This window comes from Semicossyphus pulcher, unplaced genomic scaffold, assembly GCF_022749685.1.
Source record: "Semicossyphus pulcher isolate SPU_LCO1_2020_fin unplaced genomic scaffold, fSemPul1.0.p SCAF_10, whole genome shotgun sequence".
NCBI lineage: Eukaryota > Metazoa > Chordata > Actinopteri > Labriformes > Labridae > Semicossyphus > Semicossyphus pulcher.
In genome coordinates, this window is record NW_027211604.1 from 16,682,554 (window position 1) to 16,826,732 (window position 144,179).

Here is a 144,179-nt window from a genome sequence, read left to right on the forward strand (position 1 = left end):
TTATCTGGTTGGTGTGAAAAATGTGTCTATCTGCGTTCACGCGTGCAGCCCACCTGGACAATGTCTGGAAATCTAAATGATCAAAATCTATCATTATCAAAACTTAAACATGCCGACCTGCAATCATGAAATCATCGTCACACTCATCTCTGAGGGAAAATATTCAAAATACAAATGCATGATGAGAAAAGCATGGTTTAATCGTACATAGCAAAGAGGTGAAGACAAGCTGACTTCTGCACAGTTGACATCGAGGTGGCCGTGGTTGACTTGGCAACCAAATCTCTGAGGGGTTGTTGGGATAGAAACGAATTGATCATTATCAAGATTTATTTTTTAACTGCGTGCATTTGTTTCCATGTGAATGTGAATTATGCTTGTGTCTTATAATGTGGGAGTCTCTGTAAGGAGTTTAGTCCTGAAATATTGAAACCTTTTTTAATGTAGGAAATGACATGCTGATAGACTTGTGGGTTTCTTACCTGCACATTTAACCATGCTTTTGTAAGTGATGTTTTTTATCTGCGTAAAAGAGTTTGGTCTGTATTAACGTCATCATTCAGTGGGTGCTTGTTGTTTCAGTGAAAACCTGAAGGACATTGTAGCATGACAGCAATGCAGCTATCCTTTTTAGCTTCTGTGCCTCCTCCTCCTCCACCTCTTCTCCTCCTCCTCTTTCTCCCCCGCCTGCTGATCATCTGTGTTTCTCTCTTCCCATCCTCCTCAACACTGTCATCCTCCTCCTCCTCCTCCTCACGCTCTCTTTTGCTCTCTCTCCCTTGACTCATCATCCTTGTCCTCCCTTCCTCTCCATCGTCCCTCTCCTTTTGTTTGAGATACAGGACCTTGGGGACTCAAGGCTGCAGTAAAACAAGTCTGATGGATTCAATGTGTCCTGATGAAAGTCCTTGACCAAAACTTCAATCATCAACGTAACACAGAACACGCAGCTAATCTAAAGTGTAGCAGAGCACATGGGATCCTTTTCGCTTAAAAAATTGAGTTGGTCAGTTCTCATGAGTGTGGAGATGAAGAGCTACTGTAGCCTTCAGGCTTCTATCAGAGCTCCATCAAACTCTTAATTTGAAAGGATTCTAATCTATATCGGCTAGGGCAGGTGTGTGCATGTGTGTGTGTGTGTGTGTGTGTGTGTGTGCGAGTGTGTGTGTGTGTGAAATGGGTGGACCTCTCTGATGTCAGGGAGTGAGCATGATGAGGCTGTGTCTGCGAGGTTGTAAATGTTTGATGGGGTTTGATCCCACCATCTGTCCACTACTCCTGGCTAGCAGGAAGAGAGTAACATAGGGAGAAACGTTAGCATGGTATAGTGTTAGCAGCATTGCATAGTCCTCTCCTCTTTGAATGTATGGTTAAATGATTAATGTTAAAAAATTGTAAGCCTTTATATAGAAATGGTAGCATTAAGTACGGGAAATAGGCCTATATAATTTGCTCTTGCATATTCTTAAATTCCTTTAGTAAAGTGCTAGAAAAATAAAAGTAGCCGAGTCATTACCCAAAATACAACTGTTAGCATATCATATTGTCATGTACTCTGTATAACCTAAGCCATTTCTTTTGGCTCGCGAGACTTAAAAACAGCAGTGCTTTGAGCTACATGCTAACACCATCTTGTAACATCAGCATGCTAAAATCAACATGCTAACAAGCTCACAATGATAATTCTAAACTGCTGATGTTTAGCAGGAGTAATGTTTACCATGTGTCCATTCCTATTATAGCATGTTAGCATGCTAATATTTGCTTATCAGCACTAAAAGAAAGTGTAGCTGAAGCTGATGGCAATGTCAAGATTTTTGCAATAATTTCAGAATTCTAATTTTTGACACATAATAGTGCGACATGGAAAATACAGCAGGCTTACATGCTCACAATGATAATTCTAAAAATAAATATACAATGTTTACCTTCCTTGTTAGGGGTGTTAGCATGTTGCTAATTAGTGCTAAAACAAAGTGCTGCTGAACATCCTGGAAATGTCATTATTTTGCAGTAATTTTAGTCATCCACAAATACCAGTATTGGAAAAAATGTTTGATACCGATACAAATAATAGCACTGTGAGGCTAAGGCCAGGACCTTGATTCCAAGTCGGATTTACCAAACCTTTCAAAAATGGCTTCATTTTGACGTGATGATAGCCACAGGAGTATAAGGGGTTCATGGCAATCCATCTAGTCGATATTTCAGTCTGGACAGTTCTTTGGACAGCCCAACTGACATCACCAATCCCTAGAGCAGCGCTGCTTGTGTGACTAAAAATTAAAATGGCGGAAGAGAAGAAAGACTACTGGGACATTTTCTATCCATCTATCTGCTTTAAAATGTTCCTCTGAGGGCAGCACTGCACATGATCAAAGGATATGCTAAACAGTTTGTTATGGATTTTGTGAGCTATTGATTGCTGGGTGCCAGGAAATTTGTGTGTGTACAGAGTATATATGGCATGCTCATGATTAATATATGTTTACACTGTGCATATGCTATATGGCTCGGTGTGTGAGATGAATTTACGATGAAGGCATATGCATGGATGCACACAAAATGCTCCTGTGTTTGCATGCATGCAGAGCAGCTCCAGCCCCTCCCCTAACAGTCACGTTGCTGTGTTCCTGCCATGACCCCAGAGCTTCCATCCAGTGCAATTTTAACAGATTGATCATCTATGTGTTATACTCCAATCAATGCCTCTAACTACCAATGGGCCAGATTGTGAACTTTGCAAACGGAGGTCAATAAACACAACAGATCCTGGGGGGCCCAGGGGGGGTTAGGGGGGGGATGAAGGGGGGGATCAATCTCTTTACTAAAGGCCTCCGCCTCGCTCTGTCGCTCACTGGAAAGGTCACAAAGTCTCTCTGCTTTATAATAATGCCAACACAGCTTGTACAGCGATCATCACCCTCCCAGACATCAAATAGGATTAATGAAATCCTGTAAAGTCCAGTGACCCCCCATTTATCTGTGACCTTCTCTTTACAGTATCCCTTCGAAGAAACCTGGAAGTGTTGAGATACTGTCTGAAATCAGCATTTTGATCGCATCGTCATGTGACGTATCATGTTATGTAACTTTGCCCTTTCATGCAGCAAAGTAGAAGCAGGTTCTGCTCTTTTGATGCAAGCTCTGGCTAAAATAAAACATCAGTGAGTTTCTTCTCATCTAATTAAAACTAGGTCACAGAACTGAGGGGCTCAGACTTCTTCAAACTTAAAACTGCAGCTTAAATTGTGCTTTAAATAGTTTGATTTTCTAACCCCAGTTAGCTCTTGGCTGGCAGAGCTTTAAGGTCTGAAGGGACCACGGCGAGGACAAAAACATCTGCAGAAGTAATTAGGATGAAACAATCTGGCTCTCAGAATATAAATCTTTGACAGGGAGGAATCACTTCTTCCTTTCAAGGCCTCCGTCTCCCACTGATTCCTAATAGAGGAGACCGTGCCAAATGAACCTGATAAAACACATCACATTCAAATTTCTCAGCAGGCTTGCAAAAAACCACAATATGGATCTGTGAATTTTTTAGCATTGATGTTGTAAACAATGCATTTCATAATTGTATGGCACAATTTGAAACTGGTATACTGAAGAATTTTTACATGTAGCAGGCAGGAGGGCGTCTGTCAGAAATGCTCTTTAATAAAGTAAAATAGTTTGGGTGTGATTTGCCCAAAATTAGTTGTTCTATATTATGTAAAAATTACAATGAAATATGTATAAACAAACATACCCAATTATTGTCCCGAAGTAAGGACTGCAATATGACAGTATTGCGCTTGCATGCGTTTCAGCATGTGCATGTTTTTTGAGACAGTAACTTTGCCTGGAAACCTCTAGCTCTTAGTGCACATCATACACACCAGCTTTCACTATGCCGGCTGACACTCATGTCACAGTACATCCCGGTATCCTCAGAGGTACATCTGTGTTGGCTGATAAGACACACTTGGAGCTCCACCTCGCAGTTAAAGTGATCTGGAAATACCATAAGCACGACCATCTCTTTTCGTGTGTCCCCCTCCTGACCACACATAAAAACACAAAGATAGGCAGCTCTAAGACTCCCCTTAAGTCTTAATAAACTAAAACAAACACACTTTATTTTTATTTTTTCACAGTCCCACATTTTTCATAGACTTTCAGGGCTTTAAGGAGGACTTCCATTATTGATGAGGCCACATGCCCTGTACCTTTATTGGGGTAGGGGGCGGCTCAGGTCTGCTTGACTCAGCATTCCTCTGTCCATTGCTCTTCCTTTTAGCCTCTGTCAGCACTGCGCGTGTGTGTGTGTTTGTGTGTGTGTGTGTGTGTGTATGTGTATCTGTACAGACACAGGAGAGAGAAAACAAGAGTAAGACAAACAGACAATGAACCCCACGCAGACAGACCTTACAAGAGACAGCAGCCCAAGTCAGTGTTAGACTAGCAGGTCAGCCGACAACAAACAGACTCAACATCAAGGACAATTTCCAGCGGCTTAAATGGAAATTAAATGTTAGCGTTAGCAAACATCTGATGTAAGCCGCACTGAACTGGAGGGCAAGGACTTCTCATGAAAGAGGCTGACAAACCAATTTGTCCACCAACCGCAGCCTCAATACAAGTTGTGTTTTGAGTGAGAAGAGTTGCTGCAATCGGTGGTATGACAAACTAGCAGCTAAGTTGAAATGTTAGCCTGCTAGTCGTTATTTCAAGTTGGACCAACAATATTTTGTATTGGCGAAAAAAAGTCAAAATTTTGGGAAAATGGCTACAAAAACTATAATCAGTACAGTTGACTTAGAATTAAGTGTGATATTAATGCTAATAGATTCAGGTGAGATAACTGAAAACCCATAGACTTATTAACTCAACTGCTACCGATAATAACAATACATTTTTAACCATGACTTTTATTATAATTAGCCTATCTGGACTCAGTAGAAGGCATCAGTATAGGATAAGACTACACTAAAGCTACACTAATGTTAGCTTGCTAACATGCTAGCATACCCATTGCCTACAAAAAGATGTTAAACAGTTGTAAGTGTATTTTAAGATACTGTTAATAAGTATATTAGTAGCCTTTCACATTGTTGTAGGCTACCTTTTATAAAGAAGGCATCTATCTATCTATCTATCTATCTATCTATCCATCTATCTATCTATCTATCTATCTATCTCAGTGTGTTAGCATGCTTTGCTAACATCTGCTCTTTGGAGGGATTAGCCTGTACCTGGACCTGAACAAAAGTATTCCAAAAAAATTGCTCTAATGACAAACCTAGACTACAATGGGTGGTTGAGTTGTGGAGATATTTTAGTCTAGACCAGTGGAACAACTTACATTACCATGGTACCAATTACCATAGAGCCATGCTGTTAGCATGATGTTAGCATAGCCAACAGTCATTCTGTGAAACAAAGGAAATCGCAGACTGAAACAGAAGTGGATGAGACACATTAAGCAATTGTGATTGAAATGACTACACTTCCTTCAAAATATGACTTATTGAGAGTTGCCTTGATCAATGACTTCAACATGAAACAGCCTAACATGATCCAAAATGGTGGATTTTTTTTCTCTTGAAACTAGCCTCCACATCCAGCTGCTTTTGTCCACGCTCCTTCCAGCCTGTCACCCGGCCAGATTTATCAGCCATGGAGAAGTGCCCAGAAGGTAAATGAAACCACTCCTGCTTTAGAGGCACAGTTCCTCAATTGATTTCACACACACACATTTTTTAATTATACACACTCTCACAAACACTCATATAAACACACAACCCTTTGGCAAATTGATACTTGTTTCCAAATGTTTTTCTTGTGTTGATTCATAAGAAAAATAAATATCCAAATAGACTGAAATAAGCAGAATAAGATCCCTTTTATGTCGCCAGCAGTGAATGAATGAACAAGTAGTCCAAATATGACATTGCCATGGCAACAGCACATTCACACACTGCAGACTGCCATATATAGAACAAAAATCACTCAAGATACTGGAGTTTAGTCAAAGATATAAAGATAGACAAACACAATTATGTTGTACATCGTTGTCTCAATCCCCCCCTCTTCAGGGCGAGACCAGAAACATGTTGGCTAAATCAAGATACTGTTTTCAGTTGCTGTTTGTGGAGAGGATAAAACCTACTTTTATAGAGTTCCTTGTGAAACTTTTTTGTGTTAGTGTGCAGTTCAAATCTGCTTACCACAAGGAAAATCCACCGGTATTTTATATAGTATTTTTATTTAATAAGGGAAGTTACACCATCATCAGACAGAATTGAGGACTTAAAATTAGCCAATATCTGATTTTACATTCTTGATTAAGAGCAAAATGTTGAAATGTGTGTTAACTCACTTAAATCCAAATTTGCTCAATCCATTGTATGCAAAACCCCCACCAACCCTCCACCCAACATATTGACACTCACATCACAGACCCCCAGCTGCTGCTCTGTTGTAATTTATTATCCCTGCTGTACCCAGTGGAGTCAAGGAATCAGCCTGGCCTTTGTGCCACACACACACATGAACACACACACACACACACACACACACACACACACACACACACACACACACACACACTCAGTCCATGTGTCTGTCTCAAACAGTCATACAGGCCCGCTGCCCGACAGAGACCTCTTTGGCTTAATTAGTGCAGAGTCCCCGGGGAGAGACCAACAGGGCCAAACACACTGGAAGGATGAAGGATGTGAAATGTGTCAGGCTGTCAGAAGAAGAAAAAAAAACACAGGGGAGAGAATTTCTCTCTGATATAAGAAATGTAACTGGAAAACTGACTGAGGCTCTGTCACATCTATCAAGTGTTCTTTGTATGTAAAGATTGTAAATGATTGTGTTCAAAATGAAAACAAAGCAACTACAATTCTTTTCATACGCCTTTAAAACTAGATTGTCTTCAGTGTTTTTTAATGCATATCAAATACAAAACCTTTCATATAGATAGGAGGCCTTAGACACGTACATAGTCCAGTCCCTCCATGGAGTCGCGATGTCGCCATTGCAACAATTAATGCAAAATCAACCAATCCCTGTGCATTCTTTCCTGCAGTTTGACCAATGACCTTTTTTCCCCCGGGCACGTCAACATGTCACCAGATTCACTTCCTTGTTAATTAAAGTAATAATCTCAAAGATTTGAATTTAAATGAATTTTCTGTTAAGTCACTATCTATTGCAGAATGAGGTAACACAATGGGGATTGAGCCTATGGCCCACTGATGAAAGCCTTTGCATTTGCAGTATTACAGACTGGGTGTCCATAATACTGCAAATCACAAGTGGCGCCCAGTTAGTGACGTGTTTTCCATCACCCAGCAGTGGTTCGTCTGCCAGAGAGGGTAGGCGGAGCTAAGCGGCTGCTTTTCCGGTCTCTGCAAGCGTTGCGAGTAAACAGTAATCTACTATGGCTGAACAAACAAAGAAAAGATGGATGACTACAGATACAACTTCAAAAATAAATGAAAATCCAAAGAAAAAGACGCAAATTCGACGCTCAGATGAAGACAAACAGTCTAAAAAGGAAAGCGACCGTCAGCGAGGAAAATCAAGAGTTACAACTGGAGGCAACCGTGGACGTCACACATGCAACACTGTCTGGATATCTGGGAAGTGTGCTCCCACAATTACCGTTTATCGCTATAGGTGCCGCCAAAGACAACGAAACTAAGATCTTCAAGATTACCCCTTTATTTTGGCAATTTTGTATACCACGACACATTTGTTGTTTACTGTATCTTTAATATCTCTGGAACACTTATAATTTTGCTTTTGCTTTTTTGACTGAATTAAAGGTTAAACATTTCTTTGGTGCTTTGAGGAATACCTCCCACGTCCATGTCTTGGTCTACAAATAAAGCATATTTTATTAGAACTTTTGTGTTCCAGACCATTTTTTGGTCAGGTCACTCACCACAGTGTAATTATTTTTGCAATATTTATAAGCTCCAGCAATAGTATTGAAAAAAATGCCTAAAAACATTGGAACTCGTATTGCAATTTTTAGAAAAAGGTGCCGCAATATCTGGCATTTGAGGTCACAGCTATTCTGAAAAGAAGTCTTCATATCCCTGGAGGGACTGATGTTGCTCAATTTATTTTATCCTTCTCAGATTTGCACTTTGCATCATTAAATTCAACCACCCTCTACCCCCCAACTCCACCCTGTACCCAGAAGTCGTTGTTGAGTCACAACGCCACCAAGAGTGCCTCCTCACCGTTTTGTTAGCAACACGTCCACCCCCTGAATATTTCATAGGATGCAAACACAACCCTACAACAGCACGCCATGAGGCTTCATTACATCCTTCAAAACTGTCCGTCTTCCTCTGTGAAACCAGACATGAAAACATCTCCATAATTTATACAAACACAATTGCACTTAGGTCAAAACCTTCTACTCCCCAAATGTCCACTTGGAAATCAGCCATGTTTTCAGAGGGATCACAATGCATTGCTTGGTTTAACCGTTGAAATAAGAAGGCTGCAGAGTTCTCTCAGAGCAGCACAGGTTTATATTGAAACTTTAAGATATAAACAATCAGCTGTGGATTTATATCTGGACTTAGCGTGTGTACAATTACACACTCACACACACACGCACTCTGTGAGGAATCGCACCATAATTATGCCTAAGGTAAAAAGGCGATTAATTTTTTAATGGATTCAATGTTTTATTCATAGCACCTATCCAGTCTTGGATAGCACACACACACACACACACACACACACACACACACACACACACAACCATGGCCAGAGAGAACACATGGCTGAACTGGCTATCTCTTACTGTAGCCGAATTACACATCTTGCTAGCTTTGAACATTTATGGCTGAAACTGTGGACATATAGAGTCCATACATAATTTAATAAATACAGTATGCCATTTCCCCTCCCTGTATATGTGTGTGACAGCAGAGAGTGAAAGGCAGACAGAGAGGAGCAGAAGGAGAAGAGGGTGTTGTCTGCTAAGGCCAGTAAGACCGGTTATTCTGTCCTAGAAATCCATTTATGTACCGAGCACTCTGCCTGATCATCCACCCCGCTGTGAGAGGAAGACTCTGACAGACTGTAAAGCTGGAGCACAGATAGGACGATCAAACATCACCTCATCCTCCTGCTCAGTCTTATCCTCCAGTGTAGGGTTAAAATTTCACTCGAGCATGTTTGTTTGGATATTACAGAATGAGGAGAGGAAATGGAGGTCACAAATTCAGATAACAAAATATAATACAGGCTGGAGCAGGTGTTAAAAGAGATGCTGCACCTAAAGCAGTGCAGGTAATTGGAAGATAGCTGCTACATTATTACATCATTATCATTAGACAATCAAAAGACCAGTTGTATTATTCCAGAAAAGAAAAAGAGGGCAGAATATTTTGCTCTCTAAATTCTCTAATATCATTAGATGAAGAACATTAAGGACAAGTGCCTCATAATACATTTAAAGGGAACTGACGAATCTATCTGGGGGTCTTTTATTTCATGTGGAAGTGATAGAGCTTTGGGCTGGTGCTGGTCCATTATTAAATGTGATCAATCTACTATAAAATAAACAGGCTTCCTAATAAGGGTAGAACCAAATATCAATATGGCAATATATCGTCGCCCTGACTTGTTAAATACGATTATCCATAGGCTGACAAATATTGAATTTATCTGCCGCTCTAAATAGATTTCCCTGTGATTTTGACTCACAGCTCCAATACCTCATGACTCCTCGCGGTGGCACTTATGACATGAATGAGGGACGTAACGGAAATGAACTGGCCGAAAAATAAGTTAATCAGATATCGTGATGCATCATTATATGATCTGACAAATCAACAATATCACAGAGTCACCGTATCGTGATATTATTGTTATCTTGGGCTGCGTAATGTTTCGCATCATACTGTACCGTAAGGTACTGCATTGTGCATCGTAATGTATCATATCCTGTCGTGTCGTGTTGTGTCGTGTCGTGTCGTGTCGTGTCGTATCATATCGGGTCGTACCGTATCGTATCGTATCGTATCGTATCGTATTTCTGTAGTTAAGGGAACTGCCTCAATAAAATGTTAAAAAAAAAGTCTCTTTAGGGACCACGGCCTTGTATGACAGCCTCCTGAAATCCTAAATTATCTCAGATTACGATAACATTTAGAATTGCAAGACTAAAAAAACATGTTTCATAAATCTCTTTAGGAAAAACCGATCTCATCCCTACTGAAGCATTTCCAAAGACAGGAATATTAAGTTAGGTTATACTAAGTTAAGTTGGAATAGATTCTGTCCTTAATTTTAAAATAAGGTCCGTATGGCAATGTGAACATTAACATTGAAATATTATGATAAGCCCCAATATTTCCCAACATTATCTGGGTGGGCTGCACATGTGAATACAACGGACAAAGTTTTCACCCCGACATTATTCAAACTTTTTCCTGCCAGCCTCCTGGTAAAAATGTCCGCAAGAAGTCGGGGTGAGCCAATGTATGAACGCAGCAGGTAATACTTATTATAGGAACATACACCGTAAGCGAGCCAGTGCGAAAACAGAAGAGCAGCACATAACAGAATGATTGATCATTTACAAGACGACAATAGCAAAGATGTCTGCTAACTGGAGAGATAGAGATATATGGGAGCTTCTGGCTGTGAGGGCTGACGCCGAAATTGTTCGCCAGTTGCAGAGTGCATGTGTGTAAAGGGCTATCAAAAGGCCACTTAACACCAGATGATGATGCTTTAAATGTCCTGGACCAGGAAGCATATCAATTAATCTTCAATTGGTCAATGTCCTACTCCCAGCTCTCCTACATGTATCTCCTCCGCGATAAATGCCTCAAACTCATCGAAGTTTAAAGCTACTGTGAGGAACTTTGGGATTGTGTTGATCTTCAAAGCGGTAAGTCTTATGTCTTTGCTGATCATGTACATGTAAGTAGAGTTTTCTGACCAAAAATGTAAACCATGCCACTTCCGGTGCTGTCAATCGACACCAACCATGGTGGCAGCGCTAACAGGCATAAAATATAACTATAGATATAATCATTCTTCTTCCTGATAGTCTGGTTTTGTGGGTCATATAGACGCATTAGTATTAATGTCAGTCTGTTTCATAACTAGATAAAACCTCCACACAGTAGGTTTAAATTAATGCTGTCTTTATCTTGTCCATTTTAGCAAGCTAGCTCACTAGTAGCATGTAAAGTAAGAGCCATTGTCAAGTACACAGGCAGCCTTGTGTTCTTTTTAAACACAGATACAGGCATGACAAGACCATTATCGATTGAAGAATCAAGTTTACTGTTCGGTTCCTTAGTTAAGATAAGATATGAGGTCTGAGACAGGAAAGGACACACACGAGTTTAGGAAAATTATCGTGCATGTGAGGATATTTGGACACCTCGCTCCATTTTGCTAGCTGAATGTGAATAGTGTTACTATCAGACATCTGTAATCTTTATTTTTAAATCGGATTACTTTAAGCCGGCCACCTCCTAACCCAGCCAATACCTGCCTGCCTACTCCTCCTTTCTGCATGCTCCTAATAATGCAGAACACCACACATTCCCTAATTTATCACTCTCTCCCAGCTGGACCTGAAGTGACAGATTTATTAGATAGCCATTTGCGGCTGCATGTAACGCTGCCAGTTGAGGGTTGGTGAGAGAGACGGAGTCAAAGCTGTTTGATGACCTCGAGGTGATAATGACCGTACAGGAGAGAAGGACACAGAGGAGGACAGAGATAAAGAGACAGGGGGAATGGTGTGGGTGGGTGAAGGAAAAAGGGTTGGCTGGTTAGACATCTGGAGTAGAGAGAAGCAGACACATCTCTTTAATGGGCTGAAAACAGTGTGACACACTGTTCAGAAACAGGGAGAGATTATAGGATTAAAACTATTACATCAGAGAGAAAACTGCGTGCAGGGAAATGTTGCATTGCTTGTAGTTTTTTAAAAACAAGAAGGGAGTAATTTAAAGGAAAAGTTAAATACAGAAATATATATTTTTGCATTGAATTAGTTAGCTTAGCAGGAAGGCTAGAAGCAGGAAGAAACAGGCAGACAGTTCTCCAGGAAGTGACTACAAGAGATAATCCAACAAACAACTCCCCACAAAACCCCTAATTGTCATTTTTATACTTTGTTTTTTGTATGAATTAAACAAACCAGATATTTTGTATGTCAAATATAACTGACAAATTGATATAAGTGTGTATATTTTGTAAGGGAATGTATGACAATGTGGTATATACATTTAAGTGAAGGCTTTTTTGGCTGTTTAGAGAAAAATTGCCCTGGAGATACTGCTTTTTTATATGTAAACCTACTTAGTAATCAACCTGATTCGATTCATTGAAATCCAGTAACACACTTGCCAACCAACTATTTTTAAAAGGCTTAAATGTTTTGTTTTTGTTGACAGTTTAGGAAATGTGTGAATTTATTTTTATGCATAATTAATTAAAATGTACTGTCCAGGACTCCATTGTGTTAAAATGTTTTTCTTCACATTGAACATGGTACTGTTCAGTACCAACCACTTATAGTCTCAGTGTAAAAAAATATAATGTAATTAACACCCTATGACAGTGTTCGCAAAAAGTATAATTTATGGCATGTTGAATTTATATAATTTAAAACAAGAATAACCTAGAAAAAGAGATGCAATTAAACACAAAACAAAAACATCAACTGAAGTGATACCATTTCTGTGTCATTTCTACATTTCCAATGAAGGAGCATGAGATCCAATTGCTTGAGCCAAGGATGCTCTTTTTCTGAGGCATTGCTATCCGTTCGAGGGGGGGTTGGGTATCTCAGTTTTCTCACGACCTGATACCGGCTGCATCGTGAAAGGACAGGACCGTGCTGGGAGGATTTTTTCATCATTACTGACCTCAGTGGGCAGTACTCAGGGATGACATGGTTGTGTTATTGGTGAATGTACGCTAAGTGTTGTAGAAATGGGGCGATCCTGCCGGTCGTCCGGCCAATCGCCTATCGAGGTGTGGCTCTGCGGGGGCGTGGTCATCGAGGAGAGGGCGGTGCTAGAAGCGGAAGTGTGTCTCGGCTGATCTCTCGCTGTCATTCGGCCACGGTCGGTTCCAGGAGAGAGGGGCAGCCAAGAAGCATACACAGGAATCGGCTGGCTCTGTAGGAAAGACAGTTAGCGAGAAAATATACTGAAATCAAACGAACAATGAAACCGATCGAATAGGGCTAGTAAAAGAAACGCGGCCGAATATATCTAACACATTGCCACGTTAACAAAGCTCTTTGATCACACAGTCCAGATTAAAGGCAGCAGATAGAGAGCTGTGTCATTGAGCAGGCAGGACACGTCAGGAGAAGGGAGAAAAAAAAGAGCTGACCGACTGCACTGTACGAGTCAGCTATTAAATCCTCTCTGAAAAGCTTTGCCTGACTTTTTTCAAGGACACCATCTTTTTGTCAACCCGAGGGAAGGATCTCGACAAAGACATCGCCGAGGTCGAAGGTGGTGATCAGAAGGTGATTAGAAAATTCATTCGCCTGTTTTCTGTCTGTCCAGCTAGCTAGCATTTGTGCTAACGGTTAATAGCTCGCTAGCTAGTTAGCAACGGTTGAAATGTTAGCTGGCCGGCTAACACGTCTTGTTGATTTAAAGCGCGTGCCTGTCGACTGTTTCCTCAAAAGTACAAATATATTAACGAACATTTAGATTTTATATTATTCATCGGGTGCATTTCGGTCCAAGTACATAGGTGTTTGACTTTAATCTGATACATTTTGAGGTTGGACTCTATAGACTCCTGACAGCTGTCAAACAAGGTCGAGGTGTTTTCCTCTGAACGTTATGTCGGTTAATTGTTAATATTTTTGACATTCTTAAATATGTAGCACTGCTCTCTTCTCTGTGAGGCTGTAATGCGGGTAGTTAATTGTCTGTCAGTTGGTTTGCGTGAGGAAAACGTCTTCAAATGGAGAATGCTCGACACAGCAGTATTTTCAGCTATATTGGTGGCTGCCAGCAGCTCAGCTGTAGCTTTACAAGCTGGCAACGTCACGGGGTTATAATTAGCTAAAGATGTAACGTTAACTGGTTGGCTTTTTTTCAACTGCCCAGAGTGATAAGGGCAGATTGTTCAGTGCAAGAAGGAGCTCATTCATGACAATTTTGTGTGATAATCCTATGTCTAGGAATTCTCTGAGGGAGTAAAGCAGACCTCATAGAAAAAAACCCTCTGTATGTCACTAGAATATATCAATGGCCATCACCTAGCTGTTTCTAAATCCCTTGATCTATGGTTGAACAAGAGGGGCTGACTGCTAACTCAGTGCATGCCATCCTGTGTGCTCTTCTCTCAATAGGACCAAACGATCACGGGATAGCATTTGTGTGTGGGGGGAGAAAACAAATGGGGGATTACGGGTTCGGAGTCCTAGTTCAAAACAACACTGGCAACAAGTCTGCATTCCCGGTCCGAATCCACCCGCATCTGCAGCCCCCACACCACCACCAGAATGTGTCGCAGAGCCCTGCTGCTTTCATAAACAGCACCACAGCCGCAGGGAATGGCACCACGGGAGGCTCTCCCTGGCTCTTCCCCGCCTCTGCCACCCACAACAGCGTGCAAGACGAAATCCTGGGGGGCCCAGAGAAGCCCAAAGCACAGCAGCAACAGGAAATGCAAGAAACGCAAGAAAAGCAACAGCAGTTGTCCCCTGGGAGTCACCAGGAGGGTGGAGGTGGTGGTGGGATCATTTCAGAACTGGAAAAAGCCCGGTCAGAGGAAGTCAAGACAGACAGCGGCGTGTCTGAAGGGAGTAATGGAAAGGAGAAGCAGCTACGTCTTGAGTCTCCTGTCCTGACGGGCTTTGATTACCAGGAGACATCTGGTCTTGGAGGAACTGGTCCAGTCCAGTCCAGTACGACCTCATCATCCCTTACTGGCTTCAACAACTGGTCAGCTGCCATCCCACCGGCGCCATCAACCATCATCAATGAGGACGTCAGTTTCTTCAACCCGGCCTCTGCCAACAATGGGCCCCTGCTGTTCCAGAACTTCTCACACCATGTAAGTCCAGGATTTGGTGGGAACTTCTCCCCCCAGATTGGACCGGCGGCAGCCTTATCCCAACACCACCCAGCTCCCCCACCACACCCCCACTTCCAACACCCCCACAACCAACACCAGCAGCATCGGCGCTCCCCTGCCTCCCCACACCCTCCACCGCCCTTTCCGCACAGGAATCCTGCTTTCAGCCAGTTGCCGCATTTGTCCAACAGCCTGAACAAGCCCCCGTCCCCCTGGGGTCCGGCCAGCTACCAGAGCCCCTCTCCCTCCCCCGGCTCCTCCACCTCCTGGAGTCCCGGAGGAGGCTACGGCAGTGGTGGCGGCGGCTGGGGAGGATCTCAAGGCAGAGATTATCGCAGAGGGCTGAACGGTGGGATGACCCCCATCAACTCTATCTCTCCCCTGAAGAAGACCTTCCCCAACAACCACGTGGCGTCCCAGAAGTACCCTCGAAATAGTCCCGCAGGCTTCAACCCCAAGTCCTGGATGGATGATGGAGTTGGACGTAGTGATAACATCTTCCCCTTTCAGGTAAGTCTACCTGTGATGCAATAATTCTGGCACCTTATTCATTACAATAACCAATATATTGTTCTTTTTTTTGTGTGCACTCTGTGTCCATGCTTTTGTGATATTGTTCGGCAGTGTCCGCTTGCTGCCAGAATGATTCAACATCAGGATGTCATTTATTTGAGCTGTTAATTTTATTACAGTATGTGGTATCGCTTCTATTTTTAGAAGTGGGGGGAAGGGCAAGGATTTACATGATGCATTTCTTACCGTGTTAGCTTAGAAATCAGTCCTTGGGCTCAGTACTTCCACAGCTGTACGTCCCTGATGATGACTAATGTGGCTCTGTCACTGCAGTGGTGTGTGCCACATATACAAACCGGGGGTGCGGGGAGTGGGGTAGGCATCATGGATGGAGAGAAAAAAGATGGGGAGAAGGATATGGAAATGGGAAAGGGAGCTTAGAAATGGTGAAAAAAGGCGAACGGCTGCGACGGCATGGGAATGGATGAAGACTGACAAAGACTAAGATGTGACGAAAGATCTAGATAAACCTGTAAAAAAGGAATCATGGTGGGATTTATTTCATACTGGCCGGAAGCAAAAAAAACCAAAACAGTGGAGGTAATACTGTGGATTGATGGCCCGAGCCTAATGCCTAATGATTTTTCAGGATTACTGCTTTATTTATCACCCAGGTCGTGGCTGCCATAGCCTAGCAACTGGTTTTCAAAATGCCAGCCTATTCATTGTGTAATTTTCATAGTCGGGTCCACTTGAAATGAAGATGATTCAAATAATTGTGTTATCACATGTAGAAAACAGCTGAGAGGATTGATGGAGAGTGTAAAGGGAGCACAGAGATAAATTCATTTTATTGATCTATTTCATGATTGATTGCGTCGGCTGTTACAAGGAGGAGGGGCTGTAAAGAGGATGGCTGCTATAGGCTCTGCCCGGCCTGATGACCTGATGAAAGGTTTCTTTAAGTGCTCTACATGTCCTCTGCCCTCTTACCTTTAGACAAGGTTGCCTTTGCAGTGTCAAATTCACTTCTGGTCAATCCTAAGTACTTGGTTGCCATCGGGGATCATGTTATCTTGGATGGAGGCATTATAAATTGTCTGAATGATTGCTTGCCTTTGCTGTTTTAGCTGTCTGTCAATAGCTGAACAGTTTTAGTAATTGGTCTTAGAGACCACCATAGAGAATGGAGAAAGTCTAAAACGTTTTCTTCAGGAATTAATTTAATTCCTCCAAACACAAACACAAGTTAAAATTTAGAAGGTATTTCTTGCTGTGACCTTCATATGAATTAATGACTCACAGTGCACAAAAGGCCAAACAGTAAGGACGCTGTACTAACATGTCCTGACATGTCTTGGGTTTTTTTTTTTTGCTGTATAAGTAGTAAAGCTTACCTCTGAGAAGCTATTTACCATTAGCTAACAGTTGGTAGTCATGGGGTCAGGTTCAAATCTGTCCGGTTCTCAATCATTAGGGCCTAATCCTTGTTAATATTGTGGAGTCATATTGTGTTCAAATCAACTCCCCAGAGCTGCTTATTTAGTAAAGATTCAGAACGTATTAAGCAACAATCAAATGTTGTAAATGCTACATTTCAAAAGGTACAGATGAAACTAGCACCTAGCTCCGTTAGCGGAGCTGTCTTTAACTGATTCACCAAAGATGTAAGCTAAAGATAGCTTTAATGTAGGAGCAGTATGCTGCTCTTCCCTGTGGTTGAATAAGATCAGCTAAAGTAGCATTGTCCTCCTGTGAGTGATGTGTGTGTGTGACTGGTTATCTAAGTGTAATCCATTAACAAATAGAAGGAAACTATTTTATAGGTGTAGATTAGAAGAGTAATAAAATTGGCTGTTAATAATGAAGACATAATTGATAGGTGATTGAGGTGATATAAAACAGCTCCCCAATTCAAAGTAGAAATTTACTGTGACATTATTTGCTGTCTTTCTGTTCTCGACCTGCTCCTTTACCTTGTAATAAAGCTTCAGTGTTACATTTGTTATGTTTATTTTGAACTAAATCAGACTTGTTTGTGCTTCACTGTGTGTGTCTATAAGGGCATTGTTTTGCCAGTGTTCACATGATCCACGGACGCCTGGATTAATGCATTTCCAAATATCGCCTCATGTTGTACAAAGCAACCACACATCCTTTGGAAAGTAGGGTTTGGTCTCACTAAGGTGCTTGTTTCCTGCTTGTGAAAGAAAATACGAGCTGTATATCATCATGATGGACGGCTCATGTGTCTTTATGAACCATACGCCAAAGGTTTTTTTCCACCCTATAAAATAGTGTTGTCATGTTGCAGTGTTGAAGCTGCCAATAAAGATAAGCCGAGAAGTTAAATGATTACACAGGAAACCCAAGTGTCAAGTTTATCTGACATAGGCGTCCTCAGTGTGATTCAGGCTTTAATACCAGTCGGCCTTCAGACCAGTAGTGTCTTTTCATTAACTCTTATTGTGTTGTGAATATTTACTCTAATCAAACACCCATAACTTGTTTCGCTTCTCAAAATTGGCACTCAAAGTAGCACTCGTCGACATCATGCACCATTCAGATGACTGATGACACATGTTGCCTTACACAAGGCCCCCCCAGCTTTGGTAATTGAAATAGCTCTGTAACTCTGAACTACAGGGACCCCATGAGGAACTGTTGTCACCATGTTTCACTATAAGCCTTCTCCAACTGCCTCACATAGTTTCTCATTTTAGCACTGACACAACACAAGCATAGGTCGCTTTAGTTTTACAATTCCGATTGTTCTGCCTGTGTGTAATCTAGTTTGAGTTTCTTTGTTCACTTTTGGATTAAATGTGATTGTAACACAAAACTTTAAGGGAGCACAGCTGATAGCTGGCTCCACTAAAGTAACATAAAACTTGCAATTAGCTTCTGTTCAGCAGGAACGCATATTAAAATAGGACATGCCACTAGTCAGGTAGTTACAGCTATTTGTCTAGAACTGTTATTGGTTTAGTCAAGCAAAAGTGTAGATTTAGGAGTGAGGATAATTTATCCTAAATTGTGTACAGCACAGTGCGCAGGCAGGGTTGTGTTAGAGCAGCTTTAGTATTTTGGGTGGGCTCCAGGCCAGGCACACTCCTGCTAACGGCTAATACCCTGGTTAGCTAGTAAGCTAGCTCCAAACCAGAAATCTGTTCTTTTTAAATGCCATTAAAGCTTCCCTTTACTTGCCTCCTACTTTTCATTTACCCATCCATCCGTCCATTAGCTACACCCACTTACCCCTGAGAGGTTGCAGCAGGAATCAAGCCAATCCCAGCTTGAAATCGGTCAGCAGGGGACACTAAGGTGGGGTACACCCTAGACAGGTCGCCAGCCAACCACAGGGCTGACACCTCCAAAGACAGCCATTTATGCTCACATTTACACCTACACACAGTTTGTAGCCAAACCTGCATGTCTTTGGACTGTGGGAGGAAATCTATGCATCTGAAGAAAACCCCCACAAGTTTTCTCTTTTCCTTGTTCCGTCATTCCTCACCTGCTGCTGTGTCAGGTGTACTGGGCTGATTCGGATTGGTAAATTTGGCCGGCAGCCTGGAGGGCCTGAGGGCAAGTGAGCCAGGACAGGATATTGTCTCAGTAAGCTACTTGGGTAACTGTTGGTTACAGCTCCCTCCTTACTGTTTGTGTAGCTGCAGCATTGTTAAGTGCTGTTATATGAAGGTACGTTGTTAAAGTAAGTCTTCAGGCATGTAGTAGAATCAAATGTTAAGCACCTGTCGGCCACAGCTCAGCTGCATTAGTTTTTAAACTACAGAACTCGTGCAGTATTGTTGACATGAGACTTCCATGATGAGGAAAGAATCATGTCGAGGCTGAAAGTTTCTCTTTAAAGGAAGAAGCTTCATTCTTTTTGGGTAAGTTTCCTCCTCATGTTCATGATTTGTGCATTCATATATTCATATTCTCTTAGACGCCTGTACGTCTACAAACAAACTCTCAGCCATTAAGCTGTAGAAGCCCGGGGTTTAAGCAATTACCTCTGGTCCTTGTGACTTTGGTGTTAAATGAGAGAAATGTTTTTTAGACTAATGAGCGGACTGAGTGGTGCTGGCAAGCACATAACTCTGCTGCTCATACAGCCTCATTGTGCCCTTCTCACACCCTTGACAGAAGCTCTGAAACAGGAAGAAAGAGAGCTTGTGTGCATGCGTGTGTATGTGCACATACCCATGAGCCCTAATTAGTCCCTGGCCTATGTCTTTTGCACATGTGTCTTAACAAAGGAAGAAGACAAAGCAGAGTCTATGTGGAAGTGTCATATTGTATTTAGCCCAGCTCATTGCATACAATAAAGGTCTAATCCCCAAGCACTGCAAATACTGCCGGAACCACTTTCCTGTTACACCCCAAATTCACACATACACACACACACACTATTCAGCCATTGAGCCAACACTGGGTTATAGGTTGTTTTTGACAGTTGGGGGTATTTAATGTCATAGCAGGCCTTTGAAATACTTTGACCAGGAAGAAACATAATCGCTAGCATCAAAAGCTCAACCTGCTTCCCTTTCCTGCCCTCCTTTCTTCTCTCTTGACTTGGCCTTACCTCACTACTCGCTTTCCCACTCTCCATCATCCCCTTTCTTTCATCTGCCATTTTCCCCTTCCCTTCCTTGCTTTGGGCTTCCTCTCTCTCCCTGTTGTCTCACTCGTGTGATTAGAAGCACAAAAAATAAGGGGAAAAACTGCACCCTTCCCACTGCTGAATGTGAGTTGTATGTGAAATAGTCTCTCCTGTAAAAATGCATACTGCATCCATATATCTTTATGTTCCTTACCCTGTTGCTTTCCCCAGTCCTCCTTCACCGTCTGTCTGCTTCCATTTTTCATTAACAGGCAGGTGACATGGAAGATTAATGGTTGAATTAATCACCCGCAGCATGCTGTATTTAATCATTCTTTACATCCCTGCACGTCATCAGAATCTGATGGCGGCTGCCCTATCTGCTTTGTGGTGCATATGATTGAACCCTATTTAGGAAGGAGAACTAACATAGCAAGAAATCTGGGCCATTTTGTTATTTTTCCAGCTTTTTTCACTTGCCAGTTAATCAGATGCAGCTTTAAAAGGTTCGATTTTGTGAATGCTTAGTTAGGGTTGTATGGATGCCCAATAACGTCATTCATCACTGTTGTGTGACAGCTCAGTGCTGGTGACTGAAGGTATGCATAATTAGCAAGCCGATACACAGTTGTGGCTGTCTAGCCTTGGCTAAACACGAGCTCAGACCTTCAAAATTAACTCATTTTAGTGAATTGTTCGTGGTACTAAGGCGAAACATTTCTGCTAGTTATTCACAGTGTTCAGCTCAGGATGTGAATGATGCTGGACTTTACCAGCTGAACGGGCTTGTGTTAAGGCCAATACAACATGTTTTTACCAATGACTGTATAGATGGACGACGCGTTCACATCTGCTCTCAATGTACAAAATTGAAGTCAAAATTGCCTCCATGATAGGCGCTGCCATCTTGTGATGGTGACATCATTTGGAGCCAGAGTTGCGCAGTAGAGATTGGCGGGTGGAGCCGCTGTAGCCACATCCGCTAACCAAAACACACACTTAAATTACCGGAAAAAAAACAGCAAGGACCCCGCACATCAGCGTATTTAACAGCAGAACAGCTTCTTGTGTTGGTAGATGTGTGTAAGCAGTCTACTCTGCTAATCCGGAACAGATCGGCTGCAATTGCCGTATTGGTCAACAGAGCTGTCAATCATCCTTTTTACAGCATCAAATAACTAATTAAAAATAAACTTAACACTTAAATCAGCATGATAAGAACAAACTATAATGACAGATACCATGTTTGAGAAACATTTTTGGTGTATATTTTGATTTTATAGTTTGACTCATGTCCCATCTGTTAACATAGAGGAGGCGGGCTGTATGACCTATAATGCAGCCAGTCAGCAGGGGGCGCTCCAAATGTTTTGGCTTCACTTTAAGGGAGCTGTCATGTCTATCTTTTTTTACAGTCTGTGGTTTTCACCCATAGTTTTCTATGTGAACCAGCATATGGGATCAACTCTTCAGTAAATCAGCTGGTCACACTTCCCAAATGGATTGGCACATCATGGACACTGTAGTTTGACCACTTCCTTTTTCAGTATGACACAGGCAATGCATGGTATGACTGCACTTTACCTTAGGTTTCTGTAATTATTAAAAACAGCATACCAACTTTAGCATACAGTTTTCCTCAGAGTTCAGATAAATAGCATTGAGTAGCATCTTCTATATTCTAGATCCAGGTGAGGCAGTTTGTGTGAACCCTGAGAGTATATGTTGTATGAAGACACAAATGTATGTATGTGGACTAAATCTATCTACTTTGAATTGGTTGGTTGAATTGACAAGTTTTGAAAGAAAAAAACAAAATTATAGGCTGTTTTTAATTTAATTTAAAAAGGCAATTTTAGGGTTTGATGCCTCCCAAAATGTCTCCGATCCACTGTGCACATGCTGATGATTTAAAATGTAATGATGCGTTCACTGCCATCATTATCCTAGTACACTTACATCAGCTCCGAACACATTTGTTGATTCAGGGTCAAAAATAGCAACAAGACTCTGTGGAGGCCATGCTGCTTAATGCAAATATGTCAGTCATGCTGGCTTTTTCTTACTGACAGTCATGGTGTAAAGGGGTGGGTCTCATCTTTTAAATCCTCTTAGCTTTAAACGCACTGCGTCATGGCTGTTATATTTTTGCTATTTATCCAGGTGCACCGAGCTACATTTCACTGTTGCCTGCAAATATTAGCGTGTCAAACCATGTCTGCCATGTTTATACCTATTGGCCCTCGGTTAGCGTGGGCAAGCTAACATAGATACACAGACATGGACTACACTGTAAATTCAGTGAGTCCTGCTTGCTGCTAAAATGTGTGTGTGTTTGTCCCTGTATATGACAGGCAACCGTAACCGTGCGTGTGCATGTGTGTGTTTATTTGTGCACGTCCTGCAATCTGTCAGGGATGAGTACTTTGCTGGTCAGCTGGCCAGTTGTTGAGAGAGAGAAGGAAGCACGAATCTGATGATTAATCATCGTCTGCACCTCTCCAGGCTAACGCTTAGCAACTGCAGAGCACCGTCCAGTCATCATGTCCGCCATACACGAGTCCATCTCAGCCACAAAATGAAGTCCTATTCTCCTGAAACAATATGATGTGATTACCCTGCGATAGGACAGCAGCCGAAATAAAACTGTAGCAAGGAAATGGTACAATAAAGAACACCCAATAAAAGTTATTAGAGCGCAAAAAGAGAGAAGAGCCATCGAATAATGCAGCAGATCCCTGAAATACTGCACCTTGCTGCTACCTATCTCAGTTTTTGTGCTTGGCTATGCTAGCACAGACTTGCTAATGGTGCCTGCAGTAACCAGTCCTTCACTTATATCTCGCTCACCTGTCTTTGAGTGTTTAGTTTATTTAACCTGAAGCAATAGCCTAAGTCCACATAAGATACTGAGGCGGATATGAGAAAATAGCCGACATAGTCTGGCCTACATCCCTGTGTTGATATTTGTTTTGAGGGAGAGAGTCTTCACTGGGTGTGTTCCTCTTCCCATGTCATCTCTGTTGTAGTATGTTCCCTCATTCGCTCTGTGTTGGAAATCGACACCAGCCAGAATGCTGGTTATAAATTTTGGCTACAGCTGGGAAGTTTGGCTGTTTCATCAGCCAGCGTGGCAGACATCCAACCACGCGCTTTGGCTGATCAGATAATAAAAGTAGGTATTGAATTTTGGGAGCCACTGCAGACACCAGACAGTAGATGAAAAAGTGAGTTGTTGCCTGCCTGCCCGACCCTTGATCATATGGTTCACTGACGCAGGTTTGTTTTTCTGAACCCTTTAGCATTTGACCCCTTTGGAGTTCATTGTGTAACGCAGTATGCTGTAAGCTTTTCTTCTTAAGGAGGTTCTGCTTTCAGACTTTTCTTCATTGGCCAGCAGTATTTGTTATTTGGAGAGTGTAGCCCGGGTGCTGGATAAATGAGAACGGTTTGCATGCATTTGTTAAAAAGACAAAGAGAAACTACAGGTTATTTGCAGGTTGACAGACACGTTGGGTAATTCTTCTTGTGCAAGGCCTGTTGGTTATCAGTCATGTCGAGGGCAGAGCTGATCATGTGTGTTGATGTTGAAGCTTTAAGCAGAGGCAAATTTGACTTGAAGCTGCTCATTGAACACTTTTATGTCATGTCATGATTGTAGATTTTCCATTTACTGCTAACAGCTTATTTTAATGAACAGACTTTGACACGTGTGTGCCATTTATTCCGAATGTTTGATGTTCATGTGTTATTTTCAATTGCCACTTTTCACTTTAAGTTTGCTTTGGGGCTGCCGACAGTAGATTGTACTTGTTGAAAAGTAGTTATAATTTTCAGGCACCCATCAACCAGTTGTTGCACATTTAATTTTTTAATTATTTTTTGAGGCTTGAGAGAAAAATGTTTCAGGTCCAGGACTTGAAAAATATTTTTTTAGAGCCACTAACTTTGTGTTTATGTAGATTTTGGCGCCCCCTGTGGCCAAAGCCGTACCTCTTATCTCTTTGCTGATTTTGTCCTGTACATGCTTAAGTGTTGGTTTTTAACAAGAAATCTCCTCCTGCTGTCCTCAACAGTCATGAGTTTGAGTTGGCATTACCCTGGCCCTTAGCTGCTAACTAGCTAGCTAAGTTCAGCTACAGTATATAACTCCTCTTCACAACCGCTATACTTGACCCTCATCTTATCTGGACACTTTCTGCTGACTGCTGTATCTTAACAACAAGAAAGCATCTGGTTCACTACAGCGCAATGATATGTTACCCACAAGGCCACCTTCATTAAAGGGCAAGGCTCAACCAGTAACTCAACACGTAGGTCTAACAGACGCACCGACAACAGACAAGATGCAGCTCCTAAATGGAGTTTGTGGCCTTTTTATCTGCGACTAACCGACCAAAGACAGATTCATTTAAGTAGCCTCTATAACAAACAATAAGGCCTGAATGTAAACAGTAGCTACACCTGACTGGATTAACATTACACCCATTTGCCAGGACCTAGTCTGTGCTTCTGATTTTTAAACGTTTCAATTGCACCAAATTCAGATTCCAATTCAAGTTTAGGAAAAAAAAAACCATGCCCTTGCAGAGTGACGCTTTTGTTATATTGAAACCTTGTTATTTGCAAGGGTTGTAAGTTGTAGGAGGCTGTGAGCCGTCACATTGTCTAAAAACTCAGCCTCCTGATTGGTCTGTCAGCTTCCTGTCAGGCTCAATCAACTCTAAGAGGATGATTTGCAGACATAAATCTCTGAGCTTGAGAGATGTATTCTGGCATTTTACAAGCATAGTACAGCAGGCTCTCCCGCTCTCTATTGTGCTTTATATTTATACTATGGTGTTAAATTAAAACAGTGTGCTTTACGAATAATTGCATATAAAGAGCATCACTGTGTTTACATAAATGACAGTATACAGATCATAGTTTCTACAATCGATGCTTTCGTGTTTTTTACACCTGTACTTTAAAAGGCAGAGTGGTTGATAGAACAGATATGATGCAGAAAGGAACAAAGTTTATTTCAGTCGTGACCAGACAGTTAAGAAAAGAATAATCGTGACTGAACATTTTAGTCATGATGTGCCGAGTCATCGGCCCTGTGCAGTGTGAGATCTCTGACGCATAAAAGAGGAATAGAAAAGTTTTTTAAGGTGTTTCTGCTTTTAAGGAGGCATGCGTTGGAGAAGGATGGGGAAGAACAAAAGGAAGGAATGAGACAAAGCCAATCACATGATAATATGACCTTCAGCAACAGCTGTACATTTGAACTACAATTTTTTCTCTTTTCTTTAGGATTTGTCTGCATGAATTGTTGCTATTTTGTATTGAAGGAAGCCAAAGGAGTTTATCAGTTTGTCACCAAGTTGTTGTCAGAGGCTGCATATTTCATTTGGCTGAGGTGGAGTCAAAACAGAAGCCTTATCAGCATGGCACTTGGAATATGTGTGTGTTTGTGTATGGGCACATATTTTGTGTATACACACTGCATGGGTGTGTGTGTTTGTGTGTGCATACAGACATTTCCAGTATGGTTGGTATGCCAAGGATGCTCCTTGTTTGTAGGTGACAAAGCTGTCTCTCAAGAATTAGCTCGACTCCCACTTTGTTCTACTGCTCGTTTTACTGTTGACTTCTATTAAGCTGCCTCATTGACTGAGGGAGTTGACGGCTTAGTTACTCAGTTCACTAACTCGGGAAATGACTACGAGGTAAACAACAATAACAGCTACCAAAAGAGGGGAGCTGTGGTTAGAAATAAGAGAGATCAAAGAGAAAGAAGATTTAAACAACAGAGCGTTTGTATTTTAATAATCCGTGTGTTACTCAACACACCTGCGTGATAGAGATGAGGGTTTTTTGAGCTACTGTTTCGTATCTAACGAACCAAAAAAGGAGGCCTTGAAAATGCAAGCAGAAAGAAAACACTTCCCCAAAAAGTACAAACTTTTTAATAAGGTTGATGCAGCCTCTTTTTATCTCTGCCTCTTCAGTTTGCCGAATATATTAGTGAATCACTTGAGAGGCCAGTGATCCATATGAGAAACTAGGGCCCACTCACTCCTAATTTGTTGTGCTTTTTCACTCCCTCTATTTAGGCCAATGCCAAAAGTGTCAGTCTTACATAAAAAGGCCAAACTGCTATTTAAACCCTCATTATTCCATGGTATTGTATTTATTAAAGCAAGTCAGAAGAATATATTATTGACGCAAATGAATGGATCTGTCACTTCTTTTGTATTTATCTCTGAAATAAGCTCAGGATAAATCAAGAGTGGAGTGAATACCCTTTTATAAATAACGCGCAGTGCATCTGCTCCCTTTTTGTGAATTGTTTACCCTCTTGAATGTTTCGATTGTGAAGCAGTCAGAATTGCAAAGCCTATATTTTTATGTGTAAATTCAGAGGACTGCTCTTTAGCCAGCTTGGGTCCACTGAAGTAGATAAATGTAATTGCTTTATTATTTAGACTGTTTACAAAAAGAAAGTGTAAAAATAAGTAAATATTGCTCTTTCTCTCTCTTTTTCTCCTCTTTATAGGAACGCACCAGATCATTTGACAGCTTCAACATGAACACGCTGGAGAGCTCCCTGATCGACATCATGCGGGCCGAGCAGGACACCCTGAAAGGTGAAAATGCCAGCTGTCAATCAAGAACATGAAACACTAAGTGCACATCTAGAACTGCAACCGTGTTCATTTCACAGTCGGTTCACGGCAGGGATTCTCTGTGGGTATTTTTAGCACCCGTGTGATGTAAAGGTTAGAAGTGATAATCACACCTGGCACACTAACAGATAAAACAGATATAACAGATTTCCATACATAATTAGGATTATTAATACTCTGGGTGCACTGTTTGCTGGGTGAGCATGGCTTACCCTTAATATTTATCCAAGGTATGTGTAACCTCACTTAAAAAACGCTTCAAAATATAATTTTAAAGAGGGGGTATTATGCTGTCTCACATTTTAAGACATATACAGTATATACTGTTACAATGTTGGATGTCCAGACTAAACGTGGGTGAAGTTTCAAATCTGTAGGTAAAAGTATGTTGGAGTAATCCCCAGGCTTCTCAGCTCAGTCTGCTGTGAACGCCACGTTTCACTGTGTTTTTTTCTATACGCTGCACTTTGTGACGTCACAAAGCAGGCTTCGGAGAGCTGGCCAATCAGAAGAAAGTGGGCTTGTAGGGGCGGGGTTTCTTAGAGGGACAGAGCTGACTGAGCTGTTTCAGGCAGAGGCTGTATGAGGGCCTGCACAGAGTTTTCTAACTGTAAATGATGCTACGCTCCTCCATACGAGTGAAATATGAAGCTTAAAATTAGCGTAATTGGCCCTCTTTAAGGCTGCCAAAAATAATGACTAAACCTGAAAAACATCTGAAACATTTAAATAGATTGCAGAGCATTATGGCAACATACAGTAGATACTATATTTTATTCTGTCATAAATTAGCATAACATTCCGTTTGTGATAAAGACATGTTTTTGTTGTGGTTGTATCTCAATAGCAAGCAGTAGTATAAACTGCTTACCATCTTATTTACAATTTAACGCCTCAGTTTTAGTAGAGAAGTTTCACTTCCTCCTCAGGTCAGACAACCAGACATTGTGTCTTCTTTTGGTGTTGTGATGAAAAATAATAAGAAAGGTTAGCCGGTGTAGCAGTCAGCTCGCAACTCTTGTCTTCTTCTTCCCTCTCTCTTCTTCCCACTTTGATAGAAAAAAAACAGGTTTTCTCACTTGTGCGAAAACTCATTTTCTAAGTTGTGCCCGAGTGTGGTGCAATAAGTATGACCTCTTTTTCTCAGGCGACGCAGAGAGAAGAATACGAGGCTGATGGAAGCTTAGGCTTTGTATTTAAGAGGGGGATTTGTGCGAGAGATGGAAGAACTCCCACTGATCTGAACTGAAGTCAGTGGCCGTCATTAGTTTGTAATGATAGCAGCTGCAGAGTGTCCCAAGTTGTAGGATGATTTTCCAAAACAGTGATAAACACAGATCAAAGCTCAGTTTTTGTTGAAACTGTTTTAGAGAGGTGTTGATTTCTTTCTTTATTTAAAGACCTTGAAATATACATAATAACGTGGGAGACAATTAGCTGGAAATAGAATCAGCCATTGCAAATTGAACTCTAACTGACTTTTGTTATTGATTAATAGAGACAAGCCAATGTCCATTATTGGCTGAATGGTGTTAGGCAACATTGGTCAATGGTAACCCAGAAATGGGTTATTGAATACAGCAGGTAGCCTCTGTTGTTTACTGTCTGAGAGGGTGTAACTGACAGTAATTATAGATAGGGAGTGCTTAGCTAATAAAAAGCTCTGTTGCTAGTGTAGGTCATTGGTCCTGAGGGAGGCGGCTGTAGGAGGAGTTCTGGTAGTGGCTGTTGTTTGATAGGAAACACTGGGGCTTGATTGGTTGTAGGCTTCATGTAGATAGTGACTACTGCACACCCATCTTTTTTTAAGTATTGCCAGTCTAATAAAGACAAAGCAAAATACCTGTGAGTAGCTAAAAACACATTATATTAGCATGCATTTTTATGCCCTGTGTGCACTAGATAGGAAAAAAATAGGATTGTAGGACGACCTAGGGCGAGTCCTTATTCTTACATATTCTTACAGCGAGGTGAGAGAGCTTCTTCTGATCGAGGGGAAGAAAAATAAAGCGACAGGTTTCTGTTTACTAACCCAGTTTCTGGCACGTTTATAACGTCAGGCGGTGACGCAGCAGAAGAGAGACCGAAAGCAGTATACTCCACTGGCAATGGGAAAAGAGACAATCGGCATTAATTCTTCCCGGGTCTGAAAAACCCTTACCAACGCGCTCATTTTGGTGGGAAAGGGGTGATATTTAGTTTTATTCAATATGCATACAAAAACATATTTCTGAATCTTCACCCTGTTGGTAGTGCATCCCATAACAAAGCAGCTCTCTGTTGTTAGCAAGCAGATGAAAGTGACTTGTAGGCACCTGCAAGCAATACAAAGCCAACAGAAAGCAATGAATTGTTTTACCTTCCTGTGTGGGCGGGACTTAATTGCGCTGTGTCTCTGTAGGCCGAGTGCAATAAAATGGATTACCTTGTGTTTCTGTGTGCGAGTAAATGTGAGCACAAAAGATCTCAAATTGGCAGTGACTAAATAGATTTTGTCTTCATGTGCTGCAGATCTAATGACAAAGAAAGTGTAGCATATGAATTTTACTGTGTAGAAAATCAAACGGTACATGCATGACTCCTTTCCCTTTCTTTTTATATTGAATACAATACTATGATCCGTAAATTAGGTGCAGCCTTGTAGAACACAAACACACACACACACACACACACACACAGACATGCACTCACTAGTTCCAATACCAGAATAACAAGAAGAGTGAAAACTCCGAGCTCCAGACACTTCACTATCACCTCGTATTTATTTCAGCCTCACACCCACTGGGCTCAGCCACATCCAGCTGTGATCTAATGTTCTGCTGTCAAGCTTTAGTAAATCTTCCCTCAATATTAAGAGACGAGGACTGGAAGGTTACCTCATTAAGCACGTTCTGGTGTCTCAGCTCCAGCCATGCTGGCACAGATTCCTGCGACTGTTGGATCCAAGAGCTGGGCACCAGACGCACAAACAAGTTTTCTTCTAAATTGAAGCCTCTGCTTCGTTAGAAATCGAACCATGAAGGACTTTGAAATTATTATAAGATTATATATAATTTAGCAGAATTGATTGTGACCTCAACTACTCGAATTAGTAGTCTCATTCAATTATCTTTGTTGACAAAAGGACATGTCATGTAATTCCTCATCTTTTTCGTCCTGCACCCCTTGGCCTGCTATAAAACAATATTCTATTTATTCCTTGTCTTCTTAATTATATTCAGGCTGTACAGTGCAGTGCCAAGTGCAGCAGTGACTCAAGTTGACTCCTCTCCTTCTCCCTCAAAGCAAAGCAAAAAGAGAAACATAATTACAGCACATTCTCTTTAAGCACTGCCTCTTCTCCGGGCTAACTGTCTCTTGCTTTCTCCTGCTCCCTGTCACAAACGTTCATGCGTGTACACACAAATATAATAACCACACATGCATGCACAAGTGCGTTTAGATACACGTAAGCAGAGCACAAATTTCTCGCTCCAGCAGAACATATTGAACAAAGTGAGAGCCATGAAGCCGGGAACAGGCGAGGCAAAATGTCTACTGTAGAAAGTGGCTTTGAATCGCTTCCAGCATTGTCCTGACTGACAGAAAGGATCTCTCTGTTCAGCCACCACTCACTCACACACACACACACACACACACACACACACACCACTGCGTAGTGTGTCCTTGTGCATGCGTGTGCTTTAACTGCGACTGTGCTGTACATGTAGGCAGCCAGCAGCATGCAAATAAGGTTCACAGAGCGGGCACACACAACCCTGCAGACACACAGGGATGTGGTGCTGCTGACGTGCCTGCACACTTGCTCCACAGGGACCATTAAAGGCTTTTAAAGCCCAACGTGACGAGTTGTGCTCAGATGTACTTTGATTTTGGGTGGTGCACCTTTAAGCACACACTGTATGATACCAAGCCAAATTACAGAGGGAGATAAGCTGTCGAATTCTGCAGTGCAGTCCAGAGGAATCAAGCTAGCCTGTGTGACCTGTTTTTGGATTAAATTGAGGGTTTTACGGACAGTTTTTATTTATTGTGAAGCAGATAATGTAATGACATACATGTAAGAATCTACAGAATAACATAGTATAGTTTTTTAGCCTCTGAATGCCACAGTCGGTCCTGTCCTGGTTTCTGTGGTCACTGAGTCCTAGTTCTGCTTTATGCTCCACATCTACTGAGAACAGTTGGGCTCAATAGGCGAGGTGTGGGGGAGGGGCCTGCAGATTTCCATGTGACCGAGGCATCGGAATGCACCAATCACAGGGCGGTCCATACCCATACAACAATGGTTGTACTATTTCAGCTCTTTCATCTCATTATCCCTCTGCAGCAAGCGGGGCTTGCATAACTTTGAAGCTTGTTTGGCATCATAACATGTATTTGTGTGTGGGTGCGGGTGTGTTTGTGCGTGCGAGGCCGGCCTGGCAAATGGCTCAATGTAAAATGTATGATATGAGGCTCAGAGAAAGACAGAGGGAGGCACACATTGGGAAATGGAGGTCGATGAGAGGGAGAGAGATGCTCGGTGTCCCACAGATGTAGTCTCTAATGAGATTGATGTGGAAGCAACAGTCTGTGTGCTCATATCTGTTCAAACCCATTTAGTTAACACACTCTTAATGAACTGTCTGAAACACCAACTGTTTGATACGATCTTCTGCCCAAAATGAGTACATTTTCAAACCAGACCCTGGCCCTTTCATCTGACTTTTTCTTCACAATTGTTGATAGAATGTAAATCTCTGTAATAAAGAGCATTATTACGGTCACAGCCTTTCTCTAATTACAAACTGATAGTGGTTCTATCTCTCCTCAAATTGTCTTTTATCTGTAATTTATGTGGCCGCCAATACTGTGTGAGATTTGACATATTTCTGTCAAATCTCAATACGGGGCTTTAACACCAAAATGAGGATTATACAGTGATTCAAAGACACGGGGGAGGGATTTCCCAGGGGGCTTCTTTTACTGAAAATCAGAGATTTTTGTTTCGAATGATGAATCCAAGCATACAACATGGGCAAAAATATTCAGCCTTATTCTACTTGTAGGAAGAAGTCAATTAAAACTTCTGGATTTCTTTCTTTTGAGTCACATTTAGTGACATGTAGCCCTCATCATGTTAAATGTCTTCTGTTCTGTGTCTCCCTGTGCAGGTCGTCTTGGGTTCCCTCATCCAGGAGGGGACAACCCTCTGCCCCTAAATGGTATGTATGGCAAACCACTCAGGTTCACCGGCCAAACTCATGTTACAAATTAGGGATTAAAATCATGAGGAGTTTGTGTCCACAATGTAGTAACTTGCACAGATTTATTAAAAAATGAACAGAAATCCTTTAAAATATTATTTGGGAAGTGTGCCCCTGCAATTACTGTTTATCGCCATAGGTGCCGCCAAAGAGAACAAAACAGATCTTTGAGATTACCACTTTAATCTAAGATTATGCAGCCACTTGGTACTGTACTGAAAAGTTGCTCACTGAGGTAATTACGCTTTCCCCAAACTAAGTACACATATATTAGATGTGATTCATCCAGTTTCAGCTTCTTTTCTGACTCTTCCTCTACATAGTTGCACTAAGCACTGTAGGGGGTTAAAGTTGGACCATGTGAGAGAACCTTGAGTTTTACGTCTGGTGACTTTGAGGCCTAGTGCTCCTTTGCTTGCCTGGGATTGAATGCAGCCGAAAAGTTGTGTGCGTCTCTCCTCAGTGCCCCCTCTGCTTTCGGAAATGTCAACGTGAAATAAAACTGCCATTTCAGCGCTCGCCCTTTTCAAAGTAGTTTTCAACCGACAAGCATTTCTGTCGACGACCTTTTATCCGGTCCCTCAAATAAACAGAAGGATGAAGAGGGGCATTAAAGAGGATGAGTGGATATAGAGAGGACGTGGGGGGGGTTTTGACACCAGGAAATAGGTGGATGAAAAAAATGGCTGTGGGATGAAGCTAGCTTAATGTGTGTCACCTCAATTCCTAGCCCCCAAACTTTCCTGTAAAATAATACAGCAGAGAAATGGAAAAGAAATAGGGATAGACTGTCATGTAACAGAGGTCCCCATGCCAGCTTCAAAGAAGGCGGCCATGACACCCGACCCTGATTCTTGTGGTTTTAATGCAGAGGCTTAAGAAAAGTACTCTCAAATGTATTCCTTTTACGTCTATACTATACACTTAATGTTATTTCTAGTGACGTAACTTTTCTCATCAGGGTCTTATCGTCTATTTTGACCCTGCAAGGAAGAAAACTGTGCGTTTAAACTGTACATAAAAAATTGAGCCTCTCTGGAACGCTCGAATAAAATCCGGCAAACCCCTTTGACCTGCTGTCGTTTCCACAGCAGCACTTTTAATATTCAGCAACCTCTCCTTTGCCCTTGCACACTCCCGTTCCCTTCATCATTGTGTAAGTGTGTTGCTGTGGTCTTGGGGCCAGGATGTAGAACAGGAGAGGCCAGCAGTTTCTTCACAAGATCGCCTGGTCACATGGTGAGATCACATGGTCTGGAGCTGTCATCAAGCCCTGAGACAGATGGTGCCAGAGGATAGGCAGGATTCAGAGGTTGCACACCAGCTCTCTCTCTCTCTCTCTTTGTCTCATAAGCGTACACAGATTGCATTCCTCATTCTCCTGATCTCTCTCGCTCACTCTCATTTTCTCTCACCCCCTCACGGCTTTTTATCAGCTTGTTTCTCCATCTCTTCCAATCTATTTTTCTCACACACACACACACACACACACACACACACACACACACACACGCACGCACACACACACACACCACATCTTTTTATAGCACTCTGCTCTCTTTCAATCTGCTTTCCTGTTTCTCTCTCTCTCTTCTCTCTTTCTAGCTCTCTCTGACCTTCCCCCCCAGAGTTAATGTCCATCTGGGTTGGAAAGTCCACTGAGGGAGCTGAGGATTATTGCTTGTGTGTTCTGGCCACTTCCTCATCCCCCCTCCGTGTTCTTACAGTGTTAGACGGGTCGATGCTTCAATCCCTCCAGTGTGCACATTTTAATTCATTTCACCTCGGCTCGGTGCGAAGAAACATTATTTCCCAGTGAGCGTATTAAATGAAATGAGTAAAAAGGAGCTATTCCTTGTGTTAACATATGACCGTGAACTGCATCAAGGGCTATTGACCTGTTACATGGATTATAAGCATATTTAAAGTCAGGAGAAGGAATTCCAATCATTCCCAACCTACCACCAGCCAATGTGCCCTAGGGATGTATTCATACTTTTCAAGAGAATAATTAAAAATGTGTTGCTTTAATCTTTAGCGCCGCATCGCTTAAATACATTTGATTTCATATGTGCTCTTAGATTCAATGTTAATGCTGTGCCTCCTCTGGCTGCCATGGTCACACAGCGAGAAAACAGCGGCTACCTGGAGAAGCTGAACGATTCTCATCTTTTGCGACAAAGGCAGATAGCTTGAGCAAGTACACGGCAATGACGGCCTTCTTTTCTCCCATTATTGGTGCCACTGCTAGCCTCCTTTGGTCGGGCTGCTACCATGCCAACATTGGAAAACAATAGAGGTTGCAGCGGTCTCTGCTCGCTGTCATAGCCTCGTTTTATGTTTACAAGTTGAAAGCATGACTGTAGGAGGGCAAAACATATTGTGAAATGGCTGGCCATATCCAGAAACACTAACCGGTAACTGCTCTGTTATCACTTCTGGCACTTTCATTTGGTTTATGACAGAGGAAGGTTTCATTACCCCCATAGTTAGTCATACAAGTGCTTCATCAGCAACAAAATGTAACAACCGCTGCCACTGGAACAACTGGGATTAAAAAGGCATACAAATTGAATTTCTGTCGGTTTGAGCACACTAAATCTGTTGTTAACAGGGTTGTTCATGATCTTGTTTAATTATAATGCAGGTTTTAGTGCTGCTTGATCTTAATGAAGCATTTCGTGCTGTGTTGACTCTTATCTTGGGTCATTGACTCGAGCAGTGTGATTAGAAGTCTATCTTCCTATCTTATCGCTTGCCCTGATTACTCATGGTGTGCCTCAAGGTTCTGTCCTTGGACAACTTGATATGATTCTGGGCCATAATCAGACAGCAGGACACTACTCTCTACTATTCCACATGATAAAAGACAGTTGTACTTTTCAGTCAAGCTGGACAATGAAACATGAAATTGTACGTTATATTGTACTTTATGTTTCGATTAAGTAGCATGGTGACAGCTCTTCACAGCTGATTAATAAATCAGAGGGCGGTCTGGCAGAAAATGGAACATCCCTCCACCCTGCCACCTTTATTGCTACAGTGTGTGCGCATTTTTTATTATAATCCTCTTCTTTGATTTGTCCTAACCCCATGCAGCCAGGAATTATAGCAGGAGACGAGGTAAAACATGACATATATTATGTCACTTTTCAAGCATTTTAACTCAGTAGGGCTGAATACTTTTTGATGTCAAGCCACGCTGTTGTGATTTTACTGGTTAATGGGCGTTGGTTGTTTAAGTGAATGCTCGATTAAGTTCTGAACGACTCCGTTCAGTGACATGTTCATCTGCATGATCGTCTTAAGTGTCGAGCCTTGCAAAAAGCTTGTGAAGTGAACCCGTGCGTCCGTCTCTCATTCTTTCAGTATTTGTTTCTCTCGTGCTGCTTGACTCTTGCTTGCTTTTTCTCGCTTTCACACACACACTTTGCGACATCGTCAAGTCAGACAATAGCTGTCAGTGTCACACAAGTTAATGAGGCGGAGAGACAGAAAAAAAAAGTGAAGTTTTTCTTTGACACTCACTGCAACAGAAGCACAGACACATGGCCAGGCACATGGCCGGAACCACTCACACACACACACACACGCACGCACACATACACACATGCTGTAAGCTCAGGCTAACTCCCTTGCATAAATCTTTATAAAGCAGCTCAGGGCAGGTTTGTAAGGGAGCAGGAATAGGCCAGGGAGGGCTTAACCTCTCCAATACACACACACACTCTCGCAAAGATGTCCACTGAGGAACTATTAAGACTGAGAAAAGCTCTGTATTTATTTAAAAGCACCTGCATGCATGCTCAGTCCTTCATAGACTTGATTGTTGCTGGCAGTGTTTGTTCAGTCCAATTCCTTTGCATGAATCAGATATGTACCTTTAAATTGCTACATGACTGTACTTAACTTACTTTATAATGTTTGTATTTGTTTCCCCTAGTTTTAATGAGACAATTAATTCCACAGGCTAAAATAATATATAGTTTCACATGATCCCCTACTAACCTTTGTGCTCTCCGTTACCATTCACTTCTTATTGTGCCGTAATAAATAGACCTATGTTTTATTGCAACTCTTGTAATGTGCATGACATGCTACTAACCTGCCTAAATGATGTTGAAAGTGATGTCAGATCAAGAAAAACCTAAAAAAACCCCACATCCTGTGCTTTCAGCCCAGCACCGGGTGAATTATGCAGTGCTAATGTACAGTTGTCATCCCCGGCCTGTAACTATGACAACAGTGACCCCTCCTCAACCTTCACTGCTACTTCTCTCCTCAGAAAAATAAACCTTTTCCTCGCTCTCCTTCTTCATCTCTGTCTCAGGTCACTCCTCTCTCTTCCCCATGGAGGATGGTTTCCCTGACGATGAGCGTGGCGATCAGGGTCTTGCAGGCCTGGGCTCCCCACACTGCTTTCCTCACCAGAACGGAGAGCGCGTCGAACGCTACTCGCGCAAGGTCTTTGTGGGAGGACTGCCCCCGGACATAGATGAAGGTAAAGCAGTTTAATAAAATGGAAATGGGTTCATTTGGGTGCCATTTTCAGTATCTAATTGAAACTTATAAGAACAGGACATGAGGGGAATGGTAGATTATAAGACATGCAACACAAGCCTGATGACTGTTAACGACTATGCATTCTGTCTGCTTAATTACAGATGAGATTACAGCCAGTTTCCGGCGCTTTGGACACCTGTTTGTGGACTGGCCTCATAAAGCGGAGAGCAAATCCTATTTTCCCCCTAAAGGTATATCAAATCATCATCACAGCTTCTTCATTCTCTGCCTTTTTCTCTCGTAAGTCCCGATCTGATTTGTTACTGCGATAGATACGTCTCACTTTGGTGTCTCTGTATCTGGTTGAGAGAAAAGCAGATCTGTACTTTGATGGCAGCTTTTCTGGTTACCTTAGTATCTGTGTACTATTAAAATGAGAGCATCTGTGCAGTCTGCTTTTGTCTTAAGGCTCTTCTGAAGCATTTTGCAAACATGCCTGGCCTGTTTGTCTGTTTCTCCGTCTATTTGTAAAAGCTTATGCCCTCCTGCTGTGAATGCAGAACGTCGTGATAAAACATACAGTCACAGTAATCATCACACTACATTCCAACACGACTCTTCTGTCAATACGACGTGTCCCCGGCACGAATAACCCTGCTGTATTTTGTGTAGGCTACGCCTTCCTGCTGTTCCAGGATGAGAGCTCGGTGCAGGCTTTGATCGATGCCTGCATCGAGGAGGACGGCAAGCTGTACCTCTGCGTGTCCAGCCCTACCATCAAAGACAAGCCGGTCAGTGGGAACACACACACACAAACACACAAATGCTCCCACAATGAGCATGAATGCTCCCACAAGCAGCTAGTTTTAAACAGCGCACGGTGCAATTTATCTCTGGAGCTGAAACCTGTTGGTGCTGTGTGTGTGACAGGTCCAGATCCGCCCGTGGAATCTGAACGACAGCGATTTTGTGATGGATGGCTCTCAGCCTCTGGACCCGAGGAAAACCATCTTTGTGGGAGGTGTCCCTCGTCCGCTCCGTGCAGGTATCTTTTATTTCTGTGTTAACCTGGTGAATCAACAACAAACATTGACAACTGTGCATACGAGTAGAATCCTGTGTGTTATCATTCCTATCCCATGCTTTCTTTAATGTATCCACAGCTGTTGTCCTGTTGACTTTGTGTCATTGTTTTAACATAACATTTAACATATGTTTGAACTGTAAATAGCAACCAAAGAAAGATCTCCTGCAATGTGATCAGCTTTTGCCTGCCAGGATGTCGAGCTAAAAGAGGCACTGTGCCGGGGAAATCTGCTTTGACCTACACAGGAACAGCTCTCTGTGCTGTGTCGAATATTAAATTCCTCTTTATCCTGATCTCAATGTTATGTGTGCTTCGCGTTCATGTTTACTGCACCACTGGTGGCTGTGTTTAGCGCTGTAGTTGTAATGACCAAGGTCATAAGGCCCTGTGGTGCATTCAATGTTTTATGAGCCTCTGTAATATCTGGGCCTGAAATAACAAGACTTAAATCTACATATTAATTAAGTAGCATTTGACATTTTTTACCTTTTTAAAGCTGCATTGTAAATTAGTTATCGCTCCCTTATTTGCATTTTTGTTAACTGCTGATAAGAACACACACATAACCACTGTAAATCAACTTGTTGGTGTTCATGGCAGCTGACTTCTCTCTCATATTTACTCCTTCGAACTCTGCTGAACTTTAATCCATCTGTGTTTACGGCTTTAAGCTCTCAGATCTACAACCCTCATCATGTTGCTGTGTTTGTGTTCACTGGCTACATGGGCACGAGTTCCTGTATTAAGCTTGCGTGTGTTCGCACGCAATCGTTGAATTTTACAGTCATTTCTGTTCCTGTGTTCATATCAAGTCTGTGCCTCAAACTTGTTATTTGTGAATATTTTCATCAGCTTTTTTTTTTGCCCTTTTGCAGTGGAACTGGCCATGATCATGGATCGCCTGTACGGCGGCGTTTGCTACGCTGGCATCGACACAGACCCTGAGCTGAAGTACCCCAAGGGAGCGGGGCGGGTCGCCTTCTCTAATCAGCAGAGCTACATTGCTGCTATCAGTGCTCGCTTTGTACAGCTGCAGCATGGAGAAATCGATAAACGGGTGAGTGGGGAGAAAAGAGAGCTCAGTGTTTTTCGACCTCCCCTCTGGGTCCCCTTCTTTCTTCATTTGTCTCCCTTTGCCTCACTTCCTGTTCTGTTTTCCTCTAACTCTCCTCTCCTTTGCTTCATCACTTATTAGATTTCCTTAAAGAGCAAAAACTGCAGCACTTTATACAGATTGTGTTTGATTGTGGAGGATGTATAGAAGGGAAGCCCATTTCTAATAATTGTTCATTCATATGTAAGATCAAATCAGACAGCAGCATTTGTCCGAGCTTAAAGAAGAGGTTTTCTCACACATTGAAACCAAAATGTAGTGAGAAAACAAAGAATACTATCATACTATATTAGTCTGCTGGACAACAGCAATAAGGACAGAATCGAATGTGTCCTTTGTCTTTATATTTTTATTTAACCTTTATTTCTACAGTACAGCTGGAGGGCAGAGAGAATAAATTTAACGTTACAAAGAATCTCTCCAGTTTGCTGTAGTTTTATGTCCTTACAGTCACTCACACAGTGTACAATTCTGTGATGTGTTTACAATTTAATGCTAAGGCTATCAATGACCTACCCACTGTTGTCAGCAACCAAGGAATTACAGTCACACAGCTTACGGAGGCCTGTAATCGACTCAAACATTATTCATATTTGCACAATAGAGGTGAGCGTACGAGTCGCAAAAGCACAAATCCAACAGAAATATAAAGTGAAGAGGTAACATTGTTATATAAAATGCCAGAATAATAGTACGCTGCCTCCGTATTTGCATAATTGGTGTGCAAACGTTGTAGACGGAGTGCCTCAGTGACATTCACTTGCTAATAGCACAGTCCCTCATTACTGAGCAGTTGGAGAAGCAAGTGAATGGTGTACAGTACGGGCGGAGGAGGGATTCTGAAATCTAAAAGTTTCAACACCTGGAGTCGCGTGCAATTCTTATTGTAACAGCTCACTGAGGCTGTTCCAACTCCTTTCATTACGCCCTGCAATGTTTAAAACTAAAAGATCCTCTTCATCTGTAGCAGTGGTGTTTTTGACAGTTTCAATTATGGCAGCAAGTACCGTAAAATTCAGTGTATAAGATAAACTTTTAATACATGTTTTTCTTCTAATAAGTGGCCTGTGTCCTATGTACCGGTGCAGCCAATATACCAGTATAAAATGTATAGAGAGGTATTTTATTGTGTTATGGTATTTACCCAGACGATGGGGCTATAACTGCCTGCCACCCTCAGAACAGTAACATGAGCTCAAGTACCGCACCGGGAGCTAGCAGGATTGCAAACATGACATGAAATGAACGTGATTGAAAGTTCAAATAACTTGTATACACGTTTGTATTAATAAAAAGCTATAAAAAAGCTTTTTATCCTCTGGGATACCCCCCAAAAACAGACTCTGTCTTATATTCCAGTGCCACTTATATTCTAGATTTTACGGTAATTACCTTTGTGAGAAATGAACTGTGTTTCCTGCCGCGGCTTCTAGTTAAAATAATTTAAGTAAAATAGAAGCAGAAACTTAATCCAGCTCTGATCCGGCTTTTGGAAAGTGAACCACTTTTCTTTTAGATACATGTCAGGAATGGCGGACTCCGCTGCTAATGCTAAATACTACTCTTAAGGAGGTCATTTTTATAATTTGTCATAAAAATGCAGACCACAAATTCTTTCAAAGGAAGGTGTGATTGAAAACGTACGGATTATAATGGAAAAACACCGGTATTATACTTGTTATATTTTTAGATTGATGTTTTTTACCTTCCAGGTAGCAAAATCTGGAAGACTCTGAATATATTTATATACAATATGCTAGCTAGTAACAGTATAGGAACACATACATTGTTAAGGAAACAACATTGCTAAAATCAAATGTCTCCCCTCCTCTGACTGCAGGTGGAAGTGAAGCCATACGTGCTGGATGACCAGCTGTGCGATGAGTGCCAGGGAACTCGCTGCGGCGGGAAGTTTGCGCCGTTCTTCTGCGCCAACGTCACCTGTCTGCAGTACTACTGCGAGTACTGCTGGGCCGCCATCCACTCCCGCGCCGGGCGAGAGTTTCACAAACCCCTGGTGAAGGAGGGAGGAGACAGACCCCGTCACATCTCCTTCCGCTGGAACTGAGCGAACGACAGAGAGGGAGAGGCAACAGGGGAGCAGGAGGGCAGGTAGTGCAGGAGTCGCAAATCATTGTACAAATAAATGCACTTTTCTGTTGCTGGTTCCTTTTCGCTCTAATTTCACTGAACCTTTTTCTCAGTTTTTTAAGTTAATATATATCTATATTTTGAAGATAGAAAAGAAAACTGGAATTATATCCAAATATGTCCAGCAAGGAAAAAAGATGTGTAACATAATTTTATTTATGTGTTTGATTTTTGAAATATTTTTATTAGTTCTCAAAAAAGAAACATATATAGGAAAGTTTGAGGTGTGATATGGTACTCTGCTATTCAATTGGCATATTTTTCTAAACTATGTATTTTATTTTAATTTTGATACGAGACGGCCCCAGAAAACACACTTCATTTGACATTTGATTGACTTGTTTTGTAGCAGAGCTGTTGCTTTTTATTTTGTATCGAGTCTCCAGAGCAGAGCTGCTGAAACAGTGCATCATTGGCTTTTTGTTTCTGAGAGGTGTCATTACGTTTTTTTATTGAAACGAGAGGCTCCAGAGCAAATGTGAATTGAAAAAGGTGTTGCTAAAGAAGAGTGCACTTATTTCCAATTTAAAGAGTGCAGATCCAGAATATGAGACCCTTAGTAGTTAACCAAAGCTGATCTCAATGTATTTTGAGTAACAGAGAGGGCCCGCTGCAGAACGAAATGGATTCTTTTCCCTCCCAGATCAAAATGTTTGATCCTCTCTTTTTATGATTTCCCAGATCATACAAATATTTTGATGTTACTTGAAAACCACGACAAAATTTCTAGCAACACGTATTTGGGTTTTGATCTCCATTTTGACATGCAAAAACTAATACCTCAGACTCAGCTGCTAATGTGCCGAATACAGTTTAAAAAGAGAGAGAGAAAGAAAGAAAACATTATCACCCGCTGGTGTTCTCCTTTCCTTAGAACTCTAATCAAAGGGAAGTGATGCAACAAGCCGAGTGTGATGTGACTGGCACAGTTTTGTACTCACTTGCTTCATCACCTCCTTATTTTTGTAATCAAACCCAGGGTTGTGCCAGGGACAGCGCAGAGCATCGTACAGCGTATTAGGGGAATGTATGGCGTAGGGAGGCTATATGAGAGGAAGACAGGCTTACTGCTACAGAGATAAATCCAGCCCCACTCCCCCTCCTCATGTCAGCCTGCGGCCTTCTGATGCTAAGCTAGCAGCTAACAGAGGGCAGGGCCTCATTCGTGGATCAAAACCTGCTTTCTGTGCCTGCGCACAGTGGGGCTTGGATCCGGATCTTTCAGGACTGAGGTGAAGGTAACTCCTCGAGAGAAGGCTGGTCGAGCGGCCGCCTTTTTATTGCAGTTTTTTACGGGGCTACCACCAAACAGGAAATGCCTGTCTTTGATAGTTTGTTTTTTGTAATGCATTTGTGCAATTCTCCCAAGTCTTGAATGAAAAAAAAGTTCTACTTCGCATCCAAGAGTCAGCTACGTTTAATGAAAGAAGCAATTAAAGTTTGTCTGAATTGTCAGCACACATTTGAGTCATGGAGGGATCTGCCCTTTCGGCGAACCCCTCGATCTTTTTCTCCTGCCAAGCTAGTCCAACTCAGCATCCAGTGTTTTTGAAGCATAAATGAAGATAGTCTCTGCAGTGTGCTCTACTACTACACACTTGTTACCCACATGCAGTTTGCTCTCCATAACAGTCGGTTGTACCCAGTGGCTTTTGGGAACCAAAGATGGCTGTGCAGTAGTGGGTCATACTGTAGCTCATTTCTTATTTAGGTTTTTACTCTTATTTTCCTTTCTCATTTTTTCAAGGACATTTTTTATATATATTTTTAAAGATCTGTCACTTCTACCCAGTTTTGCTTAACTGTCAAGCCCAGCAAACCAAAGATTGGCCTTGAACATAATATATTTATATATACATATATATTTGACAGTGCAGTCAAAACCCATTAGAACACCAGTGGAAAGACAACAGGGCTTGCAGGCACACACACATACGCACACACTCAAGGCCTCACACCCTCCATAGCTCAGAATGGAGGCGCGCGCTGGTAGCCACTAGTTCATTTTATCTCATACAGGTCTGCGTGTTGGGAAAATTAAACATAAAGTGCACATTCACAGCAAAATTAAAACTAATCCTCACATTTGTTTGACATTTTCAGTCGCTCAGTGGTAACCTACTAGCCGAGCATTTAAATATGTCAGGGAGTTAGTACAGAAACTTGATTATACACACTAGTGAGAAACGTATCCTCATATCGGCGGGTGTCGTTGCACCAGTTTTTGCACCCTGGACATTAGTTTTGTGGGTGCGTTGGGTGAGCATTTTAGAAGTTAAAACACTTTGTGAAGAATTTGCTGTTAAATGAGATGAAAAAAAAAGATTATTTTATACATGGCCTGCTGATTTTTGGTACAGTGTTTTCTAGCTAAATTATTTTGTCATGCACATATAAACATTTATTATGCACTACTTTTCTAAATATTTTTTCTTTTTCCAACAGTCATTTTAGGCACATTTTTCACAAATGGGGAAACTCCTTTTTGCAATACCTCAATTTTTCACATTGTGAAAGGTAGCTTTTGTACTTTTGTTACTGAGAGATCTGCATATATGGAAATGTTCATTTTAAGAAAAAAAAGTTGAGTGATTTCAATATATATTATTTTCAATTATGCTTTTTATACATTTCAGTGCTGAGGAAACTTTACAACTAAGTGTGCACTTGTGTTGATGCGACTTCAGATCTGCAGAGGAGAGACCAAAGTGTATCGCTCTCTTGGTCTTGGCTTCTCGTACACTAGATGTTTCCAGTCAATCTGGTCGATAACAGCATGGCGAGAATAAAAAAGAAAAAAAAAAACACGTTGTAATTTGAAATTGATGTTAATGTCTCTAAACATGGCTATTCTAGTTGGAAAATGGTAACTTCTGTCTTGGTTTCCTCTCCATAGATGGAGTATAACTTATTATAAGGAGAATGCAAAAATCCGGTTCATGCTTAACGCTGAATCTCGTATCACAAGAATGGATGTTTGGTGTTTAGATATTTTAATATTTGAAAAAAAAAGTATATATATATTCTTGAACTTGCCAACTAGCACCTATTGTAATCCTTAGCATGCATGACATAAAAAGAGAAAATGACAAGTACATGAATTAGCTATTAAAATTAATTGTTGTGGTGTGCACCAAATGTTTCTCAACTATTAACTTGTTAAGGACAAACCCCAAACTCACCCTCACCTCACCCCCCCGCCCCCCCCCTCCCAACACCTCCCCTCCCCTCCCCCACGTGTTGATCTCCCGGCTTCCCCATTCGCAGACCTCTGCAGGATGCACATGACAGAGAGATAAGACGAGAAACAAGACAGAAACTCACTTTAAATCGATTTGGCAGTGCAGGACTTTGAGCATCCTTGGAAACACTGTTTTAAAAGACTTGAGAACTCATCCCCGCTGTCTGTCGAGGTGATCTTATATAGACCTATCTGGAGGAAGGGGAGCTTAAAGACTTGAATGTGGTAAATGTTGCAAGTTAACTTCAAGTTGTTATGTGCAATACTTCTTTTGAACCTTTTTCCAGATAAAGACTCTTTGCAATGTAATTCTTTAATGCCATTTTTAATTGCAGACATTTAATTAAAGAAGATGTTAATATGTTTTTCACAGTCATTTTCTACTGTTATTGTAATCCTTTTCATGCTGGTGTTTGTAAAAAAGAAAAGAAATCAAACTATTTGTACTAATATAAATAATTGAAGTTATTTTTAAAACATTAAAGGTTTTGTGCTCATTTGCTTATTTTGTTTATTTTAAGCTACTGTGATTGATTGCATTGTAATTATTAGGTCAACAATGTATTTAGCTGTTTATTGGTATATTTTTAATTGGAATGTATAATTGATTTTTATAATTTTGATCAGATTTTTGTTATATTTTTGAGGTGAAGCTTTTAATATGTTAAAGTGTCTAGTTTTTACTAATTGCTATATTGTGCTCCACAATATATGGTTCACATTTTCTGAAGGAAAATAAATATTTAAATATTTGTCTGTTAATGATGTTACTTAATGGCAACATTTCAATAGTTTTTAACTGTGTATGGGAAGGTTGTTGTATTTATTAATAGCATTTTTTACTTAAGATATCACCTTAATTTTTATTGTCATTTCACTTTATAAGTTCCTATTTTTGTATTTTCCTTTCTAATTAAGTTATGTAATACGGATATGTCCATATTTCTAGGAGTTGGTCTGTAGAAGTGCTAGTGAAACGAAAAAGAAAAATCTAATGTTATTTAATTGTTTGCAGCCAACTATTTATAACAGTATGCATAATTTTTAAATATTTGTAATGTGAAATGTTGAATGAAATAAATCTTAACTGTGATGAAAACATGTCAGTGTGCTTATTTACGTCGTGAGTGTTGGTCTAAGTACAGTGAGTTACCATTACAGCCTCCAGCAGCATGTTTAAAACTCCTCTGGTGCAGGTGTTTGGTTACTAATGAAAGAGTTGTTTAACAACAGGTTGAAAAGCTGTAATTCACCACCTTGTTAAACCCTTCGAAGGTCAACACAACCAACATTTCCAGCTGGAGAAACTCTCTCAGGTCTGCAGCTCTTTTGTCTTGTTTTGAACTGAGCTTCTACAGTTACTCTGGTTGTTTCGCTGTCTTCCAGGAAAAAGACCTGAAGGCTAACTCCTCCCATAACCAGAAAGCTACCAAAGGCTACAGGGGAAAAAAACAAAAGCGTTATTGTCTTCCTGTTTGGATACACAGGTCGTTGACGATGCAATTTCTTTGCACTGTAAATGAAGCCTTCATTTTCCAGGAAGTTCGTACTCAGTGGAAGACAGGATGTCTTAGTGGAGGCTTATAGGGAACTAATCTAAACTCTGATGATGTCATGAGTCTGGAGGCATTAGTTTCTGCAATCGACATTAAATTCAGACGTATAATATAAGCCAAAAACTTTTGTCAATGTAAATATACAGAGACTTATCAATTGGTGTTCACCAATGAGTCTGCTTCTGTTCGAGTGTTTCTTGCTCATTGGTGGATTCATGTTGGGCCTCTTTAAAGAGTGCGGGCTAGCCGTCTCTTTATGTGAAGTGTCTTGAGATTAAATTTGTTGTTTTTTTTTTCGCCATATAATACATTATATTGATTGGTTGATTGATTTAAACTTGGTGCATGCCAGTGGGCTCAGCAAACTTTAGTAGAATAGATTTAGCTGAGGTTACTTACTATAGCAAACAGACTTCAGATTAATAATCTAGCTAGCTACATCTGATAACAGTTTGCAGTGACAGTTATTTCAGCTAGCATAATCAGTGCATGCTGGCTAGAATGACAAGTGTCTATAACTAATGAAGCATTGTCTGAAGAATTACAAAGGATTTTGAGTGAGTAATCTGCCCTGTCATCATTGGACACTGCAGACAGTAAGACGGTCTCTGCAGGATTGCTCCAAGTATATATTTTCAGAAGAATCTTATAATGTCTGAACTATCAACATCTTTCCCATAAACTCCAAGTGTTCAGGTCACATCTCTGTGTATAAAGAGCTTGTGTGGCCTATAAATAGACTAAAGCTCTCTCTTTCCCTTCCAACTCCTTTTTCTACAAAACAACTCATGACAAACCCTGAGTTTAGTTTAGGCTCATGCCCAAATCACATTTTGTACACATTGTACAGTTTGTGGATCCATAAAAGTTAGACATGCTATCCATTAATCAAAACAGGAGTGCTGACTGGGTCATGTGTTGTTTCCTAATATTCCAGGAAAAACTGACTTACAGATCGGCTCAGTAACACCACCAGCTGGTTGTTTCCTGCACTGATAAATGTGAACGTTAGACCAGCGCGATGACAGGCAAGTTTCTGGCAGGGGTGTATTTCATTAAGCAGGGCTTTTAATGACAGTATATATTCTTTCAAACATCACTACATGTTGTGCAGGCTTTGACATGGAGTAATAAAGACAGAAAATGCAACCTTTTTAAGCAAGTTAAAAGTTACAGATAACTCTAACACAAATTACAACCAGATAAAACAACATGCTAGTGTCTACTAAATACTTCAAATATCAACAGGACAAAAGCATCATTTCCATGAGAAATGAACGAGGAGCTTGTTGGATATCGTCAAGAAATTGAATCAAGGAAATAAGCTGAATTCATCTCACAAGAATGTGAAGGGTGTTCAGGAAAACTTTCAACACACTAAGCTTAGCTAGGGCAGTGGCAAGACAAACATCTGTGTTATGTACTGCTAGCAATGAAGTACATAATGAATGTCCATATTCACATGGCGGCCATTTTCCTCTGACATCAGGCTTAAGGAAGGAAGCTCAAATGCTGTTATCAAAAGGGTGTGTGGTCTAGGTTTGTAAATCGTGTGAACATAGAATTTCACAAGTTGTTATCATTTGACTGCTTCTTGATTTATCAGCAACTGAAAATCACATTAATAGTGACAATCTGTTGGAATATCCCGCCACATTTCAAGGAAGATAACCCATTTGCTATCGACAAACAGCAGCTACCTTTAGCATTCAATCAATTCCTAGCTAACATAACTGTTTGATAGTATTACACAAAACAAATTACTAGCTAACGGTAATTTTAGCAAGAAATTGGTTAAATGCTAACTTTAGCTGTTGTCGTACTAGCTAACGGGTTATCAAAAATGTTGTTTTAACTTGAAGTCCCTCCAGACTTTCACTATCCACTATCTTTTCAGTTGCTGATTACCTTATAAATGGTACAATGATGAAGACCGCAGTGAAGTTAGTTTTAAGTTGGATATTTGACAGATATTCACTCAAGAGCCAGCAGCGCTTTCTTACTTGGCTTCCCCCAGAGTGGGTAAAGGGATGTTTATGATTGTTAAATAGAATTAGGTGTGTCTTATTCATCCAGGTGAGTATTAACATGTGACATTGAGGACACTATGTCAGGGAAGCTATTTGAAAAACACATACATTTTTCCCTAAAAATATTAATATAAAATATTAGCAGCAATAAAATCCTATGTAATGAGGTGTGTCTTATTCATCCAGGCGAGTCTTAACATCTGACATTGAAATAAGGACACTGGGTCACATGACATGGAAGCTATTGAAAAAAACTATATTCATATAAAATAGAAAAAGCAATAAAATCCATCATCCAATCCAACAACAAAATGAGCCACTTAAGCATTTAAAATTAGTGGGCAAAATGTATCCAATTTAGCTGTATTTTTCAATGCTAATTTTTATATGAGCAAACCATTGTGTATTATAAAAATATCAGTTTTGTGTCCATTTAACAGTCATTTATTGATGGTCTTGAAATCAGGCTCTGCCTGTTACGTGCAGTGAATTACCTGCATGTCTTGATAAAACTGAACTCAACAACCTGTGGAGGGCCAGAATGGTCTACAAAGTAGCTACCAGTCTGCTATCTGTCAAATGATTGTTTAGTTCGGGATTAAGAGCAAGGAATGGCAGCACTTTTAGCAGCAGACTGATAATTACTGCAATTAATGTGGGATATATTGATACTGCACCTAACATCTTTTATGTCCTGTAATTGTTCATTTAGATTAGGCCTATCTGATCATCCATTTTTGGGTCATGTAACACAAGTAAAGGACATGAAAAAAGTGTCCCTGTGATCTATTTATGACTCACGATTATATTTAAGAATAAAAAATGCCACAATATTTGTTCTGATTAGTCAAAAGTCTAAAAAAGGTTACGGACATACTTCGGGAAAGTAAAACAGTACAACTTTGTAAGTTAAAGATCACATGTAAATCACACAAACATCTCAGTGCATCTTTAATTACTTTTTTGGTAATGTTACATTTACTTGCCTGTCTATTTTGTCAACATTATCTGAGCATGCCTTATTTGATTTTAGGGATTCTTTATTTGCTCAACACAAATTGTCCTAACCACTAATCACTGCAGGGAAACAATCTCAACCAAACATATTTCTAGTTTCCCACAAACTTATAAATATCTCAACATCCAACTTTCGAGTGGTTTCACACACTGATAGGCTGATGATTGATGCGGTGTTTTTATTCACAGACACGCCTCCCCATTTAAATGTCAGATGCTCTCACGCCTGACTGTGTGTCACTGATTAAACCACCAGATGGCGCTGTAGGACAAAAATAATCTAATTGAGTTGCACATTTCATGCTGCTTTCAGAAATATGGGAAATATTGTTCGTTTAATATGTTATTCCAAAATTGGTTATTTTCGTTCAAACTTGAAGTTAGGAAACGGTAAATGTATATTCTATAATCAATGTAATTGCTAAGCAATTTGGATGCAACGTAAAAATAATTTAATTGAATCATTAAGCAAATCGTTGAGTAAAATAATTATCTTCCGTTGGCTGTTGAGCTGTCAGCCTTAATAAGGCTTTTTCGAATAGTTTATGAAAGTAAAACAAGAAATTTGATGATTTTGAAGCACGGCCTATGCTGTGACAGAATAATATTCTGATATGAACAAACTGCTTTTACTTCCACCATTTCAACCCCGGGTGCGGGAGTTTACGTGAAGCCCCTAAAGGCATCGTTAATTCGGCTTCCACTTTGGCAAAACAAACGAGACTCCCGAAAGGACAAAAAATCCCCCTAGCGGCAGCTCCAGCGGCTGGTTGAAGCAGCAGCAGCAGCAGAAGAAGAAGAAGAGGCTGTGTTTGGATTAGGGGGTTGGGCTGCCTGCTGGTTGGAAGAAACCTGCCGCCAGACATCCAGTTTGTCTCCGGCGGTGCAGCGTTGCTTTCCCGCAGCATCAGCAGCAGCGACACCGCAGCCTCCAGCCTCACCTGCTCCTCATCTGCGCTTTTCCTCTGCCTCTGTCCAGACACAAACACTGCCGCAGCACACAGGGAGCGGACGGACAAGGACGACCAGCTGTAAGTAACTGCTTTTTTTGGGTTACATGTATGTTGTTTTCTGCCATAGAGAAAGGAGGAGATGATGTGACTGAGGTTTGTTTTCTCTTTGGTTTCCTGAAATTAATAGTCCGAGTTACGCTTCAAAGGCAAAGAAAATGTGCTTTTATGAGTGCTTTTCTCCCCTCCAATAGCATGGTAAGGATTGAAATGTTGCTTCTCGACAAGACAGACATTTTCTAACATTTGTTCATATTAAGAGTTTTCTTTAAGGCAAAATTCAAGTTAAAATCACCATCAACATTTAATCTCCATTTAGTCCCTTTTCTGCCGGGTTTCATTGACCTGAAAATCTGAAGTAAAACCATCCTTTCTCCCACACCTCCACCATCCAGGAGCAGTCTTCAGGGAAATAAGGGAATATATTAAAGGTCGGTGAAAGATGGTGAAACTGGGGAGTAATCTTCAAGACAAAGGGGCCAAACCTGTGAGCGTGGAGGACGGCTTTCAGAATGTGCCCCTCATCACTCCTCTGGATGTTGGCAGCCTGCAGAGCCAAGCACCTGACAAGGTGAGCAGCCCCCCCCCCCCCCCCCCCCCTTCACACACACACAGCCCTGTGGTGTGTGAACGTGTGTGAGAGTTTTCCTGCTTGTTTGTGCATCTGTCCGTTTTTCTTAATCTCCTTCTGTTTGTGTTTACTCAGTGTTGTTGACCTACGTTGTCCTCAAACCCTCTTATGCTCAATAACCCCCCTCACACACACACACACACACACACACACACACACGCACTCTCATTCATTCACACGTTCATTCATCTCAGCTGTCACACGGCCATGTCCTTTGTTTTCCAGCTGAGATTAGGAGACAGATTTGGTGCCAGACAGAGTGTCATTTATCATCTCGACATCCCATAATAACTGCACCGCAGCTTGTTAATCCGGTTACCATGGTGGCAGTGCAACGATTGGTGTTGTCATGTGGGTTTGTCCTGAGAGCTGCACTGATTGCACATTATGAAAATGAATGGTATTAGACAAAAGGTGAGCTCTTTCATGCTCCACATGAGCCATATTATTATGGACCTATTATGTTAGTGTTTGTTTCAAGGTTACGCTGTGATGATTCCATTCAGCAGCTTTATGGATCCATATTTCCACCCTCAGCTGCTGATCAATTACTTACTGTAGATAATGTAATGTATCATAAAATCATTGCAGCAGTTGGTTTGCTCTCATCGTATAACAGGAGGATCACTATAACACTGCATAATTTAAACAGTGCACTCTGTCTGATAGGGCTTTAGCCTGGAGTCTAATAGGACGATTAATTCAGTTTAGAACAGGAACACAGTTTAATGGCTACTTTATATTAATGCTAAACAACATTGAATTCCTTCAGGAAATCCAACCCACTACAAACCTCTCCTGACCCTTACAATTAGACTTTAGTTTACTTAAGAAGTAAACATTTAATGTAGTATCACTGGACAAAAACTACAACTAGAGATTTGATATTTGTAACAAAGATGGAGACTGTAACATCTCTGAAAGCTGTCACTCTCAGGGAAAGACACCGAGAGGTATAAACGAACCCATTGGCATAGTGTAATCCTTTAGATCATGACTTGATCGGTATTTGGCAACTTTTCTGGTTTTTGAGTAATCAGTCAAAACATTTTTCAAGCCGCAATTTCAAACAGCCTTTGAACCCATCTTCTTAGAGGTCTGGGTTTGCTGCTCCTCCCAGTCTCATGAATGTAAAGTTATGAGAAAGAAGAAAACCGAACCTCTCTCGTGTGTGCTCAGTAATGTAAGGGAACAACATGCTGTTTGGTAGCTTTGGGCAAAGACAGGAAAAAGGATGATTCAGCCAGCCTCAACCAGTGCTTCTAAAGCTTAGTAATTAACACAATATATCTTGACTAGACTTTAGGGAGTCACTGCGTCCAGCCAAAAGAGTCCAGCACATATCTGACTGTAAAATTAAAATATGCCATTTTTACACTTAGATTGTTTCAAACATATTAAATAAGCGAGCCTGAGAGGTGCTAGAAGGCAGATTTTGTTACCTGCTACCTTAGCTTCTTTATGCTAAGCTAAGCTAAACTAACTTCTGGCTCTAGCAGCGACAAATTTACGGTTCACACATAAGAGGGACAAAAAAAGTTGTTTCCCGTTGGGTGCTCGGGCCCACATTTTATATTCTCGAAAACAGTTTGGAACAGGTCCCTGGCATAGAAAAGCATCACATGAAGGACGTAAAGATGAAGGTCTGTGGGACCTTCAAATATTTATTTCACTGTGTCCAAGGTGCAAGGATAATGGACCCAAGTTACATTAGGGCTGCACGATAATGGCCAAAAGGATTATCACGATTATTTTGATCAAAATGAGATCATGATTATCAATCAGGATTATTTATTAACTTTAGGGACAACATTTTTATTGTACTTCTAACGGGGAGTAGCGCCGCTATTCCTCATGGCCTTCATACACTCATCTTGCGGCACTTTGTGCTGTTTCTGCAGCTGGTTGAACAAGTTAGTTGTGTTGCTTTGCAGTGCAGACAGAGGTTTCGGTTTCGGGTTAAAGAGTGACTGTTTTAGCGTAACAACATGCAGCGTTCAAAAAACGCGACTGTACATTTGCACAAACACTTCAAACGCCTAACAGATAAGTACATTTTGAGCTTGTAATTAAACCAAACGGCGTTCACGAGGACGGCTACATATTCTCTTCCTGTTTTCAACAGCTGTTGTAACTACGACAACCACAGACGCACTCAGCTGAAAGGCACCAGTTACCATGGTCACTTGTTGAACCGACACACCGGCCTGTGTTTACTTTTCCACTCTAATCTGCTGCTGCAGGGTGCATGCTCATGACATGACATGCCAGCTCCCCCAAAAGTGAAGCCAAAATCTCTCTATCGCCCCCTGGGGGAGTGGCTGTTAGTTTAGGGAGCGCTTGAGTTGATATGCAGCAGAGTTTTCTTCGGGTGGAACACGCATTTTAAACATCAATATCGCCGTCAATCAATTATTTAATCGAGGGAAGTCAAAAACGTGATCGCAGTTAGTATACGATTAATTGTGCAGCCCAAAGTTACATGCTCTCTTGCTTTGTAAAACCATGACGATTTAAGCCCTTTATCTATACAAGCAGCTTTATTGTTTAAATACCAAGAGTAACCCCTTTAAAGCAACACTGTCTGTGCTACTGTACACAGAAACACACAATGTAGTCCAGCATGAAGCCTCACTGTGTAGTCTGCTGAGGGAGGCACAATCTCTTTCCATTTCATATACCTGTTAACTGGAGAAGCCTGTCATTCACGACACACACACACACACACACACACACATGAACACACACACACAAGGCACAGCACACGGGAAGGCTTTCATTTTTATTCACGAGGGAGCTTGCGTGCATTTTGAAGGAGTGTTTGGTGTGTGTGTGTGTGTACAGAGCAGGCATGTCAACCTGTGTGTGTGTGTGTGGTTGTGATTGACAAGTCAGTTCTGTCAGCAGCCACCGGTTTGTAACATGACATTCATAGAGCTGTCAATCATTTCACACTGATTAAATCACTCCCACTAGACTGGAGAACATGGATACTGATACTGCGGTCAAATCTGTCATGTGTGAAGATTACAGCGCGCGCGCACACACACGAATACATCATCATGGCACTTACTGTGTACTGTGTGATTGCCCAGTGGTGATATAGCCTGATTGTCTGAACAGGTATAGACACAGGGAGGGAATAACCTGTGCAGAGAATGATTTCCTGCGATACACTCGGCGTTATTGTCGTTGACATTTAAAGAAAAAGAGGTCAGGTCTTCTCGGCTGCCTGTTTTGTTGACTATCAGTGAATTTTTACAGGCCTCAGGAGACGCATGCACAAAGATTGCTGTTGCTTTGGGATCCGCCGGCTGACAGCTGATGCAGATTTTGTATGCTGCTCACAGGACTCGGAAATCGTCGGTTCAGCTGCTGCATGAGCCGCTTCGAGTTGTCTGTTCTTAAAGGCATTAAGATAAAAATGTCGCTTTTGGAAAGCGTTACGCAAATGAAAACGGGTCCATTTGTTTTTACATGGGACAGAGTGGGAGTTGTAAAGGTCAATTTGCTGCTAAATCTTTGAATGTGTCTCCAGCTGTTAGTGTGAGAATTTGTCTCGCTGGCGAGTGATGCACGAGCGCAGCAGAGGCCAAGAGAAATAATAATGAAATCTGTAATTAGGTGTCAGAGCGGGGGAGATGTTAATGATGGCTATCACACTTCAGTTGATTTAATGAGAATTCTGCACACTGTTCTTCATCCTCTACTGTATTTCTGTATCATCGCGCTGCTCTGTGCTTTTTCCCGTGTTGCAGTATTTTGTCGTCTTTTTGACACCAGTGCAACTTAAACCTGCAATAATGTTTGGGCCACTTGGGGGCAGCAAATAACAGTTTTGAACACATATCACATTATAAGTTGATATAGTGAACTCGTTATCAAACAGCTGCATGTTAAAAATATAGCCCGACCAATACAGAACCTTTAAAGCCAATACTATTATTGATATTTGAGAGGTTTGTGTGTGCTGCATTTTACCTGTGGGTTTTCAACAGTTGTACTATATGAATTGGGTTTAACATCGTAAACCAAAAAAGACTGGTATGGTGAAAGATATAACTGCTATTGATGTCTGAGCCCAAACAAATATAATGAGGGAACACGTACATAACACACACTGCACTGTGCACGTCATCAGAACATCATTTAACTATGCACCCACTCCACTCCTACCGAATAAATGCAGACAGAAACACAACTTTTTGTTGTGATAATCTCGAAGATTTTCACTTAAATAAATGTCTGTTGAGTCACTATCTATCGCCGAATGACGTAACCCAATGTTGACTGAGCCTATGGCCCACTGATGAAAGCCTTTGTATTTGCAGTATTACAGACTGGGCGTCTGTGGTGACACCTGCGGAAAAAATCACAAGCGTCTCCCAGTTAGTGACGCGTTTTCCATCAGCCAGCAGTGGTTGGTCTGCCAGAGAGGGTAGGCGGAGCTAAGCGGCTGCTTTACCCGTCTTTGCAAGTGTTGCGAGTAAACAGTAATCTACTATGGCTGAACAAACAAAAGAAAGATCGATGAAGTAAGTGAAAATCCAAAGAAAAAGAAACAAATTCGACGCTCAGATGAAGGCAAACAGTCTAAAAAGGAAAGCGACCGTCATCGAGGAAAATCAAGAGTTACAACCGGAGCCAACCGTGGACGTCACACATGCGACAGTGTCTGGATATCTGGGAAGAGTGCTCCTGTAATTACTGTTAATCGCCACAGGTGCCGCCAAAGAGAAGGATCAGCAGAGCATTTGTGTGATACTTTGCGAGGAAATGATGTACAGTCCAATTTCCCTCGATTGGCTGCGATTGTTTTTGAGAGGTGAAAAACTCTTTAGCAACTTCGTTCTCCGTCTCAATAACAGGCGATCGTGACGGGTCCGTAATATGCCTCACAACCTTTACATCAAGAAATGTTTCACTCTCTGGATTAAGTGCAGCAAACGTTTTCACTTTTAACAAGCAAGCACAATTTTTGGCATTGATCTCTTGGTCGATGGGTGGGTTCGCTGGGGGGCACAGTAGCTTGTTTGGGGGGGCATTGCCTGCACATGTATATTGAAACATACAACAAACATTAATTTTCTTTAGAAAAAGCAGAACATGCATGTATAGAATTATATAAGGATTTTTTTTTTTTTGCCATTGTGACCAAGAAATGTTCTGTACAAGACATTTTACAGTTAAGCTCATATGGGCTGAGATATTGGCCTGAACTGTTATGGGTCTAGCATTTACAAAACAACTTTTTTCTGGCCACTGGTGAACATAAACCAAATATTGACTCCTTTTTAGCTCTGTTTTTGGGAAATATCTGGCTCTTTAGCTGCTAAATGTTACTCTATGTTCAAGAGCTATTGGCTAACTGAGTCTCTTAAAATAGCCGCCGACTGCAGCAGAAAACAACGCAAAGAGAGGAGTGGGAGTGAACCAAAACATTGAAGTTTCAGTCCAGACAGAAAAAAAGAGCTTAAACTGGCTTGGCGCTCCAGGAGCTTCAGATTTAGTTGATAATTCTCTGTAGGTTCATCATTAAAGTGCCCATTTCGCTTTATTACATTCTTTCATATCGCTATGTGATATATTGTTGTTCATAAATATCAATCACAGCCGCTTTAAAGAGAAAGGCGGTGTTGTAGGAAGCCAAACCTTTGTGTCTGACAGTATTATCTCTGCGATGAAAATCTCTTTAATCTTGCTGAATTTATAGTTGTTGTTTTTGCCACCAGCCCCGTCTAGAAGTAGTTCATTGATAATCAGCTTTTATCTGGCTCTGAGGATCTGATTTAAGGCCAGTTTTTAGCTCTCCCTCCTTTAAAGCTAAAGCGAGCTTTATTGGGTCATGTGACCTGACGCATACCCCAGATCAGCAGCTTGACAGACACGACCCCGGCTGTTTCCCCCCTGATCCTGCCCAATGACTGTGTGACCTACCCGACTACAGGGTTGCCCAGGGATATTTGCAGGGGCGGGGTGAAGTTCACACACACACACACACGCACAAACACACATATAACAATGCTGCTGTGGCTGCCGAGGCTGAGGCTTTACAGAGGTATTAGATTTGATTCCATCTGGGCGGTGGACGCGTCAGAGCCACCGCCGGGTCACCAATATCTCGATTGGATTGCTGCTAGTTTGAAGAGAAAAGAGTGGAGAAAAATAGAGATTGTGAGACTGATAGATCATTTCTCTCATTTTGTCGTCTCTGAGATCAAAGCTGGGGTTCAAAGACCCGCTTCAAAGGCTGCGACGTCCCCTATCCAACATGTCTCCTGAAGCCCCCTTGTCCTTCTCTTGTTCCTTCAGAGCAGCTTTTAAGTCTCATCTAATCTTAAACACTGTGCGTTCTTATCCTCATGAATTAGAGAGCGCCTCCTGTGAGCGCGACGATGAAAGATTCCTGATGTGTGCTGACAATGTGAGGCCTCATAACAAGATGAAACGTACAAGTTTAATTTGACAAATGATCACAAATTATCCTGTTTTTGGAATGTTTCAGGCTGCTTTTGCGGCGAGGTCGGAAGATTAACTGAGACTTCTGAGGGAAACAAAATGTACTGTGGCTGTGTTTTAATAACAGGTTGTTTGTGAAAGGGAAAGTCTGCACACTGATAGAGCCTGTTAGATGTCCATGAATATTTGCTTCATGATTTTACACAGTCTGTCTCACCTTGCTTAGCCCGCTGCCACAGCCACCGGGCGCCGGATAAGCGGAAGAAATGGATGCATTTGAATTATCACAATTTCCCCTCCCAGAAGTGACACCTTCCAGCTGCTTTTTTTGTCCAACCAACAAGTTCAAACACAAAGATTCTTTATTTACAATCTTAATGACAAAGTGTGTGTGTGATTAGAGCCGAATCCCTAGAGACCGTCTGTTCTTCGTAGCAACGGTTGTTGCTTTTATGAACTGTATATTTCTGTCTACTGTGTAATCCATCATGCAGTGCTGCTGCTGCTTGGACCAGTGGTGTTTCAGTCGTTCTCTTTAGGACTTTGAACCCAGCTGGTTTATATTCTACCTGTGTAGACAGATATTGATTTACACCTGTGATGTGGAGGGAATGCTAATAACTGCTCTGTAGTTACCTGGACAAAGAGAGATGCAGCAGTGCTCGTCCACAGAGACCGGCACAGGAGAGAGCCTAGAGACTGTTGTTTGTATTTAATGGTGTAAAGCTTTCTTTTTAAAATGGCTGTAATTAATATTGTTTGAATAAGAATGGATCAAATCACCACATTCATGTATAAAGTGGTGCTGGTAGCGACACACACAGCAGAGAATTATCGACTAACATGACAGTTAGCTCTGCGGCGGCTTTTAGCACCTTTAGCTCATTGTTTTTATTTTAGTTTCTTTTTAAGAGGCAACGAGCAGCTGCTTTCAACAGAAACACTCTAAACAAGACGAGGTCAAAAGTGGCTGACCGCATCAGGTCAATGTGCACTTTTGTGGGCAATGTGTCTGTCCTCATGAGGCCGATGACGACCTGTTTGAAAGCAGGTGCGCGCTGCAGACGTAGGTGAGGACAGCGGAGGAGCAGCCCCGCCTACTCCCAGAACAAAGTATCCAGAGCCGTATAGACAGAGAGTCGCATCAGTGGAGGTCCAATATGCTCCATGATCCGCCATTGCGATGTTGCAACTCTCTCTCTACGGCTCTAAAGGAACGGCACTCACTCACTCACTCACTCAGTCAGAAAGTCTGACAGAAACAGAGGCTAAAGGAGCATTAGCAGCTAAAGAAACTTTGATGATTAAAGAGAGATATTTGCCTGATTTTGAGTTGGTGGAGACCAAATCCAGAGACAGAAGGTATTTTGTGGTTTGGATTTATGTTTGTCAGGTGTTCGAAAAACACAACTCCAAATGAATTTATAAATGATGCATTTGTTTATGTTGCTGAGTTTGTTCTGGGTGTGTAACTAGGCAACTGTTTGCTTATAAATTAGCAATATCATCAGTTTACAGCTCGTTTCTGCTGCCCTCAAGTGATAGAAAAAAGTTACTTTGGGTTTGACCAAAAAAGACATATTGTTGGTTTGATCAGAAGCGCATGAAGATGAGGTATGATGAACTCAATATTATTGTAAAGAGAGATAACAAAATCCTCTCAAGTGGTATTATTTTGGAATTGAAGGTCTTTGGCTCTTTACTATAATTAATTCTGAAGCCGCTGTAATTTCTGAATGAAAACCTGGTTAGATATACTAAACAAGCTCCTGTAACAACCTCCTCACAAGCATCTCTCCTCCTCCCTTTGTTCTCCCAATCACTCATATCCTGCACACCTCTGTCTACCTGGCAGAAACAGGTCACCTCAACCCTAAACATGACATCACCATAAACATGGTTGACAGGGACAGAGACAAGAAGGGGGTTTTAACCTCACAAGGATTTGTTAATGATTAAAGCATCTTTATTTTAAAATAATTGTTCTTCTGTTCCCTTCAGCCTTGTTCCAATGTCACAATGTTTTCAGGATTCAGGTTTCCAAAGAGCACAATCTTTTTTGTTCTGTGTCTGCAGAGGTGTCTAATTCAAATCAGCCAAATCCAAACAACGGATCCAACAGAGCTGCCAGCATGATGTATCCCCCCTGTGCTTTAATATGGATTTTATTCACTGTTTTATTCAAGACTAGAATCAAACATGTCAGCAAAAAATGTCTGCTGCACACTTAAACTTTCACCAAAAAACAGCTCTCCTGCCACAGCTCAGTCCTCTGGGGTGAAATATGAAAGTCACAGGTCTGAGGAGTATCATGCTGGGGAACAGGAAGGAAAAAAAGTTTGACAGCTTTTCCATCGGGAATATCAAGTCTACAAAAATACTGTGATTGGAGACAAAAAGACGGAGAGACAGAGCGGAGAGAGTCGCCGAGAAATGTAATTTTCTTTACGTCTTTATGTGTAGACATGGAAATGACAGCTTACTAAGCTCTTTAAAAACCTTTACCAAGGCCAGAAACATGCAGATCATTTTGGTTGGCAGGCAGCAGTCATTTCACGCCATGGAAAATACACAGCGGAGCTCTATTAGAGATCTGAAAGAGAGTCGGCGTCAGTCATGGAGATACTAAAAAGGTCACAGTGACTCAAGAAGTTTGCATAAAATAAATATGACTAATTGAATATCTGTAAATAGACTCTTGTGGGGAAATTGCACCAGAGGCTGCGCTTCTGTGTGCGCTGGAATAATTTACCTCCTACTGATGCAGAAATCTCTGTCAGCCTCACTGCCGTATTAAAAGGTCACAGTGAGTGGAGAAGTTGTTATGTGAGGCTGATGCGCTCATGTAAAAAAAAAAAAGAGAGATTAACCGCATCACCAAAGTTGTTACGATTCATGGTGAAAATGCATCATACAGCCAGAAATATTATTTTGTTGTATGAATTAGGTACAAATAAAATGCTTCTTAAATAACGTCTGGTGCTTAAGTGACGGCGCAGTCGTAGAAAACAAGACAATGGAGAATAATAGAGTAAGGCATTTTAGAGGAAAGTAGAAGATACATTTTACTATTGGTACCCTCTAAAGACACACAGAGACATTTTTATCTGTATGATCAACTGACAAAATTATCCTTTTTCTAAGATACAGCAACACATGCAGCTTTTAACTACAGGTTCTCAGCCTCATTTAATGTCTTGCCATCATTTCAGGCATGTCAATCGTGGAGCTGACATTTCTTTCCCCAAATAGTAGCATGCCACTTTAGGTAGGTCTCATATTTGTGCTTACCTGAATTACCTCTTTTGATTCGGTCACCTCCCATCAATCACCCACTAAGTACAGCAGTTGGACGCAAAGCCGGAGTTTGGGTTAAATAGTTTTCACAGTGGCGTTGGTTTAGCTCAGTTGGTAGAGCAGGCGCCCCACGTACAGAGGCTACGGTCCTCGTCGCACTGACCGCAGGCTCGACTCCCGGTCTGCCGATCATTTGGTGCATGTTATCCCCCACTCTCTACTCCCCATGTTTCCTGTCTCGGTCCAGGGTAAAAGCCAACAAAATCAACCTTTAAAAAATGGTGTTCACAGCACTGCTATTCTATGAAAGTTATTATGGTTCAAAGTTTCAGTGTAATGCTGTATATGAGACCAAACCTGAGCTAAGGGACTCATCATCAAGAACAACTACGTATTTATAGGGCTTTAGGGACCAAACGGTAAGGCACAAGGAAAAAAATTTGAAAAATAATACAAAATGTACAAACAAATATAACAACCAGCCCAGCAAAAGATAACTCTAAATAATATGCCAAAACAACAAGGTGTAAACTGAACAAACTCACCTACCACAGTGAAAGAGAATACATATAGTGGTTTGGCCGAACCAAAAACTAACGGAAACTAACTACAAATAAATGCACGGCAAAACCAACAAAAACCAACCCCCCCATCAAATTGGAGCAGTGGTATGTCCCAACACACTGGCTCCCCCATAAAAGTGTCCTCAGCCTTTGACCACGCCTTTTTGCCAGACCAGGAAAAGACCTCTCTAAACAGCCACTTTAACTCAAACAAAGTAACACACAGTTAATATCACAGGTATGTTAAGTAATCTAATAGTGTGAAAATGTGGCCATCGCCATCACACAGAGATTTAAAAAGTTAAAGGCTATCCCACTGCAAAGGTGTTTAGCCTATCAGAGGACGTTCTTTAGATTGACGTCAGTGTGGGTGCCGTTCTTTATAGTAGAGAGTCAAGTGCAATCAAGTGAATCTGACCTTTGCTCATAGCAACTTTTTTGTTGTACGGCGAAGTCGCTCTGAATCAAACTGGTCAACCTGCGGGAGTTGCTGGAGGAAAAGTCAGAGGATTTATGGATTTGTTTGGTTTGGATTTTGGTTCTTAGGAGATCTTCTGGGGATACTGAATGACTGTTCCATATTTCATCATAATCCACCAAATAGTTGTGAAGATACTTGACTGACAAGCGAAAGTGTTAACCTCTTGGTAATGAAAAAGAGAGGTCATAATCCATCCAATATTTGTAAGATAGTTTGTGAGATTACAATCCCTGAAGCTACGCAGCAAGAAAATAAACAGAACGCGACCTCTTAAATACACATAAATAAATTCCCAGGAGAAATCCAGAAGGAAAAATGAGACACTACCTCTGTTCAAAAAATAAGTAAGCAAGTTATATATATATATGTATTTCATTCATTCATGTTGTCTCACATAAAGCTTTGTTACACAGGATTTATTTGTTAATATGTGGATCATTTCCTGGCCCTGTCTAATCAGAGAAGGTTGCGCTCTGTATGAGCTGCTGGTAGCTAAAAGCCTGTGTAAATGAGGCAGCGTTGATTGATGGCCTCTTCATTTAGTAATATGAAATAAAGGAGCGAAAGGTACAGGCAGGGAAAGAGTAATGAAGCAACATAAAGCGCTGCTGTGTTTAAACCTAAAGGCTTTTATTGTGAAATGATTCAGAGAATGAGCAAGGTGAGGCAAAATTGAGACATTAGTTACGGCCATGACAAGCCTGACGCCCGGTGCTGCTGCTGCTCCGAACGCCACGAGGCTCAGCAGCCTCAGGGGTCCAATCAAATCCACTGTAGTGTGTACACCTACTGCGGCCTTCAGCTGTTAGATAAGAGCTCTGTAAGCCAGCTGACAGCTTGGTTATTCAGATAGTGGAGCCGCTTTGTGTGCACAGCAGTTTCTGGCTTTGTCTCAAAGTGACAGAGAGCCGCTCAGAAGCAGCACAATTAGCCACAAGGACACCGAGACATTGTTCTCTTTCTCTCCCTCCACCTCTCCTCCACCTCGTCATTTGTACACCTTTCTCTGCGTCCGCCCCCGTCCCCAGGAGAACATTAATATACAGGGAATGCACAGAGCAGCAGGGACCCTCGCTCTCTCTTTAGTGCAGGCAGCGGTGAGGGCGAAACCTTGTAAAAGCAATTCTTTTGTTCTGTAAAGTCGGAGCCATGAAAGAGGAGAGGATGCTGAAGTTTAGAGGACAAGGTAATAAAGGTTTAAGGACTGAGGATGAGGAGTGTGAATTGTGAAGACTTTGAAAGGATAATGCAGATACTTATTTTAAGATATAATAGGTATTGAAAAAACTCATGATGTGTCATTTCTGCTTTTCAAACGAGGGAATATGCTGTACATGCTGTACAATTTGCTATCTTAAGTGTATCACTCTGTTAATTACTGATCAAGACTAGATTTTTATACACATTTTATTCACAGACTGATCCATTACATTCGAAAAAGGAAAAGTGTACATGACATTTAGAACAATACATATTGAGTTGAGACTAAATAAGTGTGCATGTAGTGTCTACCTGAGGTTTTGTACTGGTTTATCACACCTTTAGTCATACCATGGTTGTTTAGAGCAGTGGTTCTCTACTGGTCTCGCCTCAGGACACACCACCACTCCTTAACGACAAATCGCAACCCAAATTTCTGAAACTCCTCAACCACTCAAATTTATTTAATGAAAAATGGTGCAGTTTGGACCTGAAACAGAACGCAACACAGTATGTCAACATGACAGAACACAACAGTGTAAAGGTCAACCAAAATGACCAGCAGGAGGCAGTGCATAAGAGGAACGTATTCCCTGTGCAATTCATTCACTTAGCAGCCTTTTTCAACAGAAATACACTAAAAAAGTGCAACATAAATGCAGCTACAGTGATCCTCATCAAGTTTCATGAATGTAAATGTAACTGTAGCTGGGATTACCCGATCAGTGGACACATGGAGTGTGAATAAACTACATTACTACTGCACGCATGTCATAGAAAACCATGTCCTTCAAAATTAAAGGGAAGCATCACACATGTGTGGACGCACACATCCACTGAAAACAGCTGTGCGACCCACTTTTGGGTCCCGACCCACCAGTTGAGAACCATGGGTTTAGACCATTGTTCACACCAGTAATGATAGCACTAATACTACTGATCTACTGATCAAGTTAAGTGCGTGATAAAATGGGAATTTAATCGTTGTTGGTTGTTAAAGACTTTTTACCGGCTTCGCCCCCCCAAAAATACTAATATGACAGGCTGATAGTTACACTTACACAACAGTTAGTTCTGACCAAGTAATCTGATTGGATAAGAGGCATTCCATGAGTGGCGATATGGAGAACAACATCACCGGGACTTTTCACTCTGTGTATCACTCCGCCTCAGCCAGGTGTTCTGAATACTGTTAATTAACATTACAGCAGAGCGTGTATGTTTACATTGATCAAGCTGGTACCTCTGAATCACACAGCAGACTCTTATTTCACTGGTTGCTTTATAAATTAAATCAAACCGATAAATATACATCATACAAAGTAGCTGATCTGTGGTAACCTGTAGACGCAGAGTGCAGGAGAATGTTTTGGTTGCTTGGCAACAGAAGTCCAGTTTCAGTTAAGTTGATGATGTTGTACTGAATATCAGCACGGCCTCGTGCCTACGACCGAATCACAGCTGTGATGATATTCAGCACAACATCACCCCCTCTGATGTGACATTGCTTACTAAGTTTTCTAGTGGATGTTAAGATAATCTAATGGCATTTACTACAAACTACCATACAGTAGTTCTAATTCACGGTCTCTGCAATTACGTCCATCTATCCATCCATCCATCCATCCATCCATCCATCCATCCATCCATCCATCCATCCATCCATCCATCCATCCACCTAAACATGCAATGAAGTAGATTTACTCCAGAACTATACTTAAGTCAATATTTGATGTGTTTGTTTGGAAAGCGGTCAAAGGATAAGGTTTAACATGAATAAAAGGTTCGAGAAATTTCAACAACATTTAAACAGATTTGTGAAGCAGAACCTTGTTTTCCTTGTTTCTATAACAACCCCTCAGATTCATTAAGTGACCCTTAGGAGTGGCTTCAACTCTCAGTGGAAAACCACTCGACAAGACTACCCTTCTTTGGAACACACACACACACACACACACACACACACACACACACACACACACACGCACACATTCATTAAGATGATTTGGACACGCAAATTTATCTTGAACGACTAGGATCGGGGCTGCTTGAGTCTGGGTCAATTGGCGTTGACAAGTTATTACGTATCATTATGTATCATACATAGAAAACGTATTTTAAGGTTAAGTATCCAGTTGCTCTCGGTTGTTTTCATAAATTTTTTTTGCATAAATCCATTTTCATTTATCCCTATATCCAGTTAAGCGCTGAGAAAGAGAAAACAAGGGTAGACAATAACATTAATTGTCTGTTGTAAACATCTATGTGGGTACAGGATAGCCTAATTTCTAACTTATTTGGCTGAAAGTCGACTTGGGCATCAGACTTACTGTTGTTTTGGGGTTTTGCTGAAACATCTGATGTCTTAGAATAAGAGACATTTTAATAAAAATCATACCAATCCTTTAATGGAGGGACAGGGAGTTAGCTGCAGTCTCTAAACTAATGGAAAATCCATCCACTTATACCCACAGCTTTTGCGCCATCACCTTCAACAACACAGAGAAAAAGTTGAAAAGCAGACAAAGTAAGAGTTTGTGAGTCTCGCTCCATGTCCCTCTGAGCTCTCTAAACCTGTTAGCTTGAGGAGTGTTAGACTGACAGTACTGGGGCAGAGCTGCACTGCCCTCGCTCTTTTTTTTTTACATTTAGCTGCCGGCACAAACACTGTTTTCCCTTCGGATTGGGGCTCTTAGATTCTGCACACCAGATCTCACCAACAGTCGCTCTAACAGATGCCTGGCACCAGTGTTTCAGATCTATTATATCTGCTATCAGTGTTGTCTTTTATATTTATCCAGATTTAGCAGCTCTATCAACCGACCCTTTCATCCATCCTCGCTGTCACCTCTGTGTATTGTGCTCTGAACTCATCTCAGCCTCTTTTTAAAATGACTTTTTCATGACATTGTGCTTTATCACAACACATTCTGTGGGAAGATGTCTGACCTCTTAATATGCTTTCAGTGTCTATTCTTTTGTTCCCATAAGGCTCAAGCTCGCTTTGGCTGAGCATCAAGTTTTTAGAGGAAGCAGTAAACACATTTTTATTCAGGAGTCAAACAATGAACTGTGGAATATCTGTGAGTATAAACGAATGCACTAAAGAGGTCTACTCCATATGTCAAGGACAATACTTTAATTCATATAACTTCTAATAAACTCCAGACACTTCATGTGAAATGTAGGTTTAATTTCAATGACTGTATATACAGATGGACGACACATCTCCATCTGCTTTCAATGTACAAAATTGAAGCCAAAATACCCCCTGTGACGGGCGCAGCCATCTTGCACTGGTGACATCATTTGGAGCCAGAGCGGAGGCGGGCTTTATGAGCTATACTGCAGCCAGTCAGCAGGGGGCGAGATGTTTTGCCTTCACTTTTAGGCAGCTGTCATGTCGTCCATCTTTTTATACAGTCTGGTTCAATTTTAACGAAGATGCAAGTGACTTCACAGTCATATTTCATTTAGAGACCGTTGAATACAATATAAATGTAGGGATGCATGATATTGCATTTTTGCCGATATGCCGATATTTCCAACCCTTTTGCCGATTGCCGATTTCGATGCCGATATATAAGGCACATGTTTTTTTCCACCTAATTGCAGAGAACATCAAGTCTCCCCTGTAGTGGAACTGATATCATGCCTACTCTTATTGTAGTGGCCAAAATCTGCCATACCGCAGACATCTTGCACCCTTCTTCACAGTTGACGTAAGAGGCTGGGTGCAGGCAGTGCACGCGCACACTTGCGCTGAGTTAATGTCATCATCAAGCATTTACGCATAATTAAAATGTTGTTTTATCTGCGGAAAACATCAGCAGAAAAATGACATGCCTTCCGATGTCGATATGTTATTTTCAAACCATTTTTTTAAGTACATATGTATGCTCATATATTTGCTATGGTCCTGTGTGCACAGCTTTCTTTACCTCTTACGTGCCTTCTTGCATCTTGGAATTTTGAGCAGTAATCTTCTCAAATGTGTTTTATTTTTTATGTGCTTCTGTTTTTGATTTTCTGCATCCTGGTTATCTGTTTATTTGAACTGTGTTCAGACATTTGTAGTGACTTAAATGCGACTCGACTAATCCCTACACAAACATACCTGCCTGAATATTTACCTTTTTAAATGTTTTCTTCTCCGTCAGGTGGTGGTGAAAACTCGCACGGAGTACCAGACAGAGAAGAAGAGGCTGAAGGTGCCCAAGGTGGAGGAGTTCACCATCAGCTTCACTGACGGGGTGTCTGAGAGACTCAAGGTAAGAAAAAAGGTGAAGTCCTGTTTTGGATCGTGATGCTATGAATTGGGGATCAGCCAACGTGTCGATGTTATCATGAACATAATGTGAGTTTGCTCTAAATTCAATTTATCCACCACTGTTATTGGATTTATTTCTCACTATTGGCTCCAGCCCTGACTTCAGTATTGGAAGAGAAATGTTGGATCAATCATACTGTACTTGATGTGTGTGTGGGCTGAGATTAAATTAGTCATCATGGCTCGAATTAGAAGCAGGATATTTATTCATCTGACATTTCCCCTTCGGCTTACCAAAATTAAATCAGTGTGACCAGGTCAAACTGCCAGATTAGATTAGAAAGACACCTGCAAAAGACTCAGACAGTTTGCTTTGTAAATATTCAGGAGGGAGAGATGGAAGCAGAGCTGCTGATAGACAAACAGAAGAATCTGTAATGATGGAAGCATCTAATGCAGACATGAACATCATGTTCTGTCTTTGAGATTTACTACAGAACTGTACTCAAGTCAAAATTTGACATGTTGTCTGGAAAGATGTCAAAGGATTAGTGATTGAACATAAATCAAAGGTTAGAGAAAATTCAACATTAAAAACAGATTTGAGGAGCAGAACTTTGTCTTTTCTTCCTTCCTCTCACTTATAAGGCCTCCACAGACTCACCAGGTGACTTTTAATAGTAGCTTCAACTCTCAGTTGAAAACCACTTGACCACACTACCCTTCTTTATGAACCCAGGGCTGCTGCACTGAGGACTGTAGCCTCTGTTAGGGATGCACAATATTGGATTTTTTGCCGATATCCGATATGCCGATATTTTACAACTCATTTAGCTGATTACCGATACCGATATTTTTTCCCGCACACCTAATTGCAGAAATCATCAACTATCTTCTGTATTGGAATTAGCGTACACTATAATGGTGATACTCTTATCACATTTGTTACAACGGTCGGGGTGACGGGTCTTGAGATGGTTAATCAAGTTTGTAGTGTTGAAAGACTTTGCCTTGGCTCCTCCTCGCATCACCGAAGCTGAGCAGTCATTGCAAATAGCAGTTTTGCTGTCTATTCCGGACACTTTGAAAAACTTCCACACCACGGACATTTTGGCTTCTAACTCTCTCATGCTGCAGGTAGACACACGTGACGTCATCACGCTGCGCCGCACAGGTCTTCTTCGCGCCGGGGACATTGCGCCGAGGTTGGGCATTTAACCAAGTATACAGCAGCCCATTATTTTATCAGTTAATTATATCGGCGGATATCGGCGTGTTGGCCAATATCCGACAGTTCATTTTTAAGCCAATATCGGCCGATACCGATAACGTGCAGATAATATCGTGCATCCCTAGCCTCTGTACATGGGACCCACGATTTAACCTCTGAGCTTAACTGGCGCCCCATCATTTTATATTGGCTTCTGATGTTGTCACTCTTCATTTTCCACAGGAGGCATATTGGTAAATAAAATACTGTAAATGCAGTGAGATTACCTACCTCACATTCAGTCAAGTTTTTTCAGTACAAATTGTTCTGCATACAAACTGTGCAAGCTGCCATTTGCCATGTGTAGGCACAAGAACACATGACAAGGACACGACATGCTTTGTAGGTCATCCACAGCCGGAGCTACAGTTATGACAAGTCATTTTCTGTGCTGTATAGTTTATTGTGTTTCGGTTTATAGTCCCTGCTGAATGTGAAGAGACTAAAGTATCTTTGTAAGTTGGTGCTTGGTTCAGTCTTTGGAGGTTTAGGCTGTTCTTCAGCTTTGCCCCAGGCTTTAGTTTGACAAACAAGCTCCACATTAATGACCTATAGTACATTATATTAGTAGCCTATGAGTTCATTTACATCTGCAATTTTTTTATAATTTGCCAACCATGCGTATGTAATTTAACTTAAGCAGGGTTTGAATGCAGGACTCTTACCTGAATTATTGTCGTTGTGACCGAAGTAAAGGATGTGAGCACGTTCTCCACCGTGACTGTTCCCCGGCACACAGCAGGACAGGTGACTTCAGCTGCGCGTGTGAATCACTGAGTTACCTTTCCAAAAACATCGACATCACCCACTGTCGTTAGGGGAGACCAAAGAGAACTCAGGTTGTCATGGCAGCAAAGAAAACCTCCCATCATGCCACCCTGAAAGAGAGCGAGAGAAAGCAAGAGAGGTGTGTGTAGATGTGTGTGTAAAGGAGATATGTAACAGCGGTCTGGAAGGTCCTTCAGAGCGAAGGGGGAGCAGAATAAGACACACACGCACACACACACACACACACCCACACACACACACACGCACACACACACTATGTTCATACTGCCAAGGTTAAGTAGAAAACGGTTGAAAGCCGTTGCGATTGGCTCAGTGTCTTGGAAACAGCATCATCATGGAGGAAACCTCCATGTTCAGGAGGTACCAGTTTTTCTCTCATGATGTCTCTTATTGATTTAAAAAAACAGCCAAATAAGGCTGCCAGCCGTCTCTGAGATATATTTGACTTAATACGGGTTAAGCTGAGAAAGCAGTGGGCCAAGGATGAAATCTGCCAATATAATATCTTTTTCCAAAACCACAATATCAGTTTCATATACATATCATGATATGGTACATTTTTGAGAAAGGTTTCAAATGAGAAATTTGGCCCTCAGCCTTTTTAAAAATGCCTGTTCGCCTCTGTTACTACCTCAAATGCTGGCTCAGAGGCGGAACGACTTCGCCCCACCATTCTGCCTTTGTACGTTCTTCTTCATAGAAGATGGAACGTAACAGGTTTAATAATCCCGTCTTGAACTGGCAGTGTAAAAGGGGCTATTGTTTTTGTCAAAATTAGCATGTAGCATCTCCTCTTGTCACTAGGACCCGTCACTGCTTTTCCACCCAGGCATTTTAATACTCCTACCTGGCTGACATTTTCTTTCACTTCTACTTGCCAACAAACCACACATGCGCATGGCAACTGTTGCTTTGTCATGTTATTCCAGAGAAGTAACCAAAACTGATGCGACTGCCAAGTTGAACAGCAGCCACTGCCATTAGTGAATATTATCCTGCTTGCCGATGAGCGGTACAGATGGGCGGTTAATTAATCAATGAATTGCTGGAGACATTTTGTATGTGCGATAACCAGATTAAAATGTTTCTTGTAGTCTGCTTTTAAAACACATACTAAGAGGGGAGAGGAGGGAGGGGATCAGTACCTGTTTTTAAATTGACTAGTACTCAGTAAGTGCTAGCTAGGCTATGCTAGGTTACTAGCATAACACACATGTCTTAATGTCAGCCTTTGAGTTGCATTGTGGGTAATGTGCAATGCAGAATTATTCAAATACTCACAAAGAATTGATTAAAGGTGTATTGGAGAGTTTTGGATGTGTGACACCTGTCAAAATTAGCACGTATCTCCTCTTGGAATGTCAGTAAAACATGTCTTAAAATAAATGTCACTTATTTTCCTCCCAGATTTTTTAATACTCCTACCTGGCTGACATTTTCTTTCACTTCTACTTGCCAACAAACCCCACATACATATGGCAACTGTTGCTTTCTCCCGTTATTCCAGAGTAGCTAACCACTGGTTTCTTGGCTGAATCAGTAGCTGGGTATGCTAGCTAGCATTTAGCCAGTGCAAAACTGATGCAACTGCCAAGTTGAACAGCAGCCACTGCCATTAGTGGATGTTATCCTGCTTGCGGATGGGCGGTAAACAAAGCAATCCTTAGAGACATTTTGTACGTGCAAAACCAGATTGGAATATTTGTTTTGGAATAATCTTATGAATTTAATACCTGTCTTATCTTAATGTCGTCTGCTTATGAAACAGATACTAAGAGGAGAGAGGAGGGAGGTGTTCAGTAAGTACAGTTAATGTTTTAATAGGCTACACAGTAAGTGCTAGCTAGGCTAGGCTAGGTTACTAGCATAACACAGATATGGCTTAACTGTCAACCCTTTGAGTTGCATTGTGGGTAATGTGCAATGCAAAATCATTCACATACTCAAAAGGAATACATTTAAAGGTATATTGGATGGTTTTGGATGTGTGACACCTGCCTCAGGGGAAACAGATCAGGTTAATGTGACAAAGCTGTAGCTTAATATTTCCACGCAGCATGCTGAGCCGACTTGTTGGAGATTGTTGCTCATCAGAAATGTTGCCGCAGACTTTCCTGTCATCTCAGGCCTGCGCACCACGTCAGCTCCTGTTAGGCACAAACGCATTTCAGTCTGTGTGATTTTGTGCGATGTCGGTCGGTTTTGGAGGCTCAACTGAACCGCTTGCTTTGCTTGACTGACAGAGCTGATTCTGCAGGCACACAGGCATGTCCACACACACACACACACGCACACACACACACACACACACACACACACACACACACAGTGAGCATGCTGTGCAGTGCAGTACAGAGCAAACATTTTGGATGAAAAGCTTGCACATCTCTTTTCTCTTCTACGCTTTGCAGATTGTGTTGATGGATGAAGAGCTCAGAGTGTAAAATGCTCTCTAATCTGCCCTCCCTCACCGCCTTGCTCCTGCTCTCCTCTCTCCTTCCCTGCCAAAGCTTCTTTTCTTGCCTTGCATGGTTTTGCTTACTGCATTGATTTTTCCTCTTCAGATTTAAACTGCTTTACTTTGAAATGCAGCGCAGCTTGTTTTATAACAGACTTTGCATGTAGTTGCAGTGGCCACAGAGGGATCTCTCTGCGAAGAAGCCGACCAAAATAAGAGGAAATTGGAAAAAGGCAGAGTGGGTGATATTTTCGGGAGACATTTTAATACCCATAATGCATTATTACCCACACAACAGAATCGCAAATATAAAACAGTTATAATTTGGTGGAAATAGGGCATTAAAGCCAATAAATGATAATGCTTCTTTGCCGTCTGTCCTTGCCTCTCTCATCCGCTCCCCTCCCTCGACCCTCGTCCCTCTCTATTTCTCAAACATTCCTCCCTTTAGAGCAGGTTCATAAGTCCCCTCCCCTATACTCTTCTTCTGTCCCTCATCGCCTGCCTTTTACCCTCCTCCCTCCTCCCCTCTTTCTGCGTCTATATGATTACTCCCAGCAGACCTGATATGCAGCGTATTCCCATTAGTCGTTTTGTTCCATGAAAGAACCTCAGAGCGCACGTTTCCCTCCCTTATTAGCAAACAAAGAGACTAAAAGTGTCTTGATTTATGGGCATGTCGAGCAGTTTGAACCTGTTACCATAATGTCTGTTTATATTGGCTCTTAATGGTATGTTATTACACGTTTGCATAAATGTAATGCTGACCTGATAGCTCTTAAAACCTCATTCTATCAATGTTGCAAAATCAGTTTTAATACTTTCACCAGTGTCAGTATTAAAATCAGTTTTAATACTTTCACCAGTGTCAGTATTAAAATCAGTTTTAATACTGACACCAGACAGGTATTGAAAGAGTAGAAGTGCTGCTGGGTCTTTAATCACATACAGGTGCTCTTTGGATATACTGGGTTTGCTCATCCTGTTAAGGGGTCATTGCATGGGTAAAAAAAAAAACTGTAACTGAATGAACGTGTAAAATGCAGTCGTCCTTCATGAAACAATCCAAGGCACTCTGTAGGATTCATGAGTTAAAGATGAATTAACATTTTCTTTTTCAACATTTAAGTTGTAATCTCGAAGATCTTAGTTTTGTTCTCTCTGGCGGCACTTATGGCAATAACCAGTAATTGCGGGAGCACAATTCCCAGATATCCAGACAGTGTTGCATGTGTGACGTCCACAGTTGGCTCTGGTTGTAACTCTTGATTTTCCTCGCTGACGGTCGCTTTCCTTTTCAGACTGTTTGTCTTCATCTGAGCGTCCAATTTGTTTCTTTTTCTTTGGATTTTCACATATTTTTGAAGTTGTATCTGTCGTCATCCATCTTTTCTTTGTTTGTTCAGCCATAGTAGATTACTGTTTACTCACAACACTTGCAGAGACCGGAAAAGCAGCCACTTAGCTCCGCCTACCCTCTCTGGCCGACCAACCACTGCTGGGTGATGGAAAAGCCGGTCACTAACTGGGCACCGCTTGTGATTTTTTCTGCAAATGTTGCCACAGACGCCCAGTCTGTAATACTGCAAATGCAAAGGCTTTCATCAGTGGGCCATAGGCTCAATCACCATTGTGTTACCTCATTCGGCGATAGACATTTATTTAAATGAAAATCTTCGAGATTATCACTTTAACCAGCCTAAATCTTTTCTTAACCAATTTGGTTTGTAGCCCAAAGACCTTTGGGGCCAACCACAGTCTCTGGTATGGCAATCTTGCACTTTGTAAGACCACTATCCACCCTATGACCTATTTCTTGTATAAAATCATACCATCCTCTCTCCTATGTTTATGTTTTACAGACAGGGATTGTATCCTGAGTACCATCTGTGGCTCACTTGAGGCAAGAAAAGCACTTTGGTGAAGTGAGGGAAAGATTGTTGTTTCAGTTAAATGTTGTTATAACATTTTGTCTTGAGGTTCCTAAAAAAAAAAACCTGGTCAATCACAGTTGAATATCAAACCGGGCTGACCTTAGAAACTGATTGAAACAGAAGAAAGGTGTTGCATTGTGGAATCTGCAGTGTTCTTGATTTGAATTCAACTCACAACATTTGCTGCAAAAGGTGTATTCTCCTTTTGCTGCATCTCTCGACTGCAGGATTCTTATTAAAAGAAAGAAACATGAGGAGCATCTGAAAATGAAGACTTGGAGAAGAGAGGAGATGATTGGTCAGGCGCCTCAGGGCAGGCACGGAGAGCTGCAGGTGTAGAGACTGATGAAAGGGAGATCTAATTCGTGTGGTCCTGCTTGGTTTCTGGCTCGCTCGCTATCCAGAAAACACAGAGTACTTGGCCGCCTCTCTCCTGGCCCGCATACACACTTCAAACCTACGTGCACACACACACTCCTACGGGACTGACACTGACCACATGACAGCGCCGTGACTGCCAAGCTTAAATTAGCAGGCCTGTGCAGGTAGCGACGGGAGAGGCAGCCATCGTCCAAAACAATTATCCCATTATTACGTCCACTTCGCCTTCACATAAAAGCCTCGCTGCAATCTGCCGCCTCCACAGAAGGCCTTCACTGTTTGTCAGGTTGGAGATAATTACTGCTGCGGTGGGAAACCTTGCGCGGCCTCCTCTTCCACGTATTGTTTTTGCTTGTTTTGTATGGATGACTAATAGTACGCTGATTGTAGGGAGTGTTCGTAGCCGACGTCTGCTCTCAGTTGAAACACCCACGCGGATGCAGAATCACACACAAACACACGTAGACGCTAAAGTGAGCAATGGAGGAACAATTGATTTACCTTCAGCACTAATATTGTACTGTGAACTCTGGGTGCTGGAGAAGGCGGGAGAACATCAGAGGGAGGGCAGGAAGAGGGCGGATGCTTATTCTGCTGATGTGGGGGCCTGATCTAAACTCTTGGAGTACAGCAGGTGTTATGAAAACAGAGATGAAAATGTGGTTGTAAGAGCTCCTGCTCTAACCCAGTTTGTTTTAAAATGGAAGAATACTGTATATTTATTCAGTACATTGTTTTTACAGTCTTTTTCTGTCTAATATGTCCCAGTGCATCCAGAAGCTTCTGTCTCTGTTGCAAGAAAACACTGTTTTAAAGAACTGTAGTGATAATGACAGCTGGTCTTGCTTTGTGCTAAATGCTAACATAACTGTGCTAATGAGCATGCTAACATGCAGATTCTTGGGCATTTTAGCATTCTATCATTAGCTAATAAGCAATCAACACAAAGAACAACTGAGGGTGCTGTATATGTTGTTAGCATTACAGGTATTTGGTCATACTATGCCACTTTCTCGGCCTTTCATCCGTCAGTCTGGTTCTGCTCAAGGTCACTTTTCAATCGAAATTCAATATATCGTTCGAACCTGGTGAAATATGAAAGTTCAAACTGTAATTATGTGATCGAATTCAAAATTGAAGCGCACAAACAAATCTGCTGTCCCAGAATGCTCTCACGTTTAAAGTAGTGGTCCTACAAACCAATGGAGGAAGCTAACGAGCCAAGCCGTTGTTTAGCTTTCCTGCTTCGGCCTCCCGGCTGTAGTCAGACAGCACAGGGGGGGCTTATTGTTGTTCTGCTCCAGGACCGAAGCTGTAGCTAGCTTCAGGCCTAACTCCCGCCACTTTAATACGCCAGCAACAAGCAAGACACGGGAGTGCAGCTTGAGTCTTGAGGAGTCATAGGTTTTATCATGCACAAACACACATTAGTTCTGTTGTTTTTACAGCTACCGATCACTCTTTCCTCTGCTCTTCCGCTGCTCTGATCCCTGACACGTCACGTAATTCATGCACACACTTCCGTTCTCTCTCACTCGCTCTACCACCCGACTCTCACGCACTTAGCTCTTCCCAAAACAGAGCTACGCTTCTAGCATAAGACCAGAACTGATCATCAAAACACCAACGCTCCTCAGAAGCGCTGTATGTACCATTACGTACCCAATGTAGGGGAGGTGACATTAGTGTTCGATATAATTCGAATGAATCCCATATCACATTGAATTAGTTCGAACTTGATTTTTGGGAAAAGTGACAGCCCTAATACAAATTGATGGTTTAATTGGTTAATAAACTTTAGACCTAGAAATATTCCTGGATGCAAAGTTAAGGTATCACACCAATCATTACAGTTCCTCCTGGGAGGGACATGGAGATGCCAAATTTCATGGCAATCCTTCAAATGGTTGAAATTGCTTTCAAATCAAATATAGACCTTAATACAGAATTTTGGCACTTTACCCTAAGGTCGCATTTATACAGAAATATCAGAGATGATGTGTGAGAATCCAGCAAGAAAATAGAAGACAGCAAAGCATCCGATACAGCACTATATGCTTCCTGCAGCTCCTCCACTACAGCACACTGTACGAGCTGCATTGCTTTGCTACATCTATGAACAGATGACCCGAGGCATATATGCCTAAGGGCTGTCTGGTTACGCTCTCTGTTTTCTCTTTCCGAACACTGGAACTCATTTTAAACAGGTCCCGGGCTGACTTAATGTAGTCGTCGTCCTGCAGTATTATTATCTGCACCTCAGCAGCTGTGGTTTTGCCCACAGGCAGCTTGAAAGTAATTGGTAACAGAGGTGAGACTTCATTAAACTTTTTAGGGATTCCACCTGGCACCCTTACCGGCTCCTTATCGTTTGACTTCTCTTTATCTTTCTCACTCCTTCCACCCTTCTCTTTCCTCTCCCTTCTGAACACCTGTCCTCCTCCGCCTCCTCTTTCCATCATCATCTGTCCAGCTCCCATTTTTGTTTTCCATTTTGCCTCCTTTCACCCTCGTCCTCCTCTTTTCCCCCGCATCGTGTCATACCAAGCCAAGAATTTGTGGCAGCGTGCTCACGCTCTCTCATCAAACTCAGTTCTTGGAAGCATTTTACATCACTTTTTACACAACACCCAGAGTATTTCTGTTGTAACCGTGCCAGCTTCTTTTGGCAGATATTCACTGCGTCACACTTAGACGTCTCATTGTTCAAACTGGCTTCTGATAAAATGAATTAGCCAGATGTGATCCCTAGATCCGAAAGCCTTGGCGTATGCACAAACTTGAAGTGCAAACACTTGACTTTTATTGTGAAATTATGAATCGACCAGGCGGCCATGTTTTATTTGGGCCTCAGCTGAAAATAAAGAACAAGATAAGGAGTTATCAGCGTAAAACAGAGAGGAAGAGGATGCTCTAAGACGTGGATGGTGCCGTATGTGCTGCAAACACAGTCCCAGTCAGGTCAGTCTCAAAGCCGACTCTAGTCATTTGTCACGGCAAAGAGGTCTCCTGTGTCCGCCGAGACACATACACAGACAGACGCTTTGACATGTGGGACACACAGAGGTCTCCCAATCTTCAGTGCTGAATAGAGACACAGAGAACAACAGAGGCAGACATGGCCGTTGAGTGAGTGATATTTGGGATGATTTATAAGACCAGATGGCTCCGATCCGCTCTACTTCTTGTATCAGATCCTGTATCAAGCTGCAACTCAAAGGACAGCGGACTTCAATCATTGTCTGTACATCAATATCCACAGATGAGAATATATATACATAAATTCTCTCTCTTATACAGCCAGTATACACAGGACAAAACAAATTCTCTGCCTCCTATTTCATCAAAGGTCAAGGAGAAAGAAAATCCAATTTGTGATCCAGAAAATCCTGACCGACCATCCTTTGTTGTCTTTGTGCGGGGACGCAGACCCAGCTGCATCTAAGCTTCTATTGTCGCTCTTTATATCTCAGCGGTCACAGATTGCAAGGACTAAAAAGGATTTTGTAGCCCTGATCGATGCAGCCTGACAGCATTAAATCTCCCGGCACATGTATTCATATGCAGCCTGATGTGTTTATTCGTTCAGTTTTCACGGCTTCGAGATCAAATCCATCACTCAGGATAGGAGGGTGAAGTCCTTAGTGGATCCATTACAGTGACACTTTCTGTAGGTCTAAGTTGGAATTGGAATCGGCCTGTGAACATAATTAATTCTGTCTTCTTCTGTTTTTAGAGGTAGCTGGTTATTTCTAAATCTTGTGAGCATTTGTCGGTGAAATTCGGAGGAGAATTAGGCCATTGCCCGAGGAAACGCTAATTAGTGTCTGGTGCTGAGCTAGCAATATTCAAAGGATTTCTAAACATTGCAAGATAGGGCATTTGCAGAAGATTAATGCAGACGGTTGCTCGGTTGAGTTGCGAGCTCACTGAGTGCTCTACAGTTTTTCCAAAGCGCACTCAAAAGCACAAAAACACTGCTGATAAAGAGGAGCAAACGACACAAACACAAGGTTACAATGTAAATATATAAATATAAACTTTTACTGCAAACCGCTGACCCAAACAACTGATCATATACCGTGCGCTGCATGTGTAGTGTAAGACAAAGTACCAAGGGACAGGGCTGTCTGACGGCTGATAAAGCGCACACTTAAACTGAAGTGTTTGTGTGTATGTAGGGCTCTTTTAGCCTTTTAGCTTCCGTGTAGGAAATCTGGCCGTGCTGACTGTTGTCTACAAGAGGCGGGACAAAATATCGATATGGCAATGTATCGTCGTCCTAACTTGTGCAATACAATTATCGATAGGCTAGAGCCAAATATTGATACTTTAATCTACAAATATATAACGCTTTAAACACATTTCCCTGCGATTTGACTCACTGTATCACTACTTCATGAAGAAGAAGACCACAGCTGGATAACATCAGAAAGTGGTGAAAAGAACTTATGAGATGCACCAGCCACTTTCAAATCCAAAGTCCTAATTTGTTTTTACCGTCCTTCTTTAGTTCTGTAAATTTAGTTTAAAGACTTAAAATACACGTACATTGTTTCATCTCAGTTTGCGTGAAACTGACATCAAATTGCAGCAAATAAATACACTAATCCTGCACTTTACCCTGTTTGGGGAAATTTGTTCTCTAGTTAATCAGATATCCTGATGTATCATGTTATAATTGTCTTGCAATATATCAATTATCGCAGAATTGCTGTATCGTGGTGTTATCATTATCATGAGCCATGTATCGCGTATGGTACCATGAGTTACTCCCACCCGTTATACTGTACAAGTACCTCATACAACCCCACTTAAAAAAAAACAACTATCCCTTTTACTACCTTTTATTTCAGCGCGGGATGCACCAATCAAACACTTTCTTTCCTGTTAGGAACCTCTATTCGGGGAATCTGCCCACACTGAGAACCAATCCAAACCAACACTTCACCTGTTCCTTTGTCTTAGTGTGAAGTTCATTAAAATATTAAACCAAAGTGTAAACTTTATTCAGCCCACTGTAAGTAAAAAAATGTAACTCGTAGAGAAAACACTGAATTTCTACAATGAAAATGATTCTCAACCAAACCAAATGGTTGTCAGAGAAATTAACATTTTCCAAATGATGTCTTTGTCTTTAAATGTGGGGCACATGTTGTCCCTTCCATGACATTTAGGATTTAAATCTTCTAATTGAATCCCTTTGCAGATAAGAACATGAATTAAAGGCAGAGAAGAAGAAAAAAACTCATTTCTGCTGCTTCTTCACCGTCACACAGAGCATGCTCGGTTCATCTGCGGTCAATATCTGCTCCTTCTGCCACCCTACAAACTGAGACATGAGCCCGAGAAGAGATAAACTGCAGGCTTTGATGCTTCCATGTTGAAAATGATAAAGTGAAGAGAGAAAGTGAGCGGTCACTGTGCTCGCTGTCCTCAGCCAGAGTCCTTCACTGTGCCGCTGTTGTTCTGACACGCTGAGCCATGGGAGCAATTAGAGTCAGACGGACTGCGGATGACTGGTCTGACCCTCCACCGCTCACTTCTCCGCTGTTTCCTCCGCCTTTAACATCTGTCCTCGTCATCGATCCACCTCTCTCTGACATGGAGGCTGTGCTCGCAGTGCAGACATCATCACTATCGGAGTGTCAGTTATTGTCTTTCTGTTCTATTAAACAGAGCAGTTTCTCATTTAAGGCTGATGAACCACAGATTCCAGACCTTAAGTGTGTTGACCGACGTTCTTGACTCTTTCATGTGACTCTGAACTGGTAAAACTTGGTGTAGAAGACTTGTAACAACTATTAAAGCAGCAGACAGCCTCCCCATCATCAGTTTTACCCCTAAAGCTCTTCTCTGCAAGACAAATCCTCACTTTAACCGCTCCTCACTGAATCACATCCCTCTCCAGAATATAAGTACAGAAATCCTTTCTGTCTGTCTCCTCTACGTTCATTTCTAATGTTTCATCTTCAAACAGCGCTCTCTTGTTACAGCAGGCTTGTCAAAAAGCCATGTGATTCTCATGACATTTACATTCATTTAAAGTGATAGTTCGGATTTTTGGACACCAGGTTGTATGAAATACTTGCTAGTAGTGTCGCGGATGCAAAGCTAGCTTACTCACCACGTCCCGTGGTCAGAGTTCGTAGAATACGTAGTTCAGGCGAGACGCCAGGGTCATGAAACCAAAAAGTTTTACCCTACAAAAACAACACGCAGGCGATGGTGATCCATTTTCAACACAAAATCATCGTCCGTGGATTTCATATAATGCGCTGTTCGTTTGGCACTATTTTCTCTCTTGAACAAACCAGTATCACTACGCCTGCTGCAGGCCGGTTTGTCAGGTAGGCCGACCTGGTCGCTGTTTCACGTTGATTCAGACTGACTCGCGTCATCGCTGAAGTAAACATGTCGGGCTATGAAAGTGATGAGGAAGACTTATCTTTAACAACGGATCCAACGGGACCTCTAAGGGCACGATCCGTGTCAGGAAAACATGTGGTAGAATTTTTTTATTACTGCAGCCAGGAAAATCACAAATTCGATCCATTTCGACATGTATTTTCCTCTGTGACAAGAGGTCGGTGGATCACATCACCTGAGAAACTGGCCTGCCGCAGCCGTAGTGTTGTGTTTGTCCTGTCTGGGCTACAGTAGAAGATGGCAGCAACATTGTAGCCTCATGTGGACCCTTGTATCAATACAGAGCTCACTCTAAGGTAACAAAACCACAACTGTTCATATTAACAGGTGATTTTACACTAATGAAAACATACTTAGGCTGCACGGTGGTGCAGTGTTTAGTGCTGTCACCTCACTGCCAGAAGGTTTATGGTTCAATTCCCGGTTTGGACGTATCGGGCCTTTCTGTGTGGAGTTTGCATGTTCTCCCCATGCTTGTATGTCAGCCCTGTGATTGACTGGCGATCAGTCCAGGGTACGCCGACTCTTGCCCAATGACAGCTGGGATAGGCTCCAGCACCTCGCGACCCTCAACAAGATGAGCAGTAGAGATAATGGATGGATGGATGGATGGAAAACATACTTATGAAGATTATACTGAAGTTTCTGTTGAAAATTCATCCTAAATCTTCGATGCTGGCCCTTTAAGGGGCAATAACAAAAGAAAGCAACCAGCTGCAAACACAAATCCTAGAATTGAAATAAAGTGACTGAAAAATCTAAACTAGCTGTGTTAAAAAAACAGAAAATATGCAACATGAAAAGTTGTTTTCAGATGTGAGATGAAGAGATCTCACAAAAATGAAATTTCAACTAAATGTAGCTTCTGAAAAACAAGGAAGTAAAAAAACTAATTGTAGCATTTCAAATCACCGGCCAAAAAAACATTAAAACTCAAACACATTAAAAGGCACAAAGTACTCGCACACGCACACACACACACACACACACACACACACACACACACAGCTGTCTACATGGTAAACATATGCAGGAGCATAAAACCGACCCAGGAGACTGAGAGCTGGGAAACATTAGAGTAATGAACCTTGTCTTGTGGTGTAAACAACTGTTTAGAGGTGTGCTACGTGTCCTACCTTTGTGTGTATATGTGTGTGTGTGTGTGTGTGTGTGTGTGTGTGCGTGTGTCTGTCTGTCTGTTGAGGGGCAGTCCCATCATTAATAATATTTCCTCCCTTGCAACATCTTCATCTAGCAGAGGAGGAGCTGATTAGCAAATGTAAACCAGATGTTTAGTTTCTCCTCAGAGACGTATTACTGATGCATAATGTGTGTGTGCGTGTGTGTGTGTGTGCTCTTGTGTTAACATTGTTATTAATGATGCATTCAGATTAATGGGTGTATTTCCTCCGTGCACATGTTTTGTAGGCGTTTGCCTATCATCATCTCCCCGAGTAAGAGGTTCATTTTCGGACCCTTCCCGTTCCTAACATTCAAAGCCCACCTGCTCTTTGACTCGGAGTCTACGCGAGCACGTTCTCCTCTGAGCAACATCTCTAACAAATATGACAGCGTGCTCCAACAAAACCTTTGAAGTTGTCTCCATAGAGACGTTGCTTAATTGGGATACATTAGCATAATTAGCATCTATCTCCTGCTGAACATGCACAGTCTCACTCTGTATTTAAGTGGTGAGTCTGTGTGCATGTGGGAGGAGGACTTTTGATGTTCTTTAATGACAAATCTTTCCATAAAATGGGAGAGGAATTCAAAAATACACAATAATGTTATCCACACACACACAGAATAAATGTAATACATACAGTCAGACCCTCTCATGGTACATTTAGCCTCATGTTGCCCCCGAGCACTTATTGTTCCTGAGCAAAGGCTTGAGCTTCACTCAAGCTGCGAACATCATGCATGATATGAAGGCTGATTATAATCCTGACTTTGTCATGCTTTTTTTCTTTACATTTTGTAAATAATCTGCACCATTAAAAAAAAAAAAGTCAAGTCAAGTCACCGAGGAGAGTCAGTTATCTTGTAGCGAGGATTTAAATCTCTCGTCTCGCAGCCAAACACCCTAGCAGTTAGATCCTGATTAAAATCATGATTACGTCAGATATGTTTGATTTTTGTGAGTCGAGTTGACTGATATGGATGTGATCCTGTGGTGATGATAAAAAACTGCGTAAGTGATTTGAGCATAATCTGCTGGAATCAGTTGTAACACATGGTTCTTGTAGATTTAGCGAGCAATAACAATTCTAAAGGTCCTTTGATTTGTATCTAGCTGCTGTGTCTTTATTTCAGATGAAGCACACAATCTGTAGCAGGCAGAGCCGTCCTGCAAGACTTTACGATGGCAAACTTTGTTTTGTTAAAGTAGAAGTTCTGTATTTTTAAACCTGGGCCCGACAAATGTGTGTGTCGAAATGACTCACAGGAACAAAATCGGTCCAGTAGATAGCCTCCGCTGTGGCCACGATACGGCCGCAAAGGCTGCAACATAAACCAGGGGCAACTGCGCCCGTAACAGATTGTTACTCCAGGTGTCCGACAACATTACGGAAATGACCCCTACAAAGATCCCTTTTTTAAAGAGTAAGATCCTTTTTGTGTTTCGTGGCTACGGCGGAGGCTATCTACTCGACCGTTTCTGTTCCTATGAATCATTTCGACACACACATTTGTACAAAGAGGGCCCGGGTTTAAAAACACCAAAGTTATCTTTAACAAAAAATGTAGCAATTTTGGGCTGCAGAGGACGTTCAAGAGCAATGTAAATGGACTGCCCTTACAGAGCGCTTTTCTGGTCTTGTGACCACGCTGCATTTACACTACGTGTGACATTCACACATTCATTCACACACTGTCGGCAGAGGCGGCTACCTAAAGTGCCCAACTGTCAGTCAGTCTTCACATCCACAGTTGGCTGTGCCATCATGAGCAATTTGGGGTTCAGTGTCTTGCCCAAGGACACTTGGACATGTAGAATGAGGGAGCTGGGGATCGAACCTCCAACCTTCCGATTGAAAGGCGACCGATCGCTGGGCCACAGCCGCCCCTGCGTTTGTTAATATTTCTTGTTCACACACTTTTTTCACTTTGTTTCTGTATTTTCTGTTTTAACATGTTTTGTGATCTAATAATGATGCTGTATTTCACACACGCAGCCTCATGTTGCGTTCCTGAGTTATCTTTTTTGCAGCCAAGTGACCTTTACATAAAGCAGTAGATCTACAGTAACATCCTCTCGTGTACAAAGAGAAACAGCATGTGCACTGTATAAGTACCCAGTAAGGTCATATTGTTTCATTGTGTTTGGTAAATACTGAATAAAGTAGTTAAGTAGAACACTTGACTTAACTTCACAGAGCCTCCTGCAAAGCTGGGAGCGAGTTCTGCTCTTATGTGCAGACGTCAGCTCACCTGAGCTCACAGCCAAATCTCCTTTACTGTCCGTTTGGCATTTTAACGGTTTGTGTTTCCATCCTGAGACGCGATGCACCTCGACAGCAGAGTGTTTGCACTTTGTTGCCACACGACTGTAGCTGTGCTCGTCTCGACCGGATAGCCGGTCCTCCAGAGCTCAAATCCCCCCGCCCGCCGTCTCCTTGACATCCCTCTGCCCCGGCTCAGACACTCCGCTCCGAGGCAGCCGGATCCCTAAAGAGTTTTCTTTGTTCCACTGGAAACAAAAGAGAACTTTAAAGCGAGATGCTTTGGGAGGGAAGAAACGGCACGCTGGATTTGAAGTCATCAGTGGAGAAAAGGTCCTGGAGGAAAATCAATGGAAAAAGTGAAACATTACTTATTTAGAAAAAAGTGTAGTTTTCCTCTTGAACTTTGGCTTCATGTGAGCGTCTGAAAATAAAACCACAGTGATAAACAGGAATTATTTATGTCCTAATACTGTACTTAAATATTATTTTCAGGTACTTTTCTGTACACGTTCAGGTACATCTGGTCCTTATGTACACTGTAACTCCACTGTATGTCGTGGGAAATAAGTTACTTAATAGACAATGTGAAAAAATAAAACATAATAAGCTTATAAAATCCATTGCAGTGTTAGAGAGTAAGTAGGTGGTTAGCAACCTTTTCGGCCTCTAAACCTTCACGTAACAAATGTTTTGAAGCTCGTTGTCACCTTTAAATTATTGTTTACTCAGTTTTTTATCCAACATGAAGAAATATGAGAAAAAATGTCAAGGATACGAGAACAAAGACGTGCAGCAGGTCTTGTTTTTCTTCTTATATCTCATTAATCCTCACATGACCCCTCAGATGTATCTCATGACCCTTTAGAGGGAGCCTGTCTCCTCTGCATCGGACTGGAATTCAGACCTGTAAAACTCTCTCTTCTTCTTTATGCATCAGTTTTATGCACTTTTTTGCATATAATTGGCTCTCTATAATGCATGCCTTTTTATACTGTTGTTTTCGTGACCTCTTCCAGCGCTGAGCAGCCACATGCCCACCCACCCAACCCGCCTCGTCAAAAACTGCTCTAAAAAGTTTAGTGAATATGAAACAGTAACTTCACGCTCTTATAACCACAACCTGCACATTCAAACAAGAGTAACAGCACAAGTGGGCTCTGTGTTTGGCTCAAGGACACACAGGGGTCAAACCTGTGACCTTTAGTTATTGCTGCTTGTTGCCCTCACAGGTTCGCTGTCAGTCCCCTCATGACAGAAGTGCTTTAAGAGGATAAGAGAATATTTAATCTACACTTTCATGTAGTGAGCTGACCCCTGAGCTAAACACTTCATACATGTGATGAACAGGTGAAGGCTTATTGTCTCTGTTAGACACCTGAGCCTTTCCATCCACACTCAGCGGTTGGTAGAAGGTGTGTGCATGATCGGCTACGGAGGGAGGGACAGTTAAATGCTTTTACATCTGACATCAGTTATGATTGTGGCTGCAACAATTGTTTTCATTATCTGCTGTTTACTCCATAAAATGTAGGAAAATAGCTCAAAACGACCATCATCAGGCTCCCACAGCTCACAGTGATGTATTTAAACGACTTGTTTTGTCTGGTCCGACAGTCTGAACCCTGCAGATATGCTGTTTACAATCATATTAAACAGAGAAAAGCTGCAAATCTCCACCTGTGAGAAGCTGCAACCAGAGATTGTTTGCAGGTTTTACTTGACAAATAGCTGTTTCACGGAAAGAGTTTTCTTATAGTGGGGAAAAGTGCAGGTGTAAAAATTAAATGAATAATGGCTGAATTGAGCTGCTTTCATTACAAGGTCCCAGCATGTTGCCTCACTGTCACTCTGTCAGGGAATACTCGGACATTGGAAGAGCTTGATAATGTTAGTGACACCTGTGCTTTTCTTACAATGACAAATCAAAATATCAGCAGTGAAAAAGATCTATTCAGGACTGGGTGTCTGTGGCGACTTTTGCAGAAAAAAGTGGCGCCTAGTTAGTGACGTGTTTTCCATCACCCAGCAGTGGTTGGTCAGCCAGAGAGGGTAGGCGGAGCTAAGCGGCTGCTTTCCGGTCTCTGCAAGTGTTCGAGTAAACAGTAATCTACTATGGCTGAACAAACAAAGAAAAGATCGATGACTAAAGATACAACTTCAAAAATAAGTGAAAATCCAAAGAAAAAGAAACAAACTCGACGCTCAGATGAAGGCAAACAGTCTAAAAAGGAAAGAAACCGTCAGCAAGGAAAATCAAGAGTTACAACCGGAGCCAACCGTGGACGTCTGGATATGAGGGAAGTGTCCCCCTGCAATTACCATTTATTGGCATAAGGTGCCGCTAGAGAGAACGAAACAGATCTTCAAGATTACAACTTTAAATAATGAATTGACACAGAGATACAAACTGTATATGAGTTTGCCTGTTGCTATGGTTTTTAGCCCCTGGAAATTAAATTGAGTAAAATTCCTCTTCTCCAAACATACTTGGCTCGTTAAAGTGAATCAGATTGTACTCTGCTGTCATGATATCAACAATCAAAGGAGGATTTTGGTAAATTTTTTGTGTCTTATATTTGTCATTGCCCAATAGTGCTGTGATACTCACACAGTTAATCACTGACTGCAAACATGGCAGCATCACGAAAGGATCATGGTAATAATATCTGACCCAACAGATGCTTAACTACGGAGATTGGGATAGGTCAAATTCAGACCAGGAATTTCGTCTTTAAACTTTTACGGATATTTACAGCCAACAGTGTACATTTGGATAAACTGGTTTGTTCCTGTTTGTTGCTTCTTATAACCTCAGAAAAACATCCAAAACAGTTTTCCCCCAGTTTAGTACAGACAGTATAGATATAAAAGTTACAATTAATGGATTATTATTTGAACATAACTACAAAATGACTCTAAAATATCCCGTAAGTGTGAGTATGAGCGTGAAAGGTTGTCTGTCTCTGTGTATCAGTCCAGGGTGTAACCCCGTCTCTCGCCCAATGACAGCTGGGACGGGCTCCAGCCTCCCCGCGACCTTGAACAGGATAAGCGGTATAGATAATGGATGGATGGAATAAGAACAAAATGAAATTCTTTCCTTTACTTTAGGACGTTGATTTTGTTGGACATCTGCTGTACCAGCCTTTCGTGCGATCTGACCACTGACCTTCAAGCGTTTTCTTTTTTCATGTACTTTTAGGGCAGCCTTTCTGCACACTAACTCCCCCTGTCACCAAGTTCATTAATTTCATTAATCAACCAACTCCCCTAAAGGCACAAGAGATTATTACAGCCAAGATGAAGTGTATGTTATATTAGAACTTTACTCATGTGATATTAATAGCTCTGTTTAATGCATGTAGCTCACCAGGCTTTACTGTACGGAGAGAATAATCCATGACAATCTGAGGGGCTGACATTCCTTTGTGCTGCTATCGAATGTGTCAGAGGAGTAATAGGGAGATAAAAAATAGTTGTTTGTGCTTTTTCAGAGCTGTATTGATTGATGAATCAACCGATATCCCGTTGTGTTTGCTGCCCCTCTGTCTGAAGCACCTGCTACTAAGAGAAGGAGCGAGCTCCTCCATCTGCCCCTTGATCTCCATCACTCGCTCCCTGTCTCCTCCTCTTTGCTTCCTCTGTCACTTTCTGTTATCTGTTGCTATCAGCGTCATTTTTCTCCTCTCCTGTCACACAGACACAAACACCTCTCCTTTCTACACACTTACATATTCTCCTCCTTTCCTCCAGTGAATGGGAGGAGGTGTCTGCTCCCCCATATGGCTTGTCAAGTTCCAGCAGTGCAGGCGTGGGAGGTGTGTTGCATTCTAACACGGCGCAGTGTTAAATAAAAAGAGGAGGTAAATCATATGTTGACTGGGGGTGAAACAGGCTGTGAAGACACATTTCCTTTAAGCAAACTGCATTTGAACTTGTGATGTGCTGTACAGCCATACATAATTAAAGGGAAGTGTATTTTGTACGATTCAGACGTATTAATCGAATCTTTTTAGCATCCAGAGAGTCTGAGCAGGTGTGTGTGCCATGACAGATGTTTGGTGACATAAAGAAAAGGTAGACTGTAGATGCTTAATCTGCAGTCGGAGATGAGGTAGCTCGGATCAGAGGAACAATTCAACTGGATCTTTTATAATCTGGTTAGTTTGATTGTCTGCCTTCATAATACACAACTGTCCACAGCTGTCGGTTCACTGAAAGGACTCGAACAAAGGACAGGAAGAATCTGTGAATCAAAACATGCAGCGTGTTGAAGTCAGCTGACAGAAAAATAATCAAGTAGATGTTCAAGTTTATGTAAAAACTTTCAGGCTTCCAAATGTAACTTTTGGCTTATGCTTAAAATGCTTGAATTATATAATATCTTGGTTTATAGGTTAACATAATATAATGAAGTTAAACTGTTAAACTCCATCCATCCATTATCTATACCGCTTATCCTCGTGGGGGGGCTGGAGTCTATCACAGCTGTCATTGGGCGAGAGGCGGGGTTACACCCAGTCACTCACAGGGCTGACACACAGAGACAGACAAGTCTTTCACCAGTAAACCTAATCTCTATTCACATAGAGTCTACATAGTAGAATCTGTAGGCAGGGACGTAGATTTCCGGGAAGGCAAGTGTTCTGGTTTCTGTTTGAACTACGCTTGTAGTCCGAGTAATATTGACCAATCACGTATCAGTAGGCTGCGGCGTATGCAGGAAAAACACTCCGTGTGGAGAGCAAAAGCAGGCGGAATGTAATCCGCTGTAGTGACATCCCGGCTCCCATCAGCGTGATCTGACGATGATTTAGCTTCTTATTAAACAGACATCTTTAGTAAGTTCAGCTCACAATCTGTTCTAGTTCTAAAATTTGACTTGAGATGAATTCCCTTGACGCACGAAAGCTGTTGAGATTTCCCGACTTCTTTGAATGCATCAGATTATCTGACCTCCGTAAAAAGCTTGAATTTTTACTTCTCACAAATCTGCGTCATGCTGTAGAAATTTCAGCAAAGGTAAGACCCGTTAATAACATGTAAATCACAAGAAAACGGTTTCTGTTTCTGGAACAATGCAGCACGCGGAAAAGGAAGTCTTGACGGGAAGTCGTTTATCGCTCACTGCCCGGCACGTTCACCGTTGTCCCCAGAGGCTATATCATCTCAGACTATAGCCGATGGGATCCGAGATTGCCAGTGAACCTAACAAGCATGTCTTTGGACTGTGGGAGGAAGCGGGAGTAACCTGAGGGAACCCAGGCATGCACAGGGGGAACATGCAAACATACAGAAAGGCCCACTTTGTTAGAACCAGGATTCGTACCAGGAACCTTCTTGCTGTGAGGTGACAGCGCTGACTACTGCAGAGTTTCTTTTCCAACAGATATTAAGTTGTCCTTAAGGTGCCTCTTAAGGTTGTTTTATGATGTCATGTCTTATGTGTGTGAGGAGTGTTTCTTTGTCTTCAGTCAGTATCTTATCCGTATTGCTTTTGACCGTGACTCTTGGCAATTTAGAGTTTTCAGTTATGTTTGTTCTTGCTGGTTAAATAAATGTTACATTTATTAATCTGCATCTGTGAGGAGATGACTGATGACTTTTTGTGAGTTAAGTTTTATTGTGTCAGTTTAAGTTTCATGATGGCAAACAGTGTAAATGCAGAGGAGGATGTTTCAGTCCTAGATGAAGTCACTGAAATGATGACACCGGTTCATCAAGTCTTCACTGATGGAGCCAGTACGTGTAAAGGACATGTTGCTTTGGTTTATAGCATAATACTATTATATTCTCCTGTATTTTGTTATATTATGTGTATTTGCTTGTGCACAGATTCAGCTGATATCATGAGCATTAGAGCATTATCTTATCGTAGAGGTATATTGCATCAGGTCAATCGGTGCTGGCAGATGTAAATATGAATCCACTTCTACATGGAGGGATTCTTTATCCATGTGCTGCAGCATTTTCCCTCACGACCTCCTAACGTTTACTGCGGAGTTCAGCCAGATTATGAATAATGGAGAAAGGTCAGATAGATTTTTAATGGATTTATACACCACATGGCCGCGGCTGCATCAACAGGGATTTCGAAGCGATCGTTTCTATTACAAAGGGCGGGGTGTGTTCTGGCCTGAACTGTTGCTCTGCAGTGTTGAATATACAATGAAAGTGTCACTGAACATTAACATAAGCTATACTCTCCATGCTGGGGTTAATACCACTAATCTGACCCCATATTAAGCATCACTAAGAGCAGTCAGATAACCTGTTTTTAATATCAATAAATAATCTGTGGAATCGTAGATGTAGGCTACATGGCTCTAATATTGTTTACATTACTGCTTCTTTTGACCCACATATCGGTTGCATTAAATGATAAATGTCTTGTGAATGATAATTTTGCATTAATGTTGCATGTAATTGAAATATTCTACATCTGGAGGAGTCCTTAAACCTTACACAGCCTTTTTTTCTGTTGTGTATTCTTTGCGTTTACTGATTCAGATACCGCAACTTGAGTATTGGCAGGTACTGAATTCCCTTCCAGTAATAGTGCGATAAACAATATCCATACAGTTATTATTTTAAACAGGTGACAGGTCTACTACTAACCCTGTGGGGTATGTTTGCTATCACTGTGTATGGCCTGGCTCAGTACACTGAAGGAATCCTAACCTAAAAACCAACAGAGCACCCAGAAACAAGCTAAGCTAGCTTTAGCAGTAGGACAGCTTGTAGCCTCTCCTGATGTCCTGTGTCGCCAAAAAGCAGAAAACAAAGCCCTGGCTTTTGAACAAGAATCTTTTTATTTTGTGTCTTTACTACATTTGCTATCTCAACTTTATATAAATAACAAATTCAGCCTCAAAATGTGTAAACGGAAAACACTGATAGCTGACATTTTGCTAGCTGAGACTGACGTTACCCTCGCTGTGCTAGCAGTGCACTGTTCTTCTTTGCTGCTCTAAAACAGTAGTTGCTAGTGGCAGCCGTAATTTATATTATTGCTGTGTAGGCTACTGTTTGGCAAAGAAGAGAAGTCTTGAGGGAGTTTTTGGGAGGCTAATAAAATGTTGAATTATTGTGCTGAATTTTGATACCCTTTACGACATTAAAGCTACGCTACTTTCTGAGGCATTTTCAATACTGGGATCGATATCAAAACAACTCTTAAATTTACCATTTAAGTGCAGTTCATTTAATGAGAATATAAATTACCAAGCTCCTGGTGGGACTAACTTGAACAAGAGACAGAGAGAACGATGAGAACAAGGCTCTTAAAAGAGAAATGTAAAGGTCTGAAGCACTTTACCTGCCATAAATATGCACAGTGGTAGTGTGGTTTGTTACATATAAGGCACGTTTAGAGGCCATAAGGGTTGTTAAGGCAATGCATGGGTTTTCAGTTTGTGTTATGGGGTATGCTTCTGTAAAAAGATGAGAAAATAATTCAAATGTATACAGTTTAGTCACAAAAAAGAGCAAATCTCTTCAGTCATTAGCGACTTAAGTCCTCGTTTCATGTTTCAAAGTGTCTGAGCAAAGTTCTCCACATGCATAAAACACTCATTGCTCGCTGCATGACATGAGAGGAGCTTTACAGTAATCCCTCTTCTTAATAAGCCGTTTCATGTGCATCACTATTCAAAATCAGGGTCAGGGTGGCTCTTAATATGTCATTCGGCGTCTGTTTCTGCTCCGAAGGCGGGTCGCTGTGACTTTAAACACGTCCTTTTAATGGATCCCAGCGTGTACTGTGGGAGACGTAATTTACAAAGGGTGTCAGCAGCAACCAAGGCTGAGAGTCGTGTCCCACAGCTGACACCAAGTAAACAGTCACTTGGCTTGCGTGTCCCTGTCCACCCCCACAACGCTGATGGAGACTAATGATCACGACCATGTGTAATTGCTGTGACATCTCGTGGTGACAGATCATATAAAGAGCAGTAACTCGAAGCTGGTTTACGGATGGAGCCATGAAATTAGAAATAATTCGACTCGCCCACTTGGAAAAATGTGACTTTTTAATGGCAACTTTTTTATTTGTGCGTGTGTGTGTGGAAAACAGACACTCGAGCAGATACAAACATATGCATGCACCTGACACAGGCATAGAGTGGCATTTATGACTTACAGACAATGCAGTTTTTACCACAGCTATCCTTTGCACTTGATTTCCATAATTCCAATTAAACGCTCGCTCTGAAGCGCCCAATCAGTGTGTCAAGTAGAAAGTAGGTGGAAACAAATCCTTTTATATGTAAATCTGCTTTACTACAACGTGGTCTAGCCTGCCAGGGAAATGAATATCTCACACCTCAAAGTACACATGAGCCTTATTTACACCAGATATAAAGAAAAACGTGGTGTTATTTCTACCACCTTTGATTAGCTCTGCTTTTGTCTGATATTAATTATTGTTCACACTACTTCATCAAAGGATCAAAGTACTGATAACATTTCATAGTCGCTTGCTCTGAAAACGGACCAGAACATTTTGGTTTGTTCATTTTTTTAATACATTATGTTTAGAAAAGCAATTGAAAGACATCATTTTCACACTTCAGAGCTGCCCACTGCTTCAAGAAATGAATGTTCGCCTCCTCCGTCTCATTTACAATTAGAAAAGGATTTTATTTTTTCCTCCAGCATTTTAAAGTGAACAGCTGGAAACATCCAGAAACACATGAAGGGCTAATTTATTTCTCTTGCTGAGTGAGGTGTGCCGACAATCACAACAGGTTTGGTTACAGGAAGGAGATGATTGGCTCATCAGGCAGGTTCAAAAACAAGATACACAACGATTGGAACCCATCACGTTTTCATCCACACGATCATGTCACTGTGAACATGTAAGCAAACCACAGAGGGACTAATCATCAAATGTATGTCGAATGCAATCACAAGGTGCTCTGTGTAAAAATGTACTTACTGTTATTTCCATTAATTTGGATACCAAATTAATAAAATGATAACACAATATAAAAATGTGTTATCATTTAACACTTAAAAGACATCGGGCCAGATAGCAGACAAAAGCTTCTGCCAAATGGAGCGACGCCTGCGAGTTAGTTCAGGCAGGCAACTCGAGCTGCGCTGATTTCACACTTGACATTCGTCACTCTCACAGACACTTCCACTTCCAAATTTCTGCATGTGAAATAAATCTGCGTGGAGTGACGAGGTCGGAGCCTAGACGTCTAATACAAGCTATGATCTGCTGCTGCAGTACACATTTCACACTATTACAACATTGACGAGTTGTCTGACTGAGTTACATGTAATGTTGTGATGTCATCCAATGAATTTTGGCCTTGTCCTAATTTGATACATGTTGTTATAATGAAGCCCCTTACCTTACAAGACACAATCATCTGCACAACAGGAGGTGATATCTCTGAGAATTAGCATAACATTTTATTTAAGCTGTAGGGAAAAGGCTCTTTTGTGCTAAAAGTAAATGTTCTTGATTCAGAATATACAAGTGCCATAATGAAAGAAATCGTATGTAAACCTGTCAAAACCAAGCAGCTACCTCTGGGGCTGCAAAATGAGGTCAACGCTAGAATGTGTGAAAAAAACTGCAGTTCCTTGATTGGCCACTAGAGGCTGGCTCCAAAACTGCTTTAATCCCTATAGTGGCCCATATTAAAATGCACAACGTTAGAGTAGGAATAAATATGTTAATCCAGACTTGTATTCAAGCGATGAGATTTGCACAATTAGTGGCGTGGGCCATTGAGTGACAGGTGGGTGGTGCTAGCTGTCTGCCATGCGTCACCTCAGTGAATTCGATTTTCTTAATTTGGCCTACGGCTCCAAGAAACGACGGCCAAAACATCAAACTCAAGACTACAAAACAGCAGTTCACAAACAGATGGGTGACGTCACAGATTTTTTTTTAGTAAAGATGAACACAGCGAGGTTCAAGGTAACTTCATTATCCCCGAGGGGCAATTTACTGTACAGCCAGCAGTGACCACACAACAATCAACACAGCAATACCAAACCAACAATAACTATGTTGTTTAAACATTTAAAAGGCCAATGGCAGCAGGGACAAAGGAGTGTTTGTGTCTGTTAGTCCTGCATCTTGGCATAATGTATCTGCAGCCTGACAGAAGCAGCAAGAGCTCACCGGCCATGGGCTGGCTCAGATCAGCTAAAACCGAACGGGCCTTCTTAGAGTTCTGACCTTTTGCAGGTCTGTGAGGTCGTTCAGGTTAATAATTCTGCCGCACACTTTTACAATACCCTGCAGTCTGTTTTTGGTTTTGAAGGAAAGTGAGCCGTACCAGCAGATAACAGAAAAGCTTAGAACAGATTCAATACAACAAGAATAAAACATCTTCATAAAAGTGCTGTCAACATTCAAACATTGAAGTTTCCTATAAGAATACATACGCTGATGTGTTTTCTTACACACAGCATCAACATGGAAATCAAAGGACAGCTTGTCATCAATGTTGGTGCCGAGGTATTTATAATTATGCACCAACTCAACTGCCCGGTTCGCAATAATAACAGGAGAGGCGACTGAAGGATTCTTCCTAAAATCATTCAACACCTCTTTTGGCTTGGACACATTAATGTCCGTAAAGGGCGACCACAGCAGTGTGAGAAATCATCCTCATTTGCTCCTTACCTGCACTCAATGACTTATACTTATCCGTACACAGTGTCACAACCTGAGCCATTCATCTTGCAGCTCAACAGGAACACCTTGCCTTGAGGTGCTGTTGACCTCAGTCAGCTGCATCTTACTGCACCATTTATTATAAGTACACACACACACACACACACACACACACACACACACTAGTCCATCTTTCTCCCTGTCTAACCCTAACCCTGTCTCACACCCCGTATATAAACCACATCTTCTGCTGCCCTGGCGCACACACAAACACACGCACACACACTGACCTGTGTTTTTTTTTCTCCTTCCAGGTGACGATTCTGATCATCCTGGCCCTGGCCTTCCTCGCCTGCATCGTGTTCCTGGTGGTTTATAAAGCCTTCACCTACGACCACGCCTGCCCAGATGGATTCATTTATAAGGTGAGACCCATGAGTGGCCTGCGTGTCACTTTACAGCATTTCAACTCACAAATCAATCGCCCAGAGAGTCAGGGGGTGAACAGTGCAGTTTGAAGGGCCAACGTTTGGCTAGCCTCCAAAGATTAAGACGTGCAGTCACTAGGATTATTTCGATAACTGATCCTCTTTTAAATTTGTTTAGTAAATTAATTATAATATAAAAATAAAGAATGATGTCAACAGAATTTCTAAAACCTCAAACTTGCATTAAGAGCATTAATTTTGTCCAATCAACAGTCAAATGTCTAAAGATGTTTTCTTAGCAATGAAAATGGAGCAAAGCATATGTTTGAACAAGTTTCAGCTTATCCTGAGTGATAGCAAAAAGCTCGAATTAATGAAATATATGGGGGAAAAAAAAAAAATTGTTGCTTCTTCACCCTGCCAATTAAAATTAAAATGTTCCACATTTGCGGAAAAATACATTTACTTGCTCACTGGCCCGGACTGAGATGAGAAGACAGATCATTGTCCATTAAATCTGAAATTACAGCCAGGAACTGATAAGCAAAGCCGCTCTGAACATGGTGAATTGTTATGAGGGGTTAAGTGCTTCTTGGCAGCGTCTACGTGCTGGCAACTGCTCAGAGCCGAGAACTGGTCCGGGACATAACACTCTGTTTAACCACAACTAACACCTCTGATTCGCACAAATAAACAAGCTTGATATAAAGAAGCTGTGGAGGTGCAGGTAGGCAGCATTTGTATACTTTGGACATAGCCAGGCTAGCTGTTTCCCCCAGTTTCCAGTGTTTATGCTAAGCTAAGCTAACCAGAGCAGGCTTCATATTTGACATTTTTGAGAGAATGATCTTTCTTTCAAGGAAATGAACCTTTTTATTAAACAATATGGAACTATACCATTTAGTTATTGATCAATCGACTCCTTTCCCCTCTAGTGATACACATTATACTGATGAAATCTTTTCTCCTCTTGAATTGTCCTTGTGCTATGAGCTGAATCCTCTCTAGGGCCGTGATGGTACTGAATTTATCTAACCGCGTTGAAACACTAACGCCCCCTTGTGGTTTGTCGGTTAATTGCCGCCTCAGCCCGGAGGGTGTTCTGTTTTTTGAACACAGCATGAGCGGTGGAAACGCGAGTTTATTATCGCAAAGTTCGTATCCTTAATTGTTGAAATGAAATCCATGGTGAGTGGCTTGTTGTTGCTGTAGTGGCTAAACTAGCACGTCGCAAGACTGCACACGGGCTCGTCTGCACCAATTAGATGTGCCGAGGGTTGAAACAGTAGTGCTCTGAGAGCAAGGTTTCTGATTACTGTGATTTTAAAACGAGTTTGTTGTTCATAATGTTTTGTTCTGTATGGGAAAAGATGAGGTGCGTCCCTGGGATGTATAGATAGTGAGTTTACTGCGTCCCTTTAGATTTGAATGCACCAGAGATGCCTAGCAACATCACTGGGTTTATGTTTAATCATAAAAAAGCAGTGACGACGGTCACGTTGGCGTCACGTAACCGTGGTATTTTGGTCTTGCAGTTATCATCACAGCCCTAATCCTCTGTGCCCTTCAGTATCTCCCTCTCTACTTCCCTCTCTATCTAAATAAAGAATTAAATGTGACTGTGCCGCCCAGTCTCCTATAGCAAGATGTCATACTTGTGCCCTACTTTTACTAATTCCTGAGCTCATGTCACAGGAAGAAGATAACAAGGCTTATTAGACAGGCAATCATCGCTCATTGATATCAGGGATTTTGTGACAGCCAGTGTAATTAAGTGTAATGTTGTCCCATTGTTCTTTGACACTGAAGTCAAATAATGAAACGGCATTGAGGCCGCTCACATATGTAATTAGCCGTGTCGACTATTAGATGGAAATTAGACACTCTGCCAATTTCACAATAATTACTGCAAATTATGATCTGTCATTTGTGACCCATATGGCTGAGATGTAAATGAGTCACTCAACCATTCTTATCTAACAATGTGCTGTCCTGATATGTAGCATTGGTTTAGTCTTTTTGGATGTGGACATCCTCTCCTCTCCTCTCCTCTCCTCTCCTCTCCTCTCCTCTCTAGTACTTATAGATTTCCACTGCACTGCACTTTTAAGTTTTACAGGAGTTTGTGAGGTCACCTTGAAAGTCTGTGTCTCAGGACAAATCTGGTCTTTGAGCTGGAATAAATCTAGTTTGAGGCCCACAGCCTCTGCAGGGGCTCTGACTGCAGTCTGCAGAGGTATTATTAGAAGTGTCACACGCACGTGCACCTGCTGCAGAGTGTCAATAGAAGAATGTGCGAACAAAAGTGCACGCTCGGTCACACAATATGGAACCCACACTTAACTGCACTCAACTTAATATATTGTAAATATATACACACTGAAGCACATTTGAATGCTAAACAGACTCTACATATATTCAGTACTATGGCCTTTGATACTCTTCTGCTTTCTATGCTCCTACACAGAGCAGTACTATTAGCACAGTGTAAATGGCTTCTTCAAAGTATATTTGTAATCTACATATAAACATGGACAGGAGTTGATATTTCTAAACACAAGCAACCCAGGAACCCCTCCACACGGTCTATGAATATAATGTTCACTTTTCAGACATGTCATGGTTGAAATCACGACTATATCTGAATATTATTAGGTAATGTGAAGTATGCCACTCACTAGTCATCTTGGGAGTGTTTGTAGAAGTGCCCTTGTGGTGGATAAAACATGGTCAAGTATCCTCTTGGGCTAATAAATATGCAAGAAAACCTAAGTCTGCTCTAGGGTGGAGAACTCTGCTGCAGTGCCATATAGATGAACCTACATGCTAGAAAACGAATGGCCTCTAGGTGCCTCTAAATAGCTAATAGTTCCCTGTGTGTTTTTCTTACAGAGTAATAGAAAATATGAGAAACTTTTTTAACCAGGGTTTGGAACTGTTCATATGAATGCAGCTCAACCTTCTTTGCACTCTTGCACCACAACATGCAGCTAGCAGCCTTTTTATTTCTCCTGTTCCTGCCCATCAGACAGCCTGAGTGAATGTGAGCTCAACTGGTTTAGTGGAGTTTGACATTTCTCTGACTTAAACCCCAAAGAGGACCTTGACAGTAAGAACTGCATTATTAAACAAGATAAATATAAGATTATGTTTGGTACATACATGTGATTTATGCTATGAACACAACAACTTTAGATTTGTAACCTAGGGCAAAAATGCATTTAGATATTTTTCCAAATTACTTAAGCCCTTTTAAAATGATTCAGTGGGATATTATTTGTTCCACCTTGATAGCTTAAAGTAATAATCTGGAAGATTTTAATTTAAATAAATGTCTGTTAAGTCACTGTCTATCACCGAAAGAGGTAACACAATGGTGATTGAGCCAAAGGTCCACTGATGAAAGCCTTTGCATTTGCAGTATTACAGACTGGATGTCTGGTGCGACGTTCGCAGAAAAAATCACCAGCGGCGCCCAGTTAGTGACGCATTTTCTACCTTCAAGAAGTGATTGGTTTGCCAGAGCGGGTAGGCGGAGCTAAGCGGCTGCTTTCCCAGTCTCTGCAAGTGTTGCGAGTAAACAGTAATCTACTATGGCTGTACAAACAAAGAAAAGATCGATGACTACAGATACAACTTCAAAAATAAGTGAAAATCCAAAGAAAAAGAAACAAATTTGACGCTCAGATGAAGCAAACAGTCTAAAAAGGAAAGCGACCGTCAGTGAGGAAAATCAAGAGTTACAACCGGAGCCAACCGTGGACGTCACACATGCAACACTGTCTGGATATCTGGGAAGTGTGCTCCTGCAATAACCGTTTATCACCATAGGTGCCGCAAAAGATAACAAAACTGAGATCTTCAAGATCACCACCTTAAAGGCTACATGTAGCATATTACAAATGAAATAATGGATGAATGTTGTTAACATCACTGCTCTCTGTCTCCCTCACAGCACAAGCGGTGTATCCCAGCCTCCCTGGAGGCCTACTACGCCGCCCAGGACGCCAACTCGAGGGGCCGTTTCTACACAGTGATCAGCCACTACAGCATGGCCAAGCAGACCACCTCGCACTCTGTCTCCCCCTGGCTGCCTGGAGGGGCGGGCGGGCAGCAGCAGCACGACGCTAAACCTCCGAGCGGAGAGGGCCACTGAGTTAGCTAAGCAGTTGCAGACACGTGCAGACATGAACCAACACACACACACACAGGCAGATACAGACGCAGACACACGCGAACATGTAGGTGAGTATTTAGAAACATAGACATAAGAGACGCACATAAAAACAGATACATAAATAATGCAAATATAGAGTGAAAACATGCATGCAGACATGAAACCACAACACAAGCACATGCTCGGTCATACTCTGATTTAACTGACTGCCCATTAATGTGCTCATTCTCTTATCAAGGAGCATTCCCTTTGCTCTCTTGTGACCATCGTCGTCTGCTGATACACACTCTCTTAACAAACACATACACACAGTCTGCTCTCTCGTTACCATGTCTACTCCCTCCCTCTAATTTATTATTTATTGACTGTCATGATATATTTATTTTTTAACTGTAATGTATGGATGATTTGTATGTAATAATCAGGCATCTAACTTTGTACAGGCTTGAGTCAGTGCTGAAGTCCAAGCTTCATCTTTGTGAGATTCTCTGGAGTTTGTATACTTGTAGTTTCTGTATATTCATTTATGGCTCCTTTGTTTTTCCTGCCTTTCTTGTCTTAACACACACACTCACACACAAACACATACACACAATCACCTCATATTCCATAAAGACAGTCTGATCTCGTATTACGTACTCTATTACACATTTTTAAACAAAATCTAACCTTCAGCGTCCGAGGCAGGTTCGACGCCAGTGTCCACATCCCGTGTTGTTCGAAAGAATTTTTCCATCATGGCTGTTTGATAGCTCTCATGCAATGACATTTCAATGTGCTGTGCTATACATTTTAAATCCTGAAACCCCCCAAGTGACCCAAGCTGTACATACAACTGTGCGCTCAAGCTAGATTTTTGTGTCTGTATGCATTGTAGTAGCTTTTATTAGAAGGTCTTCTTTTTTTTTCTTTTTACAATTCCTTCATGCGTTCACTTACATATTGCTTCAGCTGCCAGTCCTGTAGCTCCATTAAAAACAGCATTGCAGATGGGAAAGGAAATACCTTGCATAAGACCGCGTCTTGCCAAAACAATTTGTTTTCCGCTGTTTTAATATTATTGATGGGCTTCAACTGCAGCCAACATTTTTTTCCTCTTCTGTTATTTTCCACTTTTGCGATGTTGGATCTGTTGTCAAGAGCGCTTTTATGAGATATTGTGATGTTGTTAGTTGATATGTAGCGATACTTGATGTAATTTATCAGTGTGCATCCTTGTTCCTCTCTTCTCTTGGTTTGAATTCAAAATAAAACAAGCTGTGACCTGTGCTGAGTGTGTCTGTCAGTCCCGCTTACCGCTGCGTCTCTTTAGCGCTCACACAGAGCCTAATGCAGCCTCGAGGCAGCGCCGCGTGAATGACAGTGACGGCTTTTCATGCGGCACGTTATATTATTCAGATGTTCCTACTCCTACTCAGATTCATACATTAGATATGTATTCTGCTGTACATGAACAGAACTTTCCAGGGCTGCAGAGAGCAGATCTGTGTGCTGTAATGATGAGAGCCTGTGATTGACAGCAAAAACATACCTGTATCGGTAATGACTACTGGGTACAATAATCGTCTACGGAGTCCTCTGTGATTGGCAGAAAAGGCCTCTGTTTTTTTTATGCGCAGCACTGTCACTCAGTGAGCGACACAAATAGCTGGCTCTCCCTAATTAGAGGCTTGTATTTTAATGAATCCGTCAGCTCTGTCTATGATTCTCCAGACTGAGGGGGTGAAACACCTGCTGAATGCAACATCTACAAGAGAGACCGAGCGAGAGACAGAAATATAACAAGGAGAGAAAGACAAATATAAATTCTGTATAACCTTGGCGAGTATCACACGTACTGTAAAATCATTATGTAAAGAGTCCAGGAGTTTTGGTGCTAATAGCAGAAGTTAGTTCGTAATCTCCCATGAATGATGAAGAGTTCATCAGTAAGAGAGGACACACCATCCTGACATCTAAAGAAACATCAGACAGATAATAAAAGTTTCAAGCTTCAAACTTTTGCAAAAGCCCAGCTGCAACCTTAAGGGCAATGCAGAAGTGCCAAAAAGGGTAGAAAGTGAGTCGATCCCCATGGACCCCCATATTAAAATGCTAGGTACAAAACCGTTTTGGTCTCCATAGCTTATTTCCCCATTCATGATAACTCTATAGGATGAATTTTAAGTAACTCACCTATTTCAATTCTATTAAAGCTTATAGTGTCTTGTGATTGACTGGCGACCAGTCCCCTGCGACCCTGAACAGGGTAAGCGGTATAGATAACGGATGGATGGATGGAAAGCTTATAGTTATGCCTAAGTAACAGCGTAGATACTCTGAATGACAGATGGGTAGGGCTGTCACGGTACTGAATTTTTCTAACCATGGTGAAATACTAACGCCCCCTTGTGGTTCAGCGGTTAACCGGCGTCCCAGGCCGCTGCCGGAGTATGTTGTGTTTATTTCACTACAGGGCGTCATCCAGAGGGTAAAACATCACTGACATGAGTGAACACAGCATTAATGGTGGAAAGGCGAGTTTATTAACCACGACTAAGTTCATATCCTGAATTGTTGAAATGAAATCCATGGAGACGGGCTCGTTGTTTTTGTAGCGGCTAAACAAGCATGTGGCTCGACAGGCAGCTTTCTTTTGCTGATTACTGTGATTTTTAAAATGTGTTTGCTGTTTATAATGTGTTGTTCTGTACTTAGCAACATCACTGGGTCTATTATATAAAAAAAAGCAGCGCCCATGACGGTCACTGGGTTCTCCCCGCGGTTTGTGTCGCATAACCGCTTAATTGCGATCATGCCGTTACCGTGGCAGCCCTACAGATGGGTGTTTTTGAAAACACTTAAATTGTCCTCTTTGCGAGCCATCACCAGCTACAAAAACAAGATGATGACGGCTAAAATACCAAAATCAAGGCAGTCTTTATGGTTAAAGCATTTCAGTCAGTTCCAAATTTCCAAATGACTCATGTAAGACTCAAATGCAAATTAGTCCTGAAGACGTTACTATAAAGTTGAACTGGGATTTGATTCCTTGATTGCATGCACATTATGATATTGCCTTAATTAAGGTAGATGGAAAGTTAAGGGATCACCACAGTTGCTCTTGACTATGCTGAGGTGGTGTTAAACAGATTTCTTGGCACTCCGTTGGAAAGCAGTTAAGACATTTATTCTGGACCAATGTGGTGGACCAAGCAAGAAAAGTGTCATTGCATCCCCATTTCCCGGCTGCTAGTTTGTCTAAACATTTCCAATCCAATTGAATACATGCAAGGCCATGTTCAGAAACAGCTTTAAGTGAACATTGAAATCTTCATAGGACATAGGCAGAACTGTCATGCTGCCAACATAGCCTCTTTTATGCATTTCTAAACTGTTTCAAAAACAAAGTCATTACTCTCGCATTGTCCAGTCACGAGGGACACTTTAATGCTGACAGCTGATCATAAAAGACAGTTCTCCTGGTGTTTGCTGTTTTCTTTACTCCCATGTGGCCACACCACAGAACTGACTCATAATCAGAACTGGACAGATGGTTGCTTATGCAGTGCTTACACAATACTAACACAACGCTGACATGTTGTTATCGAGGGGTGCAGAGAAGCAGCTGGTGGCGTCACATGGGCAAGAGAAGGTAAGTGGTTGTCTATTTTCTTGAAAGACCAACAAAGGTCAAAAACAAAGAGACCAGAGTGTGTCTTTGAATTGACTAAACTGAGAACACGTCTGTCAAAAGTGTTGAAGTTGTAGAAAATAGACAGAAAACCATGCTTCCATTTTAACTCCTTTAGAATGACAAACGTACCTTGCATGATATCTGCATGTCACTGATATTAGCAGAACTGCTTAATGTAAGAGCCATTGTGCAGTGCAGAAGTGCACAATCTTCCCCAAGCTTATTAGACCATTCATTTTAAAAGACCTTATGGCCCTGATTACTTCCGAGGGACAATTGGCAATCAGATATGGGATGAACTGTAGCTTAATCCTCTCTCTGGCACTCTAATTATGACAGCAAATAGCTTCCAGTGCTGTAATTCATGCTAAATTTCTGCCAGTGCAGGATATTAGATACTGATGTGAATGAGGGCTGATTGTTGCGGACAGGTCATTGGTGTTTTCTCAAAGTAGAGAGGGATGTTTCAGGGAAATGGGAGGAAAGTAGAAGAAGAGAGAAAAGACAGGCATTGTGTTTATTGGCACAGAGGGAAATTAAGCCTGACAAGGGGAAATGAGCAGCCATATACTGTATGCCCGTTGTCTCCACAAAAGATACAAATGCCTTGAAACTTACCAGGTTATTTGGAGGTGATGTTTGTATCCACTTCAGCTGCCTGTTCTGTTTGGCTCATATTCCCTTTTTTTATTCATAGTTTCTCAATCTCCCAGTCCTCATGCTGGTGTTTCTATTTGCTTATATTAAGTCTTCTTTGTTTCATATTATAGGTCCCTGACTCTGCCTCTTTATTTGACTTTCTCTTTTTTAACATGCACTTCATTGCTGTCATCACCCATCTCCCCAGGCTCCCAGCGACTCGGGACGGGCAGTACTGATTTGATTTTTACAAATGAGTTTTCATTTGAAGGCTGAGAAATGTATTGGTAGCTGTCACTATTCAAATTAAAGACCACTGATGTGAAGTAGTTAATGATAAAGGTTTCCATTATCTCGAAAGACATCAATATCCACCGGACTATTTCAGTTTGAGATTTTGAGGTACATTCCCAATCCCAGTTAACTGATTATTGTTTTTTGCTGCGATCATTTTCATGCTAGCGGATTTGTCCACAAATGTTTAATGTCATACTCTTTGGTTAAATCCCTTGATTGGAGAAACAAGTTAACAATTACAGCATTGTAGGCAGGATAGAGATTAGAGACATCATATTCCGACATAGCTAGCAAGCTGGCTACATCCAGGAAAAAGACATAACAATGGCTACAGAAATGGCAAAAAGCATGGATGAGATCAACACATCTCAAGAATTTGTGACTTTCGAATTGGCAAAATTGTGTTAAATGTTACCTCAACTGCTGTAACAACGACTACACCAGCATATGACAATAGAAAAGGCCAGTGATTGAGGCAAAAATTACTAGTGATTGCTCAGGATGAACACAACACAATAAGCCAATCACCCACAATAACATGGAAACAGAAATCCTCACATATAAACACAGTAGGAGACTGAATAAATGAAGTTGTGTTATGGGGTACCCCATGGCTCCATTTTAGGCCCCTGGTTTCTTTGTAATGGGATCTCTTTTGTGAAAACACAACATCCCTTATCTGCTGTAGTTCCGACACAGATTTCCCCTTAAGCTGTATTCATATCCATTGCATTGTCTGGTACCTACTTATAATACATATCCAATGATTCATTAGTCCCTTTTCTACATCCAAACCATTCAGATCCTCATATTATCAATCTCCACAATTCTACATTCGCAGTTAAATTAAAAAGAGTTATTCTTATTGTTGTTCCCAGACTGTGGAATATGTATTATTTTTTTAAATCCCAGATTAAGACCCTGCTTTTGAGTCTCTTCAGTTATTATTATTACATGATTGCTTTATTTTGGTACACTTGCGTATTGTTTTTAATGTGCTATATTAAAATTAAGGGACAACGGCTGTAAATTAGCATTCTTTTACCATTTGGCATGTTTATATATCTTATTTTTATACTGTTGTTCTCCGGCATGTTAACATCTTGTATTTCTACACGGATCAGCGTGCTCTGTCCCTGTCAAATAAACAAATAAATATGATTTAGAAAGGAATGTTTTTCAAACTGAAGAGAAAGCAAACCAAAATTATTCAGCTTTTAGGGCCAAGGGCAAAGTGTGGCCTTGTGTCTTCACTCAAACTCCCTGTTTTCCAGTCTGTCTCTCTTTCATACTCCCACACACAGACACACAAACACATATAAAGAATTCACATGCATTGAAACATGTACACACATATGGCCATCTGTGTAATTTCTGCTCTACACCTCCGTCACTACCCTCAGCAGTCTCCCCTGCTGTCAGAGAAAGGCTGCTTCTCAGCAGTTGTCCCTCCGAGGTGTGGAGGAGGAAACAGAAGGAAGACGAGGAGAGAAAAGCAGAGGAGGGGGACAGACCCGGGGTGGAATTACATGAAGGGGGGATGAGTCACGTAAATGTTAGGAACGCAGTGATCAGGAGTTTCATAAAAACTGCACGAGGCGGACCTGCACAATGGCAGGGATGATTTGTTCCTTTTTTTTGTTCAGTTTTCCTTTCATTGTACAAGCATGATGACATCATTTGTGGTGAGTACAAAATGCAGCTTCTTTCAATAGATTTGCCAAGACGATTAACATTTGATTTCAGCTTTGCTAAACTTGAACACACAAATGTTGACACAAGACATCTTGTCAGTGCTGACCTTTGAGCAAACTGTCCTCACAAAAATAAAGCCGAAAAGATCGTCCAATATGGAGGACACCTTGACTGCTTATTAACTGATTTGGACCATTAGCTTTTATTTGACTCTCCTTTTTTATCTTTATGAACAAACACAGAAGGAATAGCTTGGTTTATGTGACTGAGGATATACGTGCATCTTTTGTATGAGCCCTGTAAACTTATCCTCCTCTTTGCGATCGAGCTACAAGCTTGTTTACGGACAGTTAGCAAGCTAGCAACCTTATATTAAACAAAGTCATGTACAGTCCAGAGAATTCATTGCCAGGGGGGAAAGAAAGGCAAAAAACAGACAAAACAGAAAGAAGTTTTTAAAGCTTTTGTTACTACCTAGCACTAACATGTTTCCTACATAGCTAGCGTATAGCCATTAGCTTGCTAGCTACCATATAACACCAGCTAACCCTGTCAGATGACACCAAACCGCTAGCACTGCCCATATTGGGCACTATATAGTATACATACTGGTGAATGAATTATAATCAATAACATTAGACATATAGCCAACTTCAAGGGAGCTAGGGTACTTGACATTTACTAGCATCATATCCCTCTATGTGATGGCCTGGCTACTGGACTACTGAGGCAGTTGAGCAGCATGTCTTAAACAGCCAATCATTAGTCAAGGCAATATTCAGTAGTTCAGAATAATGTTTTTTAAGTGACCTTAAATTGTCAAAGGAAATATTTTGTTATGCCAGCACTCACTCAGCTCTCCAAATGGTCTCTCTTTCTCTGTTTAAGTCTGTGTGCGAAAACAAAAGCTATAATCAAATATTCTACAGCAACAAGCTACACTAGTGATCCCCGACGATGGCAGGATGTAACCTACTTAACTGCACTCAAAAATGATGTGTAGGTTGTTGAATTAAATCAGCATACAAATGTTGAAATGTTAATGCATTAAAGTGTGTCTGTGTCCCTGTGTGTATGTGTGTAAGTACTTTTTCTGGCCTAGTTTCTCCCACCCATGCATTTAGGAGGATGTCAGTTCAGTCCACGGACCTTTACTGCTGCGGTGCTCCTGCTGAGTTTGGTGCATTTAAAATTCAAATTACTGAGCACAGTTCAATTATTTAGAAAAAAAATGTCTGGGTCAGGGGATGTAAGTCATGTCTGTCGCTCAGGGAGCGGCTACAGCTCATAATAATCTGGCTGCAGAATTTGATATTTTACAAGACAAAATGCTTCTCAGCGGTGCGCGCAGCTTGGGTTATTATTTATATGTTAGGAAAGAAAACTCATTAAGTCATGTGTCCGAAAATCAATTTGTCATGCTTACTTTGTTATTCTAACTACCCTTAATCTCTAGACAAACACAGACACACACTAACTAACTGAAAGCAGACATATGCTCTGAAAGCATATTAACATATGTTCACACTGACTGATGAATATGGGTGGGTATTCATGCCTTTTCACACATAAAAAAGGCACACACACACGAACACACACACCCACACGCACAAAAGACCACATCTTTGTGTAGTCTATGTAGCTTATTTGTGACGCAGTGCTCTCTGCTCATCACCAGTCCCAGTGAAACTGGGGCAATGGGATAAATCCCTGGTCAGATGTCAGTCATATTTAGGAACGGATGCCAAGACACTGTGTGCTGCAGACAGCACACTGTGCTCTGTGAGAGCAGGGATTACTCAGAGATGATATTAAATACCAGCCTGGATGTATTTCATGTGCACTTCATGGCTACAAGTGGGTAATTTTAGGACATGTGTGATTCAGTTTCTTCTAAAGAGGCCAAACCTGCCAACACGGACAGGATCTTGTTTAATGTTGTCATAACAACAAAGCACTTTGCCAAGTGCCAAAACGATGAATTAAAGAAACTAGCTCAGTCAGTAACCATGTTTGTCCAAGAATCACTTCATCATTTTAGAAACCTAGACTCTTTGAAACTGTATTTTGAAATCTGAATTCAGTTGTCTAACTAGTAACATGAAACTTTACAGTATGATACAATGCAATACAACTGCATCACAAAACACAACCTTAAAGTTATAATCTCGAAGATCTCAGTTTCGCACCTATGGTGATAGATTGTAATTGTGGGAGCACACTTCCCAGATATCCAGACAGTGTCACATGTGTGACGTCCACGGTTGGCTCCTCGCTGACGGTCGCTTTCCTTTTTAGACTGTTTGCTTCATCTGAGCGTCCAATTGTTTCTTTTTCTTTGTATTTTCACTTATTTTTGAAGTTGTACCTGTAGTCATCGATCTTTTCTTTGTTTGTTCAGCCATAGTAGATTACTGTTTACTCGCAACACTTGCAGAGACCGGGAAAGCAACCTTGCAGACCAACCACTGCTGGGTGATGGAAAACGCGTCACTAACTGGGCACTGCTTGTGATTTTTTCTGCGAATGTCACCACAGACATCCAGTCTGTAATACTGCAAATGCAAAGGCTTTCATCAGTGGGCCATAGGCTCAATCACCATTGTGTTACCTCATTCAGCGATAGACAGTGACTTAACAAACATTTATTTAAATGAAAATCTTCGAGATTATTACTTTAAATCTCAGCATTTCATTTCAAACCAGACAGTCTCAATAGATTTATTAAATGTTAAATAAAGCTGAGAGCTGGTATTTTAATCGCATGGCTACTGACGTGGACCACATTCTATTATGTGTTGTACATTAGAATTGAGTAGGATTAGTTTATCTTTTAAAGTTGGAAATATGACAGAAATTGTGCAGGAATTTTAGGTTAAATCTTTACTTTGGAGCACTTTTACAAAACGAACATAACTTACTGTTTAATACAAAACAAATGTCAACCCTTGGAAATTGGCAACTCCATTTGAGAATGAATGGCACATTAAATAAACATTAAAATATGAGTCATTAGATTTACAACGACATACAGCAGAGGAAAGCAGAACCTAACCCAGTCTGCATGTGTTTGGTAGTGTTGCCTGAGAAATTACTTATTGAAGCTTTTGTCGATTGGATAACTGATTATGCAACTTTAATTAATGGAACATTTCCTGAATGAATTAAATGGTATATAACCGTAATCAATTATAGCAATATTTTTTTTTTCTGGCTTCAACTCACTGGAACATGATTTATTGGTTTACTCAACAACCCTGATCCATCTTCACCTAATCACGATCAGGTGAGGCATCGATGTTGACACGAGTCTCGCTGTATTTCATCAGATTTTAATAATGTTCATCTTCAACTAAATCATGACTCTTGCTCGGGTCTTCGCCCCGGTGCTCATTAAAAGTCAGATGGAGTCGTGCTCATTCTGAGTTAATATTCACAACTTTCCTCACCTATCCTCCGTCCTCTATTCTTCTCTTTTCCCTTCACTTCCCCCTCTAATTATGCCCTTCATTCGCGAGAATATCTTTCTCATCACACCATCACTTCGCAATGAAACCTAATCAGAGAAAGAGCGAATTAACCAGGTGTGTTATCTCTCCTCCACTGATCTGCATGCCCAACATTCCTCTTGCTTTCTACCATTCTGTTGAAAAGAAAACTCTCTTCCTGCACACATACTGTAGATTCTGCTTCGCAAAACAAAGATATTTCACTTTTTATTTCTCCAGCCGTTGCAGAAAACAACAGGGATGAATTCAGTGGAAAGAAGATGCCAGAAGGAATTTGGTTGAGTGAGGGTGAGTCACAGAAATGAACACAGTTACCACAGAGGAAGCAAGATAATTACAGAGTGCGAAGGCGCTCTACTTTTAGCCAAAGAAAATGAGAAAGCAGAGGGCAATCTGAAACCTTGTTGATGATGAAGTTTTTTCCAGCACACAAAGCTGCTGTGTATGTTTTTCACCTGAGAGAACAAAAAGGCTGCAGAGGAGGTGATGTGAAAGTGGACGCTGAATAGATATGTGTGTATTTGTATGATACTGCATATGTGTGCAGGCTTTGACTTTGAAGGTGGGGGATGCAATTCTGAAACAGGACTGTCGATGTATATATAGATGGATGATGCTTCTCCATCTGCTCTCATTGTAAGGAATTGATGCCAAAATAGTCCCCGTGACAGACGCTGCCATTTTGCGATAGTGACGTAATTTGGAGCCAGAGTCTGCGCAGTAGAGTTGGGCAGGAGGAGCCACCGCCCACTTCCGCTAACCAAAACACAAACTGAACTTACCGAAAAAACAGCAAAGATCCCGCACGTCGGCGTATGTAACTTAACTAACTCTTTGTGTTGGTCTGAAGCAGATGTTCACAGGTATGTAAACTTCAGTGACTGTAGTGATTGTTTTAGTCACGTTTCCTCTCACCATTCCTCCTCTAATCTGCTAATCCAGAACAGATCGGCTGCAGGAGCCGTATTGGTCAACAGAGCTGTCAATCATCCTTTTTACAGCATCAAATAACTAATTAAATATAAATTTGTCAAAAAAATTAACACTTGGATGTAAATCAGCATGATAAGAACTAACTATAATGACAGAAACCATGTTTGAGAAAAATGTATATGCTGTGAATTTTGATTTTATAGTTTGACTCATGTCCCATCTGTTAACATGGAGGAGGCGGGCTTTATGACCTATACTGCAGCCAGTCAGCAGGGGGCGCCCCAAATGTTTTGGCTTCACTTTTAGGGAGCCGTCATATCGTCCATCTTTTTAAACAGTCTATGCTCCCAACAGCCAAACAAATAAACCCCTCCCTTCAGTGCACCTTCAGAAGCTCCGCCCCCCAACGCATCGCCATAGACACCACTCTAACACTTATAACAAACAATAGGGTGGACATTGGGGTGTCTGCTGCTGGTGGGTAAATTAGCCTCAATATGGGAAGTAATTTTTTATCACTATCAGGATGTAGCTTTGTTCTCTGTGGTCGAGGACGTGGAAGAGGAGGAGTAGCCGACCCTACCTGTTGCTTACTTTGTTTGTTTACAGAGTCAGCGCTGTGAAGAAGGGACAGCTGGTGGGCCGAGATGAGATATTTGCTGAATTTGATAAAAAATAAAATCGCACACTCAACCTTTGAGATAATACTCAACGGCTATTAACGAATATTTTGATCGTCAACTAGTCATTGATTATTGAAACAATGAATCAACTAATTGGATAATGATTTGCATAATGACTTAATGGCTCAGCTTTTATTTAGTTGGAGGTTCTTTTGATTATGTGCTAACTAACACGAAAGACAATAAATATGAGCTCTTCATTCAAAAACATGTTGTTTAATTAACTTTGCTGCTGATTTGGCTCCGACTGATACAAAAGATAAATAAAAAATACAATATCAAGTTTTTGTCCATTACAACCAAGGACAGACAAAGTGCTGATACAAACATAAATCAAATCAAGTACACAAGTCCAATGGGCCTTCTCTTCAAATGCTCGTGCATTACCGACTTGCTCCTGTGATAAGCACGGCCCGCTTTACATTTCTTGTAGGCGATCCTTTTCTTTGGACTGAGATGCTGTACAATGCTTGGAGGTATGTTTTCTTTCATTTGGTTGGTGTTTCAGATGTTTGACCCAATCTGCAGAGACGTGTATTTAATTCCTGCTTTTTTTTAAAGGCACTGAATTTGCATAACGCAAGACAATAAAATGTGATCAATGCAGCAGCATTCCTGTTTAAATCAAGATTTTTCTAATTTTTGTCAGGGCTGAACACACCCCTATTGTCTACACTCAACCACAGACATTCTGAGATTCAGGGTGTGTTATGCTAATAGAGGCTACTGTAGCCCTGACCTGCGAGCCTCAAGCAGAGATGAGTAGTGGGCTGCTGGGATCAGGTGAAGTCTTTCTAACTCCTCACTTTTCAGTTTAAAAATTCAAATGCAACTGATGCAAGGTCGAGTGACATCACTTCAGGCAACTTATCAGACTTAACGCAGATCCCACTGGAGCCACAAAAGACTCTACACAACATTTTGCTTTCTTTATGCAGTACTCCTCCCCAAAACCTGTCAACAGACTGACATGTAAACTCAAACGAGTTCACCTCCAAGCCCTGCTACATGTTCGTTTTAAATGTACTTTATTAATTAACCAAGAAACAGGACGCCTTCCTTTGATGGTTTGTCCTTCACATCCAACCTGTAGGAGACCTTGGGGTCGACCCAGAACATGCTGGAGGGATTACGTATCGCGTCTGACCAGGGAACACCTCAGGATCCCCCAGGAGGAGCTGCAAAAGTTGCTGGGGAGAAGGAGGCCTTGACTAACTTGATAAGATAGTATGCAGTAATAGAGAGCAAAGGTGGACAATCTCAATTAGGTTCATCTAAATTTATTTATTTTATTTTCATAAAAACTTTTGAGTGTTCACCTAAGTTAAATATTAAGAGCCTGAGGGGATGTAACAGACCTCTCCTAAAGCGGAAGCTGCTTTTTTAAATGAAGAAATGTTATGAATATCCATTTCATTTTTGCATATGCAGTTGACACTTTACTTAGTGACAATTTCTGCTGCAGAAAGGGAAACAAATATAAAAGAAGCAAACCAAAACACTTAACAGAGCTGCATACTCAGCCCACACGCCTCAGCCCTCACCATCTGGAAACAGATGTACAACAACAAATTAGCATATATTTTGTGCTTTTAGTGTCAATTTTTTGTGAGTTTAAGGCTTAGGTAGAATAATGCTGCCTTCAAGTGTTCTGATATGAGAGGTTGCACATATAACTTACAGTTTGACACATTCAATTACATTACTGAAGGCAATTTCATTTAACTAGTCTAAAATCATAGATTTGCCTTAAAGGGTTTTCCATTGTGAGCAGCACATTACACATTTCTGCCCTTTAGACCCAATTCCATACAATCCAATGAGTTCCAATTAATAGGGTTGATTTAGAGCTGATACAAATGACTTTAACTAAATGCGATAAATGACTTTGACATCAGAGAAAACTGCCAGTCAATCTTCTTTGTGCTGTTGTTACCAGCTTGGGCCTCACACAAGAGATTTCCCTTGAGGCTGACACATGAACACAACATCTCCTGTATGTAACAGATGGAAATGTTACTGGGATGTGACTAGATGAGACTGTGGCTCTGATAACATAGCATTATTTCTACTTTAAGTAATCGATCAAATGCTCCTTCCTTTAAAGGGCCAGTTGGCCGATTTTCAACCTCAGTCCTATCATGCTATTATGGGGAGCTGATGCCATTATGGTAGATTTTTTTTTTTCGCTCTGTGCCTTTGGAGGACGCTATCCGCTTCTCCAATGGGCCCTGAAAAACCAGGGAGCTTGCTAAACTACATTTCGTCAATCTATGACGACCGCCTCCGATGTCATGTCTTGTTCAAAATCGTCAGGTTTGAAATGTAGACTGCAGACCTGAAGATTTTTTAGACAATCCACCGATATATTCTCGTCGTATATCAGATTCTGTACCGTTCTGAGCCATTGCCTGCAGCGATCAATGTCCTTGACTGGAAAACGGTAGTATTTCACTCCAGCGTCTCTCGCTGGGCCGTTCCTGTCAGAGGGAGCGGTGCAATGCATGCTGGGTGTTGTAGGAATGTAGAATGAGCGAAACCACGAGCTGTTTGTACAACTTTCTCCACAGCTATGCCGCTAAATTCAAATATTATTGCTTCTATTGATTACAGAGAACACCAGCTTTGACTGACAGCGGCTTTTTCCTTTAACGTGGTCTCCGTCCTTCTTCTTATTCTTTTATGTAAGTATTAATGGCCAAAACATTTTTCAATAATGTGTATTATGTACCAATTAATAAACCTGCCCTTGCCAATGTTTAATTTGTTGACTGCATGTGTAGGATGACTAAAACTGAAACAGACATGAGGACGTTTTTTTTAATGGTGATACTCTGAGGTACGAGATAAATCACTCAGCATGAATTGCACTAAAATTAGCCAACTGTTATTTCTCTTTGTGAAAAATACCAAACAGTATGTTTTCAGATTTAAACCCCCCGATGTAAAAGTGCAGCTACAGCTTAACCAGCTACATTACACTCTGAGCATAGCTGACAGTCCTGGCACTGCTTTTGTCCCATTGCTACTGAATATATTAAATAATTTGTGGCATTTAAGCTCATCTGCCTTGAGGAACTTTCTTACCCTTTTTTTGCTCTATTTGGTTAATTTGTTAAGTAAAACTAAATCAGCTGAAACACACAAACACTAACGAGTCACTCCAGCAGGAAGAGCTACGAGTCCTTGATTATTCAGAGACGTTCTGTTGCTGTCTGCCGCGTCCCATATGGCAACTTTAGACACAAGGAAGGTGTCACTGATATGGATTGGCAGTAATTCTACATCATATTGTGCTTATGGTGGAACAGCTGACGTTACATCATAAAGCATATGTGATGATACAGTGAGATCTTTTGAGATTTATGCATCAACCAGCAGGTCACATGAGATGTACTGTACATCCAGAGGGCCTCTCCCCTCCCTCTCTCTTTCTTTGTCTCTCCGCTTATCCATCTGATTTCATCCCTGCTGTATGACAGGTTTGCTCTGACGAATCAAGATCTTACCCTGACAGCTGCGCTAACATGCAGAGGATACAGCAATGTTTCTATTTGCACACAAAACAGGAGCCTCTCTGTCTGGCTGCCTCCATGTCTACCTCTAAAACACACACACACGCACACACACACACACACGAAGGAAGAACTGTCTCCTGTCTCACGGTCCCCAAGGCGGTCGTGACGGGCTGGATATGTGGATCCAAAGGAAAAGTTAAACAAGCTCCATCCTCAGCTGCAGCGTCTGAGGCCTCGGGAAGAAGAAAATTCAATATCCAGCCTCTCTTCAGCCTTATTCCAATTTTCTCACAATTTTTCAATCAGTCAATCAGACATTTATATATGCAAATATGTTGCTTGTAAAGTGTTTCATGTAAGGTCCATAATCTGAATATTTTTAAACAAATTTAGCAGTGCAAAAAATGTTCTCTCACATTGCAAAACCTGATGCAACCGGTCGCCATACACGCCTGAAGTGCTCTGTTAAATGAGATAGTTCATCATGTTAACTCCTTCGCAAAATCCTGTTTCTTTAAATGTCAGGAAATCGAGGGCATACAGTCTCACAGAGGTTGCTTCTCCTGACACAAGAGTAAATCTCTTTAATTTCTCTGAAAATGTCAAAGAACTAGAGGATATGCTTGGCTACATCTCCAGACGCACGAATCAAGAAGGCTCAAATTGTAATTGATTGGTTTACACGTCTCTGTTTAACAAGGCATATTTGTGTCTTTCCAATGGTTTCCCCCCTCGTGGCGTTCACTTGCATCTAAAAAGCGCTGGTACTCGGGCTATGTCCTGATTCAACACATACAAAGACACACGCACACAGAGGACTCCGGTGTCTGCCTGACATCCTGAGGCTGACAGTGTTGGCAGATCGTGAGCTGGATGTGTGCATCAGAGGAGAAACTGCTCGACAAACAGTCATTCTCTGACATGTCGGACGCACAGGGAGAAATCACTGCGCGTGCATTTATTCCCGGCATTATTTATTCAGTCGATATTTTCAGCTCTTTGTTTCCTACCATGTATTAGTTCGTAAAAAAAACAACAACCTTGAAAGCTTAATCGCTGGGATGTTAAAGTAGCTTCCAAATACACAACAACAGTAAAGCTAAACGGTCTCTTAGACACAGTTAATGAGCCAGAATAAACAATGCTCCTTGTTATTACTGTGCCCATCTGCTGCAGACAAAAACAATTATAGCTTAGGGTGAAATGACTCATCTGTGTGCTGTACATTGCACCAGTCCCCCTAACGCCACTTTATTCTGTGATATGATAGTGCACACTATGTATTGGGCGTTATTGGCCTATTAGTCACATATGTAAAAGCCAGTTATTTTCCATGGAAATGTTCTGTCTTAGCACAAACAGGTATACCATATTATAAATATGCATTTTATTATTTACATTTTCAATGGAGTGTAAACTTCATTCCATGTCCTTCCGGCTAATAGGAGGAGACGTTTCTTGTTATATACACAAACACAACACAAAGTCAAACATACAGTAAGTGACCTACCTCCTGGCTTGTCAGCTTGTGTTTGTAAAAAGATAAAACATCCTGCATCAGTGAAACGGTCTTTACTGCTAAACAGCTGTTGCTATTTGTCTGCTATTTGTCTTTTTAAATCCAATAGTGCTTTTACACTGGGATTATTTTAACACTTTCACACTCCCCTCAGAGTATCCTCAGTAAAAAAAAAAGTCTAGACCGAGTCCTTGAAATGCAAAATTCCAAACCACAGGTGGCGACGGTGACAGAATACAAATCAGATGAACCTCAAAGTCCCACTGAAGTGAATAAACTCAAGGGGTGAGAAGAAAGCATCTGCCGAACAAGTTCAAACCAGCCTACAGCTGCACATCTACACTTCTTGACCTTGCTCTATGGCATGAACAGATGGGGGATGGACTTTAAAGTCGATCTAATGCATTTTGCTATCAGTTAAAAGAAGTAAGGGACGTTTGCCCTGAAACGCTGAAGGCTTTGGACACAGAGGATCTGACAGACTGTGGTTCAGTTCTTCATAGGTAGGTGTCAGAAGCTTTCCCTTTGTGACAAGACAAGTATTGGTGCTTAATTATATTAAACAGGTACCAGAAACTTTGGAGACTAAAACTATGGTACAACTATGGTACAAACTATGGTACAATATATTTTATGGGAGGTGCCGAAGATGTGTGGAATATGGTGGGTCACTCAAACTTTATTTTTTTTATAGTGACTACATCCAAAACAAAAAATATGAACGGCACAGAGATGATATGGAAGGATTCACAAGGAAACAAAAGAAGGGGGACTGTGATACTCACATACAGAATGCAGGGGTTTGGAGCACTTCTGGTTTGTAGTTCAAAAGTTGAATCTTCTGTTATTTGCAGACGATATTGTTCTTTTTGGCTTCATTTGGATGTGAAGCATCTCTGATGTGCACTCTATTGTGCTGTTTTGGGGGACGGCGATCAGGAGCTCAAAGTCTGCAATCTTGTTACAAACCGCTTGACAGGTTCAGAGATCGTATTACAGCGGTGCATGTTTTTTGCTCTTCAGACAGACTGTTTTCCAGCACACTGTGGCGGCTGTGACTCAGTGGTAGAGTCTGTCATTTCTCAATCAGAAGGTCGGGGGTTCGATCCCTGACTGCTGCAGTCACATGTTAGAGTGTCCTTGGGCAAGACACTGAACCCCAAATTGCTCCTGAGGGCATAGCCTTTGGAGCGTATGAATGGGCATATAATCCTGATAGGAGATTGGCCTTCATCAGTGTGTGAAAGGGTGACTGTGACATGTAGTGTAAAAGCACTTTGAGTGGTCGGAAGACTAGAAAAGCGCTATATTAGTACAGTCCATTTACCATGCAACCGATGCCCACTAGTGAATGATACTATTTGGACTACAAACAGAAACTAGAACACTTCCAACACCAAACATCTTGTCCCTCGCCTATAGATTCTGCATTCATGTACAGAAACTGTTCATAAAGATTACCAGGTCTGAGACTGGAACAATATGATTCAAATTTTAAGAAAAGTGTAGCTCAATATTCATTTCTATCCGAATCTATGATCCAAAGATTTGTGTGAGCAATCAAAACTTGAGATCACCGATACAAGTTGCTCCAAAGATCTGAGAGTCTGTGTGGTGTAAAGTTGTCTTTGATTCATAAGAACCTCAGGGGAGAGCTTCCTCAGCATTAGAACAAGTCAATTGATATGGGGAACTTAGTTGGAATGCCTATTCAATTAGGGGAAGCACTAGAGGTGCACGTTACAAGAATGCCGGATAAGATGATAGCATCAAAGAGCCATTCAATAAAATCACTTGGCTCCAGAATCTCTTCTTATCTCTCGTATTTGCAAAGTGTCTGACTCATCTACAATGGTGCCAGAAAACATCTGGAAGAAGCAGCCCACATAAAACGATAAGAAAGCATTATTTAGACTGGACTCCTGGAGAGAAGATCGTAGCCTCACTCACTTCCTGCGTAGTGAAAAAATGTGCATGTGGGAACCATGATTCCAGTCATTCCATCAAAGTACACACGCCTCGAGTCTCTCTGAAGGAGCTCTAAGAGCGACTGACTGGAAGGAGACCAAGAGTAAGATATTGGACCTTGAACAAACATCTCACATTTGTTCTAAAAGCCCTTTGGGGCCCTTTGAAGGAACTGCCACAACAAGTCCAATGGGTGGATGAATGAGTAAAAGGCACGCAGCCTAAGTGCCATTTTAGCAGCATAATAACTGCCATGAGAAAACACCAGCGCAGCCTTAGCTTTTTTATTCACTAAATGGATCAGTTTTGTTGTAGAGTTATTTGCTGCAGGCTTAGTATTTTGGGAATAATATCTGAAAATCAAAATGCTAATTCGTAAATAAACTGCGTCGTCATAATTGTAGAATTATATTCTGAAGCAGTATTATAGACTGTGTAAAAGTCGGCCCACAAAGTGAGCCAAACATGCATCGTTTGTAATGGCCAGCAGGGGGTGTAAAAACAAATCAGTTTGCATAAAGCCTATGAGAATATAACACTACATCTCGATTGATTTATTACCTCAGTAATGATTTTCCTAATAAGATTATGGTCTCAATCACTAGTTTGAAGTCTTCTTCAATACAGCATGAAGTTTATTTTGTAAATAATGGTTCCATTAATGATAAAATTGAGGATAAAGTAGTGTGCTTTGGGGCGTGGCTACCTGTGATTGACAAGTCTCTACCACGGCAACCTGTCAGCTTGAAAAGAGGTCTAGCAAACAGGATTCAACCTCTGGTTTAAAAAAACAACAACAATATGCCAGAATAGAGGCTTTTAAACATAAGTCAATAAACCAATGGGTGACGTCATAGTTTATGGTCACAACATGAAAACGTTTCTCAGCCAATAATGTTTTTTTTGCTGTTGTTTTTTTTTTTGATTTGCCTGGCCATTTTTTTGGTACTGGTTTAAATTGATTTAAAATAATGCCACTCGTCTTTGAATGGAAAGTATTATTTGTAGCAGCAGCTCTTAATGTGTACGCCTACCGACCTAATGCTTCTATTGTGCAGCTACCTGGATGTAGTATTAAAGTAAAGTTGTGCTACTACATGTAGTTTAAGAAAAACATGCATGTAGGTCTTTTCACAACATGTGACCTGCCCTCAAACAAAAACTCACTGATCCATCTTAGTCTGCACACAATTCAACACCCACTATAGCTTCAGCTCACTTTTCAGGAATCACAGTTAATCGCCACCAAAATGAATGACACATCCCGGCACATTTCCAGACAATACATTAGAGCGTGATTAGTATGTCAGCCTGTGTATGTGCACCGAGGAGCGCAGGAGAGCTTTCTAAAATCCCCCCTTAATCTGTTTACCGCTCTGTTGGAGTCAAATTGTGAGGAGGAAATGTGGTATCAGAAGAAATTCTCTCTCACATCATCCTTATGTTTAGAGACGGCCACAGGCTCTTTTTAGATATGGTAATTGCTCTGCTGATAGAGCTAATCTCCCTCGAACAACCGCACTGAATGTGGGTATGAAATATCAAAGGACTTGGGTTAGGAGTGATGGATTGTGGTATATGGTTGGCAAATGAAAATACAGGCTTTGTTATTTTGGATATGAGACATTTAATGGAAGTCTGGTGCTTCTGATAGTGTTTGCAGGGTTTTTAAGCTAATTTCTCCTTTCTTTCTCTCTTTCTTACCTCATTTCAAAATAAAAGTATCAGCACGTATTAACACTATTTGTCCGTGAAATAGAAATGCAATACATTTACATTATTCCAACTAGTTTTTCTCTCATACAGCATATGTGTATTTATATGCGTGTCAAAGATCAGAAAGAAGAGAAAGTTAATTAGCTTTTTAAAACATTGATTTACAGAAATGTGATAAATTTAATGTGAATAAAGAAGGAATTATTCATGATTTATTCGTAAAACTACTTGAACAAGGTTTAGTGCTGTCTTGGTAGGTGTTTTTATGAGATAAAAACCTCCAATGAGTGAATAAAAGATGCCCTTTTTTGACCTCCATATATCTGCCTATTATTCTGTCATTGCATTTTTAGTTTGCGTCTCTTCTATTCATGTTTCATCCTCACTGTCAGTCATGCCCTGCGTGCCTCTTTCCATACATCAAAACACCTTGAACAATAGTAATGAATAATGGCTGGGGAATTATCATATGAAAGCCCGTTTCTGAAAGATAGGTGGTATCAGAGAAACTACTGAAAGCCGTGTGCAGAGGCTAGGACAAACGCAGATTGAAAAACACATTTAATCCCACACAGGAAGAGAGAAAGTAGACAGTCAGGGGCAAGAGGTTAACGGTAGGCAGAGAGTCGGTTGTGAGAAATGTTGGATTATACGTACTAGAAGTGCAGGAAACAGGAACGCTGGACGACGTGGGAGGAAGATGAATGCATTGAAGAGCCATATAGTAACACGGCGAGGCTGCAGCAGCTCTTCTCTGGTGTTTGTGACTCAACTACAACAGTGTCTGAAAACCTCTGGGAGGAGTCGTCTACAGAAACACAAAAAAGTGTGATTAATACTGGACTAAGAGGATCATTGCACTGCATCACTCCCTTGCTGCAAAGAGAAAATTGTACATGTGGGAACCAGGATTCCAGTTTAAGATTATAAGACATTATGACATTATAAGTTGCATTATGGGAAGTCTACCTTTGCCTGGCTAACTGTCAAGCGTGCTGCTCAGTGTAGATCTTGCCATGGAAACTGTACAGTCTAAGTGCTGTTGTCTTTAGGCAGCGCTGACAAGCAATAAAAATACACACAAAGAAATAATAAACTTATTGTAGGTCATATGAAGGCATCAGATTATTTTTCACAACCAGTTAAAAAGTTTACATTTCAGGTAAAATAACGACATGATGTTTTTTAGGGGGAGAGTTTGAGAAGAGGGAAAAAGGACAATAAAATATTGAAGATGTTGATTGTCGCCTATTTTATTTTGAAATATGAAATTAGGAAATGGTCCCAAAACATTTGTGTTATAATATCTATTCATACAGACTCTGATGCCCATTTAATCACATATTTTTTAACACATTCACTGATGTTATATGCATGCTTATAACACACACACAACTATAAGATAACATATTTCTAAAAGTCAAACTTTCACAACAAGGACATTTTTGTGGACTCAGTCAGGTGTAAAGATGCTCACTGATAATTATAATGCAGGGATCAAACACCGGTCTATAAATGAACCAGCCCTAAAGAATGTTAGTGAAAAGCCTGACGCTGCAGCAGTGATCGCTTCAAGCTATATTACCAAAAACGTCTGAATTTATCCCTCAGGCTAGAATGAGATTCCAGATTTTAAAGTCAATCCAAAAGCAACAGACCCTGCGGATCAGTCGAATACCTGTGTGTGTATGTGCATGTGCGTGTATGAGTGGAAATATGCATGCCACAATGCTTAGAAATATGTACCTCTGAGGCACACTAGACCTTATATTATTGATAACATGTCATGAATGAACCAACTGAACCTCTCAAGGGCACTGAATCGCTGATCAGCAAGTTTTTGGAGATTCAGGGAAAGTTTGGGAAGGTCGGCTTTCGTGCAGGAATAACTTGGGCTTATAGTGAAGTACAGTGGTTCAATCTCAGTAACATCACTTTTTTTCAACGACAGGTAACCGATGCTAAACCCCTTCACCAAACAGTGGCTGTCTACTCTTAGCTCAGCAAGCACACAGCAGCAGGCCTGTCAAGCTTAGATACTTTAAAGCGCTACAGAGTCAGCTCAAGAGGGAAGTTGCGGTGGATGAATTGGTAAAACAATAACATCCCAGGGACAGCTTTCTGTGTAGCATGTGAAAACAAGGTCAATGTTCTTAGCCACATGGCAGAAGCATATTCCAATCCTTAAGTATATTTGAAATCACGGTATAAAAGAGCAATGTAGACAAAAGAAGCCAGATTAGGAAACTAACAGCCTCTTGATGTTTCTGACTTGAGCCAACTCAATTTAAATGTGTATAATGAACAGAGAATGAGTGTAACAGACAGATGCAGCTGGCTATGAAGTCTGCCACCCAAAGCCTACCCAACTGTTCTCACCAAACATGGAGCCTATAGAGTGTAATACAGAGTGGAGTATTAGAGGCACACAGAGAACTTTCCAGAATCGAGCCTGACAGCATTTCATCAGCGACACATTGATCACAGAATAGTTTGAAGCCTTGCCCGTGAATGTGAAGCAGATGGAAGTTTAGATGTCACTGTGTTGTCCACAGTATATGTTGTTCATATGAGTGGTTTGAGGGAAATAGCTCAATTACTATGGGATGGATTGCCACAAAGATGGTACACACTTTTATGCCAGGAGCCTTTATCAAGTCAAATTTTTAATTTGTCAAGTAACGTACTTTGTTTAAATCGTAAGTTCCGCAAAAGCGAAAAATGTTGTCATCTGCCTCTGCTGTAGTTTGTGTTTAATGCTAATTAGCAATTGTTAGCGCGCCAAACAAAAAGGTTGAACATGGTAAGAATACACCAGCTTATTTTCATCAAGCTAGCATGTCATTGTGTGTAGCTACGCTTTATATTTAGTGCTAATTCACAAATGTTTGCATGCTAACAAGCTTAACTACAAGGATGAACCTGGTAAGCATACATCAGTTTATACTCAGCGTGCTAGCATGTCATTGTGAGTGTGTAGCTTTGCTTAATTTTTAGTGCTAATTCGCTAATGTTTGCATGCTAACAAGCTAGTAAGCATACATCTGTTACATTATTTTCAGCATGTTAGTATGTCATTGTAGTTGTTAGCATTTAGCTATATACTTAGCATTTAGCTTAAAACACTGCTATGCCCACAAGTTCAGTTCAGTCTTTTTGTTAGCTTTTACCAGTTAGTTCATGGTCAGGCCTGCAATACTAAAAACATTACTATTCCTTTATCTGTGATGAGACAGCTGATGCTAATTTTTTATCCCATGATTGCTACTTGCAGGTGGTTCGCTTCACAAATTAGTTGTTTGTGAAATCAGTGTTATTTCATTGCAAATACATAAACCAAGAAAACATAAATATATGTATTTAATGCACTAACAAAGCTCTGCTGTTGATCCCATTACGACTTGTAGAGATACTGAAGGATCAATAAGTCCTTTCAGCTGCTTCAGAACGGCGTGTGGTTCAATGTGTTACCTCCAATCTCATGAAGACATCCAAGGTCGTTAAACGAAGAAATCGACGTTTCTATTTCAACGGATGAAATCAGCATAATTATCAAAAGCTGCAGTTGTAAATGGCATAATTAGGATGAAATGATGAAAACCTTCTGGCCTCTAGTCTGGGTCTGATAATAACATCTCTTTTTCTCTCCCTCACACACACACACACACACACACACACACACACACACACACACACACACACACACACACACACACACACAGGAGCAGTGAAAAGTCTGATAATAGGAAATTATAATTATTGGCTCTGGCCATCACATGCTCCGGGGCGCGTTGGAGTTTACATTTTCTAAGTCGTTTATCTGAGTTCTCTCTTCTCTGTGAAACCTTACCAACGCATTGCATTTAATAAGGTGCTGTGACATCAAAGTTTTTAAACTACAGCTCTAAAGCACCAACATGCCATCACCAGCTAACAAAGATTCTGTTAGTACAGCGTTCCTGTGACAGCAAAAATTAAGCCGAAACATTATTTTTGTTACATTGATTTCACTAAAAAATTCCTATTCCTATTTCCTGTGGCTGGTAAAAAACATATTGAAAGTAAATTCAACTGTGTAATAATGGTTCCTTATTCATTGAGGAGGGAAGTGCTGAAAGAAACTGCTGAGGAAGTTACACTTAGTGTGATTGTGATGGAGAGCATTGTCCACACCATATATTCAATTAAATGAGACAGCTTTCCACTCAGGATGTTAATAAACCTCTTATACAGTTCTCTCTGGATTAATCCCTGCCGTGTGAGTCATGGTGTTACTGCTAGGAGAGAACTCGCCCAAGATGTCCTATATGTGCCTCCAGTCCAAAGCTGCCTGTAAACTAAACACAAATCTTTCCATAAATCTGTTTTATCATCTTCTGAGGAGCCAAATCATTCACTAAAATGGACAGTAGGATGATGCAGGTACATTTTCTGATTCTTGATTTTAATATTTTTCTACAGACACAACAGGTCAACAGCTCATGCAGATTTTGTTTGTTTGAGTGTGCGTTAGCGAGCTTGTGTTTTCCAAGGCTGCCTACTGTAAAAGCAATTTGTGCATTAGGCTATTTGAAGCCAATTATAATCCCTGAACCATGCAGTGCCCCTGACTCAGCTGCTACCCGCCGAAATTATGCAGCCGCTTCACTCTAGCTGTGAGCCTCAGTACAAGCACTCCCTCCCTTATTAACATTACAGCCTCGCGGTCAGGCTGCTGGCAGCAGCTTTTAACACATGGTACATGCTGTACAATCCATTTATTAGGTACACACAGCAATAACTAATACAGTGTGATACAACAGGTCTGCAGTAATATGGAGTAAACAAGAAGTGCTTCCTCTTATAAATATCCAAGAAGTATCTTGTATGTCTTTCTTTAAAGACTCAAACACTGTGAAATATGATCTATTAGAAAATTAAAATCACATCTCTTCAGACATATTTAAGTGTTCTTTCCATCTTTATGTCGTATCACAAGATATATTGTTAACCTGGTTTCTGTCCCTGATTCACAGAGACATGAAAGAAACCTGCAAAAAAAGATTTTACATTGAAAATAGTTAATTGTATCGTACTATTAGTTTTACTTGAGCAGCTTTAGATGTTTTCTTTTTATCCATTTCCTAATTTTGCATTTTTTTTGCAAAGTTTAATAAATAAAATAATTTAAAAAACGATGCTGTAATATTCTTAATGAGCATTTTCAAAGGCTGTAGTTTGTAAAGTTCATAAATTGCATTATTCCCTATTCCTTTTAATGAGAGTAGACTAATTACATACAGCTCAAAAATTACAAAAATTAAGAGACCACTCCAAATTTTCCTCAAATCAGCATCTCTCTCTACATGTTATGATCAGCCCATTTCAGATCTGAACCCCGTTGAAAACCTCCTGAGTGTGATCAAGAGGAAGATGGACGGTCACAAACCATCGAACAAAGCCGAGCTGCTTGAAGAGTGGCCGAACGTCACCCAACAGCAATGTGAAGGTAAGCCAAGATGCACGAAAGCTGTAATCAAAAACCAAGTTATTCCACCAAATATTGAATTCTGGACTAGTCCTAAGTTAAAACAGTATTCTGTTGTTTAAACATGAACTTGTTTTCTTTCCTTTATTTGAAGTCTGAAAAACATCTTTTGCATCTTTATCTTAACCAGTTGCCATTTTCTGCTAATAAGAGACCTAAATGAGAATATTTTGTTTGGAAGTTTGGAGAAATGTTGTCTACAATAAAAACAAAAGCTCATCTTACACAAACACAAACCTATCAATAGTAGAACCAGAGTAAAACATGTTTTTGCAGTGGTCTCTTATTTTTTCCACAGCTGTATATATTAATTTAGTACATTCATGTATAAATGGGAAGTGAAAAGTTTGAACTCTTACGTAGTATATTACATAGTATACATACATGACATAACACACACCACATCATTACAGCACGCCTCTAATATCTGTGTCGACTTAACCTCCAGTCGCCCTCTTCTTCACTGATGCTTCATTAAACTTATGACCTCTGAGTGTCAGGCTGAGGTGTGAGCCCGCAGCACTTTTGATCTCATTTTAATTAAGAAACAGCCGAAAGGCCTCCGCACTGTGAATTGTGAATCCCTGAAATTATTTTCCATGGCAGGGCTTCATCTTCTGCTGTTGATGTTATCACTACTCTGAGAGCGAGAAGTGTGCGTGTGTGTGTGTGTGTGTGTGCAGGCGTGAAGTTTGTGTTACAGCAGCAGCATCTGAATCAGTGACCCTGAACTACAGTTACATATATGAGTTATATCTATCTAAAGATATGTTTACACATTGTGACCATGGACTGAGACATATGAATGCTTCATCTCTGACATTCTATTTCCTGGAGGGACGTACTGAAATCTGAAGTTATGATTTGCTTCCATGTTTGTCAGTGGAGGCAGAAAGTATGACTTCGGGAGATAGCCCCATATGTGACAACTGTTATTTCCAGTGTTTTTTCCCTGAGCTTGTGTATTTTCAGAAAACACACAGTGGTCTATGCAGTGTTACTGGAGTCCCCTCAGAGACACGCATTGCTGCTATTTCCTGTACAAAAAGCGTTGGTGTGATAATTACGAGCTGCAGAACAAAGGCTGTTATTGAACATGGACAACAGCTTTGAATTGCCTGTTACATTCCTGCTATTTTATACTGTAGCCACATAATAAACACCTTCCAGGACACCCACCTTCTTTCTTTCACTTCCTGTGCTTTCCTCGCTGTCCTCTCCCTCTTCACTTCTTCCAAGTATGTCGGTTTCTCTGTCTCTTCTTGCTCAGTAATTGCCACTTTGCCGGAGCCTGCTGTTTTAAACTTCAGAGCTTATCTTCACCTCCATGCTGCAGGGACGGCCTGCAGGACTACAAACAAACATGAACGAGTTTTACAAGAGGATGGAGAGTCTTTCAGTCCTTTGTGCTTCCTCTGGGTTTTGTCTTTGCGCAGAGAAAACATTACGATCGAAGGTTGATTTTGTTGTTTGATTTCAATCTGCTGAATTTACAGTTTGCTTGTATTTTATCCTAATCAGAAAGGCTACTTTAGATCAGTGGATGCAACTTGAAAGACTCCAGGGGAAACAGGACGAAAAGGGACACAGTTTAAGGATAAACTGACAATAATGCAACACATTTATTGTGTTCACTGATATATAAACACCTCTATATGTACAGTATGTGTACTGCTGTTTTCAGTAACTGCATCTTGCATTTAGTGTTTATTGGAGGCCATTTACATTATTATTATCATTACACCAAAAAAGAGTTTATAGTTCTGATGATGAAGATACACTCTATTTATTGGATAAAAAGTGTTTTTCTAGTCTTTTAAATTCAGCAAGATTTTTAACAACTATATGGTAGACTGTGCAGATTTGAACTGTTTAAATAAAGACACATAAACATTTGAAATAAACGTATTAAAATGTGTTCATGATTTTCCCTTTCGGGTTGTCACTATTATTTTTATGCTACTCAAAACATCTTCTTTGCTGTAATTTGGGGTATTTCATCAGAGAGAGTCATTAATATGTTGCCCTTATGTTCATGATAATCAACAGGTTATTGATTGTAACAGGGAATCTTTACTGACACTGTAGTGTCAGACGAACGTGCACGACACGTAGCGCCATGGCAGCATCTATTCTGCAAGAGTCTAAAAAGCTTTTTTAGCCTCAGCGCCGTAATGAAGCACCGTTCTCATGCTACCTTTGTCATTCTACACTGGACCACAGCCCAGTGTGTATTTTTACATAACTTTCCAGTGCTGCGGAAACAAAACGTGCGCGAGGTGTGAACAAACAGCCTGTGCTTCAAATACACACACACAGTGATGTTCCGCCTTGCTGGCTCCGCTGTTTACACAGATGCCGTTACGCCTTTGTTACTACCTCTGATGCCGGCTGAGAGGCGCAACGGCTTCGCCCCACCAACGGCTGTCCCTGCACACGCGTTTCAAAAATACGCTTCAAATACATTGACTGTGTAGATTTGCCCGTTAGTCACTTGACTATATGACCCAGATGTTAGGTAAAGCACAGACAGAGAGAGAAATAGCTGGTGACAAAGGAAAACTTTTTCCATACCATCTGTCATTCAACTGCTGGTCTACAAGGCAAATACGTAAATAACTGAATATGTAAGCCTATAAGGTAATGTTGTATTTCATTTTTTATAAGAAAATGAGTACACAGAGTAGGGATGCACAATATTGGATTTTTTGCCGATATCCGATATGCCGATATTTTACAACTCATTTAGCCGATTACCGATACAAATATTTTTTTCCCGCACACCTTATTTCAGAGATCATCAACTCTCTTCTGCATTGGAATTAGCGTACAGTATAATGGTGATACTCTTATCACATTTGTTACAACGGTCGAGGTGATGGGTCTGAGATGGTTAATCAAGTTTGTAGTGTTGAAAGACTTTGCCTTGGCTCCTCCTCGCATCACCGAAGCTGAGCAGTCATTGCAAATAGCAGTTTTGCTTTCTATTTCAGACACTTTGAAAAACTTCCACACCACGGACATTTTGGCTTCTAACTCTCTCATGCTGCAGGTAGACACACGTGACGTCATCACGCTGCGCCGCGCAGGTCTTCTTCGCGCCGGGGACATTGCTCCGAGGTCGGGCATTAAATTAAGTATGCAGCAGCTCATTATTTTATTGGTTAATTATATCGGCGGATATCGGCGTGTTGGATACCGATAACGTGCCGATATCGTGCATCCCTAACACAGAGTATTTGTTTTCTTCTTTGTTCTTTAGCTTTGTGCTTGAAACTGTCTCGTTTGTTTTCATTGATACTTGTGAAGGGAATAAATGTGAATGTGGACATCAGTAAGAAGCACTGATTTTAATACCAGCAGTTATATTAGTAGGTGTTTGTATTATAAGATTCTTCAAGTGGCCTGCATAATAAATTGTGTCCACAGAAGTGGAAACAAAGATAGCATACTGCCCAACATACATATTTAATGTGGAATTTATATAGTGGTATAGTTTGCTTTGGACTACAGTAAGAATAGAGAAAATCCTTGGAGGAATAGACACACAGGTACACAGACAGACAGATAACAGAGATACTGTCTGTGGCAGTTTGTACAAATGAACAGGTGAAGCACTCCTTTGAACATATAGCCGCATCAGCTCATAGAAGAGAGGGTGGGAGGCTTCAATCCAAGATAAATGAATCATCCGCCCCCCTGCAGACGCCTCCAGGGTGTCCGCGCTCAGCCCTGTGACTCTGCCAGCCTCGAGAGGACGGGGTCGGTGATCAGAATGCTTCATCGTCTGCGCTGTCTGAGGGGGTGGTGGGGAATATGAAGCATTTTGGATTCAGGTGTGCTGCACAATGTCAGATTTCTGAGGCGGCTGATGTAGTATCCTCCTCTACAGTCTAGCTGCTAAATGATGCATGATCTGTGGATCCACCTCAATATTTTCAGCTGCTGGGACTAAATGCCCATAAACTCTTTTTAAAAGCATAATCAAAACAAAGTTTAAAGTTGGAGTCGGAAAATGAAACCACAGGGCTTACTTGAGTGCACATGCGCTCACTAAGACAGCGCAATCATGTTCCAGACTCCACTGTGGGTGTGGCACCCCAGACATTTCAGCGATGAAGATAATATCCAGGATAATTTCATCAGCATAAAAGTACAGGAAGCCGGAATTTATCCAAGACTTTCTCTTAAGTTTGCAGCTGCCATATTCATTAAAGAGTGGGTATTAGGCTGTTTCACATTTTAAGACATATAGATAATGTTACAATGTTGGATGTCCAGACTAAACAAGGGTGAAGTTTCAAATCTGTAGGTTAAAGTATGTTGGAGTAATCCCCAGGCTTCTCAGCTCAGTCTGCAGACTGCTGTGAACGCCAGGTTTCACACAGTTTTTTCTACACGCTGCACTTTGTGACAGCCTCAGCAAGCTTTGGAGAGCTGGCCAATCAGTGGGCTTGTAGGTGCGGGGTTTGTTAAAGGGACAGAGCTGACTGAGTCGTTTCAGGCAGAGGTTTTATGAGGGCCTGCACAGAGCACCAGAGTGAGAAAAATGATGAGTTTTATTTACTGTAAATTATGCTAAGCTACTCCACAGGTATCACAGAGTAAAATATGAAGCTTGAAATTAGCGTAATACCCCCCCTTTAAGTTTATCATCATTTGTGGTGCTATGTTTTCACGTTTACAAAAGTTACTTCAGGAAAAGTATCAGGAAATAAGGCAGCTAACAAACACTAGCTTCTGTAGCTAACATGGGCACATGGACTATGCTAGCTACTTTTCAGCAGTAGCATCCTGACCAGAACATTGTATAGTCCCCATGTAAGATGTTTCTAATGTCTGTAATGTTAATATGAGTGATTAAGATGAATATATTGTGTATTAAATACTCACTTAGTTATGAGATTTTTAATTAACTAAAGCTAGCTTCTGTAGCTAATCCAAGCATTGGAGTTTTAGCTGTAATAAACTGCTCGACCGTTGTATTGTTCCCATGTAAGGTGAGTATAAAATGTGTTATATGTCGGAAATAAAGCAGTATTGTGTTGTGAGCATGCTGAACGTTTCATGTTGTCTTTTAACAATTTATTGTGTTGTTGTTAATAACTGAATCCTGTACGGCAGCCAAGGATGTTTATGTAAGACTGTCTTTGTTTCATATTTTCAGTTGGGGTAAATGAAGCCACCTGATTATATGGATCCACATTGTTATTATTCAGTGTAAATTAACGTGCACATAAACAATGTGGGAGATATTTTCACATTCAAAATTAAATCCAATGAAGTTACAGTCTGTATTTTGAAAGTTTCAGGTAGTTTATATGAAAATAATTGCTGCTTCTTCCTGTTTTACCGTGTGATAAAATAGCAGAAAGAATTGATTGATTTTCTGCAGATCACTGACTCCCAGGAATCCAAATGCTTGGGTCAGATTGACACACACACAAACACACACATACACAGGCATATGCTATATATTTTACTGTCAGGAGTGTTAAAGCTTTTGCGTTGAAGGTGAACATTTCCTTTCCAGTGTTTCAGATGAAGAAGTGACCTCTATTTCACATGTGTCATCCTCTCTATCATATTCCCAGCTAGTACACACTCACCAACAGCTAACAGACAAGACACACACACACACACACAACAGGTTTCTATATCACACTGTGCTGTGATGCTTCCCTACTGCCTATCACAACAGGGCAGATACAATCTGACCCCAGGACTCAGAGATAATGACGTCGCTCTCAGATCCCTCAGAACAAAATAAGAGAATTCCTTAAGTGTTAAGTTTTCAATATATATTCATAATATTCAAATCACAACAGATTCCTGTTATTTTCCAAAGTGTAGATGTACACATTACGTCATCTAAGAGTGATCACATGTTTTAGCATTTATTGAGCTTCAGTTTTAAATGAAATAAAAAATCAACAGAGGTAAATGAATCAAACAAGAGCTGAGACAAAAAGCCAAGCCCGCCTGTTAAAGTGCGAGCACACAGAACATAAATATATCTGATTCTTATGTGCCTTTGTTCTCACTAATGCCTTTAAGAGTCTGAAGAAGAGCATGTTGGCTCGAAACGTCACTTTGTGCTCAATAAAACCCCTTACGGGAGCTTCCTGCTGTGCGGATCTTGATATATTTTTTTGATATACTTGATTGTTTTTGGATCCAGCACCCACTAAGGGATGTGTGTGTCTGTATTAGATTTTTTGCCTTTGTTGCTTCTAATCATGACTTTACACACGCTGAAAAATACACAAAAGTGAACTGAGCCGTGATTCATCAGTAATGAGAGCTGTGAGCGAGTGGTGTAATTGAAAATAAATTGACTCGCGCACATTGACTGCATTCAGGCGTGGGGTGACTTTACAACGCTCAGAGTTTTCAATCCTGCAGTAAATGTGACGACGTAGAGTTTATACTGGTTTTCACGTCCAACAGTCTTCAATGCGTGTGCCAATGTGATAAAAATACTGAGATAGACGGAGAGATAGAGATAGTTTGATAGAGAGAGAAAGGCAGACAAAGAAAGAGAGAGATAGTTACAGATAGTTTGGAGAGATAGACAGACAAACTGACAGAGATATACAGATGTGTGAAATAGACAACGATAGATAGACACAGACAAAGGTAGACATGGTTTGAAAAAGGGACAGCGATGGAGACACACAGATGAAGACAGAGAGAGACAGACAGGGATAGACAGAGATAGAGACAGACAGGGAAAGACAGGGATAGACAGAGATAGAGACAGACAGGGAAAGACAGGGATAGACAGAGACAGAGACAGATAGAGAAAGACAGGGAAAGACAGGGATAGACAGCGATAGAGACAGATAGAGAAAGACAGGGATAGACAGAGACAGACAGAGAAAGACAGGGATAGACAGAGATAGAGACAGACAGATAAAGACTGATAGAGACAGACAGACAGGGGTAGACAGAGATAGAGACAGAAATAGAGACAGACAGATATAGACAGACAGAGAGAGAAAGATAGACAGAGCAGATAGAGACAGATAGAGCAGATAGAGACAGACAGATAGAGACAGACAGCTACAGTATAGACAGAGATGGAGACGGATAGATCTATGCTTAGGTTGATAACTCCATCAAAACAGTGAGAGAGAGATTGACATCACATTGCCAAAAATAATACGGTACAGATCCAAATTTGTTTGTTCACTCACAGGAACACGGGAAAGAATATTGATCTCCTTAATTAAAGAAAGATGTGATGGGAATCTGAAATGAGGCAATGTGCATCATCATGCTCCATGAGGGCTGGTGTTGGAGTCTCACAGACGTCTTCCTTACATGACTCACTAATACTGTAGAAGTAACACTGGAAGCCAGCACTTTGATTCACAGCCATGACTGCTGGCTTAAGTTGGACTAATGTCTCTGTTTTGCACTTGTCCATTCATTCTCAGAATTTTGGTATTAATTCATTATTTAAACTTCTTGGAATGAATCCACAGAGAATTGCTACCTGAATATTAAACTTCCCCCGGTTTTACAGAGTAGTATAGTGGAGCATTAAGCAGCTAAAACAGCAGATATTTCCCTCAGGAGTGAATAAAGACCAGAAACAGAGCTAATAGAGGGTTCATACTGGCCTTATATTCACTGCACAGGAGGGTAGAGCCACAACTTCAAATTAATGCTAATATTGCTAACTGTTTCCTTACAAGTTCGCCATCAATTAATCTCAGATTTACATATAATCTGAAGCCAGGGACGTATCAGCAGGCTTCAACGTATGCAGGAAAAACAGTCTGTGAGGAGAGCAAAAGCAGGTGGAACATAATCCGCCATAATGCCATCCCGGCTCCCATCAGCGTGATCTGACGACAATTTAGCTTCTTATTAATCTCTATAAACACACATCTGAATGTGAGTTAAGCTAACAATCCTTTCTAGATCTTAAATTTAACTAGAGATGAATTCCCTTAATGCTGTGTCATGAAAGCCATTCAGCGTTCAGATTTCCCGACTTCCTCAAATGCATCAGATCGATCCGACCTCCGTTCAACAAACGAGCATTTTAAACGTTTTCTTCTCCTCTTGAGGACAGACCTGACAAAGCTTGAATTTTTACTTCTTACAAATCTGCATCATGATGTTGAAATTTTGGCAAAGGTAAGACCCGTTAATTAAAGTCAATCACAAGAAAAAGGTTTCTCTTTCTGTAACAATGCAGCACATGGAAAAGGAAGTCGTTTATCGCTTACCGCCCAGCACGTTCACCGGTGTCCCCAGAGGCTATATCGTCTCAGAGTATAGCCAATGGGATCCGAGATGATGTCGCAGTAGAGAAACATGTGTAAAGATTAAAATGAATTAAGGCTGAATTCCAATTAGCTGCTTCAGATTCAGGGTCCTGGTTTTATTCATGCTGGGCTTCTGTCATATCGTCTTTCTGGGACCCAAAATATTAATTTAACAGAGTGGCTTAACTTAAAATGAACCTTTAGATATTTGGTTTGTTTTGTACGACTGAGAGTGCCTCCCCAAACTCTCCAAGTCACAGAACTTCAAGGGAAAATAGGTCAGTGAATTCGTGCTAAACTTATTCTGGCTTTACTTTATTTTAATGAATGGGACCTGAAGGTTTCCTGTGATTGCACTATATTTGGGAGAAAAAAAATGAGGTCACATCAGTGAAAACGAGATGCACCACAGAAAAACAGGATAATAGAGAGAGGATGTTTCTGCCCTGGGAGGGCACCAGTTAGTATCTGCGGAAGAATCTTGAGATGCTCTCATCGATTTTAGATTTGTTGTTTACTAATAAGGAGACATGGATCAAAATATACGATTATTGCTTAAGGACTATCTATTTTTATTCATTTTATTTATTCTTATTTTCATACTATATTTACTTGCTTGCTATTTTGTCTTTGTACTGCTGTAACACCCGCATTTTCCCCCTGGTTAAAAAGCAGTTGTTTATAAGTAACAGTGATAAAGATATCTCACATGAAAAGCTATGAAGGAGCCAATTGTGTGACGTTACTCATGACTTGCTGGAAATAGAAAGATAAAAAAAGATCATTCGGGCTTATAAAGATTAAAACAAAGCCTTTGGAAAAACCAAAGAATGATCCATAAAATGTTTATTGCTCCCTGCAGCAGTGTCCAATGGATTTTTGATGGTACATTGACTTCCTGTAAACTACATCATATCTAGCTCTCCTCTGCATCAGCCTTCACAGCTCCGTTCACATTTGAATGCACAAAGACTCAACAGCGGCCTGTGCCTGAAGAACGTGCATTAAAATCTAACACACTGTTTTTGTTCAGTCCAATTTACAAGTGACATAACGAGTTTTATTGAACACACACACACACACACACACACACACACACACACACACACACACACACACACACAGATAATTCATCAATGAAATCATACATGCTTTTTTGTGTAGTGTGATTGTATTTTATGTAGGTACTCTATCATGAACATGACCTTTGAACTATGCATATTTTATCAGTGTTTTGGCTGTACTAATACAACTACTGTTGGCTATATCAAAACAGTAGCAGTCTTACTACAGCAAACTAAACAGCCCTGACTGTTAGTTCAAAACATTAAATCACAGGAAAGAAAGCTTTTCTACAGAATCACAGCATTCATTATTAATTTTATGGCAGAAAAGAATGAGTATAGAAAGTTTCGTATTTGTGGGTATTGGATATAAAAGTTTTTTGATAGAATTAAAAGCAAGTAAATATTTAATCATTATTTCATCATCCCACATTTTTCATCTCACAAGCTGGATACGAGCAACCAAATCCACATCAAACCCACTGGAAACTTCATGAAAAAAAGTAAACATGCACTCTTGAGATGGAAATATGAAAACCTCTTTTGAAGGGTGTTCTGGGTGGATGAAAACATAATACTGCACAGTTCTATGCGGCTGATCTGGTGTGAGTTCCTTGCTATGGTAATTCTTGATAATTGCTACACTATGGGGGTGTTTCAGCACCATGGAAAGATACAACATGCAGCAATAGCAGTAATCGCAGGAACAATGGAACCACTCAGAGAGTAAGAACAGATTTGTGGCATGTAGGATTGATTTAAGAGATGTGTTTCATTCACCAGTTTTCTGAATACTTTTTAACTTTTAATCCAGTAGGAGGGCCTTTCTCCACAGGGGGTAAAACACATGGCTTGCCAATTCACTGAGAGGTTAAATTACCTTTTTTGTTTTTTGCGCACCAACCAATGTGAAATTAATCAGGTTGAAAAAGTAAGAGAGGATGACGACAAAGATATGAAAATGTTCTTGCATGAGGTGCTTTAACAGGCAAAAATATTCATGTTTATTCCAAACTGTGTTTAATTATTCATGCCAAATACAAGCAACTTTTAGCACGCCAACAAGAGAAAAATGGAAAAAAGATTGTAAATAAGCTGTTGTTGAAGATGGATGGTGACACAGGCGGGCGGACACAAGGAGAGGGAAAAGAAGGGTCCAGAGAGCCAAGTGGTCGTGGTCATTAATAAAGTTTTACACACTGAAACATCATCTGTCTGCCAGAAAGGAGTGTGTGGAAGAGAACAGTGGAGATTCAAGTGTCAAGCTGATCCTTGACTCAAGTTTGATGAGGAGAACATGCAGGAAAAGGGAAACAAGTCTGCTGAAGAGGACAAAGGTGGTGGTTGGAAACAATAAAATGCTGTCTTTAAGAACAACGTTGTACTTCTGAACGTTGATATGAATTTGTTGATGTTTGAAATAAATAACTGTTACAAACAACAAATATGATAATTGTTATATTGTTGAAATAGACAAAAAAAACTCATAATGCATGAATACTACCAAACACAAACACTAAGGGCGTTTCACATTAGGTACAATTGCTTCGTACCGTACCCAAATACGACCCGTTCCGTATCCAAGTACACTTGCAGTAGGACTCCGAAGCAGGTGGCGGTAATGCACCTCATAAACAAGGAGAAGAAGAAGAGTATCACCAACTACGGAACATTGTTTATGTTGTTGTTCCAGTGTAGAAAAGCGTGTAAATCGCATGATCCCAAGCCCACACAATGGAGGCGACCTTCGCACTACGCTTACTATTATTCATATTTTGAAGAAAATCTCAAGAACAACCCTCTCACCCACATTCCTATGGTATCAGCCGTGGCCACGCAGTTCAGAGGATGAGATCGGCGGTGCGGCTCACATACCCGGATTTCGGAGGAGACATTATAAAAAGCAGTCCACTTCCGTGGTTTGGTATGGTTAGCTTTTCACACCTGATGCATACCATACCAGAGTACACATGAACCGTACTCGAGACCACCTTTTCAAGTGGACCCGGGTACAGATCAAAGAACCATGCTCGAGTACGGTACAGAGTGTTCACACTAATCAAACGTACCGGACTTTGGGGTCAAGTGTACTCGGATCCAGGCCCGGGTCTGTGCAGAATTAAAGAACATTTTTTATGTAACCACATTTCTCCTAGTTTAACTAATATACCAATTAAGGAGTCACAGCAGCAGTGAAAGTTAAGACATATTACACAATGTGTTAATCTGTGAAATGCATTTGCTTTGCTTCAAACCGACTTGACTTTCAGAATATTGCACTCCCCGTGTAAGCTAAAACCTCTCAATCCGCCAATAATGAGAAGTCTCTCCACTCTGGGTGTGGAGTTGCTGACACAAAGCTTCAGAGTGATACATGGCTTATGAGTGTGTGACTAATAGTAATAGAGGGATAATCCCTCTCACTGCTTGGGTCTGCAACTGGCTGGCTTTGGTAAAGAGGAGAGGGGCTGATACCCTGCTTTTTAATCCCAGAAAAGATAGACGGAGAGGGGGAACGGTGAGAAAGGAGGAGAGGGAAAAGGAATGATGAGTAAAGAAGCATGAAACAAAATCACAGGCAGGCAGTTCGTGTTGTTATCACCATGGTAACAACGAGCAAGAAAATGGCCGAAGCCTCGCTTATGAGTCACTGACTAATCAGAGAAAACATGGTGATGATGCTGTGATAAACCTCAGAAGGAAAGCAAAAACAGTGACTAATAAGGAAGCTATTCTGTGTGAAGGTTACACCCAACAAAAAAACAACAGAATACTGACCCCCTCTGCAGTCCCCTTCAGCTCTACGTTGAGTTTTAGCTTCTTTCAGCTCGTTGTTTTGGTTTGCAACTAGCCTGGGAACCAGACAAATCTGTGAGGTAATGTATAATTCTCAGGTCCAACTCCCTTTCAGACAGAATTCCATCTGACCTGATTCAGGTAAGGCCAATCACAACTGATTACCTACAGTGGGGCAGGTGGAGGCATTTTTGGAAACAACCAAGATAGATCCTTCTGAATCAGCTGTTCAGTGCTATAAGGGCTGTCAATCGATTAAAATATTGAATCGTGATTAATCGTGTGGTTGTCCATAGTTAACTCGTGATTAATCGCAAATCAATCGCACATTTTTTACCTGTTGTAAATGTACCTGAAAGAGATATTTTAAAATTAAAAAAATTAAATTAAAATTCTTTTTAACCTCTTATTAACATGGGAATGGACAAATATGCTTCCTTTATGCAAATGTATGTTTATTATTACTGCAACATTCCAAAACAATGACAAATACTGTCCAGAATATTCTACAGAATAACCTCAAAGGTGCTGCACGCTCAAAAAATATGCTGAAAGCAACACATGGCAATCATCGCATATATCAGTGATTACTGTGAGAAGCACATCACATGTAGGCTTACTCAGTCTGGATTACCCTCTCTCTAGATGCTTATTTCTTCCTTCCACAGTTTGATTGTACTCTCTTCTTCACCTTAAGTCACGTTTTAATTCACAAACTACTTGAATCTGATCACTTTGCTTTGCTTCAGTCCCCCAACACACCTGCACCTCTGCTCTCTGCACAGCTGCTGGCCCCGCCCCCTCTTTCTGTCTGTCTCTCTGTCTGCTGTGTTGACTGTCTTCATCAGCAGTCTGTTTAATTAAGTCACAAAAGTTAAAGATTTTCTCTCGCAATTCAGTTCTCACAGCACGTGAGCTGGACGAGGGACTTTATTAATGACGTAGAGATCAAAACGATTGATCGTTACCGAATGACATCTGCACCTTTTATTAGCTTTATAAACGGCGACAATCAATGCATTTACAATAGGGACATACAGAGATATACAGTAGGAGTGTTTACATTGCGTTACAGAACTGCATATGATTGTGTGCGGACAGAGAGCGTCCTGATGTCCTGTGACTCCTGTCACTGTGTAGCAGAAACACTGCCGCTGGTAACTCAGTTCACATCGACAGTAAAAACAAATAACTTTTGTCTTGTCCAGAGAACCATCTAGCAGGACTTTGAGGCTGAATTTGTCATTTAAAAGACCCTTTTACTTTATCCATTTCTGCTCACCGAGGTTTGTTTCTGCATGCTATCCACAACATTGCGGCTGCATCGCTCCTGATTTCTCAAACTGCCCAGGGAGGGCGGAGGGTCATAATAATAGAACGCTTGTGCGTTAATAGCAGATTATAGCCATAGTATATTACTGTTTACTCGCAACACTTGCAGAGACCAGAAAAGCAGCTGCTTAGATCCGCCTACCCTCTCTGGCAGACCAACCACTGCCGGGTGATGGAAAACACGTCACTAACTGGGCGCTGCTTGGATTTTTCCGCAAATGTCACCACAGACAGCCAGACCATGACAATGCAAAAGCAGAGGCTTTCATCAGTGGGCTATAGGCTCAATCAGCATTGTGTTACCTTATTCGGCGATAGATAATGACTTAACAGACATTTATTTAAATGAAAATCAAATACGACATTTCTTAATAATACCTGAACTGATAAGTGGGGCAAAAATGGGGAAAAGGGAACAAAAAAATACCTGTAAAGAACCGGAAAACAAAGAAAACACAGAGAACAGCTCTGCAACACAGGTACAAGATGGCAAAGCTAATGCTAACTCAAGCGATGCTGCAAGCTTGAGAAAAGTGATGATAAAAAATCAGAGTTGCGAATCAAAAAGATGGACGACCGTGTTCAAAACATGGAACAAGTGAATGCGAGTTTTCAGACTATTTGTGGTTGTGGTTGAAACGTCTCATCAAACTAGTTTTCAGCTGCAACTTATCACAGAAAAAAGTGCTAATAAAATCACTGTACGCTACCTGTCCTGCATGAAACAGCAGACAGACCACGTTAGCAACTAGCTGGTAGATGTAATGTAACATTGTACCAAAATAGAGCCACATCAGGAGTGAATATTTGACTTACATACACCAGATACTCAAAACATCCATCTAAAGCTCGTTGTTCATAATGTTGGTTCATTTTAGAAGCTTATTAAGGATCTACTCAGAAATTAGGCAGAACCATGGGACCTTATTCTGATCCTCTTGATCTCTTTAAAATAAGCACGAGGTCTCGTTAGACAGGTATTATAAACCATGTGTTATTTTATGTTGCTATGTTTTTCCCCTTGTCGATATTATCTTCGTTATATTCGTTTTGACTTTATTCAATTTCTGTCATTTGACTGTGAATGTATAAGGGACTTCTTTCTGTGAAAGGTGCTTTATAAATAAACCTTGCTCGCTTGCTTGATGTTTTTACAGTGACCTTTTCCTCTTCAGAGAAAGGATGTCGTGCTGGAGGTGGTTACCTCCAGGATTGTTTTTCTACCACAGTGATGACATGTCTGAACGCAGCGAGAGAAAACATAATTTCCTCACCTAAAATAGAATTTTGACCTTTGGCTAACAGCTACTTAGCGGATATTGTTGGCTGTATAACTTTTTGTGCAGCAGACACTTTTCCTCAGAGTGTCTGGAACAAACTAGTATTAAAAACACACTAATGCTGTCCTTACTACTGAATGTAATTAGTACAAACAAATGTTAGTTGGTTAGATAAAGAAGATATGATAAAGATGTCTGTAACTGCATACCTTGACTCCCTACCTCTGTATTTGTTGTGGTCCAATCTGTTGTTTCATTATGCCCCGTCTGGTTTCTAACTCTATGCTTTGGAGCTGGTAAAATGCAGACACAAGCCTGAGATGGAGCTGAGGATGTCTGGACGAACATCTCTGGATCCGCAACGGTAAGTCTGGAGGGATTGAGGATCTGAATGGAGGCTGGAAACGGAAAGGGATGTACAGATTAATGGATTCAGAGAGCTCTTAAGTTTGTGCAGAGGGGAAGAGGGGGAAGCTCCTTTGATCTTAGCTGCTACTAATTCCACAGACATTTCAGTAATTAAGTTAAACTAAGATAATCGCTCTGCGACAGGGACATCAAATAGGCTTTCATTTTCCCCCCTAATGCTGGGTCAGTAAAACATCTCATTCCTTTTAAAGGAACTCTCCATTAAAAGCTTTACATACCCACACAGGTGTTTTCAATCTCAATCTCAATTAATCAGACCTCTAATCAGAAATTAGGTGGGGATATGCAGGGAATTAAGTATTAAATTATGGTTTTACTCTAAAGGTTTAAAATGCTTTATTGACTAATTAAAAGTGCTGTGAACATGGTGAACTAGTGAAGCTTTGATAGTATGCTGCAGGTGAGCATAAATGAAATAAGTCACCTTTATAAAACCAAACCATTTTTAACATCCTTGCTTAAACACTCTTCGTTCAATATATTGTAAATACAAAATACACACTCATTAACAGAGCCAACATTAACAAAGCCAAGAACTGCTTCTTAACATGACTGGGTTACAATATTTGAGCTAATACAGCATCTTTGCTAGCTTACACACACCCATCCTCAAAATAAGCTAAACTACAAAAGGAGGTTCTAAAGTTCACTTAATATTAATCCACAAAAAACCGAAACATGTACAGACACTGTGGCCTTATTAGTTATGTGCTTAACAACCAAAAACTACGATATTTTCCATCATTTTCGAAGACACACCTGGTGTTTTACCGTGCCTCTCCCTTTCTCATACCGGCATTACCCTTTCAAAATAAAAGGACCTATCTTTATAATTTTACCGGAAAATACACAACCTTAAGAAAACAAAGGACTATTTTGGTCATTTACATTGTGTGATATCCAAAAACGGTGGGGCGAATCCCATAAGTATTTTCAGCTGCTAAACCTGCACAAATAAGACTTAAGAACCATATAATTCTCAGAAGCCGCAAATGATTAAATATAATCTCTTGCACTGCCAAGTAAATAGGGTCTAAGTGCTCCAGTGCTATTGACATGTATTTAGATTAGTTAATATGAAACAAATTATGACAAAAAGTAACAAACTCCAGTAAACAGCAGCAGTGTTTTACTTTGAAATGAGCCCCACTATGTAAAGCTCACTGTCATTTATGCATAATCATATCACTTCCCATCACCCTCAGCCTAATCTCTCAGTGTTGCTTCAAGTAAATTGAATTTACAACAAAAAAAAAATAGAGAGAACAAAGAAGAGACATCAAAAACAAAGAAAAGGGAGCGAAAAACAAAGCAAAGACACACAGGTGGAAATTCATAATTCAAAGAAGGAAGAGTGTGCTGTCAGAAATACTCTGAAATCTCATCCATCTCAGCTTGACAGCAAAAATAACTAGAAGGCATCAAGTCAGGATTCTTAACCCACAAAGCTACATCCTTCTTAGAATAGATCACTTCTCTGAATCATCTGATTGCAAAGGTTTATTACACTGTTCATATGTGAACTAAAGTGTTAGCAGCTCTATTTAAGATACAGATTTTTGGTATTTCTTTGGGATGAGTATCATCACTTATATTAGACTGAATTGCTGGTCTTCATTTGCAAAGGATGACACATCTATTTAAAGCTTAGTCTAAAAACAAGCACATACATTTTAACTAATGGAAAAAGCATTATGTTAAAAAAATCATCAAAAAACTATGCGTGCTACAAATATAAATATTTTGTACATACATGTCCCATTGTGTTGTGCTTTCAAGTTGATATGGAGTTACAGCTCACCTTCCATTCCTGTTTTTTTTGTCTGTGTCGTGTCTTCATTGTGCAAAGGTCTGACCCCTGCTGTGCTGCAAGTTACCCCCTAAAATGGAGCACCGTTCCTGGCAGGGAACCCACGGGGGAAACTGAGCAGTGTTGCAGCATTGCTCAAAGGGGTTCAAAGAAAACATATTGTCAAGAACCAGAATTTTGCAGTTCATAGAGTGCAGTCTATTGCTGATTTGCTGCAACACACTTTCATCAGTCAGACCTATTGATCTGTGATTTGTGCTTGCAAAAATAGCTCTACTGAACCATGTCAGAGTATCAACTGTGTCCAAAATCACACTCTAGTTCATTCATTCTCTACTGCCTTTAAAATACAGAATCTGTTGCTCAACGTTGAGCAGTATAGAATTTCCAAACACGCACTGTAATTTTGCAGCCAGAGTCGCTCAATGATAATATAAATGCAGGGCAGAGCATTGTGGAACTTTTTAAGGCACTAGATTCCAATACAATGATGGACAGTGCACTGTGTGGTAAATTTGAAGTGATTTCAGACAAAAGCTAAAAAAACCCAAATAATAATACAATTACGGGTGGATGAATTCCATTTAGCTGCATCAGATTAGGTTCCCGCTATTGAGCATGCAGACTTACTAGCTGTTTCCCAACTCAGGGGCTGCATCCTTGGAAGGACATATTTGAAGGCCGATTGCGTCACAGCATAGCGTCGAAGGCTGTCCCATTTCAAAGGCTCCTTTGCATGCGGCCGACTAATGCATCCTATTCCCGGGCCACGAAGCATCCATCGGGTGCATCCTTTATAGCCCAATGTATCCTGAGATTCATTGCGCGCCAATTCAAATGAGACGGTGGACTCTTAAGCGGCCGAGGAATTAAGTGTAAACGTCTTTGGTTTTAACTCAAAGTAATTACCACAGGACTTCTGGACACTTAACAAGCTGCCAATTAGCCTGATATCATCAAATTGGTTAAGAAACATCTTCAGCAAGATGAAGGCAAATCCCCAAACAGCCGCTGACAGTTTTGACACGCACTTATGTGCATCACAACTTCCATCCGATAAACTAACATAGGCAATTTGGCACATCCCCCCCTATGCCTTGGAAATTAGCAGTATTGGACATGCACACTTCACTGCACATGCCAATTTCCCTTTGAGCTGAGTTGGTCTCTTCAGCATGTAAAAGACATGCACAATAAGGCAGACCATTATATATACTGCATCTTAACCAGTGAAATGTACTGTTAAACAAGAGAGGACTTTAATGATATTACAGTACTTGCATCTACTGTTGCATGCCCAGTTGTGTTGATGTGCATTAACTTGGACAAAAGGGACTCCATTAAAAGGCTGATATGTCTGTGTGAGTTTATAAGGCATTGCAGATGCATCTCTAACACAACATCAGAGTAAAGCAGCTGCTTTCAATTGCTCATTTGTTGCTGAGGAGATTAATGGCGGCCTTTATTAAATGAAACACAAATTTCTGAGTTTGTTTTTTTGTTTATACTTTACTCACAATAACATCCATGATTTTAAAAAAAAAAAGATCTAATAATATTAAACTGCACTTAAGATGTTTTCCAATTGAATTGCTGAGGTCCTGCTGGATTAATAACTTGTTTAGCCTCCTCTGAATCGCACTTGATATCTTAAGAAGCAATCAGCAGCTATGAAGAGAAAATGAAATCAATAATTGTTTTGTTCTGAAGCATCACTCCAATAACACTTAAATCCACCATCGCTTTCTATCATTTACTCTGTCTCACAGTTTGTTGTTCTCTCTCCCTCTCTCTCTCTCTCTTTCTCTCTCTCTCTAATGTACAAGGATTCTTGATGGAGAAATGTGTGTGTGTGTGTGTGTGTGTGTGTGTGTGTGTGTGTGTGTGTGTGTGTTATGGATACTATTCCAGCAGGGGAGAGTAAATTGCACTCAGTAATTAATCACATTGTACCCACGTTGGTTTGGTCACACTGTGTCTGCACATGTGCACAGCTGCATGTCCCCTCATGCACGTGTATGTCTGCAAGTAAGTGTCTTATCCTTATCTGCGGCAATTATCAGTAAATGAACACACACACAGGTCCTGCAGCCAGAGGAGATGGAGTAAACTCTGGAGTACGTGGTCAGGGTGTGAATAACTCCTGGACTGTACAGGCCCACATTCTGCTGCAATAGTGGACAAGCTCTGCAACACAGCAGGAGAAACATCACATCTGAGCAGGAACCAGAAACTTCCTTTTGACAAGTCACCATCTGAGTGTCATTCAGACATTGCTCCTCTTAAATAGCCTGTAAAAGCCATTGAAGCATTTCGTAAACACTTCATGAAAACATCAGAAATGAACTAAATCTCAGCATCCATCTGAAACAAGGAAGTCTGTGGCTGTTCTTCTATTTTAAAATAAACTTTGTTCATATAAATTCAACAACAATAGACAAGAAAAAGAAATCATACCTGACAGGGGGTCAAGGCCTGCCACTCAACCCTGCTGTTGACGCAAACCCTTGACGTTTCTGGTGATATTAAATTTATATCCAAAGCAATGCAATTCTGTGTGAAGTAAAGCAGAAGAACCAAACCTATTAATTATTACAGACTTCATGCTCCAAAAAACAACACAAAAAAAGATTTTGTTTTTCTTTCTACTCTCAACTGTCGAGAGTCGAGAATAAGAAAAGAAAAACACTAAACAAATGTAATTAGTTCTGTTTCAGTCTAACAGCAGGGGAAACTAATGTTGGGGTTGTTTGTGTTGTTTCTATAGTTTATATTCCTTGAGTTTAACACTTAAT

The 144,179-nt window shown here is 41.0% G+C and overlaps 2 protein-coding genes across 3 annotated transcripts; both read left to right on the forward strand.

Annotated features, from left to right (window-relative positions):
- The first annotated feature begins 13,125 nt into the window (after window positions 1-13,125).
- cpeb4b (cytoplasmic polyadenylation element binding protein 4b) lies at window positions 13,126-45,333 on the forward strand. Of its 2 annotated transcripts, XM_069666012.1 has the most exons (11): window positions 13,126-13,534; window positions 14,375-15,612; window positions 26,766-26,856; window positions 32,052-32,102; window positions 35,244-35,267; window positions 36,475-36,645; window positions 36,809-36,898; window positions 37,320-37,438; window positions 37,578-37,692; window positions 38,610-38,791; window positions 40,689-45,333. In XM_069666012.1, exons 2-11 carry the CDS (start codon window positions 14,422-14,424, stop codon window positions 40,914-40,916), a joined length of 2,262 nt encoding a protein of 753 aa, XP_069522113.1. In that variant the 5' UTR covers window positions 13,126-13,534; window positions 14,375-14,421; the 3' UTR covers window positions 40,917-45,333. The 2 variants fall into 2 exon arrangements, with proteins under 2 accessions (XP_069522113.1, XP_069522122.1); XM_069666021.1 differs by lacking the exon at window positions 35,244-35,267.
- Window positions 45,334-49,515: 4,182 nt separating this feature from the next.
- On the forward strand, window positions 49,516-99,980 carry nsg2 (neuronal vesicle trafficking associated 2). Its single transcript, XM_069665129.1, has 5 exons — window positions 49,516-49,874; window positions 50,249-50,424; window positions 66,645-66,755; window positions 94,421-94,531; window positions 98,490-99,980. The coding sequence occupies exons 2-5, from the start codon at window positions 50,296-50,298 to the stop codon at window positions 98,688-98,690; spliced, it is 552 nt and encodes a 183-aa protein (XP_069521230.1). The 5' UTR covers window positions 49,516-49,874; window positions 50,249-50,295; the 3' UTR covers window positions 98,691-99,980.
- The last annotated feature ends 44,199 nt before the right edge of the window (window positions 99,981-144,179 follow it).

Excerpts from the sequence above, each read along its gene's own strand:
- cpeb4b (XM_069666012.1), top strand. The coding sequence starts at position 14,422 with ATGGGGGATTACGGGTTCGGAGTCCTAGTTCAAAACAACACTGGCAAC. Across the intron at positions 36,646-36,808 it reads GCCCCCGGACATAGATGAAG|ATGAGATTACAGCCAGTTTC; the intron begins GTAAAGCAGTTT and ends GCTTAATTACAG. Across the intron at positions 37,439-37,577 it reads CTACCATCAAAGACAAGCCG|GTCCAGATCCGCCCGTGGAA; the intron begins GTCAGTGGGAAC and ends TGTGTGTGACAG.
- nsg2 (XM_069665129.1), top strand. The coding sequence starts at position 50,296 with ATGGTGAAACTGGGGAGTAATCTTCAAGACAAAGGGGCCAAACCTGTG. Across the intron at positions 50,425-66,644 it reads AGAGCCAAGCACCTGACAAG|GTGGTGGTGAAAACTCGCAC; the intron begins GTGAGCAGCCCC and ends CTTCTCCGTCAG. Across the intron at positions 94,532-98,489 it reads CAGATGGATTCATTTATAAG|CACAAGCGGTGTATCCCAGC; the intron begins GTGAGACCCATG and ends TCTCCCTCACAG.